General features: G+C 42.0%; 2 protein-coding genes and 1 pseudogene across 2 annotated transcripts; 1 reads left to right on the plus strand and 2 right to left on the minus strand.

Annotated features, from left to right (window-relative positions):
- The first annotated feature begins 34,891 nt into the window (after positions 1–34,891).
- Positions 34,892–48,119, plus strand: LOC140711777 (uncharacterized). The gene is given in 5 exon segments (XM_073015753.1): positions 34,892–35,015; positions 35,163–35,211; positions 35,213–35,605; positions 45,890–46,235; positions 47,516–48,119. Coding segments are annotated over 5 exon segments (957 nt in total). The 3' UTR covers positions 47,561–48,119.
- A 16,746-nt stretch (positions 48,120–64,865) lies between these two features.
- ZNF253 (zinc finger protein 253) lies at positions 64,866–103,005 on the minus strand. Its single transcript, XM_007995939.3, is given in 5 exon segments — positions 64,866–69,374; positions 83,773–83,862; positions 84,365–84,491; positions 102,543–102,560; positions 102,562–103,005. Coding segments are annotated over 5 exon segments (1,650 nt in total). The 5' UTR covers positions 102,700–103,005; the 3' UTR covers positions 64,866–68,097.
- Positions 75,417–80,079, minus strand: LOC103234236 (transcriptional repressor p66-alpha pseudogene; annotated as a pseudogene).
- Positions 103,006–127,051: the final 24,046 nt, after the last annotated feature.

A 127,051-nucleotide genomic window follows, 5' to 3' on the forward strand; every position in this document is an offset into this window, starting at 1 on the left:
TGCGTTAATCACGATTCGCAAGAGCACCCTGAACAAAGGAGGGAAGGGGTTTTTTTTTTTTTTTTAACGTAAAGTCTCTACCTCTGTGTTACTGGACCGCACAATCTAAACTGACCCAATTGGCTATTTGTAAATGTTTTTCCAAATAAGGAAGGGAAGGGGCATGTATAAGTCACAGTGCTAGGACGTTTGGTTCTGAAGGGTGGAAAGGGTGCAGAGTGAGTAATCAAGGGAACAGATGTGAGTTATTGATTAGAGCTGATGGAAAGCAAGATTGTTACAGTAACTAGGGGCAAGGAGGCATGGAGAACAAGAAAGTTGAGTCTGAGAACAAAGAACAAGAAAGTTAACAGACTAAACCTTTGAAGAGGAATTTTATTGTATTTTACAATTTCCCCCTTTTAATTTTTATAATTTAAAAAAAAAAAACTTTTTTTTTTTCCGAGATGGAGTTTTGCTCTTGTTGCCCAGGCTGGAGTGCAGTGGCACGATCTCGGCTCACTAAAACATTTGCCTCCCAGGTTCAAGCAATTCTTCTGCCTCAGCCTCCGGAGTAGCTGGGAGTACAGGCATGTTCCACCACGCCCAGCTAATTTTGTATTTTTAGTGTAGACGGGGTTTCTTCATATTTGTCAGGCTGGTCTCTAACTTCTGACCTCAGGTGATCCGCCCGCATCAGCCTCCCAAAGTGCTGGGATTACAGGCGTGAGCCACCGCAACCGCACGCTTTTTAAAACTTTTTTTTTTTTTTTTTTTTTGAGACGGAGTCTCGCTCTGTTGCTCAGGCTGGAGTGCAGTGGCGCTATCTCGGTTCACTGCAAGCTCCGTCTCCCGGGTTCACGCCATTCTCCTGCCTCAGCCTCCTGAGTAGCTGGGACTACAGGCGCCCGCCACCTCGCCCGGCTAGTTTTTTGTATTTTTTAGTAGAGACGGGGTTTCACCATGTTAGCCAGGATGGTCTGGATCTCCTGACCTCGTGATCTGCCCGTCTCGGCCTCCCAAAGTGCTGGGATTAGGGACTTGAGCCACCGCGCCCGTCCTTAAATGATTTCTTTCTGTCTCTTATAGCAGTTTGAAATTACTTAAAGGTTGTTTCAAACTGAAAAACTATAAAAGAATGTAAATACAAATAAAATATAAAAAGTTAAAAAAATACAAGAGATTACAAAATATATATGTAAATCTGGAGTGGTCAAAAATGACAACTTTGGTTTATTTATAAAGTTATATTAAACTTAGTTTTAGTATAGATAATACACTATTACCAAAGTAAAAGTTGATTTTTTCTTGAACAAAAATTGTAGGTATTACTAATATGACAGCAAAATACTTCTGTTCACCTTTTGAATACATTCAAAAACAGAGAGAGTAAAAGAGAGAATATTCCCATGCTCTGGGATTGGCCAGGCTCAGCTCAGGGAGGAAGCCCTGCCTGAAATGTCCGCAGGTTAGGCTGTTCTTTTCTCATTCAGCCCAGCGTCTAATCTCATCTTCTGTCACTCAGAGCCTGAGGGGGCGGGGCCTTAAGGATTATCCAATCGGGGACATCGGGCTGGAAACCGTCCAATCAGGCACGCAGCTGGAGCGAAGAGAACGGCTTCGGATTTGGCGGGGCCTTTGTCTGTCCCTGCAGCTGGAGCTCAAGGACTTGTCTTCACTGCTCTGTGTCTTCTGCTCCTACCGGCCCAGCTTTTGTGGTCCTGTGACCTGCACGTATTGAAAGATTCACAGCTAAGACTCCGGGACCCCCTGGAAACCTAGAAATGGTGAATGTGTCCGGTCCGACATCTCGAGAGGTGGGCGGGGGGCTGGTTGAATCCAGTGGAAGGTGGCTGTAGCGGGCCCTCAGGTCTCCCTGCAGTCAGCTCCACAATCGGCGCCCGGAGTTCTCCTTGCCCAGCTCGGCCTCAGTCCCCTTCAGCCATAAGATGGCGGCTGCGCTGACAGCCGGGGCCCCGGGCGTCCTGTCTCTTCCCTGCGTGGTGACTGTGCCCTGGCCTGGAGCCCTCTCCGGGCAGGTCTGCACTGGCAGGGCCACGTCTCTCCCAGATTGTGCAGGAACCAAGGGGAGGGTCGTCAGGGGAGAATCCTGATTCGGAGTGCGGGTTCATGCATGGGGAGAGCTTTGGTCGTGGGGTTCACAGTTTCCTTTTGACCAATTAAGAATTTGTGGGGCCGGGCGCGGTGGCTCACGCTTGTAGTCCCAACCCTTTGGGAGGCCGAGGCTGGTGGGTCACTTTAGGTCAGGAGTTCAAGACCAGCTTGGCCAAAATACATCTCCACTAAAAATACGAAAATTAACTGGGTGTGATGGTGAATGTCTGTACCCCGGTTAGTCGGGAGGCAAAGGTGAGAGAATGTCTTGAATCTGGGAGGCGGAGGTTGCAGTAAGCTGAGATCACGCCACTGCCCTCTAGCCTGGGCGACAGAGCAAGACCCTGTCTCAAAAAAAAATTATGTGAGTCACTGCCAAAATATCAAATAATTTAATCAAAGAGTGATTCAAGAATTGTGGAGCACCCAGCTTTGTAGTTTGTGGTCCATGGTTGGGGCTTGCATAAAAGACATTTATAAAGTGCATGATGAAGAAAACCAAATTCAATAATGGTTAAGCTATAGAGTTGCGTAGTTTCTTAATTTGTGCAATCAAGGTGGAAATTTCCTGGTTATGTATTCAGAGCTTAATTGGCAGTTTATAGCTCTTTAAGCCTGAATTTTGTTTCCCCTAATGTAGTAATTTACGGAAAAATGCACTTGAGTTTAGATTTTTTTTTTTTTTTTTGGAAGTAGGAATCCGGGGACTAGAGCCTCCTCAGTCTAATTGCCTGCACCTTAATTATTTTCACACCCCATAGGGGTCTGATTATCCCTGGCATTTTTCACATGTGTCCCAAGCAGGGCCTCAAGTGTACCCCATGTTCCTCAATTAATAATTTGTTTAAAGCGTTTCATAATACTAATGAAAAATTTGTTTTTTGTTTGTAAATAGTTCTTATGAGAAGAAAGCAAGGAATACTCCCCTGACACTGTATTGTAAAAAATATCTGTGCCTCTTTTTCCTTTATATTGCCAGAGAACTTAACGGAATGTTTTCGGGTCAAGATTACTCTTCGGAAACTTTATAGGGTGATGTGTCCTCAGGCAACCTTCTGTTTTTTTTCTGGTCCTGGATTTTAGTACTTTCTGGGGATAAACCAAGATACCCACCATGGCTATGTCTGCTAGAGTGTCTAGTGACTATTAGCCCTTGATCATTTTCTCCCATAGGACTACCTGAAGTATGGAGTGTAGCCTCTCAAGGGAGCAGGTGGCAGCCTTGGGGCTGAAAAGCATCTCCTTGTGCGTTTTTTTGTTTGTTTGTTTGTTTTTGGAAAAGCTAACCCCTTGAGACAGGAAGATTGTCTTCATCCAACCTAGCTTCCATTTCTTGGAGACACATTGCTGGTCAGCCAATCAGATGCTGGTATTGAGGGAAAACCAAATAATTTATGCCCCTTGGATTCTCTTGGGTGTGGCAGAAAAATAGTGAAAGAAAAATCATCAAAAATTTGTAAAAAAAAAAAAAACCTCCAAAAGACAAAAATCTGACCCCAGTAAGATGGCATAAAATGCACCTGGAACATTCATGGGGGCATAGTGCAGTGTCTCCTGGGAGGGTGGTTTTTGAGCATGTAAGTGTACAGGGTGGGGTGGATAATTGGATCTGTACCTTGAAAAGATTGGTTCACTTATTTTGACCTCAGGTTTTTTTTGTTTTTTTGTTTGTTTTTGTTTTGGTTTTTGTTTGTTTGTTTTTGAGACAGTCTTACTCTGTTGCACAGGCTGGAATGCAGTGGCGCAATCTGAACTCACTGCAACCTGTGCCTCTTGGGTTCAAGTGATTCTCAGGCCTCAGCCTCCCGAGTAGCTACGACTACAAGTGCGCACCACTGCACCAGGCTAGTTTTTGTATGTTTAGTAGAGATGGACCGGGCTGGTCCCAAACTTCTGGTCTTAAGTGATCCACCTGTTCTGGCCTCACAAAATGCTGGGATTATAGGCATGAGCCACTGCACCCACTTGCATCAGTTTTTTTTTACTATAATCTGCATTTTATTAGTAGGGCTTGAAAGGTAAGAAAATATTTACAAAGGACATAAAAGAGATGTGTTTCAAAAAATTAGTGTTTAATCATATATTCCATTTGTTAATAATTCCCATTTACCTTTTTCTTTCCCGGAATGAATTTAGGAATTTTCTCAAGTGTGTTTTTTATGACTGAATGATTTCAAACAGAATTCCAAGCCTTAGCTTTAAGAATGCTAGCTACAGCCAGGTAGGGTGGCTCACGCCTGTAATCCTAGCACTTTGGGAGGCCGAGGCGGGTGGATCACAATGTCCGGACATCGAGACCATCCTAACCAACATAGTGAAACCCCATCTCTACCAAAAATACAAAAATTAGCTATGTGTGGTGGCACGTGCCTGTAGTCCTAGCTACTCAGGAGGCTGAGGCAGGAGAATCGGTTGAACCCAGGAGGTGAAGGTTGCAGTTAGCCAAGAACATGCCACTGCACTCTAGCCAGGATGACAGAGCTAGACTCTGTCGTTTAAAAAAAAAAAAAAGGCCGGGCGCGGTGACTCAAGCCTGTAATCCCAGCACTTTGGGAGGCCGAGACGGGCGGATCATGAGGTCAGGAGATCGAGACCATCCTGGCTAACACGGTGAAACCCCGACTCTACTAAAATATACAACAAACTAGCCGGGTGAGGTGGCGGTCGCCTGTAGTTCCAGCTACTCGGGAGGCTGAGACAGGAGAATGGCATGAACCCGGGAGGCGGAGCTTGCAGTGAGCTGAGATCAGGCCACTGCACTCCAGCCTGGGCGACAGAGCGAGACTCCGTCTCAAAAAAAAAAAAAAAAAACCAAGAATGCTAACTACCAAGGAAAAAAATGGGGAAAACCTCTTTCGTTCTGGCTATAGACAATGAATATATTTCCACAGAAAAATGTGTTAGATAATTGATGAGTTACATAGATTCGTCAAAACATCAGTTCCTCTTTTTGCAGGGCAAATTTTTGACAGCGAATATCTCGGTTCTATATTCTGTTGTCTTGATTTCTGAGCTTAATACTAAATTATATGTGATGAAACGGGGTGCTTCTAGAAGTGTTCCCATGTGACTGATTTTTTACATTGTTTTTAATAGAAATAATAAAGTAATACATATATTATCTGAAAGAAGTAGATATATTTGCTTTTCTTATGGAGGTATAAAATGCAAGCACCTTAGCCAGGTGCAGCGGCTCATACCTGTAATCCGAGCACTTTGGGAGGCCAAGGGGGGTCGATCACTTGAGGTCAGGAATTTGAGACCAGCCTGCCCAATATGGTGAGACCCCCCATCTCTAGTAAAAATACAAAAATTAGCCAGGTGTGGTGGTGCATACCTGTAGTCCCAGGTACTTGGGAGGCTGAGGCAGGAGAATGGCTTGAACCCAGAATGCAGAGGTTGCAGCGAGCCTAGATCGTGCCATTGCACTCCAGCCTGGGCAATGGCACAAGACTTCGTCTCAAAAAAATAAAAAAAATAAAGTAAGCACCTTAAAATTTCTTTCCCTTATGTAAACGCTGTGTTTAAGTAATTTTACTGAATTTTTCAAACATTTAGTTTCAGAAACCAAGGGAATAACTCTGACATGGAAATTAAAGCTTGAACCTAGTGAATCCAAGCTAAGGGTAATATTAAACCTGCAACAGGAGGTTATTAAAGACATATTTAGGTTTGTTTGTTTGTTTGTTTGAGATGGAGTCTTGCACTGTCTGCCGGACTGGAGTGCAGTGGTGCAATCTCGGCTCACTGCGATTCTCCTGCCTTAGCCTCCTGAGTAGCTGGGATTATAGGCGTCTACTACCATGCCTGGCTAATTTTTTGTATTTTTAGTAGAGATGGGTTTTCACTATGTTGGCCAGGCTGGTCTCAAACACCTGACCTCGTGATCCACCCACCTTGGCCTCCCAAAGTGCTGGGATTACAGGCATGACCCACCGCACCCAGCCTAAGGCCCAGTTAGTTTTGTTTGGAAAGCCTCCCCTGCAGATTTCTCAGCCTGCTCACCCCAACCATAGAAGGAGCCTTTATTCTGAGAGAAGCTACAAAGCCCTGGAAAGTTGGGGCCCCACAGGCAGATGCAGTTAAGGTTAAGATGAAAGGAAACTGGGAGGGTCTTATTGATGATGAAGTTGTCATTGTTTTGAGGCACTTTCTAGACTTTGTAAAATAAAAGGGTTAGATTTATGTAAAAAACAAAATGAATTCCAAAAATGTACTGCAACAGGAGGAAGTACCAACTAACTGTAAGATCTTTCTGGCTTGCAAAGATATAGGCAGAAAAGGAATTTCTTTCCTAGGAAGGAGCAAACAAGATTAGAAAGGAGGTGGGAGAGGAATGGTAAATGGAGGTTGAAAAAATCAGATTTTAGACCAGAGAATGTGTTTGGTTTTTTTTGTTTGTTTGTTTTGTTGTTGTTATTGTTGTTGCTTTTTGAGACAGGGTCTCCTTCTGTTCCCCAGGCTGGAGTACAGTGGTGCAATCTTGGCTCACTGCAACCTCCACCTCCTGGGTTCAAGTGATTCTCCTGCCTCAGCCTCCTGAGTAGCTGGGATTATAGGCACATACCACCACACCCAGCTAATTTTTGTGTTTTTAGTAGAGACGGGGTTTAACCATGTTGGTCAGTCTGGTCTGGAACTCCTGAATTCATGATCTGCCTGCCTCAGCGTCCCAAAGTACTGGGATTACAGGCATGCACCACCATGCCCAGCCCAGAGAATGTTTTACACTGAAGTCAGCATGTTCTTAAAATGACATAAAGTGGAGTTGTATGTTGACTCAGACTGAGGGTAGCTCAAAGGTCTGGAGCCTGAAGGAGAAAGATAAATATAAGTAAAGTTTGATTGAGAAATATTTCCTTTTAGGCCAGGTGTGGTAGCTCATGGCTATAACCTCAGCACTTTGGGAAGAAGATGGAGGTGGATCACCTGACGTCAGGAGTTTGAGACCAGCCTGGCCCACATGGTGAAACTTTGTCTCTACTTAAAATGCAAAAATTATCCAGGCGTTGTTGTCAGCTCCTATAATCCCAGCTACTCTGGAGGTTGAGGCAGTAGAATTGCTTGAACCCAGAAAGCAGAGGTTGCAGTCAGCTGAGATTGTGCCACTGCACTCCAGCCTGGGTGACAGAGCGAGACTCTGGCTCAAAAAAAAAAAAAAGATCTTTAAGAAAGATTTTATTTTGATCACTGAAGACAAATTCAGCTGATTTTTTTTAATGAGAAAGAGGAGAAAATGTTCAGAGTGTGTCTCTGGCTGTGTGATAGGTAAGAAAAGAAATCACCATATGGCCAGGTGTGGTGGCTCATGCCTGTAATCCAAGCAGTTGGGGAGGTTGAGTCAGGTGAAGCACCTGAGGTCAGGAGTTCATGACCAGCCTGACCAACATGGAGAAACCCTATCTCTACTAAAATACAAAATTAGCCAAGCATGGTGGCGCATGCCTGTAATCCCAGCTACTCAGGAGGCTGAGGCAGGAGAATCACTTGAACCCAGGAGATGGAGGTTACAGTGAGCTGAGATCACGCCATTGCACTCCAGCCTGGGCAACAAGAGTGAAACTGTCTCAAAAAAAAAAAAAAAAAAAAAAAAAGGGAAAGAAAGAAAACACCATCTAGGACACAATGGGAAGGGTGTTTTGTTTTGTTTTATTTTCATAAACTGTTCCTTGAGCACACAAAAAATAGAGAATTTTAATAATTACAAATATCTTCTAGGATTATCTATGTATTTCATCTTTCCTCATCTCTTTTCTTTGTTCTATGCATTTCTTCCCTTTGGCTTTTCCTGGGCTGCATCTTATATATGAAACCAGTAAATGTAACTACAGTGTTTTGCTGAGTTCTGTATCTCTACCAAATTATTGAACTTCAGGGAGGTTATGGGTGTCCCCAGTTTTCAAACAGTAGCTCAGAAGCATAGATGGGCCCATGGGATTTGTGACGAACATCTGCGGTGAGGACAATGTTGTGGGACCGAGCCCTGAATCAGGGTCTGTGCTGACTCTGGGTGGTGTCAGAATTCAAATGTTAGACAATGAGTTGTTGTTGGAGAATTGTGTGATGTTCATCAAACTCTACAGATTTGGTGCCAGAAAAAAAATAATCATGGAGGCATGGCCTGGAATAAAACTCTGGGTGTTTGGGAATGGGAGGCTCTGCTCTCCTATACACAGGCTGTCACACTGCCCATTGTCCTGTGATTCCAGGTCTTCTCACAGGGTGACAGAGGACTGAAAACTTAGAGGAAAGAGCCCTGATGACACAGCCCCTTTTCTTGCAGCTGCGACCACAAGATTCCCACCTACTCACAAACACACACACTAGACATTGATGTTTCCACACTCCTCCCAGGACTAGGCACCACCTTGAGGAACTTCACCACAGCATTTTTGATCCACGTGTTTCTTGCCAAAAAGCCACAAGTGTCTACAAGCCTCCTGGTGTATCCCCACCCCCAGACACTGAATCTGCAGTAGCAACCTGTTTTCTCCACCAACTTTGGGTCTGGACTACCTGTTCATAACCTCATCTGCCTGCGTTCACACAGAAATAAATCAGAGTACAGCCCCACCTGGGCCACTATCTGTAGCAAAAATCAGTGCTTTCACCTACATTGCACTCTCTTCCACCCAGAGATTTTTTTTGTTTTTAGATTTTATTTTTGTTTCGGAATACACAGGTGGGTTTGTTATACAGCTAAAATTATGTCATGATGTGCAGATTATTTTGTCCCTGAGGTACTACCCATAGCACCAAACAGGTATGTTTTCTGATCCTTAGTCCTTCCACCCCCTACTCCCAACTACACCTCAGTATCTGTTCTCCTCTTCGTGTTCTTGTGTTCTCATTATTTAACTCTTACTTATAAATAATAACATGCATTTGGTTTTCTGTTTCTGCATTAGATTTTGTTTGTTTATTGTTCATTTTGTTTTGTTTTTGTGAAGGAGTTTTGCCCTTGTTGCCCAAGCTGTACAATCTCTGCTTACCTCAACCTTCGTTTCCTGGGTTCAAGCAATTCTCCTGCCTCAGCATCCCAAGTAGCTGGGATTACAGGCAGGTGCCACCACGTCTGGCTACTTTTGTAGGGATGGGGTTTCTCCATGTTGGTCAGGCTGGTCTCAAACTCCCAACCTCAAGTGATCTGGCTGCCTCGGCCTCCCAAAGTGCTGGGATTACAGATGTGAGCCACCACACCTGGCCTCTGCATTAATTTTCTTTTTTTTTTTTTTTGAGACGGAGTGTGGCTCTGTCACCCAGGCTGGAGTGCAGTGGCCGGATCTCTGCTCACCGCAAGCTCCGCCTCCCGGGTTTACGCCATTCTCCTGCCTCAGCCTCCGGAGTAGCTGGGACTACAGGCGCCCGCCACCTCGCCCGGCTAGGTTTTTGTACTTTCTAGTAGAGACGGGATTTCACCGTGTTAGCCAGGATGGTCTCGATCTCCTGACCTCGTAATCCGCCCGTCTCGGCCTCCCAAAGTGCTGGGATTACAGGCTTGAGCCACCGCGCCCGGCCCCTGCATTAATTTTCTAAGCATAATGGTCTCCAGCTTCATCGAGGTTATTATGAAGGACACGATTGTTTTTTATAATGGCTGCAGAGTATTCCATGATATTTATGTATCATATTTTGTTTTTACTAAATCTTTTATTTAATTTTATTTTTGGAAACAGGTTTATTGCCCTGGCTAGAGTGCCATAGCATGATACTGCTTTACTTTAGCCTCAACCTCCCAGGCTCAAGCAATTCTCTCCTACCTCATTTTCCCCAAGTAGCTGGTACTACACATATGCATTACCATGCCTGGCCAGTTTTTCTTTTTGTATTTTCCGTGGAGACAGGATTTTGCCATGTTGCCCAGGCTGGTCTCAAAGTTCTAAACTCAGGCAATCCACCTGCCTTGGTCTTTCAAAGTGCTGGGATTACAGGCATGGGCCACCGCATCTGACCATACAATGTTTTCTTTATCCATTCTACCATTGACAGGCATTCAGGGCCTGTCCATGTCTTTGCTATTTTGAATAGTGCTGCAATGAACATGCATGTGGGTGTGTCTTTATAATATAACAATATTTCCTTTGGTGTATACCCAATTATGAGGTTCTTGGGTTAAATGATAATTCTTTTTTTTAGTTCTGTGAGGAATCACCACACTGCTTTTTACGGTTCTTGAACTAATTTACACTCCCACAAGCAGAGTATAAACATTCCCTTTTCTCTGCAAACTTTCCAGCATCTGTTATTTTTTGACTTTTTAAAAATAGCCCTTCTGACTTTGTGATGTGGTATCTCATTGTGGTTTTTCTTTTAATTTCTCTAATGATTAGAGATGAACATTTTTTTATATGCTTGTTAGCCACATGTATGTCTTCTTTTGAAAACCATCTGTTCATATTTTTTTACCTACTTTTTAATGAGGTTGTTGGGTTTTTTTTGTAAACTTAAGGTTTTGGTTTTTTTTTAGATGGAGTCTTGCCGTGTCGCCTAGGCTGGAGTGCAGTCAATCTCGGCTCACTGCACCCTCTGCCACCTGGGTTCAAGCAATTCTCCTGCCTCAGCCTCCTGAGTAGCTGGGATTATAGGCATGTGCCACCACACCTGGCTAAATTTTGTATTTTTAGCAGAGGTGGGGTTTCAGCATCTTGGCCAGGCTGGTCTTGAACCGACCTCATGATCCACCCATCTTGACCTCCCAGAGTGCTGGGATTGCAGGTGTGAGCCACCGTGCCCGGCCTAACTTGTTTAAGTTCTTAATAAATTCTGGATATTAGACCTTTGTCAGAGACAAAGTTTGCAAATATTTTCTTCAATTCTGTAGGTTGTCTGTTTACTCTGTTAATAGTTTCCTTTGCTGTGAAGAAGCTCTAAGCTCTTAAGTTCAAGTAGGTCCCATTTGTCAATTTTTACTTTTGTTGCAGTTGCTTTTGGTAGATTTATCATGAAGTCTTTGCCAGTTTCTTTGTCTAGAATTGTATTTGCTAGGTTATCTTGTAGAGCTTCTTATAATTTTAAGTTTTACATTTAAGTGTTTAATTTTTCTTGAATTGATTTTTGTATATGATGTAATGAAGGGGTCCAGTTTCAGTCTTCTACATAGTGCTAGGTAGTTATTCCAGCAACATTTATTAAACAGATAATTCTTCCCACATTTCTCTTGTCAGCTTTGTCAAAACTCTGACTGCTGTAGGAGGGTGGCATTATTTCTGGGCTCTCTATTCTGTTGCATAGGTCTTGTGCACTCATGGATTTTTTTTGTAACATATTTCTCTCTTCTGCTTTTTCCCTTATAAACATTTTTTCAAGTGCATACAGTGTGCAAAATTCAGATGTCCAAGGGTTCAAACACTCCTTATAAAGTTCCAAAAAAAGATTTTGCTATTCTCTTTTCTTAATGCATTTAGATTATATGTAGATGTTTTTCTCCACTTTTTTGAAACATATGTAAATCATATTAACAGCTAAATAAACCTTTTGTCATTTTTTCTGACTCCAGATTATCTTTAGCTAGTACTTCAGATTTTTTGCTTTCTTTTTGCTTCTGAAAAGTTTTTTTCATTTTTAGTCCTTTAGACACTGATGTGTTTACCTAAAAACTCATTCTAAGAGCACACAGAAGCTTAGCACAAAGATAGGATTAAATTTTACAGTACAGAATGATAAAGAGTAAAAGATACCAAGTTTCTTTGACAGAAACCTGATTATCCAAGGTAATTATCCAATATTTGTAGGCTGAAGTGCTTGTACTACAAAAGCAAGAGCAGTTCAGTGTATAACTGAACAGTGGAGTCTGTAGTTGTACCTTGCTTTTTATTTATTACTTCAGAACAATTAGCATAGTTATGTGTAGTATTTGTAGACAAACTGCATTCATATAAATTAAACAGGTTTTTCTTTTTTTGAGACAGAGTCTCACTGTGTTGCCCTGGCTGGAGTGCAGTGGTCTGATCTCAGCTCACTGCAACTGCTGTCTCCTGAATTAAAGCGATTCTCCTGCCTTAGCCTCCCGAGTAGCTGGGACTACAGCTGCGTGCCACCATGCCTAAGTTTTTGTGTTTTTAGTAGAGATGGGGTCTCACCATGTCGGCGACCTTGATCTTGATCTCCTGACCTCAGGTGATCCACCCGCCTCACTCTTTCAAAGTGCTGGGATTACAGGCATGAGCCATAAACAGTATTTTCTGTAATTATATGCATGTAAAGCTGCAATACTTACTTTGAATGAATCACTTAAATGGTTATTTTAATATTGTTATTTATACTTTTGAAATATAAAATGTTTTAACTAAAGTATAGTTGCATTTTTTTTTTTTTTTTGAGATGGAATCTCACTCTTTCGCCCAGGCTGGAGCACAGGGATGCCATCTCATCTCACTGCAACCTCTGCCTCCTCAGTTCAAGTGATTCTTCTGCCTCAGCCTCCTAGGTAGCTAGGATGACAGGCATGCTCCATCATGCCTGCCTAAATTTTTTTTGTATTTTCAGTAGAGATGGGGTTTCACCATATGGGCTAGGCTGGTCTCAAACTCCTGACCTTGTGATCTGCACACTTTGGCCTTGCAGAGTGCTGGGATTACAGGCATGAAACACTGCACCTGGCTATATTTGCAATTTTTAAAAATGCTACATACATTATGACTAGTTCATTAAAATTATGCATACTTACATACTTATATCTAATATCTAAAGAAAATTTACTACCAAATTGTTAGAGTAGATATTAGTGTGACATGTTTATTTATTGAATAGGGATAATTATGAGTAAACACAATTTTAGTATCTTTTATTTCACTAAATTGGTATACTGCATGACAAGAAAAATAAAGACAGGTGATGTGGCCACCCAAAAACCATAATACCTATTCAATTAACTATGTTACAAGTTCTAATATATTCCACTATATGAACACAGTCAGAGTATTTCTTCATCAAAAAGAGTTGTTAGAAGTTGTCAGATGTATTTCAATATAGAACTCCATTCAATGGCTAGGAGATGAGAGAGCAGCAGAGATGGAAACTTTATAAAATTACTCTGATAATCTGCCCCCTTTTTTCATAATGCTCATGTTTCTCATGCTTAGAGTAGCTGTACACCTTGGGTGTCTAGAGAGAAAGTGCTTTTAGGGAATATTTTTTGACTGACTTGATCTATTTTATGTCTAATATGACCTTTTTCTTAAGATGTTTTGAACTGTTTTCTCTCAACATAATCTGGCTCAGATAAATATCTGTTTTTCTCCAATGCTTTGGGTGTCTGTTTCAGAAGCTCTATTAGTATCCCATCATGTCTGAATGAGGTGGGCTACCACAGTGAGAACTTTTGGAGCTATCTCTATCAGGACTCATGCTGGAAATTCAGCAATATTTTTCCGTGTCACTACTATACGTAGAAACTGTGGCTGAAACACTGCTCACATTCCCATTGTTGTGAAGGTGTAATTCTACCAAGGAGGCCTGCAGGCTCTGCTCCTGCAACTCAGGCTTCACTCTGATGTGACACTAGAGTGCTGCTGTGGCAAATGGGGTTCACGTAAACTGTGAGCTATGCTGTGGGTGGTGCCTCAGTGGCAGATGGTAGAGGTCAAGAGAGGACACTAGCAACTAGGAGAAAGCAAACAGAAATGCTGTAGCCCAGTACCACGGAGTACAGAGCCACTGCTCTAAAATGTAAATAGCCAAAAATATAGAACCCTATTCAACCATTTTTGTAGCAGAGTGAGAGCCTACCTTCAGCAGGTACCTGGTTTCAAGCTGCTAAACCAACTCCTATTATGACATTGTGAAAAGTTTATTTGTCATTGAATATAAGCAATTAGCATACACAGATGGCCTCTTCAATCTCCAGGTAAATTTGGGATGAACTACATATGACATGGTGCTGAAAATTCTACTTTTGGACTAATTATGGTGACCATCTTTCTGTATTTGCGGTCTCTTAAACAGATTGACTATGATGCATGTCACATTCAAGTTCAATTGTATAATAAAACCATTTTCTTTCTGTTATTGTGGAGTTTCTCTGGGGCTGGAGAAAATTTTTCTTTTAATTATTGTTTCCAAACACAGTCTAGAATTACCAGACATGATATAAACACATAATATGCCAGCCAAAATTTACTGTAGAGGGGACTTTCCCTCTCAGGCTTCCAGTCAACCTACACTTGTGCAGGAAAGTGCATGTTGTTCCCTAAATCTGCAGGCAGAATTTTGTCTCTGCCTATTTGCTATCTATAGTCCTCTACAGTCACTTCTACAGAGGCTAGATCAGATTTATACAAACTTCAGAGGGCAGCAATCAATCATTTTACCTCTTTCAATGACTCTTGTATCTTCAGACCTGTAATCCCAGCACTTTGGGAGGCCGAGACGGGCGGATCACGAGGTCAGGAGATGGAGACCATCCTGGCTAACACGGTGAAACCCCGTCTCTACTAAAAATACAAAAAAACTAGCCGGGCAAGGTGGCAGGCGCCTGTAGTCCCAGCTACTTGGGAGGCTGAGGCAGGAGAATGGCGTAAATCCAGGAGGTGGAGCTTGCAGTGAGCCGAGTTCGCGCCACTGCACTCCAGCCTGGGTGACAGAGCAAGACTCCGTCTTAAAAAATAAATAAAATAAAAAGAACTCTCTTATGTTTAGGAAGGTTTGAGGAACGGTTAAAAGCTGTGCCACATTCCTCACATTTGTAGGGTTTCTCTCCAGTATGAATTATCTCATGTTTAATAAGGGTTGAGGATGAAATAAAGGCTTTGCCACATTTATCACACTTGTATGCTTTCTCTCCAGTATGTGTGGGGAAAAAGAGAGATCAGACTGTTACTGTATCTGTGTAGAAAGAAGTAGACATAAGAGACTCCGTTTTGTTCTGTACTAAAAAATTCTTCTGCCTTGAGATGCTGTTAATCTGTAACCCTACTCCCAACCCTTTGCTTGCAGAGACCTGTGCTGTGTTTACTCAGGGTTTAATGGATTTAGGGCTATGCAGGATGTGCTTTGTTAAACAAGTGCCTTAAGGCATTGTTTGTTAAAAGTCATCACCATTCTCTAATCTCAAGTACCCAGGGACACAAACACTGCGGAAGGCCACAGGGACCTCTGCCTAGGAAATCCAGGTATTGTCCAAGGTTTCTCCCCATGTGATAGTCTGAAATATGGCCTCTTGGGAAGTTTCCCTTATCATCCCCCAGCCCGACACCCATAAAGGGTCTGTGCTGAGGAGAATTAGTAAAAGAGGAAGGCCTCTTTGCAGTTGAGCTAGAGGAAGGCATCTGTCTCCTGCTCCTCCCTGGGCAATGGAATGTCTCTGTAAAAAACCTGATGTTCTATTTACTGAGATAGGAGAAAACCGCCTTAGGGCTGAAGGTGAGACGTGCTAGCGGCAATGCTGCTCTTTAATGCACGGAAATGTTTGTGGAAATGTTTGCATACATGCACATCAAAGCACAGCACCTTTCCTTAAACTTATTTGTGACACAGAGATCTTTGCTCACATGTTTTCCTGCTGACCCTCTCCCCACCATTACCCTATTGTCCTGCCACATCCTCCTCTCCGAGATGGTAAAGATAATGATCAATAAATACTGAGGGGACTCAGAGACCAGTGCCGGCTCGCCGTATGCTGAGCGTCGGTCCCCTGGGCCCACTTTTCTTTCTCTATACTTGTCTCTGTGTCCCTTTCTTTTCTGAAGTCTCTCGTTCCACCTGAGAATGCCCACAGGTGTGGAGGGGCTGGCCACCCCTTCAAGTATGAATTTTCTTTTTTTTTTTTTTTTTTTGTTTAGACGGAGTCTCGCTATGTCGCCCAGGCTGGAGTGCAGTGGCTGGATCTCGGCTCACTGCAAGCTCCGCCTCCCGGGTTCACGCCATTTTCCTGCCTCAGCCTCCCGAGTAGCTGGGACTACAGACGCTCGCCACCTCGCCCGGCTATTTTTTTGTATTTTTTACTAGAGACGGGGTTTCACCAGGTTAGCCAGGATGGTCTTGATCTCCTGACCTCGTGATCCGCCCGTCTCGGCCTCCCAAAGTGCCGGGATTACAGGCTTGAGCCACCGCGCCCGGCCAAGTATGAATTTTCTAATGTGAAAAAAGGGTTGCGGGCTGGTTAAAAGGTTCGTCACATTCTCTACATCTGTAGGGTTTCTCTTCAGTATGAATTGTCTTATGTGTGTTAAACTTACAGGACTGCTTATAGCCTTTGCCACATTCTTCACATTTGTAGGGTTTCTCTCCAGTATGAATTTTCTTATGTGTAGTAGGGGTTAAGGACTGGTTGAAAGCTTTGCCATGTTCATACACATTTGAAAGGTTTTTGTTTTTTTTTTTCCCAGTATATCTTATCATATGTCTGTTTGTATTTGAAAATTTATGAAAGATTTTCACATATTCATCACATTGAAATATTTTGCTCTGGGTAGTTGTTAAACGTTGGTTAAGTCCATTATAACCTCTTTTGTGCACCTTACACTCACCCACACTTTCACAGCCTTTTTTTACTGTAAATTGTCACGCCTACATTTTGCATATCTTCTCAGTATCACTTTTTGGAAAGAATCTTTTACATTCTGCTCTGGCCAAAGTCTTCAGCAAAATGAGAACACATAACTGAAAGAAACAATAAAAACACATTACTTCAGTTACTAGACTCAGATAAATATACTTTACAAATCTAACCAATAAAGCTATACAAACTACGTAAGATGACATAGCAAAATACCACAAGCTGTAATTTGTTTCTGAACATATAAATGTAATAAAAACATACTGACCAAAATACATTTGTAAAATGTAAAATGTATAATGTGTATAATGCAAAAAGCCACATAGAAGAAAATGAAAACTCTTACTTATACACAACACAGCTTTTCCTTCTCTCCAGTATAACATTGTGCCTTTAAAAGTAAATTGCCAGTGGGGCACGATGGGTCACGCCTGTAATGCCAGCACTTTGGGAGGCCAAGGCAGGTGAATCACGAGGTCAAGTGTTCAAGACTACCCTGGCCAAGATGGTGAAACCCCTTCTCTACTAAAAACAAAAAATTAGCCAGGCATGGTAACCGGTACCTGTAATCCAGCTACTTGGGAGGCTGAGGCAGGAGAATTACTTAAACTGTGCAGGTAGAGTTGTTGTTAGCCAAGATCATGCCACTGTACTCTAGCCTATGTAACAGAGTGAGACTCTGTCTCTCACACACACACAAATGTAAGTTGCCAACTCCTGGTTTCTTTTTTAAAAAGCAAGAAAAATATTGGTACATACATCTTTATTTCTGGCTTCTGGGGCTTTTTTAGACACTGGTTAATGTCTCCCATGACATAAAATGCTGAAAGAAATGGTGATATATATTGGAATGACAGTTTGAGTCTGCTGAGCCTAAGGGTTAATATTAAGAAAGCAGAGAAACTGCAGTACGCTAAACAGGAGACAGATGTAGCAAGTGATTACTGATTATTAAGAAGAAATATGAATAAACCAATTTAACTAAACAATAAACACAAAATTTTAGATAAGACACATCCTAAAAACAGGTTTGAGAAATTCCCAGAATCTCTAACCAAGATAATTGATTTCATACTATGCCAGGATAAAGCTATATTATAAAATTTTAACAGGTAGCTTTTTGTTAATGTCAAATCTCAATCAAAGATTACAATGTATACAAAATATTAGGCAACATGGCCCATCAAAAAAATTATAAAATAAGTCGAATAATATTTAGGAAGTGAGATCGGAACACAGACAACTACTGAAGATCAGAAAAATGAGGATGACAACAAAAAATGTTAAAAATAGCAGAAAACAAAAATTGTGGATGTAAAAAGTAACTGAAAAATTTCTTAAAAGTAAGAAAAAATGAGGTAAACATGAAGAAGCTGAACAAAGTAGGCTACACCCAAACATATATTTATAACAAACATACATATAAACAAAATTTTAAAAATCACAGATAAGAACAGAATATAGGGAGCTGCAAGATAAAAATGATGGTCATTTATAAGCATAGTCTCATGAGATAACCAGTGAATTTATCAAAAAATTTTTGCAGATCAGAAGGAAACTGTGATATTGTCAAAATTATAATTTTTCTTTAAAAGCTGTCAAGTGGGAATATACCATAAGCAAAATTGTACTACCACATAAAAAGAAGTCCTTCCAAAATAACCAAATCATGAGAAAGCATATTGGCACTGCATATGCCCAACATATCAAGAATACTGAAAGGAGTTTCTTCCACAGAAAATAACATAATGCAAGAAAACAACACATAATCATATGAAAATACATAACTCTCTGGGAAAGATACACACATACATAAAAATGGAATTTCTTAACATTATCATAATGGTACAGAAAACATTTTTAATTATTCTCTAAACTTTAAAAGAAGTATAGAAATTATAAACATCCATTAATGAATATACAACATAAAAATACAATTAGTAAAATCAATAACAAAGTTAAAGGCAGATGTAATAATGAGGAATTTTTGTATGCAACTGAAGTTAATTTTTTACTGCATTAAAATATATTGTTGGATCTTTTAGAGGTTTTAGGTAATCCTAAAGTTACCACTAGTAAAATATCCGAGTATTGGCCGGGCGCAGTGGCTCACGCCTGTAATCCCAGCACTTTGGGAGGCTGAGGTGGGAGGATCACGAAGTCAGGAGATGGAGACCATCCTGGCTAACATGGTGAAACCCCATCTCTACTAAAAAAATTTTTAAAAAATAGCCAGGCGTGGTGGTGGGTGCCTATAGGCCCTGCCACTGGGGAGGCTGAGGCAGGAGAATGGTATGAATCCAAGGGGCGGAGCTAGCAGTGAGCCGAGAATGCACCACTGCACTCCAGCCTGGGCGACAGAGAGAGACTCCATCTCAAAAAAAAAAAAAAAAAAAATGAAAACAAAAAGAAAATATCTTTATAGATACACAAAAGAAAATGGGAAAAAAACTGAAAGCCTGTCAATATAAAAATCAAAAAAACACAAAAAAGACAGAGAAAATGAGACACAAAAATACAAGAATAAAACAAAAAATAACAGTAAGTTTTTATCTTTTTAAAAGATATTTAAAAACTATTTAAATATATTTATATCTTTCCAATGAAGAGACATATTTTCAATAAAAAGGTTTGTTAAAAAATTTTAAAAATCAAGATTCAACTTGCCTTTTTACAAGAGTCAGTTGAGATCTAATGACAAGTAAACACTGAAAGTTGCAGGATGGAAGTAGAAATTTCATGTAAATATTAACAAAACGAGTGCAGAAGAGGTCAAAATAATATTACACAAGCTATATCTTAAGTCAAAAACTCATATTTTGTAAAATCTACTTTAAGTCAAAACTTGAAAAAGACAAAGGAGCGCATTAAACAATATACAGATTCATTCACTGGGAACCTATGACAAATTTGTTTAAACGTGTGTGTATTTGTGTGTGTGTATGTCTGAAATTAGGGTTTCAAATATAAAAAGCAAATACTAACAAAATTGAATAAACACAGATAGAGCATTATCATTATAGTAGGATATTTCAGTACCCCACTTTCTGTAATTATAATAAAACAAGACAGAATATTAGTAAGGGAACAGAGGAAGGCAGTAAAAAACAATTATTTCTAATTTAGGTATAGAGAACACTCCCCAATAACATCAGGATACATAGCCTTCTCAATAGCTCATACAACATTCCTCTTCATAGATCACCTGTTAGGCCAAAAACAAAGTCTTAACACATTTTTCGAAACTGAAATTGTATAGATTACTTTCTATGACAGAAATGGAATTAGAGTATAAAACAATAATACAAATAATAAATTTACAAATATATAGAAATGATACACCACACTCTTGAGCATGCACTTGTTCAAAAAACTGGGCTGGGTGCGGTGGCTCATGCCTGTAATCCTAGCACTTTGGGAGGCCAAGGCGGGTGGATCACAAGGTCAAGAGATCGAGACCATCCTGGCTAACACGGTGAAACCCCATCTCTACTAAAAATACAAAAATTAGCTGGGCGTAGTAGCAAGCACCTGTAGTCCTAGCTACTCGGGAGGCTGAGGCAGGAGAATCGCTTGAACCCGGGAAGTGGAGATTGCAGTGAACTGAGATCACGCTACTGCACTCCAGCCTAGAGACAGAGCAAGACTCTGTCTCAAAAAAAAAAGAAAGTAAAACAGGAAATGAGAAAAATATAACTACTAGAAACACATAAAACAGTAACAATATAACTGGTACTAACAACTTCATTTCTTTAATCAATTATTTTAAATATAAATTAATTAAACTACTTAATAAAATGAAATGTAGTCTTAGGACTTTGGAAGGCCAAGATGGGTTGATCACTTGATCCCAGGAGTTCACCACCAGCTTGGGCAACATGGGAAAACTCTATCTCTACAAAAAAATACAAAAAAGCTAGCTGGGTGTGATGGGAAATACTTGTAAATCCACTACTTGAGAAGCTGAAATGAGGAGATCATCTAAGTTTGGGAGGTTCTGGTAGCAGTGAGGCCTGCAAATCAGTCTCGTTGACCGAATGAGACCCCAGTTGAAATATAAATGAGGCCTGGCACGTTGGCTCGTGGCTGTAATCCCAGCACTTTAAGAGGCCAAGGCAGGTAGATCATGAGGTCGAGTTCGAGACCAGCCTGGCCAATAAGGTGAAACCCCCCGTCTCGACTGAAAATACAAAAATCAGCCAGGCGTTGTGGCACATGCGTATAGTCCCAGAGACTCGGGAGGCTGTGGCAGAAGAATCGCTTGAACCCGGGAAGCAGAGGTTGCAGTGAGCTGAGATCATGCCCACGCTCCAGCCTGGGTGACAGAGTGAGACTCCGTCTCAAAAAAAAAACCTACGCTGAAAAAACACACTAATACGAAACTACAAAACAATAATAAAAAAAAGTTTACTCTCATAAAACCTGGTATGCAACATTGATGTATCATTAAAAAAAAGTTTGTCAGGCTGGGTGCAGTGGCTCACACCTGTAATCTCAGCACTATGGGAGGCCGAGGAAGATGGATCACCTAAGGTCAGGAGTTTAAGACCAGCCTGGCCAATGTGGTGAAATCCCATCTCATATAAAAATATAAAAATTAGTTGGGTGTGGTGACACATGCCTATAATTCCAGCTACTTGGGAGGCTGAGGCATAAGAACTACTTGAAACCAGGAGGTGGAGGTTGCAGTGAGCCAAGACTGCACCACTGCACTCCAGCCTGGGTGACAGGGCGTGATTCCATCTCAAAAAATTAATTTAAAAAATTTGTCAAGGTAACTGCTGTTACTGTGTACTCATTAAATGCAGATATTTTTAATTATTGGCATGCACTGTGTGGCAATAAAATTTCAGAGAATATGCAGCATAATTATAAATAGAAGATTCTTATTTTCATTTCTTATAAATTCTCATTTCTAAGAAATGAGAAATGAGAAACTTTTAATAAATCAGCATTTAAAAAGACTAGAGTTACTTTCTACATTTTAAATATATGTAATTCTTACACAAAATGAAACAGCTGAAATCTAACTTTAGAAGCAAAGAATAGCCTTACATTTTTAAACATAAAATACATATATATATATTGCAGAATAGGGTTAGACCCTCTGACATGTAAAACATATATTAGGAAATAAACTATGTTATTATTTAGATACAGGCTAAAGAAAGTAGATAAAAATCTTATAATTCCTTATTGCCTGCAGCAAACTTAAATTTATAAGTAACTATTTTAGTAAATATAGAGTGTCTACTAATTATCTAATTTACTTCAGGCATACCATGCAAATTCTAGCATATTGTCCTAAATATCTGAATCTAAAATTAACAGACAAATTTGAAATAGAAAACAGAAATTAAAAATGTATAGGGAGAGTGACATTGGTAAGATGAAAAGATTAAAAGTCCCCTACATTCATATCCCCTTACAGCAAAAAAATGTCACCCAACCCTGACAAAAATGCCTTTATGAGAGAACCAAGCATTATGGCTCACACCTGTAATAACAGCACCATGGTACGTTAAGGTTGGAAAACTGCTTCAGGCCAGGATTTTGAGACCAGCCTGGGTTATGTAGCAAGAGCACATCTCTAAAATAAGTACCTGTAAGAGAGATTTGAGATCCTCGGAGGGAGTTGTGAGATACTGTTAAAGCTGAAGATTGAGAAGGCAGGCCCTCATTCAGGTGGGAAAGTGCAGGGTCCCTGTTCTTGTCTACAGACCAGGATAAGGTTCGCCCAACTTGGTCTCACTGAGAATTGTGAACTTACTCTGTAACTCTCCCAAACTCCTCCCAGCCACAGTCTGGGAGAAGTCCTGCCATTCCAGAGACCTGGAGGAAGGCACCCATTTACAGCCACATAGGCAGACCTGCAGACATTGGCCTTTACTCTGGTTTCTGAAGCGGCTCAGTGACTCAGTTTCAGTTACCTGAGCCACAGTTTATGGTCAGTTCTGCCTATAGAGAATCCACACAGTTACCTGAGAAAATGCTCTCTGGTACTCAGTGAAAGCCACACTCATAAGGCCCACTATATGCAGAACCGACAGCAAAAACCTGCCCTAATGTCTGCCCTACAGAGCAAAGTCCTGGACATTCAGTCTGTCCAAAAATAAAATGGGATTACAACCACCCAAGCCCCTGTAACAAGCCAACTAAAGGTGGACCCTAGTGCAGACCCAGCAGCCTTGTGACCAAGCTACAATTCCTCTTCACTACAAATTCAGAGATCTCATCACCCTAAGGGCCCAACAAAAGATCTTTACCTTCTAAAATCAGTTTATGAAAACTTGAAGAGGTGTTTGCTCCATCAAATTCAGACACCAGTACAAAACTACATTGTGCCCATTGTCGATGCTTCTATTGACACTACACTTGGCTAATTATTGTATTATTAGTAGAGACGTGGTTTCACCGTGTTGGTTAGACTGGTTTCAAACTACTGACCTTGTAATCCATCCACCTAGGTGTCCCAAATTGCTGGGATTGCGAGCGTGAGCCACCACACCCAGCCTGTTGTGTTCATTTTCACTCCACCTGTCTGGGGGTTTGGCAATCATCTCATGTCTCTTCATAGTCAAAGGTTTTTTTTCTTTGACAACAATACCTGTTTAATAAAAATTAATACCGTGAATCTTGCTCATATTCTCCAATTACAAGCTAGTAATGTGCTAAGCAGAGAGGATGTGATAAAATATTCTAGTAAATTAATACCAAAATACTAATTCATAATAGAAATTTCTAAATATTTAGAAAATACTTTCACTTGGCCCAGCACGGTGGCTCACACCTGTAATCCCAGCACTTTGGGAGGCCGAGGCAAGCGGATCACAAAGTCAGGAGATCCAGATCATCCTGGCTAACATGGCGAAACCCTGTCTCTACTAAAAACACAAAAAATTAGCCAAGCGTGGTGGGGGGCACCTGTAGTCCCAGCTACTGGGGAGGCTGAGGCAGGATAATGGCATGAATGTGGGAGGCGGAGCTTGCAGTCAGTGGAGATCGCACCATTACACTCCAGCCTGGGCTACAGAGCGAGACTCTGCTTCAGAAAAAAACAAAAAAATCCTCACTTTTTAGGTCTCTTAATTTTACTACCTGGTACTACTGAATCAAAAATTGGTGATGACAATTAGATTTTCAGGTGGGGGAAGCAATATTTTATGCCAGTAAATTTTTGGAATTACCACTAATTTAGAGTGAAGAATACGCTTAACCGAGGAATGTTTAAAGTTTGGATTAAGATGAAACATCTTGAAGAAATTGTCTTCTAAATGAAAGAATCCTGAAGATTTTCTGGAAAAAGGGCATCTGAAACTCTTTTATGCAAAGAATAAAGTACTAAAAAGCATTCCACAAAAAAGAGAAATAAAACTTTTAGAGTATACTATGAATTATGTATTAAAGTTATACTCACAAAGGAAGACCAAGTTTCTGTAGTTCTGAAACTTCACATCCCTATATAAATTCTACTGTGCAGTGTCCAGGCAATGCCACTCCTCCAGAGAGAATTCTATGGCCACATCTCTAAATTGCAATGGTCTCTGGAAAACACACATGCACACACATTTTTACCAAGTGGCCATGGGTGGAATTTTTAATTTGACTTAAGGTCAAATGAGAGAATAAAGACAATTCGTTCTGACTTACAGGACTGACTAAAATTAACCAATAAATTTTCAACACAGAAATATTCTCTAATGTATTCTCTAACTCTGAGAAAAAACAGCTGTGTAAGATACACATCAGTTCATATGTGATATTTTTCTAGATAATAAAGTATAAAATTAAAGGCATGAACATGTACATTTTTGAGTGCTATATTTACATCATATGGAATGAGTTCTGAATATTTTTCAGATGGAAAAGGCATATTGAATTAGAAGGCATCTCTCAAATTTTAATATGTACAAAAAGCTGAAGACCTTCTCATGCAGGATTTTTTTCCCCCAGAAGATCTGGAATGAAGTCTGATTGATTTACTTATTTTTAATTTTTTTGAGATGGAGTTTCATGCTTATTGCCCAGGCTGGAGTGCAATGGTGCAATCTTGGCTAACCGCAACCTCCACCTCCCAGGTTCAAGCAGTTCTCTTGCCTCAACCTCCTGAGTAGCTGGGATTGCAGGAATGTGCTACCATGCTTGGCTAATTTTTTTTTTTTTTTTTTGTATTTTTAGTAGAGATGGGGTTTTTCCATTTTTATCAGGCTGGTCTCGAACTCCTGACCTCAGGTGATCCTCCCACCTCGGCCTCCCAAAGTGCTGGGATTATAGGCGTGGACCACCATGCCCGGCCGATTTTTTGAATTTCTAACAAGCTCACCAGTAATGCCAGTGTTTTTGGCCCAAGAAGGATATGTTGTCAAACATCCAGCAAGTGGAAGCGCCAATATTTTTCCCACTTTTCGTAGCCTGCAAACAAAGTTAAGAGTCTTCATTTTCCAAAGAAAAATATGTAGAAAAAAATGAGAAAAAAGGACAGCTACCAGATTGAATGTGATGGTTTATGCACGTCAGCTGCATAAACATACTTAATAATACAGAGAAAAATAATTAACTCTATAGTGAAAAAAATCAGAGAGCTATTTCACCAATTGAATCATTATTAATTTCACTAGGACAAATTTTTATGATGTGCTAATGCACACAGATGAACACAGCATCACTGTTGAAATATTACTCCCGAAAAAAGTAAATTATAGTCTGAATTTATACAAACTTCAAAACACAGATAACTCCTATGTTCTGTCATTTTTAGTAGTAATTTTAAGTAGGCTTCATTTAGCACCCCAGAGAGCAGGTATCTCCTAATAAGTTTTTTCAGAATTTTCTGGGTAATAAATGCCATAATGCCATCCCATTTAAATAAGCATTTTCTTTCTTTTTTTTTTTTGTTTGTTTTTTTGAGATGGAGTTTCGCTCTTGTCACCCAGGCTGGAGTGCAATGGTGCAATCTTGGCTCTCCACAACCTCCACCTCCCAGGTTCAATTGATTCTCCTGCCTCAGCCTCTCGAGTAGCTGGGATTCCAGGCACACGCCACAACGCCCAGCTATTTTTTATTTTTTTTATTTTTTGTATTTTTAGTAGAGATGGGGTTTCACCATGTTGGTCAGGCTGGTCTCAAACTCCTGACCTCAGGTGATCCACCTGCCTTGGCCTCCCAAAGTGCTAGGATTACAGGTGTGAGCCACTGCGCTCAGCCTAAATAAGCATTTTCCTAACCCTGTTCTGCATAGAGCTAATGGAACATACAGATGGAGCCTAAACATTACATGTACACCATCTTTACTAAGGACCACAGTTTTCCCCAGTAGAAATCCTGAGTATCCACTTCTTTCCATGTTCAACAGCCACAAAGGGAACATTTTTAATGTTTCAGGTCATAAATTCCTGCTGAGAATTTTTCATGGCATATAAGAAGCTATGACGTAGAGAATGTAGGGAAGGCTCTGGGATATAGGAAAGAAATATTTTTCAGAGACCCTTGACTATCATAAGAATTTTAACAAGTAGTTAAACCAAACTCATTAGGGAGGAAAAACACAAGCAGAGAAGTAAAGTTTTGTGAGTAGTAAATGCATGGCAGTCCAGGAGGCAGAGTGGACACAGCTCTCCATCTGAGACATGTTTACCTGAAGAAAAGCCTTCTCTTTTTTCTCATTTTTCTCTGGAATTTTTTCTCAGATGAGATTCTCTGAACAAATTACACCTCCAGCTTGAGAATATGCCTTTAAAGGTGTCAGTACCGTATGTTTACCTGCTAGCATGACATCACCTGTCAGAAAAAGCCCCCCCATTTCTGTCCTTTAAAACAAAGAGACTCAGAAACAATGAGCTGCTCCATGAAAATAAAAACGTAAGTATCTCCTTTCCTGTCCTCAGGTGCCCTCCCCTGCCACAGACACCAGTAATTTCTGCTACAGTAATGGAAATATGCACCACACTGACCTCTCCCTACCAGATTCAAACAGAACAGACCCTGTGACCACCCTTTAGTCCAAAGGTGGAACTTAACTCTCATGAATGTATTTTGAAACCCTCATACTTGATTCTGACCTCACATTAGAGCCACATGAGGCCCTTCATTAAAACAACATGGATGCTTCCACCCAGAACATTAAACAGAAGCTGTGGGGAGGAGACAAGAGATTTCTGCATATTGGCATGTGATCCTAATGAGAAGCCTGGGCTGATCACCACTAAGCTAAGCACTGCCTCTCAAGCTTTAACGAGTTTATAAATCACTTGGTAATTTTGGCCCCATTTTATGTAATGTGATTCTGCAGGCTTGAAAAGGGCCCGGGAATGGTTGTTTGAAAGGAGTTCCCTGTCAATGCTGATGTTGCTCTCCCTGGGCTCACTACTAGCATCAGTTAGAAAAGCAGGCACACCACAGCGTCCCTTACCCTCAGCACTCTTGTCATAACCAAATACTTCTCGTCAAACAAGGACAACCCATCTCCATCCTAAAGATTTATAGTCTTTGCTGGTTCTTTAAAGTTTACAGAGGAAACAGAGACAGCAAGGTCTAAATAAGTCTGTATTTAAAAAACAACATGTACCCATGTACTAATGCAATGTTTATTAAGCAGGTACTATGTGCTCAAGAGTGTCATACAGAGCACGGCACTGGGCACAATGCATTATGTGGTTAAATTCTCATAACACCCTAGGAGCTGGTATTAAGGGTTTAATAATGTCCAGGATTTAGATAAAGGGCCCAGCATTTTTATTTCTTCTTCTGTTTCTCTGTCATCAATTTTTTTAAAATTTTTTAAAATAATTAAAGCTAAATATAAGCCAGGCATGGTGCCTCACGCCCGTAATCCCAGCACTTTGGGAGGCCGAGGCGGGCGGATCACGAGGTCAGGAGATTGAGACCATCCTGGCTAACATGGTGAAACCCCGTCTCTACTAAAAATACAAAAACAAAATTGGCCGGGCGTGGTGGCGGGCACGTGTAGTCCCAGCTACTTGGGAGGCTAACGCAGGAGAATGGCGTGAACCCGGGAGGCAGAGCTTGCAGTGAGCTGAGATCGTGCCACTGCACTCCAGCCTGGGCGACACAGCGAGACTCCATCTCAAAAAAAAAAAAAAAAAAAAAAAGCTAAATATAGTCAGATGAAAGAGATATAGAAATAAAGAGTTTAATGTAGTTTAGTGTAAATGTTATTGTTCATATTTACATTTTTGTGACTTGCAGAGCAACTACTGGATCTGCAGGAAAAGAAACAAGTTGTGAAATAGAATGCTCTGCAAGCACTGGTTTCAATAGAACATTTAAAAACTAAGACCCTACAATACACACTTTATTTTTCCCATTTTTCTGCTTTTGGGTTTCAGGAACTTGTGAGCACCAGCTCTAAAAAGGCAGCAGGATTCACAGCCAAAACTCCGATCTCTTCTAATCAGTTCAATGAGACAAGGGTCCAGGGTAGGGTCAGACCTAAAGAAGGCCTCCAAAAAGGTTGAATCAGATCTTAAATCCCAGAGTTTCTGTAATTTTAATCTTTTCTAACTACCGCCCTATCAACTTTACACTATATATTAATACACAATGTAAGCAAATCCCTGAAGGTTTTCTAGGGCATTTTTTTTTTTTTTTTTTTTTTTTTTTTGAAACAGTCTCACTTTGTTACCCAGGCTGGAGTGCAGTGACATGATTTCAGCTCACTACAACATCTGCTTCCAGGATTCAATTGATTCTTCTGCCTGAGACTCCCTAGTAACTGGAACTAGAGGTGTACACCACCATGCCCGCCTATTTTTGCATTATTAGTAGAGATGGGGTTTCACTGTATTGGGAGGCTGGTATTGAACTTCTGACCTTGTGATCCACCTGCCTCAGCCTCCCAAAGTGCTGGGATTACAGGTGTGAGCCACTGTGCCCCGCCTTTCTATGGTAATCTTATCAGAAAATAAATATGTACACTTAGCAAGGTAAAAGGAATAGAAATTCTACAGCCAGGCATGGTGGCACATGCATGTAACCCCCGGCACTTTGGGAGGCTGAGGTGGGTGGATCATGAGGTCAAGAGTTTGAGACAAGCCTGACCAATATGGTGAAACCCCCTCTGTACTAAAATACAAAAATCAGCCATGTGTTGTGACAGACACCTGTAATCCCAGCTACTCAGGAGGCTGAGGCAGGACAATTGCTTGAACCAGGGTGGCAGAGGTCGCAGTGCACTGAGATCATGCCATTTCACTCCATCCTGGGGGACAGAGACTCCATCTTAAAAATATATATATATATATAACAATTCTTCCATTTATAAATATCCCGTTAGGTGCAGACATCAGAAGTCACAACAACATAAAGTGGCCTAAATAAAGCCCAAGGTTTTGGACACATCTATATATTATACCAACCATATGATGCATAATTCAACTATTTATCCAGTTCCTAGTCTAGACTAAAAATTTCTGGATTATAGGAACCATGACTGCTTCATGTATTTTTATAATGGCCATAAGAAATGGAAGCAACTAGTTTATCTGTTTGGGTCTCCAGATCCCCTCCTTGTTTATCATCCAAGTACCAGGAAACTGGAGAAACTCTCATCTGGGTACCAACCAAAGACACTGCTTGTATGATGGAATGAACAAACACAGGACGACTCATTTCTCTTACACTGAGACAGAAGCAGAATTAGCCACTCTTGTCAGCCTAACACAATTCTGCTCTGGACATCCTCAAATGTCTCAAAGACACCTAGATGATTATTTATTTATTTATTTATTTTTGAGACAGAGTCTCGCTCTGTTGCCCAGGCTGGCTACACGCGCCCGCCACCATGCCCGGCTAATTTTTTTTTTTTTTTTTTTTTTTGTAGTTTTAGTAGAGACGGCGTTTCACCGTGTTAGCCAGGATGGTCTCGATCTCCTGACTTCCTGATATGCTCGCCTCGGCCTCCCAAAGTGCTGGGATTACAGGTGTGAGCCACCGTGCCCAGCCGTTTCTCCTTTTTGTCATTAAAAAAAAATCAGCTGAATTTGTCTTCAGTGGTTGAAATAAAATATATCCTTTTTTTTTTTTTTTAAATAATGGAGTCTCACTCTGCCTCCCAGGCTGGAGTGCAGTGGCGTGATCTCAGCTTACTGCAACCTCCGCCTCCCAGGTACAAGTAATTCTACTGCCTCAGCCTCCAGAATAGCTAGGATTACAGGAGACCAAAACCATAACCAGCTTTTTGTTTTCTGGGTTTTTTCTGAGACAGAGTTTCGCTCTTGTTGCCCAGGCTGGAGTGCAATGGTGTAATCTCAGGTCACCACACCCTCCACCTCCCAGGTTCAAACAATTCTCCTGCCTCAGTCTCCTGAGTACCTGGGATTACAGGTATGCACCACCATGCTTGGCTAATTTTTTTTTTTTTTTTTTTTTAGTAGAGATGGGGCTTCTCCATGTTGGCCAGGCTGGTCTCGAACTCCTGACCTCAGCCTCCCAATAATTTTTGTACTTTTAATAGATACAGGGCTTCACCATGTTGACCAGGCTGGTCTCAAACTTCTGTCATCAGATGATCTGCCTGCCTCGGCCTCTCAAAGTGCTGAGATTACAGGCGTGAGCCACCAACCTGACTTAAAATTAAACATTTTTAAATTAAACTTTACTTAAGAGTATCTCCCTCCCTCAAGCTCTTAAACTTTGAGCTACCCTCAGTCTGAGTCAACATACAAAACCATGTAATGTCCCCCCTAAGAACAAGCTGATTACAGGGTAAGGCATCCTCTAATCTAAAATCTGATTTTCAACCCTCCATTTGCCATTCCCTTCCCAACTCGTTTCTAGGCTTGTTTGCTCCTTTCTGGGAAAGAAAGCTCTTTTATGCCTACATCTTTGCAAGCCATAAAGATCTTATAGTTATTTGGTGTTTCCTCCTGTTGCAATATGTTTTTGGAATTCTTTTTTTTTTTTTTTTTACATAAATCTAATGTTTTTATTTTACAAAGTTTAGAAATAGTCTCAAAACAATAACAACTTCATCATCAGTAAGACCTTCCCAGTTTCCTTTCATATGAACCTTAACTGTATCTGCCTGTGGGACCCCAGCTTTCTAGGGCTCTGTAGCTTCTCTCGGGATAAAGGCTTCTTCTAAGGCTGGGTGAGCAGGCTGGGACATCTGCATGGGCGGCTCCTCAGAAAGAAGTAACTGGGACTTTAATAACTTCCTGTTGCAGGCTTAATATTAGCCTTAGCTTGGAGTCACTAGGTTCAAGTTTTAATTTCCATGTCAGAGTTATTCACTTGGTTTTCAAAACTAAGTGTTTGAAAAATCCAGTGAAATTACTCACAGTGTTTACATAAGAAAAAGAAATTTTAAGGTGCGTACATTCTTATTTATTATTATTATTTTTTTTTGCGATGGAATCTCACTCTGTCACCCAGACTGGAATGTAGTGGCTGGATCTCGGGTCACTCGGCAACCCCCACCTCCTGGGTTCAAGCTATTCTTCTGCCTCAGTCTCCCAAAGAGCTGGGACTACAGGCATGCTCCACCACAACCAACTAATTTTTGTATTTTTAGCAGAGACAGGGTTTCACTATCTTGGGCAGGCTGGTCTCGAACTCCTGACCTCAAGTAGTCAACCAGCATTGGCCTCACAAAGTGCTGGAATTACAGGCATGAGCCACTGCACCTGGCTAAGGTGCTTGCATTTTTATGCCTCCACAAGAAGAACAAATATATCTACTTCTTTCAGACAATATATGTATTATTTTATTATTTATGTTAAAAAATAATGTAGTAAAAAATTAGTCATATGGGAACACTTCTAGAAGTTACCATGTTTCATCACATACAATTTAGCATTAAACTCAGAAATCAAGACAACAGGATATAGAATGGAGATATTCACTGTCACAAATTTACCCTGCAAAAAGAGGAACTGATGTTTTGATGAATCTGTATAATTCACCAATTATCTACCACATTTTCCTATGAAAATATATTCATTGTCCACAGCCAAAATGGAAGAGAGATTTTCCCTATTTTTTTCCGTGGTAGCTAGCATTATAAAGCTAAGGCTTAGAATTCTGTTTGAAATCACTAAGACATAAAAAACACACCTGAGAAAATTCCTAAACTCACTCTTGGAAAGAAAAATGTAAATGAGAGTTACTAACAAATGGAATATATGATTAAATATTAATTTTTTGAAACTCATCTCTTTTATTTTCTTTGTAAATATTTCCTTACCTTTTAAGCCCTACTAATACAATGCAGATTACAGTTAATAAAAGTGATGCAGGTGGGTGCCTTGGCTCACTTTAATGCCAGCACTTTGGGAAGGCAAGGCAGGCAGATCAATCAAAATTAAAAGTTTGAGCAGGGCGTGGTGGTTCATGCCTGTAATCCCAACACTTTGGGAGGCCTAGGTGGGCGGATCACCTGAGTTGAGAGTTCGACATCAGCCTGACCAACATGGAGAAATCCCATCTCTACTGAAAATACAAAAATTAGGCGGACGTGGTGGCACATGCCCAAGGCTGAGGCAGGAGAATCGCTTGAACCTGGGAGGCAGAGGTTGCAGTGAGCCAAGATCACTCCATCGCACTCCAGCCTGGGCAACAAGAGCAAAACTCTACCTCAAAAAAAAAAAAAAAGACTAAAAGTTTGGGACCAGCCTGGTCCATCTCTACTAAAAATACAAAAACTAGCCAAATACAGTAGTGCACACTTGTAGTCCTAGCTACTTGGGAGGCTGAGGCATGAGAATCACTTGAACCCAGGAAGCAGAGGTTGCAGTGTGTTGAGATCAAGCCACTGCATTCCAGCCTGTGCAAGAGAGAGAGATTGTTTCAAAAAAAAAAAGAAAGAAAAGAAAGGCCGGGCGCGGTGGCTCAAGCCTGTAATCCCAGCACTTTGGGAGGCCGAGATGGGCGGATCACGAGGTCAGGAGATCAAGACCATCCTGGCTAACACGGTGAAACCCCGTCTCTACTAAAAAATACAAAAAACTAGCTGGGTGAGGTGGTGGGCGCCTGTAGTCCCAGCTACTCAGGAGGTTGAGGCAGGAGAACGGCGTAAACCCGGGAGGCGGAGCTTGCAGTGAGCTGAGATCCAGTCACTGCACTCCAGCCCAGGCGACAGAGCAAGACTCCACCTCAAAAAAAAAAAAAAAAAGAAAGAAAGAAAGATAAATCTATATGAACAAATAAATCGGTGTTGATAAGGTGAATTCTACAGGTTGTATCAGGATTTTGGAGATTTCTGGGGATGAGCAAGGCCCCAGAGTTTCCTCCTGTGACATTTTCCCTGAAGTTGCTCATTCTATTATTCAATTTGAAAATGGATAAAAATGTTTTTTCCTGTTCCAATATTTAAGAAATTCAAAACAAAAAGGCCTATGTATGCATGATTCTCAGTCAGTGGTGCCCGGCTAAGGAAGGGCAAAGAATCTCACATCCACAGAAGTATGATGCTCTGTCAGATAAAGATGTCTCCCTGTGCCAGAGCCACATATTTCACACATGATCAGAGGCTTTCACAGGCAAGCATTGCCCTGCAGCCCTACCGCAGACTTAACCCTGAGAATCCGACTTAAACACGGATGAACACGCGCGCAAGGGTTCTGATCTACATGAATCCTCTCTTAATGGTTCCTTCCAGGGATCTGGGATCTTTCCCAAAGTCATCTGCCACACACAGATAGACTCAAAAATGTGGACAAAAGCTTTGATCCTCACTGGCACACCTGCCCTGTCCTATCAGCTTCTCTAGAAGTACGCTGCTCTAATTGCTCCTGAGAGAGCCCATCTTAAGGTATCTCTCTGTGCCAACATAATTGATTTCATAAAGTGGGAAGACAATAGGCAAGAGTCAAGCTATGCTGGGGGCTCTCTAAGATCCCTTACCTGTGTCTCTACTTTACAAACATATTGACTAATACAGCTTCATCTCTAAGTGGTAGGAAAAGGGAAGGAGGAGCCCCAGTTCACAGAAGAAGGAGAAAATGTAATCAATGCTGCCTAGCGTCCAGCTTCAGCTTACCCATGGGGGACTGAGTCTCTTCTGAAAAAAGCAATGGTTCTCCATAGTACTAGTCTGTTCTCATGCTACTAATAAAGAGATACCCAAGACTGGGTAATTTATAAAGGAAGGAAGTTTAATTGACTCACAGTTCCACATGGCTGGAGTTCGGCGGTCGGTTCAACATCATGGAGGAAGGAAAGGAGAGGCAAAGACACATCTTACATTGTGGCAGGCAAGAGAGCATGTGCAGGCGAACTGCCCTCTGTAAAACCATCAGATCTCGTGACACATATTCACTATCACGAGAACAGCTTGGGAAAGACGCACCCCTGTGATTCGATTACCTCCCACCAGGTCCCTCTCACAACACATGGGAGTTCTGGGAGCTACAATTCAAGATGAGATGTGGGTGGGGACACAGCCAAACCATATCATTCATCACCTGAAGGAACTGTGGTCTCAGACAGCTGGGCATTGAGAGTGCGTGCTGCCCCCTAGAATTCCACACCTACATCACAGAGAGATAGAATAGTCTCAAAGGATTGTTAAGGGTAATGTGGGGAGTCAAAAGGAGGAGATGAATTCACAGCCTCTGCCTTACTTTCTGGTCTAACAAATACTACTCCTGTCCTGGCCCAACAGGATTCCCATACTCTTTTCTGGGTTGCATGAGGAGTAATTCAGAAAGACAAAAACTAATTAATGCCCCTCTATTCCCCACAGCTTCTGAGGTTTAAGTTGTGCATTCCTTGGGTTTCAGGGTGTTGTTCTCCCTCTACCTCCACAGAATCAGTGTGTCCCATTCCAATACCTATGATTTCACCTGTATTCTTGTCCCCTCCTACTTTCTCCTAGACATTTTATGTAGTAGAGCCAGGTGAAACACAGACAAGCATATTTACATAAAACTTAACCAGAACTAAGTTGGAGTTCCATAAGCCCCATCGGGCTAGGATGGCACTCAGGCTGGCCTAAGATTGTGGTTATGGAAAAGAATGTCACATTTTGCCCAGGAATGATCAGTGTGGAATCCCAAATTTGGGAAATGGATCCTTAGAGTCCCCAACTATTTCATCCCTCTCTTGGAGGCAATCAGGAAGAGATAATCCCCTTTTGGAGAAAACCATGTCTAATTAACAGATGGTCTAACCAGCATGTGTGGAAAACGAGGTAAAATCAGACAGTTGACCCATTTTAGTACATTTTGTAATAAATGCCACAAAGTCAGAGTTCAAGTGGTCTCAAAAGCCTAAAAGGTAACATAGATTAGTTTCAAGGAACACATGGTGTCGCTGAGTGTTCCAACTTCCCAGAGGGTGAGAACCATGGCAACTCTGAGCAGGCTGGGAAACGATCCCGGACCCTTGAAGTTCTGTGAGAAATCAAACTTCCGGCATTTTGGAAGTCAGGAAGCCAGCACGCTGGGGGATGCGGTACCACAATTAGTTGGTGAGACAAGCTGCCTTGGCTACGTTCACTCCAATCAGGTAGGAGAGGTTAAAGAACAGCCAGGCTCCTCCTCCTCATGGCGGAAGTGCTCTGAAGGTATAGAGGCGCGAGACCGGTAGCTGAAATTTCTTAATCAATGCCGGCCAGTGATCGCAGGGCTGCAGGACTACAATCCCAGCGTGCACAGGGATCCGGGACTGCGCGCTTCACTGGAGGAAGGTACAGAGCGGGGCGCGCCTCGCTGAACTTTCTGGGAGATGTAGTCTCATAGCAACTCCCAGCCCTTTGGCTAGAAGGCTACAGGACTACAATCCCAGCCTGTACCAGGCTCGGGAGCGGTTCGCAGCCCACAGAAAGGGGCAGGGCGGTGCGCGCAGCGCCTCCTATGCTGGGAGTTGTAGTGTCTTCACCGTTCTTAGCCAGTGGGTAGGTTGCTTCAGAACTACAATCCCAGTATGCATCGGGGCGGTGCGTAGTCCTGGAGGGAGGGGCAGAGCGCTGTGGACTTACTGGTGTCCAAAGTATTGCTGGCAACCAATTCCATGCCGCCCCCTTGCCAGGGAGAGTGACTACAGCTCGGGACGTGAAGGGTAGGTCTGGGCTGGGCATTGAGGAGGGTATTAAGCTAGGAAGTATACTTTACCTTTGTCCAAATCGGGCGGTTCGGCCTCCCCTCATTGGCCCTGTGCAGCTGGGTTTCCTCTCTCACCTGCACCCAAGTCTCTTTCCAGAGCATTGCATCGTCTCCAGCCCAGGAAGCTGCCTTCTTTCCTAAACTGGTATGGAAACTGTCCTGATGTCTGAGACAATGTCCGTTGTGCCTCAGCCCTCTGCCTTCTCTAGTCAGAGCGCGAGCTCAGCTGCTTTTGAGAGAAATCTGCCACCTGGCCCACCTGCGCACAACTTCAGAACTTTGTAGCGGGTCACAAGGGCTGCGTCTTCCGGGAAATGTCAAGGGCACTGGCGCCTTTTTCGCAAATGTGAAAGTTGAGAAATCAAGAAGGTTAATTACTGGGTTGCCCAGGATCTGCTAAGAGCAAAGGAGGAAACCCCATTTCCCAGGCATGTGTCTTGTGAGCCATTTTTTATCAACCCTCTTAAGTGGACAAGCTCCAAAACACAACTTGAAGCTGATGATGATTTAGGCCATTTACGCTTGAACTAATTGGCCTCATCTCAAGTCAGTGTCTCAGAGACACAGGTGGGACCTGATCCCTTAGGAACAGACAGCATTCCAGATTTGTGGGAGCAACTTTTGTGATGTGGGGCGCCGGGGGGTCATTTGAAACTGGTCAGGTTGCTGGGCGTGGTGGCTCACGCCTGTAATCCCAGCACTTTGGGAGGCCGAGGCAGGCGGATCACGAGGTCAGGAGATCGAGACAATCCTGGCTAACACGGTGAAAACCCATCTCTACCAAAAATAGGAAAAATTAGCCGGGCATGGTGGTGGGCACCTCCCAGGTACTCGGGAGGCTGAGGCAGGAGAATGGCTGAGCCAGGGAGGCCGAGCTTGCAGTGAGGCGAGATCGCACCACTGCACTCCAGCCTGGGTGACAGAGCCTCTGTCTCAAAACAAAAAACAAAAAACAAACAAACAAAAAAAAAACTGTCAGGTTTCACATCTGTGCTTTGGATGGAAAGCCCATCACTCACAGCAGTCAGGGATGTTCCTTAACTCACTGGGGCTCAGCTTGAATTTTTCTATCTAGATAGTGTAAACATCTAGGAGCACTTCTGCTTCCATGTAACCTCTTAATTGATGTCCCTAAAATTCTATTGTCTTAGGGACAATTTCTTTCGCTTCCATAGGGCACCAGCTTTCATGCTGTTATATGTAATATGTAAAAACCTGGATTTTTTTTTTTTTTTTTTTTTTTTTTTGAGACGGAGTCTTGCTGTGTCTCCCAGGTTGGAGTGCAGTGGCGCGATCTCGGCTCACTGCAAGCTCCACCTCCCGGGTTCACGCCATTCTCCTGCCTCAGCCTCCCAAGTAGCTGGGACTACAGGCGCCCGCCACCACGCCCAGCTAGTTTTTTGTATTTTTAGTAGAGACGGGGTTTCACCATGTTAGCCAGGATAGTCTCGATATCCTGACCTCGTGATCCACCCGCCTCGGCCTCCCAAAGTGCTGGGATTACAGGTTTGAGCCACCGCGCCCGGCCAAAAAACCTGGATGTTAATCTCCAAGACATTGTTCACATCACACATTCCAGTATGTTTCATTTGTGACTTCTGAATGTAGGACAATATCAAAGAACTGAAAACTTGTTGATAAAAATTGGACCCTATGACTGTAGTTAGTGAATAATTTACCCCTTAGGGTTAATTACACCTGAGTTCATCAGCACCTGTGTAAAGAAAAGAAAAAAGAAAAATGTGACCTTGGCTGGTCACTGTGACTCAACACCTGTAATCCCAGCACTTTGGGAGGCCGAGGTGGGTAGATCACCTGAGGTCAGGAGTTTGAGTGTAGCCTGGCCAACATGGTGAAACCCCATCTCTACTACAAATTCAAAAATTAGCTGGGGGTGGTGGCGGGAGCTATAATCCCAGCTACTTGGAAGGCTGAGGCAGGAGAATTGCTTGAACCTGAGGGATGGAGGTTGCAGTGAGCCAAGATCATGCCACTTCACTCCACCCTGGGCAACATGCCTTGTATTGTAACAGACAGCTTCTCCCTTCCTGCATAATTAGCCCAATTCAATTTTAAGTAGCCAATCAGGTCAGTTAGATTGTGCAGTAGGACTCCAGGTAATGGGGAGAGGACACAGCCACAGGATCTGCTGCATTAGGGATAAAAACTCCTGCCCTACCTTGCTTGGTGTGCTCTTGCGACCACACCAGGTGCAAGTGGCACCCTTCTGCAGAAGTAAATTGCCTTGCTGAGAAAGCTTTCTGCCAGAGTGCTTATTCTTTGTGGCACCAAGCATTTATTTCCAACGATCTTGGGGGCTCGTCTGGGATTCACTTTCTCCTCTGGGAGAGGAGTCATCTCTGATGAGATGTGTCCCACTGCCTTGTTGCCATGGCCTCAGAGGCAGGGGTACTGGGACTTCCCCTGGAGTGATAAATAAACATGGACTGTCAGCAATGTGGGCGGAAGAATCGTTACACACCACGGTGACCAGGTAACTCTGTGCACAGACCAAGGTAAGAAACTTCACAGGCGTTATAAAGTATTTCCTTGGTGGTCAGGATATCTTGGAGGTTGAAAGTGCATGAATGAGATTCAAGGACATTGAATGCGGAGTGAGGGAGTCCAATCTGCAGTTCCATGGTCACCTCATATGGCTTATGGCGGCCCTCCTGTAAGGGAGTCCAGGTCGGGAGCTTATACTGAAGCCGCCAATGCTGAGATGTACCTAAATTCCCTCTGGGGAAGTGGCCAGAGAGAAGGAAGCAAAATGAGAAGAGTGGAAGAGACCTCCAATAGGTGGGGTTAAGCCTTTCAGGAGAGGGAAGGCAAGAAATCTCTAATGTAATGAGTTCAGCCTCACCCCAGACTTCCAAGGTAAGAAAGGCAAGAAATCTCTAGTACGACAGATTGAGCCTGACCAGTACCCAAAATGGGAAATACCCCAAGTAGGATAGGTAGTAAAAAGGATAAAACTAACAGCAATGATATTCCCCTTGATAGTCCCCTAGGTTTCATGTTAAAGTATTGGAAAGATAATTAAAGGACATAGGGGAAAGAAACAAATGATAAAATGTTGCTGTTTTATTTGGACCCAAGAACCCATCCTCAAACCTTAGTCTTCTGGCCAAAGTTTGGGTCAAATGAGGATGTGATATGTTGGCTTTTAATTCAATATGTGAATGATAAAAGTCCAGTCACTCAAGAAGAGCTGTACTATACTCTTTGTTGGAGACAAGGACCTGTCCTCCTTTGTCCTTTAAAGACAACCGGGGAAAACCCTGATCTAGCACCTCTGAAAGTTACTTCCAATACCTAAAGACTCCAATGCATGGGATACCCTAGACCATCTTCCTCTGCTCAGTACCCCCCAATCCCTCTCCTCAGGGACCTCCTGGGGCTCCCTTTACCCCTGAAACAGAAAGTTCTTCCAAGGAGCAGGTGATATCAGATGGAGGGAAACAAACAGAGGAGTGGGCTGCTTCTGAATCCTCTAAATTTACCAAGAGCTCTTGATGGGATTTGAGAGAAAAAATACAAAGCCCCTGACCCCCCTATTCTTCCTCAAAGCTGCCCCAGACCCGGCTCCAAATCCCCTCCTCCTTACAAGCCTGATTCTCGGGAATTGTCATCCCATGAACCTGCTCCTTACCAGCCTAAGTACCATTCCCTAAAAGGACTCCAATGTGAGGTAGAACAATGTAAAAAGGATATTCAGAATTTCCCTTTTCCTCTTGCCTCTAAGGAGTCAGCCCCAACTCTCTTCCCCTTAAGGGAGGTATCACAAGGAGGGGGGCCATTGGCTTCATGAATGCTCCCTTAACTAGCTCAGAAGTTCAAAATTTAAAACAAGAACTCAAGCCACTGTTAGATGACACTTAAGGAGTGGCAGATCAAATTGGAAAATTGTTAGGACCTCAGTTGTACACTTGGGCTGAGTTAATGTCCATCCTGGACATCCTCTCTTCAGGGGAAGAAAGGAGCGTGATCCATAGGGCTGCTATGATAGTCTGGGAACATGAACATCCTCTTGGTCAAAACGTTCCAGCTGCGGACCAAAAATTCCCCACCCAAGACCCCCAGTGGGATAATAACAATGCAGCTCACTGGGAAAATATGCAAGACCTCAGGGAAATTATAATAAATTCGGGAGTCAGTACCCCTCCAAAAAATGAAATCTTTCCCGAGCATTCAACATTCAACAAGGGAAGGATGAAGGGCCTATGGAATTCGTAGATAGACTGAAAGAGTAATGAGAATATATGCAGATTTAGATTTAGAAGACCCACTAGGGCACAAAATGCTAAAGCTTCATTTTGTCACCAATGGTTGGCCAGATATCTCAAAAATATTACAAAAGATAGAGAATTGGAAAGACCATCCTATGAGTGATCTTCTTAGAGAAGCTCAGAGAGTATATGTGAGGAGGGATGAAGAGAAGCAAAACCAGAAGGCAAAAATGATGTTACCCACCTTCGAGCAGGGGGCTCCAAACCCACACACTTCTAAACAAAGCTTCCAGGGGGCCAAAACCTGTGAAGGATCCAAGTCTTCATCTGTCACACCCTATAAAGGGCATAGGGAAGCAAAACCAAAGAATCCTAGAGTAGGAAAAGAGGAAGGACAGGATAAGTGTTTTAAATGTGGTAGAGAAGGTCACTTCAAGAGGGAATGTTCTGACTGGGAGAAGGAAAAGAAATTATTCCACTCATGACTTTTGAGGAAGAATGGGGGTTCAGGGGCTATGACTTTTTTTCTCTCGAATCCCACCAAAAGCTCTTGGTAAATTTAGAGGTAGGGCAAAAATATGAGCTCATAACCTTTTTAGTAGATTCAGAAGCAGCCCACTCCTCTGTTTGTTCCCCTCCATCTGATACCACCTGCTCCTTGGAAGAACTTTCTGTTTCAGGGGTAAAGGGAGAAGGATTTAAAGCCAAAATCCTAGAGGAAGCAGAAGTCAGATACAAAAACCAATCAACTCATATTTTTATTAATCCCTTACCTGAGTCAGGAATTAATCAATTAGGAAGGGACTTAATGCTAAACTAGTTATAGGCTTACATGTTGGCACAGAGGGATTCCTCACCTCATTAAACCTACTTATCACCGTGGATGAAAAATACATTCATCCTGATGTCTGGTCAAGAGAAAGAAATTGGGGAAGACTTCAAGTCCCTTCGATACACATAAAGTTTAAAACCCCTGGGAAAATAGTAAGAAGAAAGCACTATCCCATTCCCCTAGCAGGCAGAATAGGCTTGAAGCCCATAATTGAAGGTCTCATTCAGGATGGACTCTTTGAACCCTGTATGTCCCCTTATAACACCCCAGTACTGGCCAGGCGCGGTGGCTCAAGCCTGTAATCCCAGCGCTTTGGGAGGCCGAGACGGGCGGATCACGAGGTCAGGAGATCAAGACCATCCTGGCTAACCCGGTGAAACCCCGTCTCTAGTAAAAAATACAAAAAAAAAAATAGCCAGGCGAGGTGGCGAGCGTCTGTAGTCCCAGCTACTCGGGAGGCTGAGGCAGGAGAATGGCGTAAACCCGGGAGGCGGAGCTTGCAGTGAGCTGAGATCCGGCCACTGCACTCCAGCCTGGGTGACAGAGCGAGACTCCGTCTCAAAAAAAAAAAAAAAAAAAAAAACACCCCAGTACTGCCTGTAAAGAAATCAGATGGGTCATATCAACTAGTACCTGACCTCAGAGCTATCAGCCAAATAGTCCAAACTACTCATCCCATTGTCCTAATCGTTGCATCATCCTCAGCAAAATCCCATGTGACCATCAATGGTTTACAGTAATAGACTTAAAAGACACCTTCTGGTCATGCCCCTTGGCTGAAAACAGCCAGGACATAATTGCTTTCGAATGGGAAGATCCTCATTCTGGATGGAAGCAATAGTACCCATGGACAGTTTTGTCCCAAGAGTTCACAGATTCCCCTAACCTCTTTGGCCAAATTTTAGAACAGGTTCTAGAATGGATTTCTACCCCCAAACACATATGTTTGCTCTATTATGTAAATGATCTTCTTATGACTGGTGAGGCTGTAGAACAAGTGACTGATTTTTCCATCCATGTCCTTAACTGTTTGCAAGGAGGAGGGTTATGAGTTTCAAAGGGAAAGCTTCAATTTGTAGATCCAGAAGCGAAGTACTTGGGATACTTAATAAGTAAAGGCAAATGAAGGATAGGGCCTGAACAAGTTGAAGGAATCGTGTCATTGCCTTTGCCTAAGAAAATTTCTAGGATTAGTTGGGTATTGTTGCTTATGAATTGACTTATACACCCTAACGATAAAGACTTTCTACCTAAAGCTTACCCAAGAAAAGCCTAACCTTCTGCAGAATTCTGAAGAAATACACCAGGTTGAAGAACTTAAACATCAACTTGTAACTTGCCCTGTTCTAGCCTTACTTTCCCTAGAGAAAGTATTTCACTTTGTCGTTAATGTGAACGAGGGGGTAGCTCTAGGAGCACTTACCCAGGAACAATGGGGGTATCGGCAACCTGTAGCCTTCCTATCAAAAGTTTTAGATCCACTAACCTTTGGGTGGCCCGAATGTGTTCAATACATTGCAGCTACCACCCTGTTAACTGAAGAAAGTAGGAAGTAACCTTTGGAGGAAACTTAATTGTGAGCACACCCCATCAAGTTACAACTATCTAGAACCAAAAAGCAGGGAGATGGCTCACCGACTCAAGAATTTTTAAGTATCTAGCTATCTTATTAAAAAGAGATGACTTAACATTAACCACTGACAATTCACTTAACCCAGCAGGTTTCCCAACAGGGAACCCAAATCAAAAAGGGCCAGAACATAAGTGTTTAGATCTAATTAATTCTCACACACAAGTCAGGCCTGATTTAAGGCCCCTTTCAAAACGGGACAAGACCTAATCCTAGATGGCTCTTCTCGAGTGATTGAAGGAAAAAGGCATAACGGACATTCAGTAATTGATGGTGAAGCTCTTGCAGAGACAGAGTCAGGAAGATTGCCTAATAATTGGTCCGCTCAAACATGTGAATTGTTTGCACTAAATCAAGCCGTAAAGCACTTGCAAAATCCAGAAGGGACAATTTATGCTGATTCCAAATATGCCTTTGTAGTAGCTCATACCTTTAGGAAAATTTCAGACTGAACAAGGTCTTATTAATAGTAAAGGCCAAGACCTGGTCCACAAAGATATAATCACTAAAGTATTAGATAATCTTCAGCTGCCAGAAGAAATCGCTATTGTCCATGTTCCAGGACACCAAAAAAAACCTCCTTTGAAAGCTGAGAGAATACCCTTGCAGATCAAATAGGCAAACAGGCTGCTGTTTCTTCTCAAATGCCTGTTTTTCTCTTAACCCCTTGCCTTCCTCCCCCAACTGCAGTTCCTATCTTTTCTTCTGCTGAAAAGGAGAAATTAATAAAAATAGGGGCCAAAGAAAATTTATGCGTGGTGATGCATGCCCGTAATCCCAGCTACTGGTGAGGCTGAGGTGGGAGAATCGCTTGAGCCTTGGAAGTGGAGGTTGCAGTGAGCCAAGATCATGCCATTGCACTCCAGCCTGGGCAACAGAGCAAGACTCCATCTCAAAAAAAAAAAAAAGACCCCTTCTTTAACCTCAAAGACAAAAACAAGGACCCTTGTCCTGATGGAAGTTCTAATGAAGAAGAATAAGCATTGTCAAATGTAGGCGTGTGCCTTTGGACTTGGGCTGGTTTATCTCTGGCCATATATACAACATAGAGTAGGGGTCAACCTTGACATGACAGTTAATGACTCCCATGGCCTTAGTGCATTGACATCTTACAGAAATCAACAACAAAGTCCAGTGCTTTCTTCTTTTATGTTAAATGCAGCAGAGTGGATGTCAGAGCATACCTCTATTTGTGTACTATTCTGGATATAGTTTATAAGGCAAATAAGTTTATATATGTATGAAAGTTTCTTTCTATATTACTATTAGTACCAATATGTATCAGTACTTCCATATTCATTCTACATCTTTATAAATATAAATAAAAATATTGATATATTGGTGTATATGTACACACATAGGTAAATAGATTTTTTTTTTTTTTTTTTTTTTTTTTTTTTTTGAGATGGAGTTTCACTCTTGTTGCCCAGGCTGGAGTGCAATGGTGCAATTTGGGTCAGTGTAACCTCCGCCTCCTGGGTTCAAGCACTTCTCCTGCCTCAGCCTCCCAAGTAGCTGGGATCACAGGTCTGTGCAACCATACCTGACTAATTTTCATATTTTCAGTAGAGACAGGGTTTCTCCATATTGGTCAGGCTGGTCTTGAACTCCCCACCTCAGGTGATCCACCCACCTTGGCCTCCCAAATTGCTGGGATTACAGGCATGAGCCACTGCACCTGGCCAGGTAAATAGATTTTTTTAAACTTACATACAGGATGAGTCTGTCTATGTAAATATGTATACAAGAAATATTCCCCAAAAGACTATTTTCAATCACTTGGCATATACACATTATGCAGATATGTAATTACTTCCAATCTCTTTTACTCAATAGCATCTCAGAATGAAACATATTTGTACAATATTGTTTGTATAAACAAAAAAACCCTCACCTTCAGTAGCATAGGCCTCAGAAATAAGCTGACAGCAAAGCCACATTATACCTGCTGTTCAGGTGTGCATTTCAGCATCCTGCATTCCTTCTCAGTGTATGTATGTGCTCTTCACATCCACTAGTTTGGGCTTGTTTTGTTAAATCTGTAGTCACTACTTAGATAATTGGCTGATTGAATCTACCTAGGCTAAGAAAATTGGCTGATTGGAATCGCCTTGGGCTAATCTAATTGGCTAATTCAATTCACCTATGGTGATATAAGTGCCTAATTGGTATCACTTGGGCTAATTTAATTGGCTGATTGGAATCACTTGGGCTGAGCTAACTGGCTGACTAGAATCACATGGACTGAGTTCATTGATTTCTGTGTCTTGAGGCGAATGAGTAAGGTAATGACCTCTTACATACTTTTCTTTGGGGCCTTTTTTTCAATACATACTCACAAATGGACATTAATTAGACATGTGTATAAGCCTTTGTGTTTGTATATGTTTCTGTATATACATGTCTTATATGTTTCTAAATCTACAGAATAAAGTGCCTGGCCAGGTGTGGTGGCTCACGCCTGTAATTCCCAACACTTTGGAAGGCAGAGGTAGGTGGATCATGTGAGGTCAGGAGTTCGAGACCAACATATTTGTGCTACACATGCTCACAGGCACGTAGTATACCCTATATCCTCGTACTTTAATCAGGATATCTGTGCTGCACGTGCTTACGGTCATGTCCCAGCTCACAGCCTATGCCCCTTCCTTATTTGGGAATATTATTACTTTTCTAAGTCTTTTCATAAGGAACTTCCTCTTTTCCTTTGTTCTCCATTGCTTTTACCTGTTTAGAAAAGTTTTAAGTTGTTAGCCAATCAGGTTCAGTTTAAATTGTGAGGTCTGGCTCCAGGCAATGGAGACAAGTAGCAGGGACAAGCTGCTTAAGGGATAAAAATTACTTCCCTCCTTTATTCAGCTGTGCTCTTGCCATTATCCCATCTGCAAGGAGCACCCTTGTGCAGAATGTAAATTTGCCTTGCTGAGAAAACTTGTCTGAATCCTGATTTTTCCTTGTGGTACTGAGGAACAAGCATTCTATTTCTGAATAAACATTTTACTTATAACAAAATGGTGGCCCGTATGGGGAGCCATTCTCCTCCAGGGGGATCTCCAGTCCTCTCTCATGAGGAGGCACCCCACTGCCTCCTTGCAGGAGCCTCAGGGGTAAGGAATAAAGATCTACTCAGTGTGACAAATAAACCCGACTCTCAGCAATGCAGGAAGAAACCAGCCAGTGACCTGGAGTAAAGGAGCCTCATATACCACGTGGACCAGGCAACCTCATGCATGAACCAAGGAAGGAAATGCCAGAGGAGCCGGTAAAGTATTTCCTTGGTGGTCAGGACTAAGAAAAGAAAAGCAGTGGGGTGGTGAAGCATTCCTTGGTTAGGACATACCAAGGAAAGAGGAGCCACAGGGGCAGTAAGGCATTCCTTAGTTAGGAGTAAGGGAAGAAAAGCCACTGGGGAGTGATGAAGTATTCCTTAGTGGGGATGTCTTAGAGGTTACAAAAAGGTGAAAAATTCCTATTAGGGGGAGACTGAACCTCACACACTCCTCTGGCAGTAGGAAAAATAGTCAGAACTTCCCTTTCCCCTCTTCTCAGCAGAAGAAAGAAGCTAAGCTCCACTCCTACTGGCCGCTCCCTAGGGTCAGGAGAAGGAGACAGGAGAACAGCAGTGTATGTGGCTGGCAGAGGCAGGGAAAGACCAGCAGAGAGGAAAGAGAAACTGAGAAAAGTCAGAGAGAAAGAGAGAGCAGCAAGCACAGCTCCACATTGTTGCGGATCGCTGGCACCCAGCAGAGTGGCGGCTGGAACGCTCGCCTTGCACCTGGCCATGCAGCCAGAGCCACTCAGGCCACCGGCCACCAAGCTCCAAACCTTCCATGCCACTTGGGCATGTCTTGCCACCCTCGGAGGACGGCAGGCCATGGACACCTGTAAGTTGGAGGTGAGCAGAAGAGTGTGAGTGCGTCAGGGCCAGGAGCCTGTGCCACCCAGCCAGGCAGCCAGTTGCACGGGAGGGGGAGGTGGGTGGGGGGGTGGCGTGTGGATCGCTCTCCCCAGCCTGGCTCTGCATAGAAGAAGAGCGCAGGGACTGGCGCTGGGAAGAGAGCAGAGGAGCAGAAGCTCCATGACTCGTGCAACTTGCGGCGGGCATCTGCCGAGTCTCTTGGCCTGTGGCGCCCCAGGGCCTGGACTGCAGCCACGTGGATCCCACCCAGCCCAAGAGGCTACGTGGGGAGAGAAGCAAGAGGGGATGACAGAGAGAGAAAGACAAAGTGCAAATGAGAGAGAGAAACAGAGAGGAAGAAAGAGTGAGAGAGAGACTGGAAGAGACAGAGATCAGAGAAAGACACAGAGGGTGAGACCAGGGAGAGAAATACTGTAAAAGGAAGTCAGAAAGTTGAGGCATGTCAAAGATTGTCTGTGAAAGTCATAAAAAAATTATTTAAAAAGAATGTATACAGGAAATATTGTATAATTTAAAAGTAATTAGCCCTTCTGAATATAAAACTATTAAAGGAACAGTTTATATGCAAGGTATGTAAGGAAATTAACATATACTTTTAGTAAAAGGATAAGAAAGGTGCTAAAGAAAATTCAGAAGGAAAAATGAATAATACTAAAGCAATGAGAAATGTTATCCAAATCCCTTATAAAAGAAATCTTGTTCCAACTGCATCAAGGAACCCAGGCCAGCCCAAAATTAATGCCAACAAATTTCCACCTCCAGCGGCTCCTAGAGAGGCCGCGGCATGAGCCGGCAGGGGGACCTAGCTGTGGACAGACACTTCCTGTGCTGGGGAGGGCGCTGGGCAACCACTGGACAGCGCAAACCAGCCAGAGGCCAGGGACCAGATGGTGGGGGCTCAGGCAGGAGCAACCTCCAGGGACAACTGGGCGAGTTCCAGAGCCCCTCATTCCCAAGGCGGGGATGCACAGGAGTGGTGAGGGCCACAGTGAGTCTGAAACATTGAGAGGGTGCGAGGCCGCCATGTCTCCTGGGTGGCTCTAAGCGAGTGGGGACCGCAAGCCACCCAGGTGCGGAGGCAAGAGACCTAAGGTACAAGCTGTTCCAGTATAACAAAGAAGATACTTAAAATAAGAATAGTTATGTTAGACATAGAATATAGATATGATTATATATGAATATTACTAATCATTAGTTTATAGCATTACTCTGTATTCCAATATTATAATAATCTTTGTTCTACTGTTGTAACCTAGGAAGAAGAGTGTGAGCCCTCTGTCATGCCCGGACAGGGCCACTAGAGGGCTCCTTGGTCTAGCGGTAACGCCAGTGCCTGGGAAGGCACCCATTACTTAGCCGAGCGGGAGAGGGAGTCTCCCTTTCCCCCCGCGGGGAGTTAGAGAAGAGTCTGCGCCACTGCCTCTTGTGGAAGGCCTGACATCAGTCAGGCCGGCCCGCAGCCATCCGGAGACGTAACCATCTCCCTGTGATGCTGTGCTTCAGGGGTCACGCTCCTGGTCTGCTTTCATGTTCCGCCCTGTACACCTGGCTCCGCCTTCTAGATAGCAGTAGCAGAATTAGTGAAAGCACTAAAGTCTTTGAAATGCAGGGAAGAAATAATGATGTAAGCTGTTCTCTCTCTCTCTCTCCCCACCTCGGCTACCGTACAGGGAAGGGCCCCCTGTCCGGTGGACACGTGACTCGCGTGACCTTACCTATCACTGGAGATGGCTCACACTCCTTACCCTGTCCCCTTGCCTTGTATCCAATAAATAACAGGGCAGCCAGGCATTCGGGGCCACTACTGGTCTCCGCGACTTGGTGGTAGTGGTCTCCCGGGTCCAGCTGTCTTTTCTTCTATCTTTGTCTTGTGTCTTTATTTACAAGATCTCTTGTCTCCGCACATGAAAAGAAAAATCCACAGGCCCTGTAGGGCTGGACCCTATAGTGAGGATCTTCCACGTTCCCTTTTCTCAGAACTAAAAGTCTTTTAGCACAGGCACCACCCCTAGAGTGTCCAGCACACCAACATCAGCCTGGAGACCACGTCCTCATCAAAGGATAGAAAAAAGGAAAACTTGAGACAGCCTAGGAAGGCCCCTACCTCATGCTGCTACCCACCGAGACTGCCGTTTGCACGGCAGAAAAAGGATGGACACATCACACCCAATTCAAAAAAGCATCATCATGTTCAAAATCATGGGCCATTGTTCCAAGTGAAGCCCTACCATATTAAAGCTAAGAAAAACTTTATCTACCTTATCTTCCTTTAATTACTCCCCATCTTTTTTTTCCAACTTTTTTTTATTATTATGCTTTAAGTTCTAGGGTACATGTGCAGAATATGCAGTTTTGTTACAGGTATACACGTGCCATAGTGGTTTGCTGCATCCATCAACCCGTCACCTACATTAGGTATTTCTCCTAATGCTCTCCCTCCCCTAGTCCCCCACCCCTCGACAGGCCCCAGTGTGTGATGTTCCCCACCCTGTGTCCATGTGTTCTCATTGTACAACTCTCATTTATGAGTAAGAACATGTGGTGTTTGGTTTTCTGTTCTTGTGTTGGTTTACTGAGAATGATGGTTTCCAGCTTCATCCATGTCTCTGCAAAGGACATGAACTCATCCTTTTTTATGGATGCATAGTATTCCACAGTGTATGTATGCCACATTTTCTTTATCCAGTCTATCATTGATGGACATTTGGGTTGGTTCTAAGTCTTTGATATTGTGAATAGTGCTGCAATAAAAATATGTGTGCATGGGCTGGGTGCGGTGGCTCATGCCTGTAATCCCAGCACTTTGGGCGGCCAAGGCAGGTGGATCACGAAGTCAGGAGATCAAGACCATCTTGGCTAACATGGTTAAACTCCATCTCTACTAAAAATACAAAAATTAGCTGGGTGTGGTGGTGGGCACCTGTAGTGCCAGCTACTGGGAGGCTGAGGAAGGAGAATGGCGTGAACCTGGGATGTGGAGCTTGCAGTGAGCTGAGACCATGCCACTGCACTCCAGCCTGGGCATCAGAGCGAGACTCCATATCAAAAAAAAAAAAAAAGGTGTGCATGTGTCTTTATAGTCAAATGATTTATAATCCTTTGGGTATATATCCAGTAATGGGATTACTGGGTCAAATGGTATTTCTAGTTCTAGATCCTTGAGGAATTGTCACACTGTCTTCCACAATGGTTGAACTAATTTACACACCCACCAACAGTGTAAAAGCATTCCTATTTCTCCACATCCTCTCCAGCATCTGTTTCCTGATTTTTTAATGACTGCCATTCTCACTGGTGTGAGATGGTAACTCATTGTGGTTTTGATTTGCATTTTCTCTAATGACCAGTGATGATGAGCATTTTTTCATGTGTTTGTTGGCCACATAAATGTCTTCTTTTGAGAAGTGTCTGTTCATATTCTTTGCCCACTTTTTGATGGGGTTGTTCGTTTTTTCCTTGTAAATTTGTTTAAGTTCTTTGTAGATTCTGGATATTAACCCTTTGTCAGAAGAATAGATGCAAAAATTTTCTCCTATTCTGTAGGTTTCCTGTTCACTCTGATGATAGTTTCTTCTGCTCTGCAGAAGCTCTTTAGTTTAATGAGATCCCATTTGTCAATTTTGGCTTTTGTTGTGTTGCTTTTGGTGTTTTAGACATGAAGTCTTTGCACATGCCTATGTCCTGAATGGTATTGCCTAGGTTTTTTCCTAGGGTTTTTATGGTCTTAGGTCTTACATTTAAGTCTTTAATCCATCTTGAGTTAATTTTTGTATAAAGTGTAAGGAAGGGGTCCAGTTTCAGTTTTCTGTATATGGCTAGTCAGTTTTCCCAACGCCATTTATTAAATAGGGAGTCCTTTCCACATTGGTTGTTTGTGTCAGGTTTGTCAAAGATCAGATGGTTGTAGTTGTGTGGTGTTATTTCTGAGACCTCTGTTCTGTTCCATTGGTCTACATATCTGTTTCGGTACCAGTACCATGCTGTTTTGATTACTGTAGACTTTTAGTATAGTTTGAAGTCAGGTAGCATGATGCCTCCAGCTTTGTTCTTTTTGATTAGGATTGTCTTGGCTATGTGGGCTCTTTCCTGGTTCCATAGGAAGTTTAAAGTAGTTTTTCCAATTCTGTGAAGAAAGTCATTGGTAACTTGATGGTGATAGCATTAAATCTATAAATTACTTTGGGTGGCATGGCCATTTTCATGATATTGATTCTTCCTGTCCATGAGCATGGAATGTTTTTCAATTGTTTGTGTCCTGTCTTATTTTCTTGAGCAGTGGTTTGTAGTTCTTCTTTTTTTTTTTTTTTTTTTGAGACGGAGTCTCGCTCTGTCGCCCAGGCTGGAGTGCAGTGGCGCAATCTCGGCTCACTGCAAGCTCCGCCTCCTGGGTTCACGCCATTCTCCTACCTCAGCCTCCTGAGTAGCTGGGACTACAGGCGCCCGCCACTGCGCCCGGCTAATTTTTTTTTTCTATTTTTTAGTAGAGACGGGGTTTCACCATGGTCTCGATCTCCTGACCTTGTGATCCACCCGCCTCGGCCTCCCAAAGTGCTGGGATTACAGGCGTGAGCCACCGCGCCCGGCCTGTAGTTCTTCTTGAAGAGGTCCTTCACATCCCTTGTAAGGTGTATTCCTAAGTATTTTATTCCCTTTGTAGCAGTTGTGAATGGGAGTTCACTCATGATTTGGCTGTCTTTGTTGTTATTGGTATATAGGAATGCTTGTGATTTTTGCACATTGATTTTGTATCTTGAGACTTTGCTGAAGTTGCTTATCAGCTTAAGGAGATTTTGGGCTGAGACGATGGGGTTTTCTAAATATACAGTCATGAAATAGAGACAATTTGACTTCTTCTTTTCCTAATTGAATACCCTTTATTTCTTTCTCTTGCCTGATTGTCCTGGTCAGAACTTCCAATACTATGTTGAATAGGAGTGGTGAGAGAGGGCATCCTTGTCTTGTGCCGGTTTTCAAAGGAAATGCTTCCAGTTTTTGCTTATTTAGTATGATATTGGCTGTGCATTTGTCATAAATAGTTCTTATTATTTTGAGATACATTCCATCAATATATAGTTTATTGAGAGTTGTTTTTTTTTTTTTTTTTTTGAGACAGAGTCTGGCTCTGTCGCCCAGGCTGGAGCGCAGTGGCCAGATCTCAGCTCACTGCAAGCTCTGCCTCCCAGGTTTACGCCATTCTCCTGCCTCAGCCTCCCAAGTAATTGGGACTACAGGCGCCCGCCACCTCGCCCGGCTAGTTTTTTGTATTTTTTAGTAGAGACGGGGTTTCACCATGTTAGCCAGGATGATCTCGATCTCCTGACCTTGTGATCCGCCCATCTCGGCCTCCCAAAGTGCTGGGATTACAGGCTTGAGCCACCGCACCCGGCCTTATTGATAGCTTTTAGCAGGAAAGGGTGTTGAATTTTGTCAAAGGCCTTTTCTGCATCTGTTGAGAATATCATGTGGTTTTTGTCATTGGTTCTGCTTATGTGATGAATTACATTTATTGATTTGTATATGTTGAACCAGCCTTGCATCCGAGGGATCAAGCCGACTTGATCTTGCTGGATAAACTTTTTGATGTGCTGCTGGATTCGCTTTGCCAGTATTTTATTGAGGATTTTTGCATCGATGTTCATCAGGGATATTGGCCTGAAATTTTGTGGGTTTTTTTGTTGTGTCTCTGCCAGGTTTTGGTATCAGGATGATGCTGGCCTCATAAAATGAGTTAGGGAGGATTCCCTCTTTTTCTATTGTTTGGAATAGTTTAATAAGAAATGGTACCAACTCCTCTTTGTACCTCTGGTAAAATTCGACTGTGAATCCGTCTGGTCCTGGACTTTTTTTGGTTGGTAGGCTATTAATTACTGCCTCAATTTTTGAACTTGTTATTGGTCTATTCAGGGATTTGACTTCTTCTTGGTTTAGTCTTGGGAGAGTGTCTGTGTCCAGGAATTTATCCATTTCTTCTAGATTTTCTAGTTTATTTGCATAGAGGTGTTTATAGTATTCTCTGATGGTGGTTTGTATTTCTGTGGAATCAGTGGTGATATCCCCTTTATCATTTTTTATTGTGTCTATTTGATTCTTCTCTCTTTTCTTCTTTATTAGTCTGGCTAGCAGTTTATGTATTTCATTTATCTTTTCAAAAAAACCAGCTCCTGGATTCACTGATTTTTTGAAGAGCTTTACGTGTCTCTATCTCCTTCAGTTCTGCTCTGATCTTAGTTATTTCTTGTCTTCTGCTAGCTTTTGAATTTGTTTCCTCTTGCTTCTCTAGTTCTTTTAATTTTGATGTTGGGTTGTGATTTTAGATCTTTCCTGCTTTCTCTTGTGGATATTTAGTGCTGTAAATTTTCCTCTACACACTGCTTTAAATGTGCCCCAGAGGTTCTGGTACGTTGCGTCTTTGTTCTCACTGGTTTCAAAGAACATCTTTATTTCTGCCTTCATTTCGTTATGTACCCAGTAGTCTTCCAGGGGCAGGTTGTTCAGTTTCCATGTAGTTGTGCGGTTTTGAATGAGCTTCTTTTTTTTTTTTTTTTTTTTTTTTTTTTTTTTTTTGAGACGGAGTCTTGCTCTGTCACCCAGGCTGGAGTGCAGTGGCCGGATCTCAGCTCGCTGCAAGCTCCACCTCCCAGGTTTACGCCATTCTCCTGCCTCAGCCTCCCGAGTAGCTGGGACTACAGGCGCCCGCCATGTCGCCCGGCTAGTTTTTTGTATTTTTTGGTAGAGACGGGGTTTCACCGTGTTAGCCAGGAGGGTCTCGATCTCCTGACCTCGTGATCCACCCGTCTCGGCCTCCCAAAGTGCTGGGATTACAGGCTTGAGCCACCGCGCCCGGCCTTGAATGAGCTTCTTAATCTTGAGCTCTAATTTGATTGCACTGTGATCTGAGAGACTGTTATGATTTCCATTCTTTCCCATTTGCTGAGCAGTGTTTTACTTCCAATTATGTGGTCAATTTTAGAATAAGTGTGATGTGGTGCTGAGAAGAATGTGTATTCTGTTGATTTAGGGTGGAGAGTTCTGTAGATGTCTTTTAGATCCACTTGATCCAGAGCTGAGTTCAAATCCTGAATATCCTTGTTAATTTTCTGTTTCATTGTTCTGTGTAATATTGACAGTGGGGTGTTAAAGTCTCCCACGGTTATTGTGTAGGAGTCTAAGTCTCTTTGTAGGTCTCTAAGAACTTGCTTTATGAATCTGGGTGCTCCTGTATTGGGTCCATATATACTTAGGATTATTAGCTCTTCTTGATGCCTCAATCCCGTTACCATTATGTAATGCCCTTCTTTGTCTCTTTTAATCTTTGTTGGTTTAAAGTCTGTTTTATCAGAGATTAGGGTTGCACTCCTGCTTTTTTTTTTTTCACTTTCCATTTGCTTGGTAAGTATTCCTCCATCCCTTTATTTTGAGCCTATGTGTGTTTTTGCATGTGAAAAGAATCTCCTTAATACAGCACACTGATGGGTCTTGACTCTTTATCTAATTTGTCAGTCTGTATCTTTTAATTGGGGTATTTAGCCCATTTACCTTTAAGGTTAATATTGTTATGTGTAAATTTGATTCTGTCATTATGATGCTAGCTGGTTATTTTGCCCATTAGTTGATGCAGTTTCTTCATAGTGTTGATGTTCTTTACAATTTGGTATGTTTTTGCAGTGGCTGGTACCAGTTGTTCCTTTCCATGTTTAGTGCTTCCTTCAGGATCTCTTTTAAGGCAGGCCTGGTGGTGAAAAAATCTCTCAGAATTTGCTTGTCTGTAAAGTATTTTATTTCTCCTTCTCTTATGAAACTTAGTTTGACTGGATACGAAATTCTGGGTTGAAAATTCTTTAAGAATCTTGAATATTGGACCCCATTCTCTTCTAGCTTGTAAGGTTTCTACAGAGAGATCCACTGTTAGTCTGTCGGGCTTCCCTCTTTCTCTCTGGCTGCCCTTAACAATGTTTCCTTCATTTCAACCTTGGCAAATCTGATGATTATGTGTCTTGGGGTTGCTCTTCTTGAGGAGTATCTTTGTGGTGTTCTCTGTATTTCCTGAATTTCAATGTTGGCCTGTCTTGCTAGGTTTGGGAAATTCTTCTGGATAGTCTCCTGAAGAGTGTTTTCCAACTTACCTCCATTGTCTCCATTACTTTCAGGTACCAGTCAAACATAGATATGGCCTTTTGACATAGTCCCATATTTCTTGGAGGCCTTATTCATTCCTTTCTATTCTTTTTTCTCTAATCTCTTCTTGCTTTATTTCATTAAGTTTATCTTCAATCCCTGATATCCTTTCTTCTGCTTGATCAATTCAGCTATTGATACTTGTATATGCTTCACAAAGTTCTTGTGCTGTATTTTTCAGCTCCATTAGGTCATTTATGTTCTTCTCTAAATTTGTTATTCTAGTAAGGAATTTGTCTAGCTTTTTTTCAAGGTTCCATCCAGTTTTGTTCCCTTGCTGAAGAGGAGTTGTGATCCTTTGGAGGAGAAAAGATGCTGTGGTTTTTGGAATTTTTAGCCTTTTTCCGCTGGTTTCTCCCCATCTTTGTGGATTTATCTACCTTTGGTCTTTGATGTTGGTGACCTTCGGATGGGGTCTCTGAGTGGAAGTGCTATTCCTTTCTGTTTGTTAGTTTTCCTTCTAACAGGCCGGTCTGCTGCAGGTCTGCTGGAATTCGCTGGAGGTCAACTCCAGACCTCGTTTGCCCGGGTATCACCAGCGGAGCCTGCAGAAGAGCAAATTTTGCTGCCTGTTCTTTCCTCTGGAAGCTTAGTCCCAGAGGGGCACCTGCCAGATGCCAGCCAGAGCTCTCCTGTATGAGGTGTCTGTCGGCCCCTATTGGGAGGTTTCTCCCAGTAAGGATACATGTGGGTCAGAGACCACATGTATTAATTTCAACCATAATAAAGTGCTGGGATTACAGATGTGAGCCACTGAGCCTGGCCACATAATCCTGTTTCTATGTAAAGTGTAAAAAAAATAAACTCATAGAAGCAGAGAGTACAATCATGGAAAAATAAATCCCCTCTGGGTTTTTTGTCTGGTTAAGAGACATTCTTCATAATCATTCAGGAATTCTATTTTCTTTCATCTTCTGCATCCTCCTGTTCTTCAGCCAATGGATGAAAAAAGATACAGAGAAGACACATTTGCCTTTTATCCACTTCACTTCTCCTCACTATTAGTCAATGTAAGTACGGCTAAGAATAGCAGTTTTCTGGCAGGACAGCCACTTCGCAGCAATAAATAACACACTGAAAAAAAAAAAACAAGTATAAGCATATGCATCAATAATGCTTGTGGTAAAATAAAGATTTATTTTGTTGATTTGTATTGAGCTCCTGTAATATTTGATCAAAAGCTAACAAATACACAGCAGAAAAGGAATATTATTTTAAGTAAGAATATTGTGAATGGGTGTTTTGTCAATATAAGTAAAAATATGACCTCACACTAATAGTCTCACCTATAGTTGTACAACATCAAATGCTATTTTTTATTTAAAATTATATTTCCTATAAGTATTCAATTTATATTACCCTCCTTTGCCATTTCAATGCCTTCTCCACTCTGTATCAGTGGAAAACAGGCCAGCAGGTCCCAGGAAAGTAAGTGGTGCTATTACTACTTTAAGAGTGATCATGAAGAGCACTTGTTTGGGTGTTTCTCACATGTCAAACACTCTTATTTGGCTTAAAGTACTGGTTCTCTGTGTTTTTCTAAGTTTACCGTAATATAAAATTCTTAGCTAAGCAGGCTTTATCTTATTCAAATATGTTTTACGAGATTTCATTGACATTTAAGTGTCTGAATTATCTGGAATACTGAAATTTTCCATGAACCCAAATTGAGTACTCTAGATAATCTTTTTCTAAAAGCTTTTCCAAGGCAGAGTATGATTTATGACATTATCATATGGAAGAAGTGTATTAATGTTTTCAGTAATCACTCTGAACACAGCATTTTCTGTCCCCACTATGCACCCTGAGTCCACTCAGGGGAAACTGGTATCTCTGTGCAGAGGCAGAAGAAAATGCTGAGTGGAGGTGCACCACACTGCACATCAGTGCTTTCCACATGCACCTATTAGGGTCTCCAATTAATTGGGCTGTTATTTGCATGGCTAGGAACTTTATACATTTAGTCATACTATATTTTAGCAACTAATGGCATCTGTTACCCATTAATTTTATGCATTTGCTTTTTTTGTTGTTTTTTTGTTTGTTTGTTTGTTTGTTTGTTTTTTGAGATGGAGTCTTGCTCTGTCGCCCAGGCTGGGGTGCAGTGGCCGGATCTCAGCTCACTGCAAGCTCCGCCTCCCGGGTTTACGCCATTCTCCTACCTCAGCCTCCCAAGTAGGTAGCTGGGACTACAGGCGCCGCCACCTCGCCTGGCTAGTTTTTTGCACTTTTTTTTTAGTAGAGACGGGGTTTCACCGTGTTAGCCAGGATGGTCTCGATCTCCTGACCTTGTGATCCGCCCGTCTCGGCCTCCCAAAGTGCTGGGATTACAGGCTTGAGCCACCGCGCCCAGCCTGCATTTGCTTTTTTGAAAAACAAATCTTTTGTTAATTTTACTCTAAATTAAGACTAAATTTACAATCTTCAATTTTTCACTGTTAAGACAAATCGGAGAAGAGCAATGTGTCTGTATAGCATGCATGTTTCTGCCTGTCAAAATGTTTCTTTCATTGCCTTGGAAACCCTGGGAAGCCCCCTGGAAAATACTCCCTTAGAATACTTTAGCCAGGATTTTAGATTTCAAAAGGTCAAGTGAGCAAAACCGAAATCTTGTCTTTGTTTCTTTTGTTAATCATCTGGCCATTTCTAAAAGCATGGTAATTATGCCAAGCCATTGAAAAGATGTGGTTTTGATTAATTTTATTTCATTTCAAATGTTTTCTCTGTTAATTTCTTCATGTTAATCTAAAAGAAACTGCCTACATAACTATGTATTCAAGAAATATTCATATTAAGATGTTCATAGTTTATTACAGTATAGTAGAATCATCTATAATTAGAAGTTAATTATTTATAAATTTATTCTCTTTAAGGTTTTTCAAATGTGAAAAAAAATTAGGTATGCCTTTTGAAATCAGTTCAATTCTAGGACATTACCCACTGGGCTTCATGGTATTTCTGTAATGAATAGTGTAAACCTGGGTCACCAGAATGGTGCAGACATGCTGATTGAATTAGAATGAGTTCAGCCTTGTTGGTAGACTATCGGTATCCCAGAGGCTAATCAATCACTACAGCTTGCTAAATATTGTTCCATAATGCCAGTGAGCACTTTTACCCAGGCTACCCTTTTCCTCCCATTAATGTGGCCCTGTTGTGGTCTCCTGTTTCTCTTAGCTATCCCAGATGAGAGATGATTATTTCTTGCATAAATGAGATTCCCTTTTTTTTCCCTCTGCCATAGGATCCTCTTATTCTCCCTGCTGGAAGCAATGTGCAGGAGGCAGGAATGATGACAATATACAAACATGTTTCCTGCCATGTGGCCACTATAAGCAGCTTACAGTATGTTCTGCCTAGAAATCACTTATACTTTCAGGCCAGCAGAGGTGTTTTTCTATGTGTCTCTTTCTCTTAAAAGCACCTCTAATTAAGTTTGGCACAATCAGGATAATCTCTATTTTGATAAACACAAAGTCAGCTCATGAGTGACCTAATTTTGTGAGTGATTTCCCACCACACACTTTTTTTTACACTCAATAGGAATATATTACACAGCAGGTGTGCAACAGACTGGGAATCCAAGGTATTATCTTAGAATGTTGCCTACCCACCTGAATACACTTTTAAAATAGTCTTTCTCCTGCTATTGTTATCAACATAAACAATGATATCATCTGCAAATAATAATTAACTACTTTAGGCTCCATTCCAAGATAGCTGAATAGGAACAGCTCCGGTCTGCAGCTCCCAGCATGATCAACGCAGAAGACATGTGATTTCTGCATTTCCAACTGAGCTTCCACTGGTGGTACCCAGGAAAACAGGGTCTGGAGTGGACCTCCAGCAAATTCCAACAGACCTGCAGCTGAGGGACCTGACTGTTAGAAGGAAAACTAACAAACAGAAAGGAATAGCATCAACATCAACACAAAGGACATCTACACCCAAACCCCATCTGTAGGTCACGAACATCAAAGACCAAAGGTAGATAAAACCACAAAGATGGGGACAAACCAGAGTAGAAAAGCTGAAAATTCTAAAAACTAGAGCACCTCTTCCCCTCCAAAGGATCGCAGCTCCTCACCAGAAACAGAACAAAGCTGGATGGAGAATGACTTTGATGAGTTGACAGAAGTAGGGGCCTCAGAAGGTTGGAAATAACAAATTTCTCTGAGCTAAAGGAGCATGTTCTAACCCATTGCAAGGAAGCTAAAAACCTTGAAAAGCGGTTAGATGAACGGCTAAGTAGAATGAACAGTGTAGAGAAGACCTTAAATGACCTGATGTGGCTGAAAACCATGGCATGAGAACTACGTGACACATGGAGAAGTTTCAATAGCTGATTTGATCAAGTAGAAGAAAGGGTATCAGTGATTGAAGATCAAATGAATGACATAAAGTGAGAAGACAAGGTTAGAGAAAAAAGAGTAAAAAGAAATGAATGAGCTACCAAGAAATTTGGGACTATGTGAAAACACCAAATCTACGTCTGATTGGTGTATCTGAAAGTGATGGGGAGAATGGAACCAAGTTGGAAAACACTCTTCAGGATATTATCCAGGAGAATTTACCCAACCTAGCAAGGCAGGCCAACATTCAAATTCAGGAAATACAGAGAAGACTACAAAGATATTCTTTGAGAAGAGCAACCCCAAGACAGATAATTGTCAGATTCACCAAGGTTGAAATGAAGGAAAAAATGTTAAGGGCAGCCAGAGAGAAAGGTCAGGTTACCCACAAAGGGAAGCCCATCAGACTAACAGTGGATCTCTTGGCAGAAATTCTACAAGCCAGGAGAGAGTGGGGGCCAATATTCAACATTCTTAAAGAGAAGAATTTCCAACCCAGAATTTTATATCCAGCCAAACTAAGCTTCATAAGTGAAGGAGAAATAAAATCCTTTACAGACAAGCAAATGCTGAGAGATTTTGTCACCACCAGGCCTGCTTTACAAGAGCTTCTGAAGGAAGCACTAAACCAGCAAAGGAACAACGGGTACCAGCCACTGCAAAAACATGCCAAATGGTAAAGATCATCAATGTTGTGAAGGAATTGCATCAATTAGTGTGCAAAATAACCTGCTAACATCATAAGGATAGGATCAAATTCACACATAACAATATTAACCTTAAACGTAAATGGGCTAAATGCCCCAATTAAAAGACACAGACTGGCAAATTGGATAAAGAGTCAAGACCCATCAGTGTGCTGTATTCAGGAGACCCATCTCATGTGCAGAGACATGCATAGGCTCAAAATAAAGGGATTAAACCAACAAAATCAAAAGAGACAAAGAAGGCCATAACATAAGGGTAAAGGGATCAATTCAACAAGAAGAGCTAACTATCCTAAATATAAATGCATCCAATACAGGAGCACCCAGATTCATAAAGCAAGTCCTTAGAGACCTACAAAGAGAATTAGACTCCCACACAATAATAATCAGAGATTTTAACACCCCACTGTCGATACTAGACAGATCAATGAGCCAGAAGGTTAAGAAGGATATCTAGAACTTGAACTCAGCTCTGCACCAAGTGGACCTAATAGACATCTACAGAACTCTCCACCCTTTCAAATCAACAGAATATACATTCTTCTCAGCACCACATCACACTTATTCTAAAATTGACCACATAATTGGAAGTAAAGCACTCCTCAGTAAATATAAAAGAACAGAAATCACAACAAACTGTGTCTCTCAGACCACAGTGCAATCAAATTAGAACTCAGGATTAAGAAACTCACTCGAAACTGCAGAACTACATGGAAACTGAACAACCTGCTCCTGAATGAGTACTGGGTAAATAACGAATTGAAGGCAGAAATAAAGACGTTCCTTGAAACCAATGAGAACAAAGACAAAACATACCAGAATCTCTAGGACACATTTAAAGCAGTGTGTAGAAGTAAATTTATAGCACTAAATGCCCACAAGAGAAAGCAGGAAAGATCTAAAATCAACACCCTAACATCACAATTAAGAGAACTAGAGAAGCAAGAGTAAACAAATTTAAAAGCTAGCAGAAGGCAAGAAATAACTAAGATCAGAGAAGAACTGAAAGAGATAGAGACACAAAAATCTGTCAAAAAATCAATGAATTCATGAGTTGGTTTTTGAAAAGATCAACAATATCGAAAGATCACTAACATGACTAATAAAGAAGAATCAAATAGATGCAATAAAAAATGACAAAGGATATCACCACCAATCCCACAGAAATACAAACTACCATCAGAGAATACTATAAACACCTCTATGCAAATAAACGAGAAAATCTAGAAGAAATGGATAAATTCCTGGACACATACACCCTCCCAAGACTAAACCAGGAAAAAGTTTAATCTCTGAAGAGATCAGTAACAGGCTCTGAAATTGAGGCAATAATTTTTTGTTGTTGTTTGTTTTTTTGAGATGGAGTTTCACTCTGTCTCCCAGGCTGGAGTGCAGTTGTGTGATCTCGGCTCACAGCAACCTCTGCCTCCCAGGTTCAAGTGATTCTCCTGCCTCAGCCTCCCAAGTAGCTGGGATTACAGGTGCATGCCACCACGCCCAGCTAATTTCTTGTATTTTTAGTAGAGATGGGGTTTCACCATATTAGCCGGGATGGTCTCAATTTCCTGAGCTCATTATCTGCCTGCCTTGACCTCCCAAAGTGCTGAGATTACAGGCATGAGCCACCGTGCTTGGCCAAGGCAATAACTAATAGCCTATCAACCAAAAAAGTCCAGGACCAGACAGATTCACAGCTGAATTCTACCAGAGGTACAAAGAGGAGCTGGTACCATTCCTTCAGAAACTATTCCAATCAATAGAAAAACAGGGAGTCCTCCCTAACTCATTTTATGAGGCCACCATCATCCTGATACCAAAGCCTGGCAGAGACACTAAAAAAAAAAAGAGAGAGATAGAATTTTAGAGCAATATCCCTGATGAACATCAATGCAAAAATCCTCAATTTTTTTTTTTGGATAAAAAAAAAAAAACAGAATCCAGCAGCACGTCAAAAAGCTCATCTACCATGATCAAGTCAGATTCATCCCTGGGATGCAAGGCTGGTTCAACATATGCAAATCAATAAACGTAATCCATCACATAAACATAAACAGAACCAACAACAAAAACCACATGATTATGTCAATAGATGCTGAAAAGACCTTCAACAAAATTCAACAGCCCTTCTTGCTAAAAACTCTCAATAAACTAGGTATTGATGGAATGTATCTGAAAATAATAAGAGCTATTTATAATAATCTCACAATATCATATTGAATGGGCAAAAACTAGAAGCATTCACTTTGAAAACCGGCACAAGACAAGGATGCCCTCTCTCACCACTCCTATTCAACATACTGTTGGAAGTTCTGGCCAGGGTAATCAGGTAAGAGAAAGAAATAAAGGGTATTCAATCAGGAAAAGAGGAAGTCAAATTGTCCCTGTTTGCATATGACATGATTGTATACTTAGAAAACCGCATCATCTCAGCCCAAAATCTCCTTAAGCTGATAACCAACTTCAGCAAAGTCTCAGGATACAAAATGAATGTGCAAAAATCACAAGCATTCCTATACACCAATAACAGGCAGAGAGCCAAATCATGAGTGAACTCCTATTCACAATTGGTAGAAAGAGAATAAAATACCTAGGAATCCAACATACAAAGGATGTGAAGGACCTCTTCAAGGAGAACTACAAACCACTGCTCAACGAAATAAAAGAGGACATAAATAAATGGAAGAACATTCCATGCTCATGTATAGGAAGAATCAATATTGTGAAAATGGCCATACTGCCCAAGGTAATTTATAGATTAAATGTCATCCCCATCAAGCTACCAATGGCTTTCTTCACAGAATTGGAAAAAACTAATTTAAAGTTCATATGGAACTAAAAAAGAGCTCGTATGCCCAAGACAATCCTAAGCAAAAAGAACAAAGCTAGAAGCATTACACTACCTGACTTCAAACTATACTACAAGGCTACAGTAACCAAAAAAGCAGGGTACTGGTAGCAAAACAGACATGGAGACCAATGGAACAGAACAGAGTCCTCAGAAATAACACATCTACAACCATCTGATCTTTGACAAACTTGACAAAAACAAGAAATACGGAAAGGATTCCCTGTTTAATAAATAGTGCTGGGAAAACTGGCTAGCCCTATGTAGAAAGCTAAAATTGGACCCCTTCCTTACACCTTATACAAAAATTAACTCAAGATGGATTAAAGACTTAAGTGTTAGACCTAAAACCATAAAAACCCTAGAAGAAAACCTACGCAATACCATTCAGGACATAGGCATGGGAAAGGACTTCATGACTAAAACACCAAAAGCAATAGCAACAAAAGCCAAAATAGACAAATGACATCTAATTAAAATAAATCTTGCTACTATAAAGACACATGCACACTATGTTTATTGTGGCACTATTCACAATAGCAGAGACCTGGAACCAACCCAAATGTCCATCAATGATAGACTGGATTAAGAAAATGTGGCACGGCCGGGCGCGGTGGCTCAAGCCTGTAATCCCAGCACTTTGGGAGGCCGAGACGGGCGGATCACGAGGTCAGGAGATCGAGACCATCGTGGCTAACACGGTGAAACCCCGTCTCTACTAAAAAAAAATACAAGCTGGGCGAGGTGGCGGGCGCCTGTAGTCCCAGCTACTCGGGAGTCTGAGGCAGGAGAATGGCGTAAACCCGGGAGGCGGAGCTTGCAGTGAGCCGAGATCCGACCACTGCACTCCAGCCTGGGCGACAGAGCGAGACTCCGTCTCAAAAAAAAAAAAAAAAAGAAAAAAAAAAAAGAAAATGTGGCACATATACACCATGGAATACTATGCAACCATAAAAAAGGATGAGTTCATATCCTCTGCATGGACATGGATGAAGCTGGAAACCATCCTTCTCAGCAAACTACCACAAGGACAGAAAACCAAATACCGCATGTTCTCATTCATATGTGGGAACTGAACACTTGGCACTTGGACACAGGGTGGGGAACATCACACACTGGGGCCTGTCAGGGGGTGGGGGGCTGAGGGAGTGATAGCATTAGGAGAAATACCTAATGTAAATGAGTTGATGCGTGCAGCAAACCAACATGGCACATGTATACTTATGTATCAAACCTGCTCTTTGTGCACATGTACCCTAGAATTTAAAGTACAATAATAATAAAATAATCACAAGTAACAGACTAAAAAATAATTAACTACTTTCCAGTTTTATTCATTATAAATATTAACTAACATCTTTTTCCTGGCTTAAATTATTTTTTGTACCGTTTTATACATTCACACACACATAGAAAAATAAAAACATATCCAATTATTCAATTTTAGTTGTTTTTATTAATATAAACGTTAAAAATGATTTTTTTTTCCGTTTGAAAAGGGCTTTTATTGTTGTACTCAAGAGTGTTATTTCTGGAGACAAAGTTGCCTGTGCTTTAATAGGCATTTTCTGGGAAGAAACCGAATCATAAGCCATAAAATTTTACATTAATAAATTCAAGAGGCCGGGCGCGGTGGCTCAAGCCTGTAATCCCAGCACTTTGGGAGGCCGAGACGGGCGGATCACGAGGTCAGGAGATCAAGACCACCCTGGCTAACCCGGTGAAACCCCGTCTCTACTAAAAAATACAAAAAAAATCTAGCCGGGCGAGGTGGCGGGCGCCTGTAGTCCCAGCTACTCGGGAGTCTTGAGGCAGGAGAATGGCGTGAACCCGGGAGGCGGAGCTTGCAATGAGCTGAGATCCGGCCACTGCACTCCAGCCTGGGCGACAGAGCCAGACTCCGTCTCAAAATAAATAAATAAATAAATAAATAAATAAATAAATAAATAAATAAATTCAAGAAAAAGTATAGATTTGCTTTCAGCATTTTTGAGATGTTTAGTTTTCTTTTTTTTTTTTTCTTTTTTTTTTTTTTTTTGAGGCGGAGTTTCGCTCTGTCGCCCAGGCTGGAGTGCAGTGGCCGGATCTCGGCTCACTGCAAGCTCCGCCTCCCGGGTTCACGCCATTCTCCTGCCTCAGCCTCCCGAGTAGCTGGGACTACAGGCGCCCGCCACCTCGCCCGGCTAGATTTTTGTATTTTTTAGTAGAGACGGGGTTTCACCTTGTTAGCCAGGATGGTCTCGATCTCCTGACCTCGTGATCCGCCCGTCTCGGCCTCCCAAAGTGCTGGGATTACAGGCTTGAGCCACCGCGCCCGGCCCAAGATGTTTAGTTTTCTATTAGTCATGCTATTAAAATAATTTTTGTTTGAATAATTGCTTTTCTGATAATATGTACAAACACACGTCATAATTTTCTTCCACCTAAGGTTTATCTTCAGAGTAATTTGTGTATAGTTAACTCTATGTAAATTAACACTAAAAGTCTGTATGTTTGCAGGCAGAGAGACCACATGTTCAAAGAAAACTATATAACAAATATTTATTAATTTTTCAGGACTCAGAAATGTAAGAATTTTTTTATATTTTTCTCTTTTTTTGAGATGGAGTCTCTCTCTGTCACCCAGGCTAGAGCGTAGTGGCGTGATCTCAGCTCACTGCAACCTTCCCTCCGGGGTTCAAGCGATTCTCCTGCCTCAGCCTCCAGGCGTGCACGATCATGTCCAGTTAATTTTTGTATTTTTAATAGAGATGGGGTTTCACCATGTTCGCCAGGCTGATGTTCAGCTGTTGACCTCAGGCAATCCACCTGCTTCACTAAATTATGCACTAAAAGTGTATAATTACACTGTTTGTAATACAAATGATAAACGCTAGAGGTGATGGATATCTTATTTACCCTAATGAAATTTCTACATATTGTATGCCTGAATCAAAATATGCCATACAAGGCATAAATATATACACATACTATATACCCACAAATACTAATAATAAATTTCAATAAGAAAAAAATAGGGAGGGTGTACTGGCTCATGCCTGTAATCTCAGCACTTTGGGAGGCCAAGGTGGGTGAATCACTTGAGGTCAGGAGTACGTGACCATCCTGGCCAACATGGTGAAACTCATCTCTACTAAAAATACAAAAATTAGCCAGGCATGGTGGCGTACACCTGTAATCCAAGTACTCCCAGGTTCAAGCAATTCTTCCTCAGGCTCCTGAATAACTGGGATTACAGGCATGCGCCACCATGCCCAGCTAATTTTTGTATTTTTAGTAGAGATGGGGTTTCTCCATGTTGGTCAGGCTGGTCTCGATCTCCTGACCTCAAGTGATTCAACCTGCCTCAGCCTCCCAAAGTGCTAGGATTACAAGCATGAGCCACTACGCCCAGCCCATACAACTTTATATTTAAAAAACCATAAACATTATATTAAAATCTGTCTAAACTAATAAATACACCTGGCCATATTTTAATAATTTTAACTGTAATTAATAATTTTTCTCTCTCACATAATGTAGAAAAGCATTACTCTGAAACCCCACTTTATTTTTTATCTTTGTTTATTAATTGATTCATTACGATTTTTGGAAAAAAAGTTTTAAGATGTTCTGCATACATGTTAACGTAGGTTAGGCCATTCAAAAGACATTCAAAGCATCAACATTAAGTCATAGGCTAGAATCATACAAATAAGAACATGAACCCCCACCTTATACATTACTTAATATAACTACAAAGAGCCTCTCCACATATGTTTTCATGATGCATCTTACATTTTAATGTCCTTACTCTTTTATAGAAAAGGTCATACATAATGCCCAACTAATAAAAAACAATAATATCTCTAATGCAGCATCAATCGATATATGCTTTCACATGTGAATACAATAGGAATAAAATCACAGCATAAAGCAATGTGAAAGCTGTATTACATCATTATTCACTTTTCAAAAAAATTTTTCAAGGAAACAAGTATACTTTCAATGTAATTACAGTGCTTCAAAAATCCATTTTTAAAAGTTATGTAGAAATAATTTATCTAACAGCTGTAGCTGTGGATTAGTTTTTATACTCAAAATTCTGATTTAGTGTAATGTCTGAAGTGTCAGAGCCTTAATTATTCTATGGAAAATTCTCTGATATTTACATAGAATCAATTTTGAATTAAATAGTTTTTCATATTTGCTGCATCTGCAAAAATATATTTTAGTATAGACCCTCTGGTGTTTTCTAAGCTGTAGTTTTTGGGGAAAAAAAAAGTCTTTCCAAATTCATTACATTTGCAGGACTATTCTCAATATAAATTTCCTTGATTCCCTCAAACAAAGCTTGAGCAACTGCTTCAGGGTTTTCCTCTACTACAAAATGTGGGCAATAAGATCTGTGACACAAGTAAAGGCACTACTACCCCCTTTATATTCATAATGGCTGTCTTCAGAATAAATATTCTTCTTCACTTTAAAGGCTTCTATTTTCTGAAACATTTTTTTGACAGTAATTGCACTTAATGCTTTATTAAATATGAACCTTCTTCTGTTGAGTACGATGTAAGTAGGCATTAACGGTTTTTCCATATTCTTTGTACAATTTTTCTCAAGGATAAGAGCTTTCCTGTGAAATATGGTGTAAGCACTAATAAAATATTTTGCCACATTCTTCACACTTACAGGAGTTTTGGAAGTATGAATTATATTACCTACAATCACGTGTTGACAACCATATAAATGCTTTGTCAGGTTTTATACATTTCTAGGGTCTCACACTAGTATAATTTATTTTTACGTATAGGGAATTTGGAGGTGTTGGTAAAAGCACTGTCGCATCTTTCAGGTTTGTAGGGTTCCTCTTCAGCATGAATTATCGCCATGTCTCTTAAGAATTAAGAACTTGCGCCAGGCGCGGTGGCTCACGCCTGTAATCCCAGCACTTTGGGAGGCCGAGATGGGCGGATCACGAGGTCAGGAGATCAAGACCATCCTGGCTAACAAGGTGAAACCCCGTCTCTACTAAAAATACAAAAAAAAAAAAAAAAAATAGCCGGGCGTAGTGGCGGGCGCCTGTAGTCCCAGCTACTTGGGAGACTGAGGCAGGAGAATGGCATGAACCCGGGAGGCGGAGCCTGCAGTGAGCCGAGATCGTGCCACTGCACTCCAGCTTGGGCGACTGAGCAAGCAAGACTCTGTCTCAAAAAAAAAAGAAGAAGAAGAAAAAAAAAAAAGAATTAAGAACTTGTAGCCAGGCATGGTGACTCACGCCTGTAACCCCAGCACTTTGGAAGGCCAAGGCAGGTGGATTAGCTGAGGTCAGGAATTCTAGAGCAGCCTGGCCAACATTGCGAAACCCCATCTCTACCAAAAATACAAAAAATTAGCCAGGCCTGGTGTTGGGCACCTGTAATCCCAGCTACTTGTGAGGCTGAGGAAGAAGAATGGCTTAAACCCAGGAGGCAAAAGTTGCAGCGAGCCGAGATCATGCCATTGCACTCCAGCCTCGGTGACAAGAGTGAAACTCCATCTCAAAATTTAAAAAAAGGAATTGAGAAATTGTTATAGGCTTTGCCACATTCTTCACACTTGTAGGGTTTCTGTTTGGTATGAATTATGTGTAATAAGGGTTGAGAACTTCCTTAAAAAGCTTTGTCACATTCTTTGTAGGGTTTATGTTCGATATAAACTTTCATATTTAGTCAGAGTCGAGGACTGGTTAAAGGCTTTCTCACATTCAACACATTCATAGGGTTTCCCTCCAGTATAAATTATCGTATGCTAATTAAAAGTGGAGGAACATTTAAAAGATTTGTCACATTCTTCACTATGTAGGGTTTTCGTTCAATATGAATTTTCTTATGTTTATTAAGGTCTGAGGACCAATTAAAAGCTTTGCCACATTCTTCACATTTGTAAGGTTTCTCTCCAGTATGAATTCTCTTATGTGTAGTTAGAGTTGAGGATGCAGTAAAGGATTTACCACATTCTTCACATTTGTAGGGTTTCTCTCCAGTATGAATTCTTTTATGTTTAGAGAGGATTGAGGGCCAAGTAAAGGTTTTGCCACATTCATCGCATTTGTAGGGTTTCTCTCCAGTATGAGTTTTCTCATGTGAAAAAAGGGTTGTGGAATGGTTAAAGGCTTTGCCACATTCTCTACATCTGTAGGGTTTCTCTCCAGTATGAAGTATCTTATGTGTAGTAAGGTGTGAGGACAGGTGAAAGGCTTTGCCACAATCTTCACATTTGTAGGGTTTCTCTCCTGTATGAATTCTCTTATGTATAGTAAGGTTAGAGCAGTGCTTAAAGGATTTGCCACATTCTTCACATTTGTAGGGTTTCCCTCTAGTATGAATTTTCTTATGTGTAGTAACGTGTGACGGGTGCTTAAAGGCTTTGCCACATTCTTCACATTTGTAAGGTTTCTCTCCAGTATGAACTATCTTATGTGTAGTAAGGTCTGTGGATCGGTTGAAGGCTTTGCCACATTCTTCACATTTGTAGGGTTTCTCTCCACTATGAATTTTCTTATGTGTAGTAAGGTTTGAGGACTGCTTAAAGGCTTTGCCACATTCTTCACATTTGTAGGGTTTCTCTCCGGTGTGAATTCTCTTATGTGTAGTAAGGTTTGCAGATTGGTTAAAAGCTTTGCCACATTCTTCACATCTGTAGGGTTTCTCTCCAGTATGAATTTTCTCATGTGTAGTAAGGGTTGAGGACCGGTTAAAAGCTTTGCCACATATTATACATTTGAAAAGATTTATTCCAGTATGTCTTATCTTATATGTGTTTGAATTTGAAAACTTAGGAAAGACTTTTCCATATTTATCACATTGAAATATTTTTTTCTGGGTAGTTGTCAAACATTGGTTAAGTCCATTATAACCTCCTTTGTGCACCTTATGCTCACCCATGCTTTTACAGCCTTTTTTTAACTGTAAATTGTCATGTCTGCATTTTTCATATCTTCTCAGTATCACTTTTTGGAAAGACTCTTGTATGCTCTTCTCTGGCCAAAGGTCTTGGGCAAAATGAGAACTCACAACTAAAAGAAACAACAAAAACACATTACTTCAATTGCTAGACTCAGATAAATATACTTTACAAATCTAACCTATAAAATTATACAAACTACATAAGCAAGATGACACAGCAAAATACCACCAACTCTAATTTCTTCCTGGACATATAAATGTAATAAAAACATGCTAACAAAAATAAAATTGTAAAACATTTATAAATGAGTTAAGTATGTGAAGGGCCCCAGGTGAGCAGAATGCAAATAGCCACATCGAAGAAAAAGAAAGCTCTGTTAGTTACACCCAACACAGCTCTTCCTGCTGCCCAGTATAACATTGTGCTTTTAAAAGTAAATTGCTGGTTGGGCATGGTGACTCACACCTGTAATCACAGCACTTTGGGAGGCTGAGATGGGTGGATCATGAGGTCAGGAGTTCAAAACCAGTGTGGTCAAGATGATGAAACCTTGTCTTTACTAAAAATACAAAAAACTAGCAGGCATGGCAGCGGGCACCTTTAATTCCAGCTACTCAGTAGGCTGTGGGAGAGAATGGCTTCAACCAGGGAGGCAAAGATTGCAGTGAGCCAAGATTGCACCACTGCACTCCAGCCTGGCGATACAGCGAGACTCCATCTCAAAAAAAAGAAAGTAAATTGTTGGCCAGGCAAGATGGCTCATGCCTGTAACCCCAGAACTTTGGTAAGGCAAGGCAGGTGGATCACCTGAGGTCAGGAGATTGAGATCAGCCTGACCAACATGGTGAAACCCCATGTCAACTAAAAATACAGAAAATTAGCCAGGCATGGTAACAAGTACCTGTAATCCTAGCTACCTGAAGGCTGAAGCAGGAGAATTGCTTCAACTGTGGAGGCAGAGATTGTAGTGAGCTAAGATTATGCCCCTGCACTCCAGCCTATAAGAGAGTGAGACTCTGTCTCTCACACACACACACAAATGTAAATTGCCAACTCCTGGTTTCTTTTTTTAAAATAAGAAAAATATTGGCACATACATCTTTATTTCTGGTTTCTATGAACTTTTTTAGACACCAGATGTCTCCCATAACATAAAATGCTGAAAGAAATAGTGATATACGTTAGAATGACAGTTTGAGTCGCTGTGTCTAAAGGTAAATGTTACAGAAGCAGAGAAACTTCAGTAACCCAAACAGGGAATGGCTGTAACAAGTGATTACTGATTATTAAGAAGAAATATGAATAAGCCGATTTAACTAAACAATAAACACATTTTGGATAAGACACATCCTAAAAACATGTTTGAGAAATTCCCAGAATCTCTAGCCAAGACAATTGATTTCAGACGACACAAGGACAAACCTATATTATAAAGATTGGAACAGGTAGCTTTTTGTTAATATCTGAATCTCAATCAAAGATTACAATGTATACAAAATATTCGGGCAACACGGCCCATCAAAAAAGTTATACAATTTTCAAAAGCGACTATAAAAAGTGTATAAAGTAATTTTTAAAATACAGAATAAATTGAACGGGCCAGGCTTTGAGGCTCATTCCTGTGATTCTAACACATTGGGAAGCCAAGGTGGGAAAATCACATGAGGTCAGGAGTTTGAGACCAGCCTAGCCAACATGATGAAACCCTGTGACTACTAAAAATACAGAAATTAGCTGGGTGTGGTGGCATGTGCCTGTATTCCCAGCTACTTAAGAAACTGACACACAAGAATTGCTTGAACCCAAGACGGGAAGGTTGCAGTGAGTGAAGATTGTGCCACTGCTGGCCAGGCTGGGCAACAGAGCAAGACTGTATCCAAAAAAAAAAAAAAAAAAGGACAGGAACAGTGGCTCAGGTCTGTAATCCCAGCACTTTTGGGAGGCTGGAGTGGGTAGATCATTTGGGGTCAGGAGTTCAAGATCAGCTTGGCCAACAGAGTGAAAGCCTGTCTCTACTAAAAATACAAAAATCAGCCAAGTGCGGCAGCATACACCTGTAATCCCAGCTACTGGGAGGCTGAGGCAGGAGAGTCACTTGAACCTGGGAGGGGGAGATTGCAGTGAACCAGGATCATGCCACTGCACTCCAGCCTGAGCAACAGACTGAGACACTGTCTCAGAAAATAAATAAATAAATTGGATCTTTTAGAGGTTTTATGTAATCCCCTAGATACCACCAAGAAAATATCTGTCTAGATACACAAAAGAAAATAAGAAAAATAATTGAAAGCATATCAATACAAAAATTAAAAAAAAAAACCACACAAGATAGAAAGAGAAAAACAAAGATAAAATAATCAAATGAAACAATAAATAAAATAACATTGGCTAGGCGCAGTCGCTCACACCTGTAATCCCAGCCATCCCAGCGAGGCCAAGGTGGGTGATTCACTGGAGGTCAGGAGTTCAAGACCAGCCTGGCCAAGATGGCATAACTCCATCTCTACTAAAAATACCAAAAATTAGCCAGGCGTGGTGGTGGGTGCCTGTAATCCCAGCTACTCAGGAGGCTGAGACAGGAGAATTACTTGAACCCTGGAGGCAGAGGTTGCAGTGAGCCAAGATTGTGCCATTTCACTCCAGCCTGAGTGACAGAGCAAGACTCTGTCTCAAAATAAATAAATAAATAAATAAATAAATAAATAAATAAATAACAGTAAGGTTTTCTCTTTCAGAAAACTATATATATATATACACACACACACACAAATTATCTTTCCAGTCAAGAAACATACTTTCAATAAAAAGGTTTATTAAAAAATTTTATCAGCCTGACCAACGTGCTGAAACCCCATCTCTACTGAAAATACAAAAATTAGCCAGGAGTGGTGGTGCATGCCTGTAATCCCAGCTACTCAGGAGGCTGAGGCATGAGAATCACTTTAACCACTGCACTGCAGCCTGAGTGACAGAGCGAGACTTCGTCTAAAAAAAAAAAAAAAAAAAAAAAATTAAAAATCAAGACCCAACTTACTTTTCTACAAGAGTCACCGGAGATCTAATGACAAAGACTGAAAGTGACAAGATGGAAGTAGAAATTTCATGTAAATATTAACCAAATGACAGCAGAAGAGGTCAAAATAATATTACACAAGCTACATCTTAAGTCAAAAACTGTCATATTTTATAAAATGTACTTTAAGTCAAAACTTCAAAAAGACAAAGGACATTAAACAATATATAGATCACCTGAGGTCAGGCATTCAAGACCAGCCTGGCCATCACGGTGAAACCCCGTCACTACTAAAAATACAAAAAAATCAGCCGGGTGTGGTAGCAGGTGCCTTTAATCCCAGCTACTCAGAAGGCTGAAACAGGAAAATCGCTTGAACTCGGGAAGCATAGGTTGCAGTGAGCTGAGATCACACCATTGCACTTCAGCCTGAGCAACAAGAGTGAAAATCTGTCACAAAAGAAAATAAATACATAAATAAAATTATATATATATATAAAATAGAATGCCTGAGTGGTTTTTTAAAAAGCATTCCGTATGCTGCCTACAAGAGACTCATTTTAGCCTTGAGTCAAATAGGCTGAAAATAAAAGAATGAAAATAAATGTACATTCCATGAGAATAGTAACCACAATTGAGTGATGTGGTCATAATTATATTAGACATAATATGCCTTAAGTGACATACACTGATATTATAGTAAAGTGAGTTGATTTAGCAGGAATCTATAACTGTAATATTTATCTATCTATATATATGTGTGTATATAACATCAGGGCTCCAAAATATATAAAGCAACTATTGACAAAAGTGAAGCAAGAGGCCGGGCGCAGTGGCTCAAGTCTGTAATCCCAGCACTTTGGGAGGCCGAGACAGGTGGGTCACAAGGTCAGGAGATCGAGACCAGCCTGGCTAACACAGTGAAACCCGTCTCTACTAAAAAAAAAAATACAAAAAACTAGCCGGGCGAGGTGGCGGGCGCCTGTAGTCCCAGCTACTTGGGAGGCTGAGGCAGGAGAATGGCCTAGACCCGGGAGGCGGAGCTTGCAGTGAGCTGAGATCCGGCCACTGCACTCCAGCCTGGGTGACAGAGCGAGACTCCGTCTCAAAAAAAAAAAAAAGTGAAGCAAGACATACATGGCAACATAATAATTGCAGACATCAAGACCCAGTTTGCAATAATAAATGTAAAATTCAGACAAAAAATAAGAAAGAGAAAACTTAGATAACATTATATACTATATTAATTATTTTGCACATAGAGGAATACTTGAGAGTGCATAATTTTTAAAGAAAAAAGATTTATTTGGCTCACAGTTTGTCAGACTGTATAAGAAGTGTGTGCCAGCATCTGCTTCTGGTGAGGATTTCAGGAAGCTTAAAATCATGGTGGAAGGTAAAGAGTAACTGGACATACTATATGGTAAGAGACAGAGCAAGTGTGAGGTGAAGGACCCAGGTTCATTTTGGGAGACCAAGGTAAGAAGATCCCTTGGGGCCAAAAGTTTGAGACCAGCCTGGGCAACATAGTGAGATCCTAACACTACAAAAAAGCAAACAATTAGCCAGACATAGTAGTGCATGTCTGTAGTCCTAGCTACTCAGGAAACTGACGTGAAAGGATCACTTGAGCCCAGCAGGCTGAGGCTACAGTGAGCCAAAATTATGCTATTGCATTCCAGCCTGGGTGATGGTAAGATCTTGTCTCAAAACAACAACAACAAAACAATTTAAAAAGACTAAAATTATACACTGTTTTCTTTTTTGGGGGGTGGGTGATTAAATGAGCCTTTATAAGAACGTTGTAGCAGTTGTGTTTGAAGGCGGCTGCCCTACAAAAAAAAAAAAATTTAATTTAATTTAAAACCCTAATTGCATGAGCAGGAAAACCAGGGCTGAAGCTCAACTGGGGCCGGTGGAACCCAGTCTCTAAAGGGAGTTACAAAAAAAAAAAAAAAAAAAAAAAAAAGTCTGAGAGCAAATCCTGACAGCAACCCCTAGGTTTAAGGACAGGTTTTAAAGTAGACCCAAACGGAAAACCTGAAGTCTGTGCGCAGCGGCTCGCCGCACACCTGGACGGCGCCTCCCGACCTCCACACACCTGTGCACGTTCACCTGCTAGGAACAAGGCCAGGGTGGCTTAAGATTGCGTCCATCGAAATGAATAGAAAAAAGGAAAGAATTTAATAAAATAAACCACAACAGAAAAACCCCGCAACAGTCCCCACTCCAGCTTCCTGCTCGGGGCTGCTGCCGACCGGATCCTCTCCTCCTCCCTTCACGGGCAGCTTCTGGCCTTCATGGGCAGCTTCTAGAATCCCTGCTTCTCTGGCTGGGTGTGTTCCTCAGTTTGTTCTTCTGTTAAGTCTGGGAGGTCCGGGGGCGGGGGTCTCCAGAACAAGCAGCAGTGGAGGCGTTCAGCCAGAGCGAGGGCTGCCTCTGTCATCCTGCATTTGTCCATCAGTTACCCGGGCGGGCCGGCCGTCCCTGCCAGGGGCTGTGGCACCATAAGCCGCCCACCCTCCAGGGCACAGGGCCAGCGGGACGGCGCAGCGCACAACAAAGACCCCAGAGTCTGCACGGTTTACTTTTAACTCCATCATTATGAGGTGATTTAAAAAAAAAAAAAAAAAAAATCTTTCACCTTACAGATCGCCATGGGAAGGCAGTCAAAGATTGGGAGCCTAAGACGTGGAAAAGCAAAAACAAAACGAAACGCCCTGCTCAGTTCAGAAGCCCCGGGCGCTGGCCTTGCCCATGCGCGTCACAGTGTCCAGGGTGAGCCGCCCGTGTGCCGGCAGGGGCCGAACAAGGGGGCCGGGAGCGGAACCAGCCCCCAAGGTCCACTTTTCTGCTGGTGTCGGGCAAACTAAAGGCAAAGAGAGAAAGGAAGAAAGCCCACGGGAAAGGTTCCCCAGCGATGATCCTTGTCCGCCTATGAGGTGGCACCAGCCCCCCAACCCTGATGAAACTTTGCAGCCAAGAATTGAGGTCTCGCCTCTGCAGCACGGCCGGTGCTTGCTCTTGGGACGGCCACGGTGTCTTCCCAAGCCAGCGGAGGGTGGTGCAGTGGGTCCTTCTAGACTGGGGGCCAGGTGGGGAAGGAGGGAGCCCGTCTTCCACGGGGCCTGGCTCACACTATTTCCACGTGGCTGTCTGGGGGATGGAGCGGGGTGGGATCATGTCCAGGAGGTACTCTCGCTGGCGGTCCACAGCCGAGGAGCTCTTGTGCACCACCACGCTTGGGCTGACAAACACAAGGGTCCCGCCTGTGCATCTTCTTCCAGTTGGAGGTGCTGCTGCCCTTGACAGGTTCATTCGGAATGTCTGCCGATCCTGCTGACCAGGGCTGTGGCCAAGGCTGAGTTCTGCAGTTTGGGTGACTGACTGAACGTGTGCAGGACACCTCGGGACGTCATGGTCGAACCCTGGGACAGCAGGCTAGAGGCCTGTAGCACAGCCCCGTTACTCTAGTCGCAGGCCTCTCCTGAGCGGAATGCCAACCTACGCCGGAGTTGTATGACCTGCTTCAGCGTGGGGTGTGGGGCGGCGGCGGTCTCGGCCTTAGCCTGTGCAGCAGAGGCTGCGCCCTGCTGCAGGAGCTGCTGCTCAATCTCCTGCTGCTGCTACAGCGCCTTCAGGAAGGCGGCCTTCAGCCAGCTGGTGTGCTCCACCTTGAGCGCCTTCTTCTGGTTGGTCCTCATGCAGTTCTCACACGTGATGGCGCCGCTCTTCTCCTCCCGCCAGCGGCACATGAAGTCCATCTTGCAGTGTGCACACATGTAGGGCTCCCGGGACAGCACAGTGGCGGCCAACATCCTGGCCGCTTGTGTCTCCAGTAGGTTCTGCACCACCTCCTCCAGGCTGACCAGGTAGATGAACTCACTGTTGGGGGCGCTGGGCAGAAAGTTCATCTCCGGGGCTGGGCGCTCGGGTGGGGGGAATCTCGAGTAGCGTCTTCTCCAGCTGTTTGCGCAGCGCCACCTTGGCGGCTGCCTGTCGGCTTGCTGAAGACTCGGTGGAGGTGACCACAGAGGCCACGCTAGTGAGGGTGGAGTTGGCCTGAGCGTAGGAGGCTGTCCTCCCCTTCAGTGATGCTGGGGTGGGCTGTGGGATGTTGATGAGCAGGCTGGTGTTGAGAACACTGGCAATGCGGATGAGGCCCTGCTGGACGATCCTCTGTCCCTGAATCTGCACACTGGGCACCGATGCCCGGGGGGCCAGGAGGGGCGGTGGGCCTGTGCTGGAATGTTGCATAATGCTATGGATTTGCTGGGGCCCCCTGACCAGCGGGGTCATGACGACCTGCGAGTTCTCCTGCGGCCCCAGCTTCAAGGACACCTGCTGCCCACCTCGGACCAGGGGTGGGGGTATGACACTGCCAGACATCCGAGCTGAAGAGATCTGGGGTGACGGCTTGCCAGCAGGAATGTTCTGAGTGCTCCGAACAAGCGGCGGAGGGGTGGTCACGGCGCTCCAGACAGAACCTGCGGGCTTCTGGGCGGTGGCTTCCTTTCGTATTTGACTCCTCCGCAACTTTTTCAACAAAACGAGTTTTGCTGCTTCTAACCTCAACTCTTCTTTCAGCTGCTTGAATATCCTTTCTCGTTCTTTCGGGTTGCTTTTCATGACAGCCTCGGCGCTAGTCTCCTTCAAGGCCACCGTGATCAGCCCATTCTCTCTCGGGCTGGAGGGCTGCTCGTTGTGGGAGAGTACAATCATGTCGGGTAAGGGGGGGTCTTCTCTCAGATTTCATGTCACTGTGTGAGGAGGGCATGTCCACGGGTCCATCGCCCACCAGACCTTCGTCTCTGCCCATGGCCACCGTCGTGGCCCCTGTTGCCCTCAGCAATCCTTGGGCTGGACCCGCCCCCGGCTCAGGTGTCACCCTTATGTCTCTGTCAGTGTTTAAATCTGAAGCCAACAATCCTCTCTCCATTTTTATTTTCTTGCTCTCCACGTCGTCCTCTGTTGGGTCCAGTTCAAGCGCTCGTTTCTGACTCCGTTTTTGGCATGCTTCTTCGGTCATTCTGAACTGGCTTCGCGGTATGGGGTGCTGGTCCTACCAGTTGGTCATGGCCACAGTGACGTCAAAAGGCTACCTACTTGAGACGACGTGCTGACCAACCAGGCCGTGGGTCGGCCAGGCCCTGGGCAGCGCGCGGGTTAGTGGGGCTGCGGGTCCGGGGTCGCCCGTGGGGCCGGGTGGCATTGGGGCCGGGGGCGCTGGGCCACGCGTGCTTGTTACGCCTGTGGGGCCGCCCAGGTCCGCCACGCTCGCTCATCTGTGCTCGCTCAGCCTGTCTGCTGGCCCGCCAGCGCCACTGGCCAGATAATACGCCCCGGGGCCGCACACATGGAGCTGGGCGCCGGTGTCACCGCCCGGGACATGCGCACCAGGTCAGTGCGCTCAGCCCGCGGTCCCCAAAACACTGGGGTGCTCTTACAGGCGATGCCACCCGCCTGCGCCCAGCTGGGCGGGGCCTTACACTGTGCTTTCTAACAAAAACTGAATGAAACTAGGAATTAAAAGCAAAAGTCAGATGGCAAATTCAAAAAGATGTGAATATAAAACACACTCTTCAACATATTCTTGCTCAGGGGTCAAAAAATTTCATTGTTCAAATTTGTCAATACAACCAACGGTTAAAAGCTATAGTATCAACACTGATAAAATAAAGTTGGATTATTTCCTTTAATGATACAAAAATGTATTTTAAATAAAATACTTAGACAAAATGAACTAACAAATCTTTTAGAAAAAATACCAAGAAAAGCCAGGCGCGCTGGCTCACGCCTGTAATCCCAGCACTTTGGGAGGCCGAGGTGGGCGAATCATGAGGTCAGGAAATCGAGACCATCCTGGCTCACACGGTGAAACCCTGTCTCTACTAAAAATACAAAAAAATTAGCCGGGCGTGGTGGCAGGCGCCTGTAGTCCCAGCTACTCGGGAGGCTGAGGCAGGAGAATGGCGTGAACCCGGGAGGCGGAGCTTGCAGTGAGCAGAGATTGCGCCAGCGCACTCCAGCCTGGGTGACAGAGCAAGACTCTGTCTCAAAAAAAAGAAAAGAGGGCCGGGCGCGGTGGCTCAAGCCTGTAATCCCAGCACTTTGGGAGGCCGAGACGGGTGGATCACAAGGTCAGGAGATCGAGACCATCCTGGCTAACCCGGTGAAATCCCGTCTCTACTAAAAAATACAAAAAACTAGCCGGGCGAGGTTGCTGGCGCCTGTAGTCCCAGCTACTCGGGAGGCTGAGGCAGGAGAATGGCGTAAACCCGGGAGGCGGAGCTTGCAGTGAGCTGAGATCTGGCCACTGCACTCCAGCCTGGGCGACAGAGCGAGACTCCGTCTCAAAAAAAAAAAAAGAAAAAAAAGAAAAGAAAAAATACAAAAAAAAAGACATGACATTGGTCTTGGCACCATTTTCTTAGATACAACATTAAATGTATGAGCAACAAATAAAATAACAGGAAAGTTTACACTATACTTCAAAATTTCTGAAAGAAATAATTTCAAGAGTGACAACGTCCCTTAGAAAGTGGCTGAAAACATTTGCATATTACTTGTTAGAGGAGTTAGTATTCAAAATATATAAATGACTCTTTAAACAGTAAAGTTGAATAACTTGATTTAGAAATGGACAAACAAAACTTTTCTAAAAAAAACACACAAATGGAAAAACGCACTTGAAATGACACACAGAATTACTAATTTGTAGAGAAATGAAAAAAAGAAACATGATAACATACAAAATCACCTCACACCCATTAGAATGGCCACTATAATTTTTTTTTAATACACCAAATCTGTTGATGATGCAATAAAAATGAAACCCACGTTGACTGCTGGTGGAAAATAACTTTGCAGCCATTATTTTAAAATGTTATAAATGTTCCTCATTTATAAATCTATATCCAAAATACATAACACAGGCCAGGCACAGTGGCTCAAGCCTGTAATCATAGCACATTGGGAGACCGAGGTGGGCAGATCAAATGAGGTCAGAAGTTCAAAATCAGCCTGGCCAACATGGTGAAACACTGTGTCTACTAAAAATGCAAAAACTAGATGGGCGATGTCATGTGCACGTAATCCCAGGAACTTGGGAGGCTGAGGTAGGAGAATCGCTTGAACTCAAAAGGCAGAGGTTGCAGTGAGCCGAGATCACATGACTACACTCCAGCCTGGGTGACAGCATGAGACTCGATCTCAAAAAAATAAAAATAAAAATAACAAACAACAAAAGAAACAAAATATGTAAGACAGGACCTGGAAGACACATTTGAAAATCCATGTTTATTTTACCAGTATGCACAAAAGTCAAAAGGCTGAAGCAACCCAGATGTCTCTTGATTTATAAACATACCAAAAAATGTAACATATACATATGATGGAATATTATTCCACTTTAAAAAGAACAATCTTGTCACATTTTAAGATGAACATTGAAAATATGTCACCTGAATTAAACCAGTAACAAAATTATGGATACTGTATGATTCCACTTACATAAGGTATCTTTATTTTATTTATTTATTTATTTATTTTGAGATGGAGTTTCACTCTTGTTGACCAGACTGGAGTGCAATGGCACAATCTTGGCTCACCACAACCTCCACCTCCCAGGTTCAAGTGATTCTCCTGTCTCAGCCTCCCAAGGAGCTGGGATTATAGGCATGTGCCACTATGCCCGGCTAATATTTTTGTATTTTTGGTACAGACAGGGTTTCTCCATGTTGGTCAGGCTGGTCTCAAACTCCTGATCTCAGGTGATCCGACTGCTTCGGCCTCCCAAAGTGCCAGGATTACAGGCATAAGCCACCGCGCCCAGCTATATGAGGTAGCACAAGTAGTCAAAAATCATAAAAACAGAAAGTTGAAGGTTTGTCTGTCAAGGGCTGGGGAGAGGGTAAAATGAGCAGTTGTTACTTAATGGAATTAAGTTTTAGTTTTATAAGATGTAAAGTTTCTAGAAGTCTTTTGCATAACAATGTGAATATACTTAACATGCCTGAAATGAACAACATTTTTTTGAGACAGGATCTTACTCTGCAGTGTAGTGGCACAAATTTGACTCCCTCTCAATCTCCCAAGTACGCGGGACCACGGCTACATACCACCATGCTTGGCTATTATTAATTTGTTTTATAGAGAGGGGTCTCCATATGTTCCCCAGGCTGCTCTCAAACTTTTGGGCTCCAAGGATCCTCCTGCCTCGGCATCGCAAAATCCTGGGATTACAGATAAGAGCCACAACCACGCCTGGCCCTGAAATGTACACTTCAATAGATTTAAGACAGTAAATTTTATGTTATGTGTTTTTAAAACAACTTTGTAAAGAAAAACTGAAACAAATACAGAATTATAAATCCTGTTGAAAATTACCTTCAAATCACAAAAGTGTTTTTCTCATAAAAGGAAGTATATATTCATCATTAAACACATGGAAAAAATAAAACTATCTCAATGACTGCTCACTTAAAACTACCATCGAAAATCAGCTAAGAAAGAATATAAGAGAAGCCACAACTAAAATTGGTGTCATATTTATAAACACACATACATATGTAATCTGATTGTAATAAACATGCATAATTTATTTTATTTATTTATTTATTTATTTTGAGACAGAGTCTCGCACTGTTGCCCAGGCCAGAGTGCAATGGTGTGATCTTGGCTCACTGCAACCTCTGCCTCCTGAGTTCAAGTGATTCTCCTGCCTCAGCCTCCCAAGTAGCTGGGATTATAGGCACCCACCACCACACCTGGCTAATTTTTTTGTATTTTTAGTAGAGATGGGGTTTCACTATGTTGGCCAGGCTAGTCTCAAACTCCTGACCTCATGATCCACCTGCCTCAGCCTCTCAAAGTGTTGGGATTACAGGCGTGAGCCACTGGGCCCAGCAATTTATCTCTTAATTAAACCTCAACTTGACTTAAATGTACAAACAGAATTGCAAATTTTCTAAAATTATAATATAAAAGTAAAACCAAGACACAATAAACTGATGTTAAGAAACCTACACTAAGGCCAGGCACAGTGACGCACTCCTGTAATCCCAGCTCCTTGCAAAGCTGAGACATGAGAATTGCTTGAACCTGAAAGGATATTCAGTCTGTCCAAAAATAAAATGGGAATCACAACTACCCAAGCCCCTGTACCAAGCCAACTAAAGGTGGGCCCTAGAGCAGACCCAGCAGTCTTGTGACCAAGCTACAACCCCTTTTCACTAAAAATTCACAGCGTATCTCATCACCCTAAGGGCCCAATAAAAGAAGTTCTTTACCTTCTAAAATCAGTTTATGAAAACTTGAAGAGGTGTTTGCTCCATCAAATTTAGACACCAGTACAAAACTATATTGTGCCCATTGTCGATGCTTCTTTTTTTTTTTTTTTTTTTTTTTAATTGAGACGGAGTTTCGCTCTTGTTGCCCAGGCTGGAATGCAATGGTGTGATGTCAGCTCACTGCAACCTCTGCCTCCCAGATTCAAGTGATTCTCCTGTCTCAGCCTCCCAAGGAGCTGGGGTTACAGGTGCACGTCACCACACCTGGCTAATTTTTGTATTTTTAGTAGACACGGGGTTTCATCATATTGTTCAGGCTTGTCTCGAACTCCTGACCTCAGGTGATCCACCTGCCTTGGCCTCTCAACGTGCCTGGATTACAGGTGTGAGCCAGGGAGCCCAGCCAATGCTTCTATTTTAATGTAGTACTGGAAGTATGTGGCAGAAGAATTAGTCAAAGAAATTTAAAAAAACCATTGAAATTGAAAAAAAAAAAAGTAAAAAGTTGCTGTTTGTAGATCATACAATCATATATTTAAAAAACCATAAATGGCACATTAAACCCTATCTAATAAATACAGTCAGTAAATTAGCAAAATATAAAATTAACATACAAGTATATGTATGGTTTCAAACACCTTTTTTTTTTTTTTTTTTTTTTTTTGAGAAGGAGTCTAGCTCTTTTGTCCAGCCTGAAGTGCAATGGTGTGATCTCAGCTCACTGCAACCTCTGCCTTCCAGGTTCAAGCGATTCTCCTGTCTCAGCCTCACGAGTTGCTGGGATTACAGGCATGCACCACCATGCCCAGTTAATTGTTTTATTTTTAATAGAGACAGGGTTTCTCTATGTTGGTCAGGCTAGTCTCAAACTCCCGACCTCAGGTGATCAGCACGCTTCAGTCTCCCAAAGTGCTGGGATTACAGGTGTGTTCTAGTACTTTGGGAGACCGCCCCCGGCTATGGTTCAATACACTTAAACTGCGCCCAGCTACAGTTTCATACACTTAAACTATCTGATAAAATAGAGAAAAAAATCTTATTTACTATAGCCTTAAATAATACATTTCTGAGAAAAAAATTAACCAAGGATGTAAAAACCCCTTACAATTTAAAAAAAAAAAATCAATGAAAAAAGGGAAGATCAAAATAAATTTTAAAAAATTTTATGTCTTTGGATTGAAAGAACAAATATTAATAAAGTGCCATATTATCCAAAGTGATCTATAGATTCAACACACTTCCTATCAAAATTGCAGTAGTGTTTTTTTCACAGTAATGGAAAATTCAATTGTAAAATTTACATGAAATTAAAATAAACGTTGACTAGCCAAAGCAATCTTGAGGAAAAGGAACAAAGCAGAAGAATATCATACTTATAATTTCAAACTATATTTGAAGACTTTATAGTAATAAAAACAGAATGGACTGTGCAGAAAAATAAACAACAAAAAAAATGCAACAGAAACTACTACTCTCACGCATTTCCGACCTGATGTAAAAAGAGGACTTAAAAAAAATAGTTTTAGTTTCTCAATATTATGCAGATATTTGTGTGTCCCCAAAACAATGGAAAAGCAGACAGATTGTGAAGTCTCTTTCTTCTTCTTTATTTATTTATTTTTTTTTGTGAGATGGAGTCTTGCTCTGTTGCCCAGGCTAGAGTGCAATGGCATGATCTCAGCTCACGGCAATGGCATGATCTCAGCTCACGACAACCTCCACCTCCCAGGTTCAAGTGATTCTCCTGACTCAGCCTCCCAAGTAGCTGGGATTACAGGCACCCGCCACCACGCCCAGCTAATTTTTGCATTTTTAGTAGAGATGGAGTATCACTATGTTGGTCAGGCTAAGCGCAAACTTCTGACCTCATCTGATCCACCTGCCTTCACCTCCAAATGTTCTGGGAGTACAGGCATAAGCTACCACACCCAGCCCACGCAGTCTCTTACATGCCATGAAGAGGACTTTGGCTTTCACTGTGTACTTGAAGGAAGCTCACCAAAGGAGAAGTCGAATTCTTAGAGAATTTAAAAGCATAAGATAGAAGATGCCCTTTTGTGGGAGCAAAATTAAAATACAGCTGCCCAGGAACTACTTCCTTTGGAACACAGCTTCCCGAATCACATTTTAAAGACTGGCTTTCTCTTTGACATTGGGACGTCTTATCTGTGTCATCTGTGGTATTCATTTTCACTCGCACCTACCTGGGGGTTTGGCAATCATCTCATGTCTCTCCATAGGTTTTTTTCCTTGCTCCAGACAGGTAACCAGGTCTGGCTTAGAGACAACAATACCTGTTTTATTAAGAATAAATAACATGAATCTTGCTCAGATTCTCCAATTACAAGCTAGTAATGTGCTCAGCAGAGATGTCACAAAACATTCAAGTAAATTAACACCAAAATAATAATTTATAACAGAAATTTCTAAATATTTAGAAAATAATTTCAATTTATAGGTTTCTTAATTTTACTATCTGGTACTACTGAATCAAAAATTGGTGGTGGCAATTAGATTTTCAGGTGGGGGCAACAATATTTTATGCCACTAAATTTCTGGAATTACCACTAATTTAGAGTGAAGAATACAGCTCAACTCAGGAATGTGAAAAGTTTGGATTAAGATTAAACATGTTGAAGAAATTATTTTCTAAATAAACAAATTCGGAAGATTTTCTGGAAAAAGGGGATCTGAAACTCTTTTATGCAAAGAATAAATTACTAAAACACATTCTACAAAAAAGAGAAATAAAATCTTTAGGGTATATTATTAATTAGGTACTCAAGTTATCCTCACCAAGGAAGACCAGGTTTCTGTAGTTCTCTAACATCACATCCCTATATAAATTCCGCTGTGCAGTGTCCAGGCAATGCCACTCCTCCAGAGAGAATTCTATGGCCACATCTCTAAATTGCAATGGTCCCTGAAAAACACACACACACACATATTTACTAAATAGCCATGAGTGGAATTTTTAATTTGACTTAAGGTGAAATGAGAGAGTAAAGAGAACTGGTTCTGACTCATAGGACTGCCTAAAATTATCCAATAAAATATTTTTAAACACAAAAATATTCTCTAATGTATTCTCTAACTCTCAGAAAAAAGAGCAGCACAAGATCTACAACATCAGTTTATATATGATATTTTTCTAGATAATAGAGTATAAAATTAAGGCCATGAACATGTACATTTTTGAGTGCTATATTTGCACCATATGGAATGAGCTGTGAATATTTTTCAGATGCAAAAGACATCTTCAGTTAGAAGGTACCTCTCAAATTTTAATATACACAATAAGCTGAAAACTGTTGTGCAGGGTTTTTTTTTTTAATTCCAGAAGATCTGGCATAAAGTCTGACTTTTTGAATTTCTAAAGAGCTCATCTCTAATGCAAATGTTTTTGGCCCAAGAACGGTATTTTGTCAAACATCCAGTAAATGGAAGAGCCTGTGTTTTTCCCAGTTTTTCTGGCCTGTAAACAAAGATAAGAACCTTCATTTTCCAAAGAAAAGTATGTAGCAAAAAAAAGAAAAAAGGACAGCTGCCAGATTAAATGTGATGCTTTATGCACATCAGCTGCATAAAAATACTTAATAATGAAGAGAAAAATAATTAACTCTATAGTAAAAAAATCTATCAGAGAGCCATGTCACCAAGTGAATCATTAACCATTAACTGCACTAGGACAAATTTTTATGATGTGCTAATGCACATCACAGCATCATGGCTGAAATATTCCTCCCAAAGAAAGTAAATAAAATTCTGAATTTAGGCCGGGCGCGGTGGCTCAAGCCTGTAATCCCAGCACTTTGGGAGGCCAAGGCGGGCGGATCACGAAGTCAGGAGATCAAGACCATCCTGGCTAACACAGTGAAACCCTGTCTCTACTAAAAAATACAAAAAACTAGCCGGGCGAGGTGGCAGGCGCCTGTAGTCCCAGCTACTTGGGAGGCTGAGACAGGAGAATGGCATAAACCCGGGAGACGGAGCTTGCAGTGAGGTGAGATCTGGCCACTGCACTCCAGCCTGGGTGACAGAGCGAGACTCCGTCTCAAAAAAAAAAACAAAAACAAAAATTCTGAATTTAACCATAAAGAAACATGTTTTATGCTAACTTCAAAATACAGATAACTCCTATGTTCTATAATTTTTAGTAGAAATTTTAAGTAGGCTTCATTTAGCACCCTAGAGAGCAGGTATCTTAATTTTTTTTCCCAGAACTTTCTGGTTAATAACTGCCATCCCATTTAAATAAGCTTTTCCTTAATCCTGTTCGGCATAGAGCTAATGGAACACATAGATGGAGCCTCAACATTACGTTTTCCATCTTTACTAGGGACCACAGTTTCCCCCAATAGAAATCTTGAGTATCCACATCTTTCCATGTTCAACAGCCACAAAGGGAGCACTTTTAATATTGCAGATCATAAATTATTGCTGAGAATCCTGCATGGCATATAAGAAGCTATGATGTAGCGAATGTAGAGGAGGCTCTAAGGTATAGAAAATAAATATTTTACAGAGACCCTTGACTATCATAAGAATTTTAAGAAGTATTTAAACCAAACTCATTAGAAAAAAAAACCAAAAGTAGAGAAATAAATGTTTGTAAATACTAAATGCATAGCATTCGAGGAGGCAGAGTGAATACAGGTCTTGATCTGAGACAGAAAAGCCACTTTTTTTCTTTCTCCTGCTTCTCTGGAATTCCTTCTCAGATGACATTCTCTGGACAAATTATACCTGTATCTTGAGAGTATGTCCTTAAAAGTGTCAGCACCACCTGCTTACCTGGTAGCATGACATCAAATGGCAGGAAAAAAAAAAAAGGAGAAGTCCACCCATTTCTGTCCTTTAAAACAGAAGAGATTCAGGAACAATAAGCTGCTTCATGAAGATAAAAATATAAGTTTCTCCTTTCCTGTCCTCAGGTGCCCTCCCCTGCCAGAGACACCAGCAATTTCTGCTACAGTAATGGAAATATGCACCACACTGACCGCTCCCTACTAAACCCAAACAGAACAGGCCCTGTGACCACCCTTTAGTGCAAAGGTGGAACTTAACTCTCATGAATGAGAGCATTGCCTCTAAAGTTTTAATGAGCTTATAAATCACTTGGTAATTTTGACCCCACTTTATGGAATGTGATTCTGCAAGTTTGAAAAGGGTCCATGAATGGGTGTTTTAAGCAAGTTTCCTGTCAATGCTGATGTTGCTCCCCCTTGGCTCATTATTAGCATTAGTTAGAGAAGCAGGCACAGCACAGGGTCCCTTACACTCAGCATTCTTGTTACAACCAAATACTTCTGGTACAAATAAAGACAACCCGTCTCCATCCTAAAGTTTTATATTCTTTGCTGGCTCTTTAAAGTTTACAGAAGAAACAGAAAGCAGCAATGTCTGAATAAATCTGTATTTAAAAAAGAACATGTACACATGTACTAATGCGATGTTTATTAAGCAGGTACTATGTGCTCGAGAGTATGATACAGAGAACTGTACTGGGCATAACAAATTATATGATTTAATTCTCATAACACCCTGGGAGCTGGTACTAAGGGTTTAATAATTTCCAAGATTTAGATAAAGGGCCCAGCATTTTTATTTCTTCTTCTGTTTCTCTGTCACCAACTTTTTAAAAAAATTGTATGGAATAAAATCTAAATATAGACAGATTTCAAGCTATAGAAAGAAAGAGTTTAATGTAGTTTAGAGAAAATTTTATTCTGTTTATATTTACTTCTTTTTTTGTCACTTGTGGAGCAACTACTGGATCTTCAGAAATAGAAAACAAGTTGCTAAATAGAATGTCTCTGTGAGTACTGGATTCATGGAAAATTTAAAAATTAACACCCTCTAATACATACTTCGTTTTTCTGATTTATCTGCTTTTGAGTTTCAGTAAATTCTAAGCACCAGCTCTAGAAAGGCAGCAGGATTCAACAGCCAAAACTCTGATCTCTTCTAATCATTTCTGTGAGGCAAGACTCCAGCGTAGAGTCAGACCTAAATAAGGCCTCTAAAAAGGGTGAATCTTAACAGGTCTGCGATCGGGTAAGAACCCTATGTGGAATTCAGTTCTCTATGCCACTAGGGTACTTCCAGTTTTGTTTTTTCTAACCTTATCTAAAAGAAACTTGAATCCCAGAGTTTCTGTAATTTTTATTTTTTCTAGCCACCGCCCTGTCAACTTTATACTATATACTACTATGGAATTTAAACAAATTCCCAAAGTTTTCTAGGGTAATTTTTATTTTCTTTTTTTGGAGACAGAGTCTTGCTCTGTCGCCCAGGCTGGAATGCCCTGGCATGATCTCGGCTCACTGCAACCTCCGCCTCCCGGGTTCAAGCTGTTCTTTTGACTCATCATCCCGAGTAGCTGAAACTACAGGCGCGTGCCACCATGCCTAGCTAATTTTTGTATTTTTAGTAGACACAGGGTTTCACTGTAATGGCCAGGCTGGTTTGGAATGCCTGACCTTGTGATCCGCCTGCTTCAGCCTCCCAAAGTGCTGAAATTACAGGTGTGAGGCACTTCATCAGGCCTTTCTAGGGTAATTTTATTCGAAAATAAATATGTGACTGGGCACAGTGGCTCACACCTGTAATCCCAGCACTTTGGGAGGCCAAGGCGGGCAGACCCCCTCAGGTTAGGAGTTAAAGACCAGCCTGGCCATCATGTTGAAACTCTGTCTCTACTAAAAATACAAAAAATTAGCCAGGTGTGGTGGTGGGCGCCTGTTAATCCCAGACACTATAGAGGCTGAGGCAGAAATATCGCTTGAACCCGGGAGGCAGAACTTTCAGTTAGCTGAGCTCGCACCATTCCACTCCATCTTGGGCAACAGAGCGAGACTCCATCTCAAAAAACAAAAATTAATTATAATAACAATTCTTCTGTTCATGAATATCCCTACAGGTGTAAACATCAGAAGTCACAGCAATATAAAAAAAGTGGCCTAAACGAAGCCCAAGATTTTGGACACATCTATTTATTGTACCAACCATACGATGCATAATGCCATTATTTATCCAGTGGCTAAGCTACACTAAAAGTTTCTGGATTGTAGGAACCATGACTGCTTCATTTCTTTTTTTACGATTATATGAAATGTAAGGAAGTACGTTATCTATTTAGGTCTCCAGATCTCATCCTTGTTTACCATTCAAGCACCGGAAACTGGAGAAACTCTCATCTGGGTACCAACCAAAGACACCTCTTGTATGAGGGGATGAACAAACACAGGATGACTCATTTATCTTACACTGAGACAGAAGCACAATTAACCACACTTCTCAGCCTGACACAATTCTGCTCTGGACATCCTCAAATACCTCAAAGACATCTAGTTCATTGTGAGAGAATTCCCAGTGACCCTGGATTGATGGCCCAATGATAAGCCAGGCTGGAGAGACTCAGGCTGACTCTAAATAAAAAATAGAACTGCACTGGTGGAGCTCCAGAACCTGGATCACCCGTTCTGATTTGCTAGCTCTTGGGTAAGAGAAAGAACAAAAATACTCTGCTCCAGTATCACATTTTACAGGTAAATGTAGTTGCGGTCATGGCTCTGGATACTTTGTGGCCTTGATCTCTCACTCCTAAGATGCTTATTTACACTTACAGATTCTGCCATCATTTCCTCCTGGGGCCTCTCACATAACTGTAGCAGGTCAATGAACAAGATGTGAAAAATCTCACAGAGCCACACTCCCAAATGGGGGCTGTAAGATGTCTATGTTGACATCTCACAATGCAGAAAATGTCTTTTGTTTGTTTTCTGTATATTCTCAATCAAAAGTCCAGCCCTTTTTTTGTAAATCCCAGGCAGAGGCCAGACCTTATCTGCAGATTCTAGGTAGGATCCACCTGGCTCTGCATCTTCTGGTATTACAGCAAGTGGAGTACAATCAAAGGAGAGATCTCCTCATAGAGGCTGCTCTAGCACATTCTAAATGATAAGTCTCCATGAAAGAAAAAAAAGCTGATACAACATGAATATAAGTAGACAGTTTATTTGTATCGAGCTTAAGGATTATAACCTGGGAGCAAAGATTCAAGTTGCCTGGAATCTTTGATTAGTAACAGTTACAAGAGGATTGATAAAGACAAGAAAACAGGGACACAGTGGGGTGATACAAAGTTGTCAGAAATTTTTATTTATTTACAGAAATAACACTGATTATATATATTTACCTATGTATCATTATGGTTTAGGCTATGGGATATAGTGTCCAATGTGGCACTGTTAGCTTAATTTATAGCTACTTGTAACAATAGTGAACATTCAAGAGATGAATACATAGTTCAAAGGGGGAGAAAGACATAACCGCACTTTCTTTTTAACATCTGAGTTTGATAACCAAAAGAACTTGCATTTGTCAGATAAAAGTTTTTTATTTCCCAAATCTCAAAAACTTAGATTCAAAATGTGGAGCTGCAGATGTAGGACCTGAATGGCTGCAGTAGCAGCAGGTGTTACCTGCACATCTGTAAGCATTTTAGCAAGAAGAGAAAGGGGAAAGTGGAGATTCTCATGTCTATATGTCTACTTAATGCACACATGTTACTCTGATTTGGTCTGTGAGCTCCATGGTCTCTGAATCAGTTTCAGGTCTGAAGATACAAGAGTCATTATGAGAGAGAGAAAACAATTGATCACAGCCCAGTGAAGTTCATAGATACGTAGTCTAGCCTCTCTTGAAGTGACTGTAGAAGACTATAGATGCCAAATAGGAAGAGACACAATTTTTTCTGCCTATTTGGGGGACAGCATGCACTTTGCTGCACAACTGTGAGTTGACTGGAAGCCTGAGAGGGAAAGTCCCCTCTAGAGTAAATTCTGGTTGGCACTTTATGTGTTTGTATCATGTCTGGTAATTCTAGACAGTGTTTGCAAACAATAATTAAAAGAAAAATTTTATCTAGCCCCAGAAAATCTTCACAATAAGACAAAAGGAAGAAAACGTTTTTATTGGCCGGGCGCAGTGGCTCAAGCCTGTAATCCCAGCACTTTGGGAGGCCGAGATGGGCGGATCACGAGGTCAGGAGATCGAGACCATCCTGGCTAACACGGTGAAACCCCCGTCTGTACTAAAAATACAAAAAAACTAGCCGGGCACGGTGGCGGGCGCCTGTAGTCCCAGCTACTCGGGAGGCTGAGGCAGGAGAATGGCGTGAACCCGGGAGGCGGAGCTTGCAGTGAGCTGAGATCTGGCCACTGCACTCCAGCCTGGGTGACAGAGCAAGACTCCGTCTCAAAAAAAAAAAAAAAAAGAAAAGAAAACGTTTTTATTACACAATTAAATGTGAATGTGACATGCATCATTGTCAATCTGCTTAAGAGGCTGCAAAGACAGAAAGATGATCACCACAATTAGTCCACAAGTAGAAGAGTTTCCAGCACCATGTCATACATAGTGCTAGAAATTCACCTGGAGATTGAAGAGGTCATCTGTGTATGCTAATTGCTTATATTCAATGACAAATAAACTTTTCCCATCTTCATAACAGGATGTATTTAGCAGCTTGAAGCCAGGTGCCTGCTGAAGGCAGGATTTCACTCTGCTAGCATTCTATCTTTTTGGCTATTTACATTTTAGAGCAGTGGCTCAGTGCTCCCTGGCACTGGGCTACGACACTCCTGCTTGCATTCTCCTGGTTGCTAGTGTCCTCTCTTGACCTCTACCAGCTGCCACTGAGACACAGATCAGAGCACAGTTCACAGTTTATGTGAACCCCATTTGCCAAAGCAGAACTCTAGTGTCCCATCACAGAGTGAGGCCTGAGCTGCAGGAGGAGAGCCTGCAGGCCTCGTGGGTAGAATTGCACCTTCACAATCATGAGAATGTGAGCAGTGTTTCAGCCACAGTTTCTACTTGTAATGGTGACATGAAGAAAACACTGCTGAATTTCCAGCATGAGCCCAGATAGAAATAGCTCCAAAAGTTCTCACGGTGACAGCCCACCTCATTCAGACACCATGGGATGCTAATAGGGCTTCTGAAACAGACACCCAAAGTATTGGAGAGAAAAACAGATCTCCACCTGGGCAAGATTATTTTCAGAGAAAAATGTTAAAAAGATCTTTAAAAAAAAGCTCAGGTTAAGATTCATCAAATGAGCCAGAAAATGTTCCCCTAAAAGCAATTTCTCTATAAACACCCAAAGTGCACAGGTACTCTCAGCATGAGAAACATGAGCATTATGAAGAAAGGGGGCAGAGTTTCAGAAGAATTTTATAAAGTTTTTTTCCATCTCTGCTGCTCTCTCATCTCCTAGCCATTGAATGGGGGTTCTACATTGAAATACATCTGACAACTTCAAACAACACTTAAAGATGAAGAAATAGAATCTGTGTTCATATAGTAGAATATATTACAACTTGCAAAATAGCTAACTGAAGAGCTATTATGGTTTTTGGTGGCCATATCACCTGTCTTTATTTTTCCTGTAATAGCAGCATTCCAATTTAGTGAAATAAAAGATAATAAAATTGTGTTTACTCATAATTATTCCTGTAAAGTAATAAACATGTCAGACTAATATCTACTCTAACAATTTGGTAGTAAATTTTCTTTGGATATTAGATATAAATATCTAAGTATGAATAATTTTAATGAACTAGACATAATATATGTAGCTTTTGTTTTGTTTTGTATTGTTTTGTTTTGTTTTTGGAGACACAGTCTCATTCCGTTACCCAGGCTGGAGTGAAATGGTGCGATCTCAGCTCACTGCAACCTCCGCCTCCCAGGAACAAGTGATTCTCCTGCCTCGGCCTGCCAAGTAGCTGGGATTACAGGCGCATGCCACCATACCCAGCTAATTTTTTTATTTTTAGTAGAGATGGGGTTACACCATGTCGGCCAGGCTGGTGTCGAACTCCTGACCTCAGGTAATTAACCTGCCTCAGCCTCTCATCTCAAAGTGCTGGAACTACAGGCGTGAGCCATTGCACCTGTCAATGTATGTAGCATTTTTAAAAACTGCAACTATACTTCAGTTAAAACACTTTATATTTCAAAAGTATAAATAACAATATTAAAATAACCATTTAAGTGAACCATTCAAAGTAAGCATTGTGGCTTTATATTCATACTATTGTAGAAAATACTGTTTTTGGGTCACGCCAGCAATACCAGCACTTTGGGAGGCAGAGGTGGGTGGATCACCTGAGGTCAGGAGTTTGAGACCAGTCTGACCAACATGGCGAAATCCTGCCTCTACTAAAAATACAAAAAAGTAGCTGGGCATAGTGGTGCACGCCTGTAACCCCAGTCACTCAGGAGGCTGAGGCAGGAGAATTACTTGAACCCAGAAGGCAGTGATTGCAGTGAGCCGAGATTACACCACTGCACTCCAGCCTGGGCAATAGAGTGAGACTCTGTTTTTTTTTTTTTTTTAAAAAAAAAAAAAAAAGGCCAGGCATAGCGGCTCATGTCTGTAAACAAAATGAGCTGGGCCTGGTGGCGCATCCCTGTAATCCCAGCCACTTGGGAGGCTGAGATAGGAAAATTGCTTGGACCTGGGAGGCAGTTTGCCTGAGCCAAGATCACACCATTGCACTCCATCCTGGACAACAAGAGTAAAACTCCACCTCAAAAAAAAAAAAAAAAAAAGTGTAATGTATATTGCCTACAAACCCTATACATAACTATGCTAATTGTTCTGAAGTAATAAACAGAAAGCAAGATACAACTACAGACTCCACTGTTTATGCACTGAACTGTTCTTGCTTGTGCAGTATAAGTACTTCAGCCTGCAAATATCAGATAATTACCTTGGATAATCAGGTTTCTGTCAAAGAAACTTAGTATCTTTTAGTTTTTATCATTCTGTAGTGCTAAATTTAATCCTATCTTTGTGCTAAGCTTCTGTGTTCTCTTAAAATGGACTTTTATCTAAATAAATCTGTGTCTAATTTAAAGGACTAAAAATGAAAAACATAAACTTCAGAAACAAAAACAAAGCAATAATTCTGAAGTACTACATAAAGATAATCTGGACCTGAAAAAATGACTAAAGGTTTATTTAAATGTTAATATGATTTACATATATTTCAAAAAAGCAGAGAAAAATCTACATATAACCTAAATTCCTTAAGAAAAGAAAGAATATCAAAATATTTTTGAAGCTTTTTATTATTTATTATACTTTAATTTCTGGAGTACATGTGCATAACGTACAGGTTTATTACATGGGTATACATGCGCCATGGAGGTTTGCAGCACCCATCAACCCATCATTTACAGTAGGCATTTCTCCTAATGCTGTCCCTTCCCTCGCCCCCCAACCCCCTTTTTGGAACTTTTTAAAGAGTTTTTGTACTCTTGGACATCAGAATTTTGCACACTGTATGTACTTGAAAAAATGTTTATGGGGGAAAAAGCAGAAGAGAGAAAGATGTTCTAAAAAATCCATGAGTGCACAAGACCAGTGCAACAGACTAGAGAGCCCAGAAATAATGCCACCCTCTTACTATCATCAGATTTTTGGCAAAGCTGACAAGAGAAATGTGGGAGGATTTCTCCATTTAATAAATGGTGCTGGAATAACTCGCTAGCACTATGTAGAAGACTGAAACTGGACCCCTTCATTACACCATATACAAAAATCAACTCAAGATAAAGACTTAAATGAAAAACTTGAAATTGTAAGAAACCTTGCAAGATAACCTAGGAAATACCAGTCTAGACATAGAAACTGGCAAAAACTTCATAATGAAGCTACCAAAAGCAATTGTAACGAAAGCAAAAATTGACAAATGGGACCTATTTAAACTAAAGAGTTTCTTCACAGCAAAGGAAACTATCAACAGAGTAAACAGACAACCTACAGAATAATAAAAAAAAAATCTGCAAACTTTGCCTCTGACAAAGATCTAATATCCAGAATTTATTAAGAACTTAGACAAGTTTACAAGAAAAAAAAAAACTCATTAAAAAGTAGGCCAAAAAAACATGAACAGATGCTTTTCAAAATAACATATACATGTGGCTAGCAAGCATATGGGAAAAAAATGCTCATCACTAATGATTAGAGAAATTAAAAGAGAAACCACAATGAGATACCACCTCACATCAGTCAGAATGGCTATTTTTAAAAAGTCAAAAAATAACAGATGCTGGCAAGGTTGCAGAGAAAAGGGAATGCTTATACTCTACCTCGTAATTGGGTATATACCCAAAGAAATATAAATTATTGTAGTATAAAGATACATTCATATGTATGTTCATTGCAGCACTATTCACAATAGCAAAGACATGGACAGGCCCTATCAATGGGAGACTGGATAAAGAAAATATGCTTTGGTCAGATGCGGTGGCTCATGCCTGTAATCCCAGCACTTTGGGAGGATGAGGCAGGTGGCTTGCCTGATCTTAGAAGTTTAAGACCAACCTGGGCAACATGGCAAAATCCCCTCTCCACAGAAAATACAAGGAGAAAAATTGGCCAGGCATGGTAACGCAGGCGTGTAGATCCAGCTACTTGAAAGGATGAGGTAGGAAAGAATTGCTTGAGCCTGGGAGGTTCAGGCTAAATAGGGCCATATCACATGACAGCACTCTAGCCTGGGCAATAAGTGACACCCTGTCTCCAAAAATAAAATAAAATAAAATAAAATAAAATAAAATAAAATAAAAGATTTAGTAAAAACAAAATATGGTACATAAACATCATGGAATAGTCTGTGGCCATTAAAAAATAAATGATCATGTCCTTTGCAATAACATCAATAAAGCTGCAGACCATTATTTCAGAAAACTAATGCAGAAACAGAAAACCAAATGCATATTATTTACAAGTAAGAGTTAAATAATATGAATACACAAACACAAAAAGGGGAACAACAGACACTAAGGCCTAGTTGAGGGTGGACAGTGGGAGGACCAAGAGGATCAGAGAACATACCTCTTTGATGCTATGCTTAGTATCTGAGTGACAAAATAATCTGCACACCAAACCCCCATGACATAATATTTGCTGTATAACAAACCCACGTGTGTAGCCTGAACCAAAAATAAAAGCTAGAAGAAAAAGAAAATCTCTGGGTGGGAGACAGTGCAATGTAGGTGAAAGGACTGATCTCTGCTACAGATAGTGACCCAGGTATAGCTGTACTCTGATTTATTTCTGTGTGCATACAGACAGATGAGATTATGAACAGGTGGTCCAAATCCTAGGCTGGTGGAGAAAAATGGTTGCTGCTGCAGATTCAGTGTCTGGGGGTGGGGAAATACCAGGAGAATTGTAGACACTGTGGGTTCTTGGCAAGAAACACCAGGATCAAAAATGCCGTGGTGAAGTTCCTGAGGGTGGTGCCTAGTCCTGGGAGGAGTGTGGACATGTCAATGTCTAGTGTGTGTGTTTGTGAGTGGGTGGGAATCCTGTGGTGGCAGCTGCAGGAAAAGTGGGTCTGTCATCAGAGCTCCTTTCCTCTAAGTTTGCAGTCTTCTGTCACCCTGGGAGAAAAATTAGAATCACAGGACAATGGGCAGTGTGATAGCCTATGTACAGAGGCTCCCTTTCCCAGACACCCAGAGTTTTATTCCAGGCTAGGCCTCAGTGGTACATTTTTTCTGGCACCAAATCTGTAGTTTGCTGAACATCAAACAATTCTCCAACAACAACGCTTGTCTAACATTTGAATTCTGACACCACCCAGAGTCAGCACAGACCCTGATTCAGGGCTGGGTCCCACAACATTGTCCTCACTGCAGATGCCAGTCACAAACCCCATGGGCCCATTTATGCTTCTGAGCTACTATTTAAAAACTGGGAACTCCCATAACCTCCCTGAAGTTCAGTAATTTGGTAGAGCTACTCACAGAACTCAGCAAAACACTGTGGTTATGTTTACTGGCTTCATCTATAAGATACAGACCAGGAAAAGCCAAATGGAAGAAATGCATAGAACAAAGAAAAGAGATGGGGAAAGATAAAACACATAGATAATACTGAAAAACATTTATGATTAATAAAATTCTCCAAGTTTTGTGTACTCCAGGAACAGTTTATGGAAAGAAACACCCTTCCCATTATAACTTAGATGGTGCTGTCTTTTCTTACCTATCACACAGCCAGACACACACTCTGCACATTTTCTCCTTTTTCCCATTAAAAAAAAAAAAAAAAAAAAAATCAGCTGAATTTGTCTTCAGTGGTTAAAATAAAATCTTTTTCTTTTTTTTTCATTTTAGCCAGAGTCTCGCTCTGTTGCCCAGGCTGGAGTGCAGTGGTGCAATCTCAGCTTACTGCAACCTCCACCTCCTGGGTTCAAGCAATTCTCCTGCCTCAGTCTCCTAAGTAGCTAGGATTACAGGTGCCCACCACCATGCCAGGCTAATTTTTGTTATTTTGGGGTTTTTTTTGAGACGGAGTTTTGCTCTTGTTGCCAAGGCTGAAGTGCAATGACACAAAATTGGCTCACTGCAACCTCTGCCTCCCAGGTTCAAACAATTCTCCTGTCTCACCGTCCCATAGCTGGGATTACAGGCATGCACTACCACGCCTGGCTAATTTTTTGGATTTTAAGTAGAGACAGAGTTTCTCCATGTTGGTGAGGCTAGTCTTGAACTCCCAACCTCAGGTGATTCGCCCACCTCATCCTCCCAATACTTTTTGTATTTTTAGTACAGACAGACTTTGACCATGTTGGCCAAGCTGGTCTCGAGCTCCTGACCTCGGGTGATCTGCCTGCTTCGGCCTCTCAAAATGTTGGGATTACAGGCGTGAACCACCGCGCCCAGCTTAAAATAAAATATTTCTTAATCAAACTTTACTTATCTCCCTCCCTTAGGCTCCTGACCCTCAGTCTGAGTCAACATACAACAGCATTTTATGTCCCTCCTAAGAACATGCTGATTTCAGGGTAAGGCCTTCTCTTTTCTATAATTTGACTTTTTCACCCTCTCATTCCCCTCCCACCTCCTTTCTAATCTTATTTGCTTCTCCCTAGGAAAGAAAGCCCTTTTCTGCATACCATATGGTTTTTGCAAGCCATAAAGATCTTATAATTAGGCCAGTCGTGGTCTAATTATAACCTAGGAGTCACCAGGTTCAAGCTTTAATTTCCATGTCAGAGTTATTCACTTGGAAAAATGGCTTGCAAAAATTAAGTGTTTGAAAAACCCAGTGAAATTACTCATTCACAGTGTTTACATAAAGGAAGGAAATTTTAAGGTGCTTTTTTTTTTTTTTTTTTTTTTTGAGATGGAGTCTTCCTCTATCTCCCAGGCTGCAGTGCTATGGCATGATCTCAGCTCACTGCAACCTCCACCTCCCCAGTTCAAGCGATTCTCCTGCCTCAGCCTCCCAAGTAGCTAGGACTACTGGCATGTGCCACCAAACCGGGCTAATTTTTGTATTTTTAGTAGAGATGGGGTTTCACCATGTTGGGCAGGCTGGTCTCAAACTCCTGACCTCAACTGATCCAGCCGCTTCAGCTCCCCAAAGTGCTGGGATTATAGGCGTGAGCCATTGCACCTAAGGTGCTTGCATTTTATACTTTCATAAGAAAAGCAAATATATCTACTTCTTTATTTCTATCAAAAAATAATGTAATTAAAAATTAGTCATATGGGAACACTTGTAGAAGGTACCACATTTCGGCCGGGCGTGGTGGCTTACGCCTGTAATCCCAGCACTTTGGGAGGCTGACTCAGGCAGATCACCTGAGGTCAGGAGCTCGAGACCAGTGTGGGCAACATGGTGAAACCCTGTCTATACTAAAAATACAAAAAGTAGCCAGGTGTGGGGGCATGCACCTGTAATACCAGCTATTTGGGAGGCAGAGGCAGGACAATGGCTTGAACCCAGGAGGCAGAGGTTGCAGTGAGTCAAGATTGCACCATTGCCCTCCATCGTGGGTGACAGAGCAAGAGTCCATTAAAAAAAAAAAAAAAAGGGTACCACATTTCATCACATATAATTTAGCATTAAACTCAGAAATCAAGACAACAGGATATAGAACCGAGATATTCACTGTCACAAATTTACCCTGCAAAAGGAGAAACTGATATTTTGATGAATCTATGTAACTCATCAATTATCTACCACATTTTCCTGTGGAAACCTATTTCTTGTCTACAGTCAAAATGGAAGAGAGATTTTCCCTATTTCTTTCCTTGGTATCTAGCATTCTTAAAGCTAAGGCTTGGAATTCTGTTTGAAGTCACTCAGCCATAAAAAATACACCTGAGAAAATTCCTAAACTCACTCTGAGAAATAAAAAGGTAAATGAGAATTATTAACAAATGGAATATGTGATTAGATATTTATTTTTTGAAACTCATCTCTTTGATGTTCTTTATAAATATTTTCTTACTTTTCAAGCCCTAATAATAAAATGCAAATTACACTTAAAAACTGATGTCAGCTGGGTGCAGTGGCTCACACCTGTAATCCCAGCATTTTGGGAGGCCAAGGCCAGCAGATCACTTAGACCAGAAGTTGGAGACCAGTCTAGTCCATCTCTACTAACAATACAAAAACTAGTCGGGTGCAGTGGTGCGCACCTGTAGTCCTAGCTACTCGGGAGGCTGAGGCATGAGAATCACTTGAACCCAGGAGGTGGAGGCTGTAGTGAGCTGGGATCAAGCCACTGCATTCCAGCCTGTGCAACACAGCGAGACTGTCTCAAAAAAAAAAAAAAACATAAAATAAAAATAGTGAGGTCAAAATAAGGTTTAGCTGTGGCTCTCCCAATACTTGCAGGTCACACGGCCACAGAGGCTGGGTCTCTATAAGCACAGGACACAAAACACAGAAGATAAACCTGGAGCTCCCGCTGCAGCGAGAAACAAAGGCCCCCAGACAGCATTCTGTTCTCTCCAGCTGCGTACCTGATTGGACGGATTGAAATCTTTTCAAGGTACAGATCCAATCACCCACCCCATCCTGCTCCGTTACATGCTGAATAACCACCCTCCCAGGAGACACTGCGCTATGCCCCAGTGAGTGCACCAGGTGCATTTTACTTTGTAAGTTTTTACGCCATCTCACTGGGGTCAATTTTTTTGTCTTTTGGAGTGTTTTTCCACGAACTTTTCACTATTATTTTTTTTCACTATTTTTCTGTCCCCGCCAAGAGAATCCAGGGGGCAGAAATTATTTGTTTTTCCCTCAATACCAGCATCTGATTGGCTGACCAGCAATGTATCTCCAAGAAATTGAGCTAAGTTAGGTGAAGACAATCTTCATGTCTCAAGGTGTTAGCTTAAAAAAAAAAAAAAGGGCACCGGGAGATGCCTTTCAGCCTCAAGGCTGCTCCCTTGAGAGGCTACACTCCATACTTAAGGTGGTCCTATAGGAGAAAATGACCAAAGAGCTAATAGTCACTAGACACTCTAGCAGACATAGCCATGGTGGGTATCTTGGTTTATCCCCAGAAAGTACTAAAACAGCCTAAGTGGAGTGGCAAGATCTCGGCTCACTGCAACCTCCACCTCACGGGTTCAAGCGATTCTCCTACCCTAGCCTCTTGAGTAGCTGGGACTACAGGCGCGTGCCACCATGCCCAGTTAAGTACTTGTATTTTTACTAGAGATGAGATTACACTGTGTTATCCAAGGTGGTCTCCATCTTCTAACCTCGTGATCCGCCCACCTCAGCCTCCCAAAGTGCTGGGATTACAGGCGTGAGCCACTGTGCCCGGCTTCAAAAGGGAAATCTTGACCCAAAAACATTCTGGTAAGTTCTCTGGAAAAATAAAAGAAAAAGAGGCACAGATATTTTTTACAATACAGCATCAGGGGATTAGTCTGTGCCCTCTTCACATTGGAAATATTTACTAACAGAAAATCTTTTCAGTATTGTTAGGCAATGCTTTTTAAAAAAATGATTAATTGAGGAACATGGAGTACACTTGAGGCCCTGCTTGGGACACATGTGAAAAATGCCAGGGACAATCAGTCCCCTGTGGGGTGTGAAAATAACTAAGTGGCAAGCAATTAGACTGAGGAGGCTCTAGTCCCCAGATTCCTACTTCTAAAACAAAAATCTAAACTCACGTGCATTTTTTGGTAAATTACTACATTACGGGAAAAAATTTCAGGCTTAAACAACTATAAACTGCCAATTAAACTCTGATTACATAACCAGGAAATTTCCACCTTGATTGTACAAATTAAGGAACTACGTAACTATACCTAACCAATTATTGAATTTGTTTTCTTCATCATGCATTTTGTTTTGTTTTTTGTCTAAGACGGAGTCTCTGTTGCCCAGGCCGGAGTGCAGTGGCGCCATCTCGGCTCACTGCAACCTCCACCTCCCAGGTTCAAGCCATTCTCCTGCTTCAGCCTTGCCAGTAGCTGGGATTACAGGCGCGTTGTCGCCACGACCGGCTGATTTTTGTATATTAGTAGAGACAGGGTTTCACCATGTTGGTCAGGCTGGTCTTGAACTCCTGACCTCGTGATCCTCCTGCCTCAGCCTCCCAAAGTGCTGGGAAGGCCAGCCACTGCACCCGGCCATCAGGCATTTTATAAATGTCTTTTCTTCAAGCCTCTCCATGGACCACAAACTACAAACTATAGCTGGGTGCTCTACAATTCTTGAATCACTCTTTGACTAAATTATTTCATATTTTTGCAGTGACTCTCACACTTTTTTTTTTTCAGACATAAATGCTCTGTCGCCCAGGCTGGAGGGCAGTGGCGCGATGTGAGCTCACTGCAACCTCCGCCTCCCAGGTTCAAGCGATTCTATCACCTCTGCCTTTCGAGTAGCTGGGACGACAGACATTCGCCATCACACCCAGCTAATTTTTGTACTTTTAGTAGAGATGGGGTTTCCCCATTTTGGCCACGCTGGTCTTCAACTCCTGACCTCACGTGATCCACCCGCCTCGACCTCCGGAAGGGCTGTGCTTACAGGCGTGAGCTACCGCGCCCGGCCCCATCAATTTTTAATAGGAGAAAAGAGAAACTGTGAACCCTGACATACATAATAGACTCCTCTTCAAAGGCCTTTCTTGTTCCTTGTTCTTAGGACCAACTTTTTTGTACCTCCTTGTACCTAGACACCCGCTCTGTAAGCAACCCAAACCGCCAGTTCCAATATGCGACCCGCACCCCTTCCTTATTTGGAAAGTAGCCAATCGGGTCAGCCTAGATTGTGAGGTCAGACCCCGGCCACCGGGAGAAAGACGCAAAGACAATAACGGCGTTAGGGTTAAAAACCCCTTTCTAACTAGGAGGCCGAGGCGGGCGGATCAACTGAGTTCGGGAGTTCAAAACCAGCCTGACCAACATGGTGAAACCCCATCTCTACTAAAAATACAAAATGAGCCGGGCGTGGTGACGCATGCCTGTAACCCCAGCAACTCGGGAGGCTGAGGCAGGAGAATCACTTGAACCCAGGAGACAGAGGTTGCAGTGAGCCGAGATCGCGCCCCATTGCACTTCAGCCTGGGCAACAAGAGCAAATCTCCGTCTCAAAAAAAAAACCCAAAAAACAAAAAAACCTTCCTTTCTTCGGTGTGCTCTTGCGATCGAGATAGACGCGAGCAGCACCCTTCTTCAGAAGTAAATATGCCTTCTTGTGAAATTTTCTAAGTGCTGGGTGGTTTTTTGTTTTGTTTTGTAGCACCGAGCGCTTGTTTCTAACAACCCCACGGACCAAAACTCTTCCCATTCATGAACCCGCACCCCGAGTCAGGATTCTCCCCTGACGACCCTCCCGTGTCCTTGCACGATCTGGGAGAGAGGCGGTGCTGCGGGTGCAGAGCTGCTGAAAGAGGGCTCCAGGCCAGGGCACAGTCACTGTGCAGGGAAGAGACAGGGCCCCGGCTGTTACCGCAGCCGCCATCTTATGGCTGAAGGAGACTGAGGCCGAGCTGGGCAGGGAGAACTCAGGCGGCAGATTGTGGAGCTGACTGTGAGGAGGCAGAGTCCCGCCAGAGCCACTTGCCACCAGTTTCAACCAGCCCCTCCCCTCTCTCGGGAGGTTGGACCCGGCACTCACCATTTCTAGGCTTCCAGAGGGTCCCGGGGTTTAGCTGTGGCTCTCCCAATACTTGCAGGTCACACGGCCACAGAGGGTGGGTCTCTATAAGCACAGGACACACAACACACAAGATAAACCTGGAGCTCTCGCTGCAGCGAGAAACAAAGGCCCCCATAAACCATTCTGTTCGTTCCAGCTGCGTACCTGATTGGACGGTTTCCAGCCCAGCGTCCCTGATTGGATAATGCCTAAGGCCCCGCCCCCTCAGTCGCTGAGCGACAGAAGATGTGATCACATAATGGGCTGAGTGAAGAAAGAGCGGCAACCTAGGCTGCAGCCTTTTCTTTCTTTCGTTGTTTCTTTTACCCCGAGACGGAGTTTAGCTCTTGTTGCCCAGGCTAGAGTGCAATGGCACGATGTTGGCTCACCGCAACCTCCACCTCCCGGGTTCAAGCAATTCTCCTGCCTCAGCCTCCCATGTAGCTGGGATTACAGGCATGCGCCACCACGTCCGTCTAATTTTTTGTACTTTTAGTAGAGACGGGGTTTCTCCATGTTGGTCGGGCTAGTCTTGAGCTCCCGATCTCGGGTGATCCGCCCGCCTCGGCCTCCCAAAGGGCTGGGATTACAGGCGTGAGCCACCGAGACCGGCCTAGCTCCTGCCTTTTCAAACAGGGCTTCCTCCCTGAGCTGAGCATCCCATACCAGAGCATGGGAAAATTCTATCTCGTATTCTCTCTCTTTTTGAATGTATTCAAAAGGTGAACAGAAGTACTTTGCTGTCATATTAATAATACATGAAATGTTTGTTCAAGAGAAAATCAACTTTTACTTTGGTAATAGTGTATTATCAATACTAAAGCTAATTTTAATAAGACCTTGTAAAGACGGGTGTGGTGACTCAGGCCTGTAAACCCAGTACTTTGGGAGGCTGAGGCGGGCAGATCACTGGGTCAGGAGATCGAGACCATCCTGGCTAACACCGTCAAACCCTGTCTCTACTAAAAATACAAAAAATTAGACGGGCGTGGTGGCATGCACCTGTGGTCCCAGCTACTCAGGAGGCTGAGGCAGGAGAATCCCTTGAATCCGGGAGGCAGAGGTTGCCGTGAGCCGAGATCGCACCACTGCACTCAAGCCTGGGTGACAAAGTGAGACTGCGTCTCCAAAAATGAATAAATAAAACCTTGTAAATAAACAAAATTTGTCATTTTTGACCTCTCGAGATTTACATATATAATTTGTAATCTCCTGTAATTTTTAAACTATGTTTTATTTATATCTATATTCTTTTTATTTTTTCAATTTGAAACAACCTTTAAGTAATTTCAAACCGTTATAGGAAATAGAAAGAAATTATTTAGGGACAGGTGTGTTGGCTTACGCCTGTAATCCCAGCACTTTGGGAGGCCAAAGTGGGCAGACTACTTGAGGTCAGGAGTTAAAGACCAGCCTGGCCAACACGGTGAAACCCCATCTCTACTAAAAATACAAAAAATTAGCCGGATGTGCTGGTGCACACCTGTAGTCCCAGCTACAATGGAGGCTGAGGCAGGAGAATCGCTTGAACCCAGGAGGCGGAGGTTGTATGGTAGTGCACGTCTACAGTCCTAGCTACTCAGGAAACTGATGTGAAAGGATCACTTGAGCCCAGGAGGCTGAGGCTACAGTGAGCCAAATTATGCTACTGCACTCCAGCCTGGGTGATGGTAAGATCTTGTCTCAAAACAACAACAAATCATTTTAAAAGGCTAAACTTATACACTGTGTGTTTTCTAACAAAAACTGAATAAAACTAGGAATTAAAAGCAAAAGTCAAACTGGTAAATTCAAAAATATGTGAATATAAAATACACTCTTCATCATATTCTTGCTCAAGGGTAAAAAATTTCATTGTTCAAAGATGCCAATACAACCAACAGTTAAACCCAATAAACCCAGTACTTTGGGAGGCTGAGGCGGGCAGATCACTGGGTCCAGAGATTGAGACCATCTAACTCCTGAGACCAGCTAACACTGTCAAACACTGTCTCTACTAAAAATACAGTTAAAAGCTACAGTATCAATGCTGATAAAATAAAGTTGCATTATTTCCTTTAATGATACAAAAACATATTTTAAATAAAATACAAAGACATAAAAAAACTAACAAATTGTTTAGGAAAAATACAAGAAAAAGGCATGACATTGGTCTTGGCATTATTTTCTTAGATATGACATTAAATGCATGAGCAACAAATAAAAGTTTAACTACACGAGATTTCAAAATTTCTGCACATCAAAAAAAATTCAAGAGTGACAACATCCCTTAGAAAATGGGTGAAAACATTTGTATATTACATGTTAAAGGAGTTAATATTCAAAATATATAAACAACTCTTTAAACAGTAAAGTTGAATCAACTCAATTTAGAAATGGATAAAGTTTTCATCCAAAAAACACAAATGGGAAATGCATTTGAAAGGACACACAAAATTACTAATTTGTAGAGAAAGAAAAAAAACACAATGACAAACCGAATAACCTAATGCCCATTATAATGGCCACTGCAAATTTTTTTAAAAACAAGAAATCTGGACTGGCCCGGTGGCTCATGCCTGTAATCACAGCACTTTGGGAGGCCGAGGTGGGTGGATCACGAGGTCAGGAGATCAAAACCATCCTGGCTAACAGGGTGAAACCCCGTCTGTACCAAAAATACAAAAAATTAGCCGGGCGTGGTGGCGGCAGCCTGTAGTCCCAGCTACTCAGGAGGCTGAGGCAGAAGAATGGCCTGAACCCAGGAGGCAGAGCTTGCAGTGAGCTGAGAGCGCACCACTGCACTCCAGCCTGGGGGACAGAGTGAGATTCTGTCTCAAAATAAAAATTTAAAAACAAAGGAATCTCGTTCATGCAAGCAATAATCACCTCTCATCTGGGATAGCTTAAGAGAAACAGGAGACCACAACAGGACCACAATAATGGGAGGAAAAGGGTAACCTGGGTAAAAGTGCTCTCTGGCATTATGGAACAGTATTTAGTAAGCTGTAGTGAATGATCAGTCTTTGGGATACTGATAGTCTACCAACAAGGCTGAACTCATTCTAATTCAATCAGCATGTCTACACCATTCTGGTGACACAGTTTTACACTATTCATTACAGAAATGCCATGAAGACCAGTGGGTAATGTCCTAGAATGGAACTTAATTTAAAAAAACATATCTAATTGTTTTTACATTTGAAAAACCTTAAAAATAATGAATTTATAAATAACTTCTAATTATAGAGGATTCTACTATACTGTAATACAAGATTAAACTGTAAACACCCATGCATTCTTGAATGCATGGTTATGTAGAAAGTTTCTTTTAGATTAACATGATAAATGTAACAATTAGAAAAAACATTTGAAATGGGATAAAATGAATCAAAATCACAACTTTTCAATGGCTTGGCGTAATTGCCATGCCTTTGGAAATGGCCAGATGATTAACAAGAAACAAAGAAAAGATTTTGGCTTTGCTCAATCATTGTTTTTGACCTTTTGTTTGTTTGTTTGTTTGTAGACAGAGTCTCACTCTGTCACCCAGGCTGGAGTGCAGTGGTGTGATCTCGGCTGACTGCAAGCTCTGCCTCCAGGTTCACGCCATTCTCCTGCCTCAGCCTCCCAGGCAGCTGGGACCATGGGAGCTCGCCACCATGACCGGCTAATTTTTTGGGGTTTTTTTTGTTTTTTTTTTTATTTTTTTTTTTTTTTGAGGCAGAGTCTCGCTCTGTCGCCCAGGCTGGAGTGCAGTGGCTGGATCTCAGCTCACTGCAAGCTCCGCCTCCCAGGTTCACGCCATTCTCCTGCCTCAGCCTCCCAAGTAGCTGGGACTACAGGCGCCCGCCACCTCGCCCGGCTAGTTTTTTGTATTTTTTAGTAGAGACGGGGTTTCACTGTGTTAGCCAGGATGGTCTCGATCTCCTGACCTCGTGATGCGCCCGTCTCGGCCTCCCAAAGTGCTGGGATTACAGGCTTGAGCCACCGCGCCCGGCCTCATCTTTTTTTTTTGTATTTTTAGTAGAGACAGGGTTTCACCGTGTTAGCCAGGATGGTCTCTATCTCTTGACCTCATGATCCTCCTGCCTTGGCCCCCCAAAGTGCTGGGATTACAGGCGTGAGCCACCACACCCAGTACAGATTTCTTGTTCAGCTTCCTTGTTCCTTGTTCTCTATTTTCAGGCCTAACTTCCTCATTCTTTGTACCTCTCCTTGCCCCCTTGTAATGGTAAATAACCTTTCCATCAGCCCTAATCTGTAATTCACATCTATCTTCTCATTTACCCGCTCTGCAATTGTCCTTTCTGCTGAAACTATCCTTCAGGCCTTTACTGTGCCCTAACATGACAGAACATGCCTTGTACTATAACAGACAGCCTCTTCCTTCCCTCCTAATTAGCCCTATTCAATTTTAAGCAGTAGCCAATTGGGTCAGCTTAGAATGTGCGGTCTGACTCCAGCCAATGGGGAAAAGACACAGCTACAGGAGCTACTGTGTTAGGAATAAAAACCCCTGTCCTACCTTGCTCAGTGTGCTCTTGCGACCATGCTAGGTGTAAGCAGTGCCCTTCTGCAGAAGAAAAATTGCCTTGCTGAGAAAGCTTTCTGCTGGAGTACCGATTCTTCTTTGCGACACCAAGTATTTATTTCCACCAATCTTGGGGGCTCATCTGGGATTCCCTTTCTCCTCCAGAGAGAGGTCCCCGATCATCTCTTATGAGGAAATGCGTCCTGCTGCCTTGTTGCCATGGCCTCAGGGGCAAGGGGATCAAGACTTCCACTGGAGTGATGAATAAACCCCGACTCTTAGCAATTCAGGCAGAAGGATCCTCACACACCATGATGACCATGTAACTCTGCGCACAGACCAAGGTAATAAACATCACAGCCAGATGTGGTGGCTCATGCCTATAATCCCAACACTTTGGGAGGCCAAGGCAGGCAGATCATGAGGTCAGGAGTTCAAGACTAGCCTGGCCAACATGGTGAAACCCCACGTCTACTAGAAAATTAGCTGGGCGTGGTGGCGTGTGCCTGTAATCCCAGCTACTTGGGAGGCTGAGGCAGGAGAATTTCTTGAACTGGGATGCAGGAGGTGGAGGTTGCAGTGAGCCAACATCACGTTACTGCACTCCAGCCTGGGTTACAGAGCAAGACTCCATCAGAAATGAAGGATATTAACAGTCATAACTTGTATTTTAAAATTAAAATTCTTCTAGAAATAAGGAAGGAAAGGAAGAAAGAAATATACAAACAAATGAAAGACAGCCTGGTCAACATGTGAAACCCTGCCTCTACTAAAATACAACAATTAGCCTGGTGCAGTGGTACACACCTGTAATCTCAGCTACTCGGGAGGCTGAGGCATGAGAATTTCTTGAACCTGGGAGGCAAAGGTTGCAGTGAGCTAAGATAGTGCCACTATACTCCAGCTTGGGTGACAGAATGAGACTCCATCTCAACAAAACAAAATAAAGACACAACAAGACAAAAAAACACAAATAGAAGGAAGGAAGTGGATTACTCACAATAGCTAAGGTATGGAATCAACCTCAGTGTCCATCAATAGGTGAATGGAGAAAGAAGATGTGGTATATGTACACAATGAACTGCTTTTCAGCCCCTAAAAATAAGAAAGTCTTGTTATTTGCAAGAACATTAATGAACCTGAAAGATATTATGCTAAGTAAAATAACCCAGCACAGAAAAAAATTTAAAAAGATAATCGTTTTTTTGTTTTGTTTTGTTTTTTTGAGATGGAATTTCACTCCTGTTGACCAGGCTGGAGTGCAGTGGCATCATCTCGGCTCACTGCAACCTCCGCTCCAGAGTTCAAGTGATTCTCCTGCCTCAGCCTTCCCAGTACCTGGGATTATAGGCATGTGCCACCACACCCCACTAATTTTTATATTTTTAGTGGAGACAAGGTTTAGCCATGTTGGCCAGGCTGGTCTCGAACTCCTGACCTCAAGTGATCCACCCACCTCAGCCTCTCAAAGTGCTGGGATTACAAGCGTGAGCCACCATACTTGGCCCACATAATCTGATTTCTATGTAAAGTGTAAAAAAATTTAAACTCATAGAAGCAGAGAGTACAATAATGAAAAAAAAAGTCCCCTATGAGGTTTTTTTGTCTGATTAAGAGAGCTTCTTCATGATCTTTCAGGAATTATATTTTCTTTCATCGTCTGCATCCTCCTGTTCTTCAGTCAATGGATGAAAAAAGATACAGAGAAGACACGTTTGCTTTTTATCCACTTCACTTCCACCAACTATTAGTCATTGTGGGTACAGCTGAGGATAGCAGTTTTCTGGAAGGACAGCCACTTCTCAGCAATAAACAATAAACTGGAAAAAAAAGTATAAATCTTTCACAAAAAGCTAATAGATTTTAAGAAAAACAAGCATATGCGTCAATAATGCTTGTGGTCAAATAAAGATTCATTTTGTTGATTTCTATTGGGCTCTCATAATGTTTGATCAAAAGCTAGCAAATATACAGCAGAAAAGAAATCTTATTCTGGCTGGGCGTGGTGGCTCACACCTGTAATCCCAGCACTTTAGGAGGCCAGGGTGGGTGGATCACAAGGTCAGGAGTTCGAGGCCAGCCTGGCCAACATGGCAAAACCCTGTCTCTACTAAAAACACAAAAATTAGCCAGGCATGGTGGTGGGCACCTGTAATCCCAGCTACTCAGGAGGCTGAGGCAGGAGAATCGCTTGAACCCAGGAGGCAGAGGTTGCAGTGAGCTGAGATCATGCCACTGCACACCAGCCTGGGCAACAAGAGCAAGACTCCATCTAAAAAAAAACAAAATTATTCTAAATAAAGAATATCGTGAATTGTTATTTTGTCAATATAAGTAAAAATATGACCTCACACTAATAGTTTCACCTATAGTTGTACAACATCAAATGCTATGTTTTATTTAACATTTTATTTCATATAAGTATTTAATTTATATCACTCTCCTTTGCTATTTTAATGGCTTCTCCACTTTATATCAGTGGAAAACAGGTCAGCAAGTCCCAGGAAAGCATGTGGTGCTATTGCTACTTTAACAACGATCATGAAGAGCACTTGTTTGGGTGCTACTCATGTGTCAAACACTATTATTTGGCTTGAAGCCCTGGTTTTCTATTTTTTTCTAAATTTATGGGTAATATAAAATTATTAGCTAAGAAGACTTTATCCTATTCAAATACGTTTTATGGGATTTCATTGACATTTAAGTGCCTGAATTTTCTGGAATATTGAAATTTTCCATGAACCCAAATTGAGTACTATAGATAATCTTTTACTGAAAGCTTTTCTGAGGCAGAGTAAGATTTATAACATTTTATTATGATATGGAAGAAGTGTATTAACCATGTTTTCAGTAATCACTCTGAACACAGCATTCTCAGTTCCCAGTATGCACCCTGAGTCACCCAGGGGAAATTGGTATCTGTAAAGAGGCAGAAGAAAATGCTGAGAAAATACTGCACAGCAATGCTTTCCACATGCACCTATTTGGGTCTTCATTTAATTGGGCTGTTATTTGCATGGCTAGATATTTACTGAATTTAGTCATACTATTTTTTAGCAGCTAATGGCATCTGTTACCCATTAATTTTATACATTTGCTTTTTTCAAAAACAAATCTTTTGTTAATTTATTCTAAATTGAGACGACATTTATAATCTTCAGTGTTAAATATATAATTATATAAATATACATTATTATATATAATAATATATTATAATTAATGTCTCTTTTTCCCTTCTCTTTTTTTCTTCTTGAGACAGAGTCTTGCTCTGTCACCCAGGCTTGAGTGCAGTGGTGCAAACTTGGATCACTGCAACCTCCGCCTCCCAGGTGCAAGTGATTCTCTTGCCTCAGTGACCTGAGTACAGGTGTGGGATTACAGGTGTGCACCACCAACCCCAGCTAATTTTTGTTTTCTTTTTTTTTTTTTTTTTTTTTTTTTTTTGAGACGGAGTCTCGCTCTGTCACCCAGGCTGGAGTGCAGTGGCCGGATCTCAGCTCACTGCAAGCTCCGCCTCCCGGGTTTATGCCATTCTCCTGCCTCAGCCTCCCGAGTAGCTGGGACTACAGGCGCCCGCCACCTTGCCCAGCTAGTTTTTTGTATTTTTTAGTAGAGACGGGGTTTCACCATGGTAGCCAGGATGGTCTCGATCTCCTGACCTCGTGATCCGCCCGTCTCAGCCTCCCAAAGTGCTGGGATTACAGGCTTGAGCCACCGCGCCCGGCTAATTTTTGTTTTCTTAGTAGAGGCAGGCATTCACCATGTTGGCCAGGCTGGTCTCAAACTTCTGGCCTCAAGTGATCCACCTCCCTTGGCCTCCCAAAGTGCTGGGATTACAGGCGTGAGCCACAGTGCCCAGCCTCTGTCTCTTGTTATGAGGATAGTCATACTGGATTATGGCCTTACTCTCATTACCTTATTTAACTTTAATTGCCTCTTAGAAAGCTCTATTTCCACACCCAGTCCCAATGAGGGTTGGGACTTCAATAGGAACAACTCCATACACATAAAATTTAACAGCTTAGATGAAGTGATTTAATCCTTCAAAACATAAACTACCACAATTATCCAATTAAAAAACTGATATTTTTGAATTGCCCTACACTAGAAACTGAAATAATATATATATATATTTTTTTCTTTGAGACTGAGTCTCACTCTGTTGCCCAGGCTGCAGTGCAGTGGCGCTATCTCATCTAACTGCAAACTCCACCTCCCGGGTTCATGCCATTCTCCTGCCTCAGCCTCCCAAGCAGCTGGGACCACGGGCGCCTGCCACCATGCCCAGCTAATTTTTTGAATTTTTAGTATAGACGGGGTTTCACTGCGTTAGCCAGGATGGTCTCGATCTACTGACCTCATGATCCACCTGCCTCGGTCTCCCAAAGTGCTGGGATTATAGGCATGAGCCACCACGCCCAGCCTGAAATAATAATTTTTAAATTAAAAATAAATAAATAAATTCAGACTCGAATAGTTTTACTGAGTTTTCCAGTATTTAAAAAGGAATTAACACCATTTCTACTCAATATTGTTCAGAAAATATAAGAGGAAGGAACACTTACAAATATATTTTAGGAACCTAGTATTACCCTCAAACAGGATCAGAGAAAGGCAATACAAGGCCTTTCTCTTGTGCGGTGGATCATGCCTGTAATCCCAGCACTTTGGGAGGCCAAGGCAGATGAATCACTTGGGGTCAGGAGTTCTAGACCAGCCTGGTCAACATAGTGGAAACCTATCTTTATGAAAAATGCAAAAATTTGCCAGGTGTGGTGGCTCATGCCTGTAATTCCAGCACTTTGGTAGGCCGAGGTAGGCGGATCACCTGAGTTCAGGAGTTCAAGACCAGCCTGGCCAACATGGTAAAACCCCATCTCTACAAAAATACAAAAATTAGCTGGTTATGATGGTGGGTGCCTGTAATCCCAGTTACTCGGGAGGCTGAGGCAGGAAAATTGCTTGAACCTAGCAGGCATGGGTTGCAGTGAGCCAAGATCGCCCAGTGAGCCAAGATCGCCCAGTTTGGGTGACAGAGCAATACTCCGTATCAAAAAAAAAAAAAAAAAAAAAAAAAAATACAAAACTTTGCCAAGAGTGGTGGTGGGTGCCTGTAATCCCAGCTGAGGTGGGAGAATCATTTGAACTCAGGAGGGGGAGGTTGCAGTGAGCCAAGATCACACCACTGTACTCCAGCCTGGGTGACAGGAGGAGATCTGTCTGGAAAAAAAAAAAAAAAAATCACTAATATTTAAATGTGCCTGCAACTGCATGTTCACATTATTAATAAAATAGCATCAGACATCAAAATAAGCAAAAAGAATAACGTCCATGAGCCCGAAGACAAGATTTCCAGCTTCATAAATGACCCAGCAGCATCAGAATTAGAAGATTTCTAAGTAACTATAATTCTTCCCAGCTCCACTGGAGAGGATGAACATGGGGGCTCCAGCAAGATAAGTACAGGGCCAGTGGACAGTGACTGGTCTAGTGAGAACAGAATCCCAAAGATCCTGGGAAATACAGTTACACAACAAGCTTCCAGGAAACAACTGGAACAAACCAGGCAACCCCGCAGATACTACCAGGAATGGATAAGCAGAAGAGTCAGAGCCACAAAATCTAAGCAAAAGACACCAAAGCACAAGAAGCACCCAGCCCTGTGAACACCAGCTGTGGCTACATCAGGACCAATCTTTTCAGACAGCTGCTGTGGACTGATGACAGCAGCCACACGCCAAACAGCGAGTGCATCTGAACACAAGTCCCAAGACTCTCTTCTCTATTAATCCTCATTTTGAGAGGATGGATATGGTTACATTACAACATCCCCAAGCAACACTTGTAGGCGAGGGTAATCAGACACCTTCACCTAAAGAGGGCACAGAAAGGAGTAGGATGAAAACAGATGGATAGGGAAGGGATGTGTGCACTGGATCACACAGACTTTCCCCACAGGCACTATTTAAAACAAAAGAAGAGCCCTAGAAATGTGCTGTGGTCTCCCTATACTTCCTCATCTTGCCACGTGCATAGGTGCCACATGGTTTGGTTTTGTTTTGTACTTTGAGAAGGAGTTTCACCCTTTCACCCAGGCTGGAGTGAAGTGGAGCGATCTCGGCTCACTGCAACCTCCGCCCCCCGGATTCAAGCGATTCTCCTGCCTCAGCCTGGCGAGTAGCTGAGATTATCGCTCCCGCCACCACACCCGGCTAATTTTTGTATTTTCAGTAGAGACGGGGTTTCTCCATGTTGGCCAGGCTGGTCTCAAACTCCTGACTACCACAATTACTCAATTAAAAAACTGGTGTTTTTGAATTGCCCTACACTAGAAAGAAACTGAAGTAATAATAATTTTTAAATTAAAAATAAATAAGTAAGTACATTCAGACCCAAATAGTTTTACTGAGTTTTCCAGTGTTTAAAAAGGAATTAACACTATTTCTACTCAATGTTGTTCAGAAAATATAAGAGGAAGGAACACTTCCCAATATATTTTAGGAACCTAGTATTACCCTCAAACAGAATCAGAGAAAGGCAATACAAGGCCTTTCTCTTGTGCGGTGGATCACGCCTGTAATCCCAGCACTTTGGGAGGCCAAGGCAGATGAATCACACTTGAGGTCAGGAGTTCTAGACCAAGTGATCCACCTGCCTCGGCCTTTCAGACTGTGTACTGTGGCGCTTTGTCTAGTTGAGTGCTGCTGTAAGTGATCTAGGGCAAGCAAGCTCAGCATTACCTGTGAATGAAGCCAATCAATGAACCCCTTTCAAACCTGCAGAATCAGCCGAGTATAGTGGCTCATGCCAGTCATCCTAGCACTTTGGGAAGCCGAGGCAGGCGGATCACCTGAGGTCAGGAGTTCAAGATCAGCCTGACTAATATTGTGAAATCCCATCTCTACTAAAAATACAAAAATTAGCCAGCTGGGTGTGGAAGCGGATGCTGTAAACCAGGAGGCAGAGGTTGGAGTGAGATTGCACCACTGCACTCCAGCCTGGGTGACAGAGAAAGACTATGTCTCAAAACAAATAAACAAACAAAAAACAAAAACAAAAAAACAAAAACAAAACACCCGTAGAATCAAATTAGAGTGGGGCCTGGAATACCAGATGATTTCTCTACACATTAAAGTTTAAGTGGCAATTCTTAGCTCAGTGGATCTCTGCTCATCACATTCTAGTTAGGATTAAATGCCCAATTTGGCCAGGTGTGGTGGCCCAAACCTGTAATCCCAGCACTTTGGGAGACCAGGGCAGGTGGATCACTAAGGTCAGGAGTTCAAGACCAGCCTGGCCAAGATGGTGAAACTCCATCTTTACTAAAAATTCAAAAATTTGGCTGGGTGCGGTGGCTCATACCTGTAATCCCAGAATTTTGGGAGGCTGAGGCAGGTAAATCATGAGGTCAGGAGATCAATACCATCCTGGCCAAAATAGTGAAACCCTGTATCTACTAAAAATACAAAAAAAAAAAAAAAAAAAAAAAATTAGCCAGGTGTGGTGGCAGGCGCCTGTAATCCCACCTACTCGGGAGGCTAAGCTAGAGAATTGCTTGAACCCGGGAGGCAGAGGTTGCTGTGAGCCAATGTTGCACCACTGCACTCCTGCCTGGCTATGGAGAATCTCAAAAAAAAAAAAAAAAAAAAGGAAAGAAAACAAATGTGGCCAGACACCATGTACTATTATATTTGCTTTCAGTATCACAATCTGTCTTCTAAAAAGAGAACTAGACTTTCTTCCTATTACTATAAAGACCCTACTTTAGATTGGGTGTGGTGGCTCACACCTGTAATCCTAGCACTTTGGGAGGCCGAGGTGGGTGGATCACCTGAGGTAAGGAGTTCGAGACCAGCCTGGCCAGCGTGGTGAAACCCTGTCTCTACGAAAACACAAAAATTAGCTTGGCATGATGGCAGGTGCCTGTAATTCCAGCTACTGGGGAGGCTGAGGTAGGAGAATTGCTTGAACCCAGGAGGTGGAGGTTGCAGTGAGCCAAGATTATACCATTGCACTCCAGCCTGGACAACAGAGTGAGACTCTGTCTCGCTCTTGTGTCTTTGCATATAGTTTTGTTTTTTGCTTTTTGTTTTTTGAGACAGTCTCACTCTGTCACCCAGGCCAGAGTGCAGTGGTATGATCATGGTTCACTGAAACCTTCACCTCCCAGGTTCGAGCAGTTCTTGTGCCTCAGCCTTCCTAATAGCTGAGGTTGCAGGTGTGCACCACCATGCCCAGCTAATGTTTGTATTTTTAGTAGACACGGGGTTTCACCATGTTGATGTGACTGGTCTTGAACTCCTGGCCTCAAGGGATTGACCTGCCTCCGCCTACCAAAGTGCTGGAATTAACAGGCATGAGCCACCGCACCTGGCTGTATATGTTTATCTATCTACACATCTTATGTCTGTATCTAAATCTACAGAAAAAAGCATCTGAAAACACCCAGAAATTCACTTTCAGTATAGCAGTCTATCTTCAAGTCAGATACCTCGTGTTTAATTTTCTTACCCAAAATGTCACTACTTGAGCAAACAAAACAATAAGATCAATAAGATAAGATTCTATTTCTGCCAGGTACGTAATTACTCACACCTGTAATCCCAGCACTTTGTGAGGCCAAGGTGGGCAGATCACCTGAGGTCAGTAGCTCCAGACCAGCCTGACCAACATGGAGAAACCTTGACTCTACTAAAAATACAAAATTAACTGGGCATGGTTGCATGTGCCTGTAATCCCAGCTACTCAGGAGGCTGAGGCAGGAGAATCATTTGAACCCAGGAGGCAGAGTTTGCAGTGAGCCAAGATCATGCCGTTGCACTCCAGCCAGGGCAACAAGAATGAAACTCTGTCTCAAAAAAAAAAGAAAAAAAAAGATTCTATTTCTATGTCATGTGTTTGAAAATAAAAGCTCTAAAATTGAGGGAAGCTTTAAAAATAATTATTTCTCATTTGCAAATTTGTGTTAAGGCCTTCAAGCGGAGGCTAGTTTGTCCATGTTTTCATGTTCACCAGAATAAAAAAGGCCATTTTTGACTTGGCAATAAATGACTCTCATGGCCTTAATGCATTTTTGCTAACAAATGTGAGCAACAAAAACCAATTCTTTCTCTGAAAACATTAAATGCAGCAAGATGCAGTTCAGAGCATACCTCCATTTGTGTACTCTTATGGATAAAATTTAAAGGGCAAATAAGATTTTTGCATTTATTGACATTTTTCTTTACATCGCTGTAAGTAGAAAAACACCTGTATATCCTTTGACCTCCTGTATCTTTATTCTGTATGCATATGGAAAAAATGATAGCTACATCTGTATGTAGATATACATAGGTAGATAAATAAATGTATACATATAGAATGATATGACTTTGCCTATGTAGATATTTATGTATACAAAAGACATTAATCAACAAACATTTTAAATTTCCCAGCCTACACTGAGGATACAGATATATACTTACTCTCACCTATATGGATCCATACCATCTCAGAATGGAACACAGCCATACAATGTTATGTTTAAACATCAACAAAGCTTCACGTTTAGGTGCATGGCCTGGGAAGTAAGTTTTTGGTAAAGCCACGTAAGACTCCAGTTTCAGCTTAGCATTTCAGGGCCCTGTTTCCTTTCTCACTGTATGCCTATGTGATTCACATTTGCCATTTGGGTCCTGCTCGGATGCCTTCACTTTCCCAGTTTAGCTAATTGACTTATATCCATCTAATCTAAGAGACTCATTAAACTCATCTGGGCTGCAGAAGTTCAGAAGGAAAATGACCTCTGACCTACTTATTCTGAGGCTTCTCCACAGGACATATGCAATAAGGGAAACTATGTTGACATACCTATGTTACCCATTTTCCATGTATATGTTTATCTAGCCACCTATCATACACATATATATATATATGTATAAAAAGACTGCGAGGCTGGGCTTGGTGGTTAGTGGCTCAGGCCTCTAATCCCAGCACTTTGGGAGACCAAGGCGGGTTTATCACCTGAGGTTGGGAGTTCGAGACCAAGCCTGGCCAACATGGTGGAAACCCCATCTCTACTAAAAATACAAAACAAGTAGCTGGCATGATGGCAGGCACCTGTAATTCTAGCTACTCGGGAGGCTGAGGCTGGAGAATTGCTTGAACCGCGGAGGTGGAGGTTGTGGTGAGCCGAGATCGTGCCATTGCACTCCAGCCTGGGCAACAGGAGCAAAACTTCATCTCAAAAGAAAAAAAAAAAAAAAGATTGCCAAATAACAGTAGGCCAGAGATGATTTTTTTTATTTTCCATTCAGGCCAGGTAAATCCAATCAGCAATTACCTCAGTGGAGATTTATAAAATTCAAGCCACACACTATATCACATTTTGCTAAATGTGAAAATGTCCTCATCACTGGGCACCAAAGTGTTTTAAATTCAGAGTCTAATCAAAACAGCTTGTGGGGTTCTGTCCATCCAGCTAGGACCCTTCAGACATGCCAATGGGCCTAACTTTTTTCACAAGGAGCTCTGGCCTAGCCAATAAGAACCCCCTTTGGTGCTTCAATGCAGTGTCACTATCACCTGTTTGAAATGCAGCCAGGTAATATGTACCATTATATTTGCTTTTAGTATCACAGTCTATCTTCTAATAAGAAACCTAGGCTTTTGGCCAGGTGTGGTGGCTCATGTCGGTAATCCCAGCACTTTGAGAGGCTGAGGTGGGTGGATCACTTGAGGTCAGGAGTTTGAGACCAGCCTGGCAAACATGGTGAAACCCCATTGCTACTAAAACTATAAAAATTAGCTGGCCAGGCATGGTGGCTCACACCTGTAATCCCAGCACTTTGGGAGGCCGAGATGGGTGGATCACGAGGTCAAGAGATCGAGACCATCCTGGCTAACATGGTGAAACCCCGTCTCTACCAAATATACAAAAAAATTAGCTGAGCGTAGTGGCGGGCACCTGTAGTCCCAGCAGGAGGCTGAGGCAGGAGAATGGCGTGAACCCGGGAGGCGGAGCTTGCAGTGAGCCGAGATCATGCCACCGCACTCCAGCCTGGGCAACTGAGCAAGACTCCATCTCAAAAAAAAAAAAAAAAATTAGCTGGGCATGGTGGGGCATGCCTGGAATCCCAGATACTGGAAAGGCTGAGGCAGGAGAATCACTTGAACCTGGGAGGTGGAGGTTACAGTGAGCCAATATGGTACCATTGCACTCCAGCCTGGGTGACAAGAGGGAAACTCCATCTCAGAAAAAAAAAAAAGGCGGGGGGGCTAATATTTGATTTCCAGAGTTCACCCATCTCCAGCAAGGACAGGATGATGAAGGGTGACATGCATATGTCTCTGCAAGAACAGAGGAGATCATATTAACAGGAAGCCATGCACCTCTCAGGGACCCCACTACCATCCTGCAGCCCAGCCACACTGGGTTAGAAACCACAGATGCAACCCACAACCTCATTCTACCAACTGAGAACAGAGCCAGGGAAGAGAAAATGCTGTCCTGGAACATGAGAAATAAAAGGAAGATGCTGATCCATTCCAAGATAGCCAAATAGGAACAGCTCTGGTCTGTAGCTCCCAGTGTGATCAATGCAGAAGACAGGTGATTTCTGCATTTCCAACTGAGGTACCTGGTTCATCTCACTGGGACTGGTAGGACAGTGGGTGCAACCCACAGAGGGTGAGCCAAAGCAGGATGGGTTGTCGCCTCACCCAGGAAGTACAAGGCGTCAGGGGATTTCCCTTTCCTAGCTAAGGGAAGCCATGATAGACTGTACCTGGAAAAACAGGACACTCCCACCCAAATACTGTGCTTTTCCCATGGTCTTAGCAACCAGCAGACCAGGAGATTCTCTCCCATGCCTGGCTTGGTGGGTCCCACACCCACAGAGCCTTGCTCACTGCTAGTGCAGCAGACTGAGATTGACCTGAGAGGCAGCAGCCTGGTGGGGGGAGGGGTGTCCGCCATTGCTGAGGCTTGAGTAGGTAAACAAAGCAGCCCAAAGTGGGAGGAGCCCACCACAGCTCAGCAAGGCCTACTGCCTCGATAGTCTCCACCTCTGTGGGCAGGGTATACCTGAACAAAAGGTAGCAGAAACTTCTGCAGACTTAAATGTCCCTGTCTGACAGCTTTGAAGAGAGCAGTGGGAGACCAGCATGGCATCTGAGCCTGAGAATGGACAGACTGCCTCCTCAAGTGGATCCCTGACCCCTGTGTAGTCTAACCAGGAAACACATCCCAGTAGGAGCTGACAGACACCTCATACAGGTGGGTGCCCCTCTGGGATGAAGCTTCCTGAGGAAGGATTAGGCAGCAATATTTGCTGTTCTGCAATATTTGCTGTTCTGCAGTATCCGCTGGTGATACCCAGGCAAAGAGGGTCTGGAGTGGACCTCCAGAAAACTCCAACAGACCTGCAGCTGAGGGACCTGACTGTTAGAAGGAAAACTAACAGAAAAGAACAGCATCAACATCAACAAAAAGGACATCCACATCAAAACCCCATCTGTAGGTCACCAACATCAAAGACCAAAGGCAGATAAAACCACAAAGATGGGGAGAAACCAGAGTAGAAAAGCTGAAAATTCTAAAAGCCAGAGCACCTCTTCTCCTCCAAAGGATTGCAGCTCCTCGCCAGCAATGGAACAAAGCTGGAAAGAGAATGACTTTGATGAGTTGACAGAAGTAGGCTTCAGAAGGTTGGTAATAACAAAATTCTTCAAGCTAAAGGAGCATGTTCTAACCCATCACAAGGAAGCTAAACACCTTTAAAAAAGTTAGACGAATGACTGACTAGAATAAACAGTGTAGAGAAGACCTTAAATGACCTGATGGAGCTGAAAACCATGGCATGAGAAGTTGATGACACATGCACAAGCTTCAGTAGCCAATTCAATCAAGTAGAAGAAAGGATATCAGTGATTGAAGATCAAATTAATGAAATAAAGCAAGAAGACAAATTTAGACAAAAAAGAGTAAAAAGAAATGAACAAAGCCTGCAAGAAATATGGGACTATGTGAAAAGACTAAATCTACGTTTGATTGGTGTACCTGAAAGTGGTGGGGAGAATGGAACCAAGTTGGAAAACACTCTTCAGGATATTATCCAGGAGAATATCCCCAACCTAGCAAAGCAAGCCAGTTCAAATTCAGGAAATACAGAGAACACCACAAAGATACTCCTCGAGAAGAGCAAACACAAGACATATAATTGTCAGATTCACCAAGGTTAAAGTGAAGGAAAAAATGTTAAGGGTAGCCAGAGAGAAACGTCAGGTTACCCACAAAGGGAAGCCCATCAGACTAACAGCAGATCTCTCAATAGAAACCTCACAAGCCAGAAGAGACTGGGGGCCAATACTAAACATCCTTAAAGAAAAGAATTTTCAACCCAGAATTTCATATCCAGTCAAACTAAGCTTCATAAATAAAGGAGAAATAAAATCCTTTACAGACAAGCAAATGCTGAGAGATTTCTTCACCACCAGGCTGCTTTACAAAAGCTCCTGAAGGAAGCACTAAACGTGCAAAGGAACAACCAGTACCAGTCACTGCAAAAAAAAAAACAAAAACAAAAAAAAACACATGCCAAATCATGAAGATCATCAATGCTATGAAGGAATTGCATCAATTAACGGACAAAATAACCAACTAACATGATAATGACAGGATCAAATTCACACATAACATATTACCTTTAAATGTAAATGGGCTAAATGCTCCAATTGAAAGACACAGACTGGCAAATTGGATAAAGAGTCAAGACCCATCAGTGTGCTGTATTCAGGAGACCCATCTCACGTGCAGAGACACACATAGGCTCAAAATAAAGGGATGGAGGAAGATCTACCAAGCAAATGGAAAGCAAACAAAAGCAGGGATTGCAATCCTACTCTCTGATAAAACAGACTTTAAACCAACAAAAATCAAAAGAGACAAAGAAGGCCATTACAAAGGGATCAATTCAACAAGAAGAGCTAACTATCCTAAATATATATGCACCCAGTACAGGAACATTCAGATTCATAAAGCAAGCCCTTAGAGACCTACGAAGAGACTTAGACTCCCACACAATAATAATGGGAGACTTTAACACCCCACTGTCAATATTAGACAGATCAATGAGACACAAGGTTAACAAGGATATCCAGGACTGGAACTCAACTCTGCACCAACTGGACCTAATAGACATCTACAGAACTCTCCATCCCAAATCAACAGACTATACATTCTCCTCAGCACCACATCACACTTATTCTAAAATTTACCACATAACTGGAAGTAAAGCACTCCTCAGCAAATGTAAAAGAACAGAAACCACAACAAACTGTCTCTCAGACCACAGAGCAATCAAATTAGAATTCAGGATTAAGAGACCAGGCACGGTGGCTCATGCCTGTAATCCCAATACTTTGGGAGGCCGAGGCGGGCAGATCACGAGGTCAGGAGATCAAGACCATCCTGGCTAACATGGTGAAACTGAGTCTCTACTAAAAAAAATACAAAAAATTAGCCAGGCATGGTGGCAGGCACCTGTAGTCCCAGCTACTTGGGAGGCTAAGGCAGGAGAATGGCATGAACCCGGGAGGTGGAGCTTGCAGTAAGCCGAAATCGCACCACTGCACTCCAGCTGGGGGACAGAGAGAGATTCCATTTAAAAAAAAAAAAAAAATTCATGATTAAGAAATTCATTCAAAACCACAAAACTACATGGAAACTGAACAACCTGCTCCTGAATGACTATTGGGTAAATAACGAAATGAAGGCACAATAAAGATGTTTTTTGAAACCAATGAGAACAGAGACACAATGTACCAGAATCTCTGGGACACATTTAAAGCAGTGTGTAGAGGGAAATTTATAGCACTAAATGCCCACGAGAGAAAGCAGGAAAGATATAAAATTGACACCCTAACATCACAACTAAAAGAACTAGAGAAGCAAGAGCAAACAAATCCAAAACCTAGTAGAAAGCAAGAAATAACTAAAATCGGAGCATAACTGAAGGAGATAGAGACGCAAAAAACCCTTCAAAAAATCAATGAATTCAGGAGCTGGTTTTTTGGAAAAGATCAACAAAATTGATAGACTGCTAGCAAGACTAATAAAGAAGAAAAGAGAGAAGAATCAAATAGACACAATAAAAATGATAAAGGGGACATCACCACTGATCCCACAGAAATACAAACTGCCATCAGAGAATACTATAAACACCTCTATGCAAATAAACTAGAAAATCTAGAAGAAATGGATAAATTCCTGGACACATACACCTTCCGAAGACTAAACCAGGAAGAAGTTGAATCTCTGAATAGGCCAATAACAGGCTCTGAAATTAAGGCAATAATTAATAGCCTACCAACCAAAAAAAGTCCAGGACCAGATGGACAACCAAAAAAAGTCCAGGACCAGATGGATTCACAGCCAAATTCCACCAGAGGTACAAAGAGGAGCTGGTACCATTCCTTCTGAAATCATTCCAATCAATAGAAAAAGAGGGAATCCTCCCTAACTCATTTTATGAGGCCAGCATCAACCTGATACCAAAACCTGGCAGAGACACAACAAAAAAAAGAGAATTTTAGACCAATATCCCTGATGAACATCAATGTGAAAATCCTCAATAAAATACTGGCAAACCGAATCCAGCAGCACATCAAAAAGCTTATCCACCACAATCAAGTTGGCTTCATCCCTGGGATGCAAGGTTGGTTCAACATACGTAAATCAATAAATGTAATCCATCACATAAACAGAACCAATGACATAAACCACATGATTATCTCAATAGATGCAGAAAAGGCCTTCAACAAAGTAAACACCCCTTCATGCTAAAAACTTTCAATAAACTAGGTGTTGATGGAATGAATCTCAAAATAATAAGAGCTATTTATGACAAACCCACAGCCAACATCATACTGAATGGACAAAACCAGGAAGCATTCCCTTTGAAAACCACCACAAGACAAGGATGCCCTCTCTCACCCCTCCTATTCAACATACTGTTGGAAGTTCCGACCAGGGCAATCAGGCAAGGAAATAAATAAAAGGTATTCAATTAGGAAAAGAGGAAGTCAAATTGTCCCTGTTTGCAGATGATATGATTGTATATTTAGAAAACCCCATCGTCTCAGCCCAAAATCTCCTTAAGCTGATAAGCAACTTCAGCAAAGTCTCAGGATAGAAAATCAATGTGCAAAAATCACAAGCATTCCTATACACCAATAACAGAGAAACAGAGAACCAAATCATGAGTGAACTCCCATTCACAATTGCTACAAAGAGAATAAAATACCTGGGAATCCAATGTACAAGGGATGTGAAGGACCTCTTCAAGGAACTACAAATCACTGCTCAACGAAATTAAAGAGGACACAAACAAATGAAAGAATATTCCATGCTCATGGATAGGAAAAATCAATATCACAAAAAAGGTAATTTATAGACTCAATGACATCCCCATCAAGCTACCAGTGACTTTCTTCACAGAATTGAAAAAAACTATCTTAAAGTTCATATGGAACCAAAAAGAGCCCATATAGCAAAGACAATCCTAAGCAAAAAGAACAAAGCTAGAGGCATCACACTACCTGACTTCAAACTATGCTACAAGGCTACAGTAACCAAAATAGCATGGTACTGGTATCAAAACAGAGATATACACCAATGGAACAGAACAGAGGCCTCAGAAATAACACCACACATCTACAACCATCTGATCTTTGACACACTTGACAAAAACAAGAAATGGGGAAAGTATTCCCTACTTAATAAATGGTGCTGGGAAAACTGGCTAGCCATATGTAGAAAGCTGAAACTGGATCCTTTCCTTACACCTTATAGAAAAATTAATTCAAGATGGATTAAAGACTTAAATGTTAGACCTAAAACCATAAAAACCCTAGAAGAAAACCTAGGCAATACCATTCAGGACATAGGCATGAGCAAGGACTTCATGACTAAAACACCAAAAGCAATAGCAACAAAAGCCAAAATAGACAAATGGGATCTCATTAAACTAAAGAGCTTCTGCACAGCAAAAGAAACTACTGTCAGAGTGAACAGGCAACCTACAGAATGGGAGAAAATTTTTGCAATCTACTCACCTGACAAAGAGCTAATACCCAGAATCTACAAGGAACTTAAACAAATTTACAAGAAAAAAACAACCCCATCAAAAAGTAGGCAAAGAATATGAACAGACACTTCTCAAAAGAAGACATTTATGCAGCTAACAGATACATGAAAAAATGCTCATCATCACTGGTAATCAGAGAAATGCAAATTAAAACCACAATGAAATACCATTTCACACCAGTTAGAATGGCAATCATTAAAAAGTCAGGAAGCAATAGATGCTGGAGAGGCTGTGGAGAAATAGGAACGCTTTGACACTGTTGGTGGGAGTGTAAATTAGTTCAACCATTGTGGAAGACTGTGGTGATTCCTCAAGGATCTACAGCTAGAAATACCATTTGACCCAGCCATCCCATTACTGCGTATATACCCAAAGGATTATAAAGCATACTAATATAAAGACACATGCACATGTATGTTTATTGCGGCACTATTCACAATAGCAGAGACTGGAGTGAACCTAAATGTCCATCAATGATAGACTGGATTAAGAAAATGTAGCACATATACACCATGGAATACTATGCAGCCATAAAAAAGGATGAGTTTATGTCCTTTGCAGGGACTTGGATGAAGCTTGAAACCATCATTCTTAGCAAACTATCACAAGGACAGAAAACCGAACACCACATGTTCTCACTCACAGTTGGGAATTGAACAATGAGAACACTTGGACAGGGTGGGGAACATCACACACCAGGGCCTGTCGTGGGGTGGGGGCAGGGGGAGTGATAGCATTAGAAGAAATACCTAATGTAAATGGCAAGTTGATGGGTGCAGCAAACCAACTTGGCACATGTATACCTATGTAACAAACCTGCAAGTTGTGCACATGTACCCTAGAACTTAAAGTATAAAAAAAAAAAAGGTGACTTGAAACATGAGTAGAAGGTAAAATATTGCATAGAGAAACTAAATTACTGTAAGTATATAAAGAAAATTAGTACTTGTGAGTGCAAAAATATCAAATAAAATTATGTCAGGGAGGTGAAAGATCTCTGCAACGAGAATCACAAAACACTGCTGAAAGAAATCAGAGAAACCAGCCAGGCGCGGTGGCTCACTCCTGTAATCCGAGCACTTTGGGAAGCCGATGCAGGAAGATCACCTGAGGTCAGGAGTTCAAGACCAGCCTGACCAACACAGAGAAAATCCGTCTCTACTAAAAACAAAAAAAATTAGCCGGCCGTGTTGGCGCATGCCTATAATCCCAGCTACTTGGGAGGCTAAGGTAGGAGAATTGCTTGAACCTGGGAGGCTGAAGTTGTGGTGAGCCGAGATTGTGCCATTGCACTCCAGCCTGGGCAACAACAGTGAGACTCCATCAAGGAAGGAAGGAAGGAAGGAAGGGAGGGAGGAAGGGAGGGAGGGAGGGAGGGAAAGAAATCAGAGAAAGCACAAAGTAATGGAAAAGCATTCCATGTTCATGAATAAAAAGAATCATTGTTAAAATGGCTATACTGTTCCAAAACAATTTACAGATTCAATGCTATTCCTATCAAACTACCAATAATATTCTCCCCCAAACTTATTCTAAAATTTACGTAAAATCAACAAAGTCTAAATAGCCAAAATAATCTTAAGCTAAAAGAACAAAGCTGGAGGCATTCACACTTCCCAACTTCAAACTACACTACAAGTCTGCAGTAATCAAAATAACATGGTACTGGTAAGAAATCAAACACATAGACCAATGGACCGGGTTAGAGAACCCAGATATAAAGCCACCCACTTATAACTATCTGATCTTTGACAAAGTTGACAATAACAAGCAAGGGGAAAGAACTTCTTATTCAATAAATGGTGCTGAGATAATGGACTAGCCACATGCAGAAGTTTGAAACTGGACCTCTATCTCTCGCTACATACAAAATCAACCTAACATTGATTAGAGACTTAAATATAAAATCTAAAACTGTAAAATCTCTAGAAGAAAACCTAGGGAATACCATTGTGGAAATAGGTCTTGGCAAAGATTTCATGATAAGGACTCCCAAAGCAACTGCAACAAATACAGAAATTGACAAGCAGGACATAACTAAACCTAAGAGCTTCTACACAGTGAAAGAAACCATCAATAGAGTAAACAGACAACCTGCAGAATGAGAGAAAATATTTGCAAACTATACATCTGAAAAAGGTCTAATATCCAGAATCTATAAACCTAAACAAATCAACAATATAAACAACTCCATTAAAGAATGAGCAAAGGGGCTGGGTGTGGTGACTCATGCCTGTAATACCAGGACTTTGGGAGGCCAAGGTGGCTGGATCACAAGGTCAGGAGTCCAAGACCAGCCTGGTCAAGACAGTGAAACCCTGTCTCTACTAAAAATACAAAAAAAAAAAAAAAAAACAAACATACATACATACATATATATATACACACACACACACACATATATATATATAGGGGCTTGGTAGTGGGAGCCTGTAATTCCAGCTAAGCGGGAGGCAAAGGCAGAGAATTGCTTGAATCCGGGAAGCGGAAGTTGCAGTGAGTGGAGATCACGCCATTGCACTCCAGCCTGGGCAACAGAGTGAGACTCTGTCTCAGAAAACAACAACAACAACAACAAAAAACAAAGAATGAGCAAAGGACATAAACAGACACTTCTCAAAAGAAGACATACACACAACCAAAAAGCATAGTAGAAAAATGGTCGACATCACTAACTATTAGAGAAATGCAAATAAAAACCACAACGTGATACTGTCTCAATCCAGTCAGAATGTCTATTATCAAAAAATCAGAAAACAACAAATATTGCTCTGGTTGCAGAGCAAAGAGAGTGTAAGTTAGTTCAGTTACTGTGGAAAGATCAGAACAAAGATTTCTAAAATAACTTA

Source organism: Chlorocebus sabaeus, chromosome 6, assembly GCF_047675955.1.
Source record: "Chlorocebus sabaeus isolate Y175 chromosome 6, mChlSab1.0.hap1, whole genome shotgun sequence".
In the NCBI taxonomy this organism is placed as follows: Eukaryota; Metazoa; Chordata; class Mammalia; order Primates; family Cercopithecidae; genus Chlorocebus; species Chlorocebus sabaeus.